This window comes from Nuphar pumila, chromosome 3, assembly GCF_984573655.1.
Source record: "Nuphar pumila chromosome 3, dmNupPumi1.hap1.1, whole genome shotgun sequence".
In the NCBI taxonomy this organism is placed as follows: Eukaryota; Viridiplantae; Streptophyta; class Magnoliopsida; order Nymphaeales; family Nymphaeaceae; genus Nuphar; species Nuphar pumila.
The window spans coordinates 1,216,053-1,360,231 of NC_143251.1; the positions used below are offsets into that span (position 1 = coordinate 1,216,053).

General features: G+C 37.4%; 4 protein-coding genes across 6 annotated transcripts; 2 read left to right on the forward strand and 2 right to left on the reverse strand.

Moving 5' to 3' along the window:
- Positions 1-9,541: 9,541 nt before the first annotated feature.
- On the reverse strand, positions 9,542-45,885 carry LOC149841580 (splicing factor U2af large subunit B-like). Of its 2 annotated transcripts, none has more exons than XM_089998561.1 (13): positions 45,685-45,885; positions 41,075-41,274; positions 40,564-40,677; positions 38,248-38,315; positions 37,573-37,643; positions 37,436-37,480; positions 37,290-37,349; positions 33,358-33,418; positions 33,126-33,238; positions 27,518-27,964; positions 10,220-10,355; positions 10,000-10,067; positions 9,542-9,823 (listed from the first exon to the last, which is right to left on the reverse strand). In XM_089998561.1, exons 1-13 carry the CDS (start codon positions 45,775-45,777, stop codon positions 9,686-9,688), a joined length of 1,614 nt encoding a protein of 537 aa, XP_089854687.1. In that variant the 5' UTR covers positions 45,778-45,885; the 3' UTR covers positions 9,542-9,685. The 2 variants fall into 2 exon arrangements, with proteins under 2 accessions (XP_089854687.1, XP_089854686.1); XM_089998560.1 differs by lacking the exon at positions 45,685-45,885 and adding an exon at positions 42,229-42,452.
- A 316-nt stretch (positions 45,886-46,201) lies between these two features.
- On the forward strand, positions 46,202-65,723 carry LOC149841581 (uncharacterized). 2 transcript variants are annotated; one of them, XM_089998562.1, is made up of 4 exons: positions 46,202-46,447; positions 46,939-47,011; positions 48,120-48,182; positions 65,411-65,723. In XM_089998562.1, the coding sequence occupies exons 1-3, from the start codon at positions 46,348-46,350 to the stop codon at positions 48,136-48,138; spliced, it is 192 nt and encodes a 63-aa protein (XP_089854688.1). In that variant the 5' UTR covers positions 46,202-46,347; the 3' UTR covers positions 48,139-48,182; positions 65,411-65,723. The 2 variants fall into 2 exon arrangements, with proteins under 2 accessions (XP_089854688.1, XP_089854689.1); XM_089998563.1 differs by having other exon boundaries at positions 46,327-46,447; positions 65,367-65,723.
- Positions 65,724-78,288: 12,565 nt separating this feature from the next.
- On the reverse strand, positions 78,289-78,699 carry LOC149841582 (uncharacterized). The gene has a single exon (XM_090002168.1). It carries the CDS (start codon positions 78,697-78,699, stop codon positions 78,289-78,291), a length of 411 nt encoding a protein of 136 aa, XP_089858294.1.
- Positions 78,700-140,684: 61,985 nt separating this feature from the next.
- Positions 140,685-143,732, forward strand: LOC149841583 (zinc finger protein GAI-ASSOCIATED FACTOR 1-like). Its single transcript, XM_090001082.1, has 4 exons — positions 140,685-141,187; positions 141,297-141,693; positions 141,787-142,031; positions 142,591-143,732. Exons 1-4 carry the CDS (start codon positions 140,998-141,000, stop codon positions 143,400-143,402), a joined length of 1,644 nt encoding a protein of 547 aa, XP_089857208.1. The 5' UTR covers positions 140,685-140,997; the 3' UTR covers positions 143,403-143,732.
- Positions 143,733-144,179: the final 447 nt, after the last annotated feature.

Consider the following 144,179-nt stretch of genomic DNA (forward strand, 5'->3'; position numbering starts at 1 on the left):
AGCACATATTGCATCTAGAAGCCAGATGAAAGCTAATGGTTTGTAGTCTGTCCATTGTATTGGTCTTGCCGGCTAACAGCGTCCAAGCGAAAAAAATTGCTCTTGGTGATGTTCCCCAGAACCAGAGGGCATTCTAAGGCAGCCAGTCGGCCATAAGCTCGTCCATATATAGCTGCATATAAAGAGGAAGGAGAAAAGACACCATCCTTCGTGAGCAGCCATCTTATAGAGTGTGGGGGTTCCGTGTGAGTGATGAACTATAGAAACAGATCAAGGCCTTTGGTAATACCTTTCCAAACTGCAGATCCTTGCTTCCAAGAGGCATTCCTTACCCAGTTTGCAGGAGGTCCATGAAGCTTATATATATTTTTAAGGATAGAGGTCCATGCAGTTTGTTTATCCATATGCATGCATGGAAGGGATTTGTTGAGATGGGCAAGATTCTTGATTCCCAACCCTCCTCAGTAAGACAGAGGTGACGTTGGTGCCAAGCAACTAATGTCATGGAGTGACCACCACCATCCCAAAGAAAGTTCGGGAGACATTTGCATATCTTGTTAACCGACTTAGGGAGCGGAATGAGTGCCAGTTGGTGGGGAAACGGATCCCCTCATACGACATATGAGGGCTACCATCATAACAAGCTTACAACCGTTGGATGCAACAAATCGTCAGCGTCTGGGAGACCACTCAGACACGCAAGGCACTGCCAAACAACTCTGAAAATGCATTTTTGTGATCCAAGCACACCATTCACTATGAGCGGAGTAGCTTGGTGTAGCACCTGCAAAGGAGAAGTTTCAAGAGCTACAAACCTCATTGAGCCTGCCCGTGGATTGTGCCACCATGAGCACTACTTGGCCAAATCCCGTTGTTCGGAAGAATCTGCCACCACTGCTGAAGGGTTGTGCTCTTTGGGTGGAAGGGACAGATGTTAAATGGTCAGGAGAGAGGATGAAATGAGGAAGGAAAGTCATGAGAGGGGAGTAAAGAATGCAAGTCAAGAGAGAGGAGAAGATAAAGTAGCGGAGGGAGGAAGGGTGAAATGGACGTGCTTGTAGATTATTTTTTGTTTTGAACATCAGAATTGTGTCAACCATTATCAGAAGTCTGCCTTGCATGTGTGAGTGGGTGACATCCCACCGACGGTCACGATTCGTTGCATCCAACGGTTGTAAGCTTCATATTATTGTAACCCTGGTATGTCGGATGAGGGAATTCGTTTCTGGTTGAGGGGGAGGCTGGTGAGGAAATTTTACAATTGAAAAATCATTCTTTTACTTTGCTCGCTCGGTTAAAGTGTGATTCTAATGGAAAGAACCATGTTTTTTATTACATGCTGGGGTTGGGCAAACCCCGACCAAGGGAGTACAAGAAACCAAAACCATTGCAAGCTATTGGGATCTACGGCACACTCAGGTCGCTTATCTTTCCAGATGCATTTCTCCCTCAATATAACCATCTTATCGACAACCATAATTACTGGAAGTGCCTCCCTACGGGGGAAGTGTCCAAAGAGAGAAGCACCACGCTTTCCCAAAAAGTATGGGAGAAACTCACTTCCTATTTTGTCGTTTGCTTTTCAATCACTTAGCTCTTACATCCTTTTCGTTTCCCACACATTTCTCTTTGGCTTTCCCTTTGTTTTCCAGAGCTTCCCTCTTGTTTTTTGTTTTTTTATGTTACTATTTTTTTTTGTTTCTCACTCTTTCCCCTCGTTTTCTTTCATGTTTCCTTTACGCTTCCACAATCACTTTCAAAATGAATCCCGCTTCAGGCTTCATACTACTTTTTAACACTCGCTTCCCCGTTTCCGCTCGTGCACCTGTGACAGTTTTGCGTACTGCATATTGTCCCTGGTGTATATTACAACTCAAGGCTTCATGTCGGCAACATGCAAGGAGTTATTTCTCAGACACTGATTCAATGTCTGAAATTGGTGAAAATGGCATCATTCGGCGAGGCCAGTCCATCCGAAAAGGGCAAACGGGTAACTGAATGCGAGTTAAGGGAGCCATATCTAAATGTAGTCTGGCTACAACTCTAAAAGTAGGATATGGTAGTGTCCGCATGCAACCGAAATCTGGGTTAGATGCCCATCGCCCAGAAGCAGGTTTGATGTTTGAATGCATTTTTACAACTCTATTATAACATTATTGTGTCTCGGAGGGATTCGAACTCTTGGTTAGTAGTCGGCTTACGACACCTGGGGTGTGTGCTGAAGCTAGGGGACTGTTTCCTGAAGACCCGTTTGATTGCACGGACAGGGCTGTGTAAAACAGTCCTGTCTGGACACTACTGGCCGGCTTTTTTTCTTTTTCTTTTTCTTTAGTGTCATTTGTTGCTAGTTCGTGAGGTTTTTGGGAGGAGAGTAATATTGTTTCAATTGTGTTTAAAAATTATATAAATGTGTGGATCTTCTTTGGCTGGAGAGTATTATCTCTCAATTTGGATCATCATTCTCTATGCCTTGTGCATATTTGCAAGTTTTTTTTTTTCTTTTTCGATAAGGCATTGCAAGTGGCTTTGTTGATGGGAGTGCTAAGAAAGTATCTTGTATATTGTTGTCACTGGCTTCTTATAATTGTTAGCTTCTGCAAGCATTTCTTGTTGGAAGCTATTAGCTGATTCCCTTTACTGAGTCATTTAGGTGGTTTTCTTTATACATTACAGACATGGTTTTATGTGAGGCATATAAAGCTGAATTCCATTTAGCCGAGGGATTTAGGTGGTTTTTTTTATACATTATCCACGCAGTTTTACATGAGGCAACATTCTAGTACAAGTTTTTTTTAAGCACTGATGACCAATTCAAGGCTAAATGTGCTACTTCCAAACAACAATTATGTTAGGCAAGCCACTAAACCACTTCAAGGCTCCCAAATAGTGCCTTCATGGGCCAAAAGGTGGGCTACTATTTTCCATTTTTAAGTTTGCTTGCATGAGAAAACAGTGCAAAAGCCGACCCATTTTCAATATAATTAGCTTAATATCATTTTTGACTTTGGTACTATTATTCTAGATAGTTGTGTTCATTTTTCTGCAAATTTTGTATTTTTCTTTAATTGCACCTTGCATATGGTTTTTGTGATTGAGCTCAAACTGATTTGTGTTGTTTTGTCTGTGGTGAATGACAGTGGACTATCCAAGTGGTTAGGAATCACACTGTTGTATAGAATGGGTGAACCTTAGTGATGGGATCTTATGCAAGCCTGCCTAAATGTGCAATACCGAAAAGGATTTAACTAGTTCTTTTTTAAGGGAAAAGAACACTTGTTGTTCAGAGGCCCTACTGGTATGATGCTAAATATAGTCATCATGGTTGGGTTCAATGAGCAAGTTGCTCAAAACGATTTGATGTTAGAAGCATGCAAACAAGTTTGTGCGCATGAGAATATTGATTTGAATCCAGAGATTGTGATGAATATAGTCCAGAAGGGAAGAAGTTTATGGTAGAGCACACATTAATTAATAATGTATAGACTCTCTGATAGCTCAGAATCAATTAATAAAGTGCATTTCCTTTTGTTATTAATTTTTGAAAGGAAATGTTTTGTCCCTCATCTCTTACTTTCATTGAAAAAGAAAGGAAAATATTAATGTAAAAACCAAACCACCTAATAACTTATCATAGTGTTTTTAATTCAACAAATTAATTCTTTGTCATCGTGAGCTACCAATTGGTCCAATCTATGTTCTATCCAATCAGGCTCAATCGGAATTCTATTGGTAGTCATAAAAATGATGTCCAGAATTTTGGTTGAAGTGCAGTGCACCCAACGAGTATAGTATGCAGGTTAGGACATCCGGGACTAAGAATCGAGAAGTGCTGCCCTTGTGAAATAGGCTTGACAAGTCAAACACAAACAATGAGTATTTGGCTTGGCTCAACTCGCTAATTAGTAATAAATGTATTGTATATCATAGATCATAGATGGCTGAAATGTTTGGCTTGCTAGCAATAAGTTTAGGGTTCAAATAAGGTAAAAATGTATTTATTTTGTAAATGACCCAGTTTAAGATTGGCTTAATAGATTTAGAGGCCAAATTTTGTTATTTCTAATTTTGAAAAGAATATTTTTTTGTAAACAAGCAAGCTCGAACTCGAATTGTTTAACTCTAGCTTGCCATGAACTCGAGCTCAGCTAGGCCCGTCCCAAAAGTGATCCAAACTTGAATGCCCTCTGTACGGTTAGTTCAGCTTGTTTACCCATATCTTTAGTATGATAACAAACTAATATATAACACAAATATTATCATCAATAGCCACAAGCTAAAAAAAATTCCACCGATTATCCACTGGTCTAAAGGGTTTCTGCTAAGTTTTTTTTTTGAGTCTCATCTAAGTTATTAAAGAGAAACCAAAACAAATAGATTAAAGCACCCAACCAAACAATATGGGAAAGCAAATTAAGATATTTGCGATCAATTCAAAGAAGAAAACACATATAACAAGAGGAAGAACAGTTGCCAAACATACCTTAACACTCCATGCAATTTCACATAAAAACTTCATATTTTGACATAGTTCGGTTATTTAATCAAGTGAAGTTCTAAGTTTTTTTTTTTGTAATTTCCCAGATGAGGCTGCAAAAACTAAAATTGCACAGAAAGGAAAACTAAAAAACACAAGAAACCAGAAGAAACTAAAAGGAAAATCAAACCCACGCCATAGTCCAAGGAAATCACGCAGTTTAGATCAACATAAAATTGTTGGTGCAATAATTTATGGACTGGAACATGTTTCTTGTCATTGTTATCTTTCCACTAAATTTTCCATCGGTGTGGTGGCTGGTGGACTATCGACAACTTAGTCATGGTTGTGCACAACGCCTAGAGGAGTAGATCGCCCAGGCAATGGGCAGCGATGCTCAGGTGGTGGGGCTTTTGCACAGGAAGTTTGTGGTGGTGGTGGTGGCGGTTGCCTACAACAGAGACCAGAGGAGTACGAGCACTGATGGTGGGGATTGCATATAGGGAGGGGTCCCACGGTGTCGATCAGCTAGTGGTTTGGCAAGGGGGATCACCCGATGAAAAGGAGGGAGGTAGAAATGTATTTGAAAGTAGATGATGGAACAATAATCAGGCCGGAGCAACTGGCGAAGTAGCAGGTATCTGGTGGTGGTGTTGCAGGGCCCCAAAATAAACAGGCGATTAACAGCAGAGGGTAGAGTGGGGTTCATCCAGGAAGAGTAGCAACAAGCTTAAGGGGGTGAGAGGGACCCGCTGTGGTGATTGTGGTAGACCTGGGGGTCACAGGGCGGTGCTCAATATTCTATAATCATACTTGTAATAATAATATACAAAGTCCATGTACTAATTGGTATTAACATGTACAAAGTAATTATGAGTTTATTTCATTAGAAATATCTTGCACAGTCAATGTAAACTTTCTCGCCTAACCCCCCGGTAAAAAAATAAACCTGCAATACAACATTTAACCTAAAGAATACTTGAGAAAAATAAACACATTATTGAATAAGTAATGTTATCATACCATATCTTCAAAGTTTTGATCAACAAGATATGTAGACCCCATGAAATTGTACAACCTAAACTCATTTGCATTCATATTCATTTTTTAAAGAACCCAATGATAATTGTCCTAGTTAACACGAATCAAGATTTGAAACATAAATTGAGTCTAAGGTCATTGTGCAGTTGAAAATTTATGTTATGTAAACTCAAACGTTAAACATACCTTATCACATTTATAGAATTGATACGACAATTGGTAGGTCTCTAAGCAATTAGGAGCCCCTTCTCAGTATTTTGGCATTTTGAGTATTTGATACAAATTTCAATGTTTACTGATTAGTTTTTATTAGACGGTAAACAAAGAACAAAAACATCGATTTCAAGACTAACAAAGAAATATGGGGCACAATAAATGGTCTTTGGAGGTCTACATCCTGCTTGTATTTGCTCCAAGTGGTACTTTAAAATCTTTCTAAGTATTGCATCATCAAAATAAGTGATAAATTCATGTTAGATTTCAATGAGTCCATATACAAACATAACAAACAAACAACTAATGCGCTCACTTCACTGACCAACAAAGTTTCTTCTCTAAACTGACACATTTCACTATATTTTGGTTGTTGTATACATTCTTTATTCTCATCACTAAGTTTTAATCACCAATTGAAATTGAATATCAACATATACATATAAGTACCATTGCTTGCATACACACATAACTTGAGACATTAATAATTATACCTCAACTACCACAATTGTGTCCTTTCTTAAGGGTTGGGATGAAGGTGATGTTGAGGCCGGTGACATGAGATTGCAGGCCTTTTTTGCGCCACATTTATACATAATACCTTTTGTGAGATATCTAAGATAAATACAACAAACATAAGACATTGAACAAGTTAATTAAAAAAATTTATATAAATTACAAAGAAACAATTAATTAAAAATTACTAACTAAATACTTTTTCAAAGTATGTTGACCTTCTAATTTTGGAGAACACTTATATCGAAAGATCATTGACTCTTTCGCATATCTGATTTTATGAGACATCAATGTTACAAATTCCTTATACCTGCTATTTTTAGAGACCAATATAGATCTTTAAATAGGTTGATCGGTGCTACAGTAAAATACCCTTACCATTTCAAAAGCCATCATAACTTACTACACCAACTATACAACAGATCATTTAGTTAACAACAACCACTTAGAAAACCAACAACCCATAATAACATTTGTATTCCCTATTCAATACTTGTGCATAGTCAACCACAACCGCATCTAACTAATTGAATACTTGTGCGCAGTCAATCCCAACCCCAATACAGCCAAACAAAACCACCAGATATTAAGTACATAACAAGCAAACAAACATAGACAATTTTTGAAGGGGTTGCCAAGACCTTGCAATAGGTAACGAAAGATGTGATTCAACAAGTGATAGAGCAGGTGACACACACTGTTAGGCACTTCGAACACCCGATGGTATCTATATGGAGGCACATGTGACACTAAGACCCATCTCTAAGGGGGTGAATAAAGGTTAACATCCAAAGTATCTTCAAAGACAAATGGTATATGGGGTATACGATGCAAATTCCAGAAGGTAATATAGTGGAAGCAAAGTCTTTTTTTCATGATGTAAAGTTGAAAGATAGAGAATGGTAAAAAATCCTAAAAAACGCGAAAGTAGAAGGAAAAGTCATCATATAAACAACTCGAATGTACATCTATTATCGAGTATTACAAGCCTAGGAAGGAAGGGATCCAAGAGGAGAGTTGTCTATAGACCTGTTACATACTCTGTATAGTTTTGATAAGGTTAACATTACCTATAATTACTATAAGACTCACATTTTGGTTAAAGACCTAGCATAATTAGCGAGATGAAAAATGACCAAGATTTGAAAAGATCAACCCCCAAACTGGTACCCTTAACAGAAGATGATTTTTTGTATACAAATCCCAAGTATTTGATTAATGAACATGTAAGGGTATGTGTAACCCCAATTTGACCATAAAAAACAATAACAATGTATATATATATATATATATATATATATATATATATATATATATATATATATGCAAAAAAACCTTAAATATAGTAATCTTTAAATGGTAAATACAGTGCCAAATATTAAATAAAATATATGGTTACATAAATAAAAAATGTATAATAGAAAAACATACATAATGCATTCACACAACCAAACAAAAACACTACAAGGTTATTAACTACTTATATCTATAGAAAAAGAAAAAAGTTTGAAAACATAATCGTTGAAATTGTGCAAAAAAAACTAACTGAGGAAGTCGATGAACATTGAAATGGAGCAAAAAAGGGTATATAAAAAATGGTTAGGATTATAGAGAGGAAAGGGTTATTCTTCTTTCCGCGTACAAACAAAAAAAAGAAAAATAAATAAACACAAACACCTATATATATACATGTAAATTTGCATGCTAGAACAAAATCTCACATCGCTTAAAGTCAACAACATGCAAAAGCCAGTGAATTCTGTAAACTTTTCATGAATTCCGCATCGAAAGTAGTTTTTTACAACCACCAACATGAAACTCTTGACAAAATTCGCAAGAACGAGAATTTTGCAAAAAGTGTCACGCAATTTATAATTTGCATAGGGGTTGTGAAAGAAGTGGGGAGAAATTTCGCATGAGGGTTGCGAGGTGAAGAAGATACACACGTTCATTATGTGAATCTCCTTTGTTGGATGTAAAACAACCATTTTCAAATCGTATATTATGTGAAATTCGTGATTTCTATAAAAATATTGTGTAAATTTCATTTCTAGTGAGATTTAGCGAGATCGAGAGAGCATTGCAATATAACACACAAAAATCAAGAGATCTGCTCGTGCTAAGGGTAAAAAAGTCCTAAAAAATCAAGAACCTACAAAATTGAACAGCGAATTTTAAAATTTGTGAGGCATTTGAGAAAATATGTCAAATTTGCCATATAATCATTATTAAAGCATATCAATAACCTACTATAAATAGTATCATAATTATGAGAAAAATGACAAATAACATAAACAAAATAATACAAAAACTTAATAAAAAGATGATCGAGAGTAATAATGCTTTAAATTAAGTTTTTATGATCTTTGAAAAGTTGTTGATGCATACGTGCCTTTGGATTAGGTTATGTAGCCATCAAGTGGAATATAGATTAAGTTCATGCCATGTAAGCAACATAATGTAACCAAAGAGTAGCTATGAAAATATGAGAACTAATGCGTGAACCCCAATTTTCATGGATTTTTGTTCTTTTCTCTTGAATCTAACTGTACGGACATGATCTACAGGATTAGTTTTATAAGAACCCGCTCTTGAATAATCTAATTCTGATGCATAAACAAGATCTTTTTAAAATCAATGGCTTGTAATCTTCATAAATATTCAGCATTCAAAAATCACATTTTTTTTAATCTAAAATACACTATCCAATGTTTGATTCCTAGCAAATTCACCCTGCAAAGCACATCCTCATGGTTGGATTTGCAAATAAAGTGTTGGAAATGCCTTATAGTTCTCATATTCTAGCGACTGTAACCAAATATATAATTTCTCGAACAATTTTGAAATTTCAGTCTAATGTTATCAAAATCGATGTAGATCACCCTACATCTGTAAATTCATATTGAATTGGCCCCTTAGTGAAATAAAAAAGGAGTCTAATGTAACCATTCAAGAAACCGGATCTATGACTCTGATAGCAATGGTATCCCCTCCACTGTACACCTTCCTAACACTCCCTCGCCCTATGCTTAACACAAACCCAATCCTTCATCCCGCCAGATTACACAAGAAAAGGCTACATATATCTTAACACAGAGCAGGCCGTAACCAAGGCCAACACCCATAGGGGCATGGCAAGCAAATAGAACAGGACCTTCAAAATAACGAGGCAAGTCGAACCGTTTCAGGACAGGCACTGTTCATATAACCAATAAGAAGAAGATAGTACCGCCAGCGAAGATGACGAGCCATTAGGAAAGAAAGACCCAAACAATGTTAATAGCCAAAACATCAAAATTTTGACCATGTACGAAAGGCAGCTCTTAAATTGAAATCAATAACATCAGCAGTTCATCACGTCGAGAAATCTACATTTTGATTTACACCAGTTTCCTGAATTCAATAAAAAGTTCAAAACTGCATACTTGAAAGGAAGAAAAACTACCCATCATATTCCCCATTTGAAAATTTGTTCTCTGGATAGAACACTGCAACTACTACCTTACCACCAAACTTCCTTCCATTCAAGCTTGCCCGAGCTCGAGAAGCAGCATCAGTATCCACATACTCCAAGAATACCTGAATTTTTTAATTAATAATCGAGACTATGGGTAACACCAACAGGCAAACCGAAAAATTGCACTCGCACAAAACAATTCATGTTGATAAGGAATAATTTTGAAAAAGGTGACCCAAAATGACCCCTGGGTCCCAAATCATGTCCTCGATCCAAGCCAAAGGGAAGTATAACTCACCTTTCCTACCCCCGGGGTTTGATCTCCATCTGGTCCAGGCCGTGGGATGACAACATTTACCAATGTTCCTGTCGATGCAAGCATCATTAATATTCTCAAAATTTTAAGCAAACCTCAAATTTTTTGCAATTTAGACAAGACTCTAGAAACAAAAAGGTCCATGCCCATTGCACAGTTTTTAAATGAACATATTAAACACTAAAACAAGCTGAGTGAATACCATATTTTCCGCCTTCTCCTCGCATATCCTCCACTATGTCTTCAAACTCCTCATCATCATTCAACTCATCCGCACTTACAACTTGCGTTAAGCACACAACCTTGGTAGGGAGAGCACCTCCTTGAAATACAAGCCTCTGCATGGTAACATATAAATCTTGCAGTACAACCAAACCAATATTAAAAGTGAAAGACAGAAGCCTGTTAATTTGTACATATATATATATATATTGTATATAATATTTTTTTTATTTTTTGAACCAAGTCAACCTTAGTTGACTTGACTTGACCCAACGGCTAGAATTCTAGTCGTTGGGAGGGTCCAATCTTTTAGCTCCTTTTCTCTCCCTGGCGTGTATATAAATAGGGGTTCTCCCCTTTGTAAAAGTATCCTTCTTGCACAATTGAAACATTTAATTAAATATTATTTCTTATATTGTGCCTTCTTGAGTGTATTCCTTTTGTTGGATGTGTGAGTGTGTTCTTTAGAGAAGAGTGTACTTATCCACTTTTTTGGTGGACATGGTGTTCATGATTGAAGGTGCTTCTTGACTCTTTTGTGATTCTCATCAAAGTGCTCGTGTGAGTCATTAGTGGAGTATTCGTGAGATCGTGATTGTACAAGCGTTTGTGGATTGTGACCTTGAATCTTTGAAGTTTTCAAGTGTGTAACACATTGGAGGAGTGCTAGCAGTCTCCTTTTTTGCTAAATCATTTATCTTCTCTCTTCTTCTCTCTATCTCACTCTCTACCTCTATTTTTTTGTAAAATAGATAACAATGAAAATGTCACCATTAAGCTCGTGAAATTCAATGATTTCAACTATGTAACATGAGCCTATATTATGAAGCACTTTATTTGGGGAAAAGGGTTGTGAAGACTAATAGATGAATTTGATCTAGAACCTAAGCTAGTTCTCACCAAGGTATAAGGTGAAAAAGAGGTACCACTAACGAAAAATGAGAAGAATAAAGTTGTAACCACTTATGAAAAGAAGTTGAAGGAATAGAGGATGGGACATGTCTTGGCTTATTAGCAGTATGGATGTTTAAAAATATTCTAACTTTGCCAAATTTGAATATACTAACAAGGTTTGAGATTATATGAAGAAAATGTATTCTCTTAAGTATGTTGCACATGTGTGCAATGTGCAAGATAGAGTTTGAACCATGACCCAAGGAGATGGAGAACACTATAACGATTTATCTAAACTTTGAGAAAAAATGGCTCTTCTAGAGCAAAAATGACATTGCTCCGAAGTTATAGAACTCCACCAAAAACAAATAGATACGAAGCATTTTTTATCAATTTGCCAACGGCTTAAGACCGAAATTTGAATCTACAAAATAAATTCTTCTCCACATAGGAAAAGTTCATTCTATTAAAGACACTATAGAAGAGTTGAGTATGGAAGAAAATACATTGAAAAAGCGTGCGACAAAAAGTGAGGATGACTCGGTCTTGGTTGTCTCTAGACCGAAAAATTACATAGGTGCCTACAAACCACCTCATTATAGAAGAGAAGACAATGACTATGATAAAAGAAAAACTATTTGTCATTATTGCCATAAATCGGGACACATCAAGCCCTAATGCCCTAAACTAAGAGGGACATATGAGAAGAAGGTTGCTTATGTCGGCTCTCCGCAATAGTCAAATGATATCTCCGCATCTCAAGATTTAACCAATGAAAGCATGTCAATGACTCAACTGAGAAAGTATCTTTAACAAGATACTATGATCAAGACTTCAATATTTTTGATAAAGAATGGCACACATGCACAATAAGAACACTTACAACACTTGTGCATAAAAGCACAAAATCACAATCTCTTACAAATGCACCAAAAGCATAAAAATAAATATTCAAACTTTATTAGGAGCTTGGGCTTTGACTCAAAGCCATAAAGAAATACAAAGGGGAGAGCCCCGATTTATAACAACCAAAAGGAGCCTTGGAGGGGCTCCACTCTCAGTGTGCCCCCCAAGGTACCTTTTGGTACTTAAAAGAAAAAAAAAATAAATAAATAAAAAAAAGTTACAATCACATTCATAAAAGTGAATGTGCATAAAATAATGGAAATGACTAGACTACTCCTAAATAGAATAAGAAAATATATATATATATATATATATATATATATATATATATATATATATATATATATATATATATATAAGATTACAAGGTTTCTTAACATAATTTAACATCCGCCCTCAAACTTAGGGTAGGATGACCGAAAGTTTGTTGAGGAGGAAATTGAACCGTGGAGCACACAAAGCTTTGGTGAAAAAATCTGCTTCTGAAGTTACATAAGAAAAATTTATAACTCCTTTAAGATACGCTTGTCGAACATAGTGATAGTTCATCTCAATGTGTTTAGTTCGCTCATGAAAAGTATGATTTTTGGAAATGTATATTGCACTCTTGTTATCACAACATAGCTTGGTGGGCCCTTTTATTGTGATTCCCATGTCTTCTAATAGCTGATGAATTCATACAATTTACATGGTGGTAGTTGCCATATCACGATATTCAACTTCTGTTGAATATAAAGATACTTTTTGTTGCTTCTTACTCCATGAGATCAGCGAGTCTCCTAAAAACACACAAAAACCAATAGTGGAGTGACGGTTATTTGGGTCACCTCCCCAATTAGAGTCAGTATAAGCAATTAATTTTAAATCAGAAGAGGACAGAAAAACTCCCTTATTTAGAGTACCCTTTATGTATCTTAAGACTCGCAAGATGACACTCATGTGGACGAAAGTTGGTGCATGCTGAAACTGGCTTGCAGTATGGACTGCATGAGAGATATCTGATCTGGTGATACTCAAATACATCAATGATCCAACAAACTGTATGTAGGGAGTAGGGTCCGGAAGGGGAACACCATCATCAATCTTTAATTTAGCTTCTACTATAGCAGGAGTTTCACAAACATTTTCATCTGTAATACCTGATCTGTCAATGATCTCAGAAGCAAACATAGTTTGAGATAAGAAATACCTTCTATGAGAGTATGCTACTTCAATACCCAAAAAATAAGTTAGAAAACCCAGATCAGACATTTCAAACTTATCTTTCAAATTTGATTTTATGCTCTTAACTCCTTTAGAATCACTACCAGTTATGAACATGTCATCCACATACAACAGTAATATGACAATTCCTGCATTTAATTTTCTAACAAACAAAGTAGTATCAGTAAAACAGGATGAAAAACCATTTTCTATCATTACGAAATTAAACCTATCATATCAAGCCTTGGGAGCTTGTTTCAAACCATAAAGTACTTTTCGAAAGCGAAGCACCTTTCCTTTAGGAGTCTCCATTCCAAGAGGAGCATCTATATACACTTCTTCAATTAGATCTCTGTTTAGAAAGGCATTCTTAACATCCATTTGATAGATGTTACACTTGTTGATTGAGGCAACAGTTATAAGACATCGAACAATGACCATTCAAGCCACCGGGGCAAAGGTCTCCTCGTAATCAATCCCATATTCTTGACTATACCCCTTTGCAACCAGTCACGCCTTATATCTCTTGAGGGATCCATCACTCTTAGTCTTAACCTTAAATACCCATCTACTCCCTATTGTTTTCTTACCTTTAGGAAGCTCTTGAAATTCCCATGTCTTGGCTCTTCTCAGAGCTCTGAGTTCATTATCCACGACGGCTATCCATTCAGGACATTTTCGTGCTTCTTCGAAATTTCTAGGTTTTATGTAAGAATGAATGACGCTTAGACATGCTCTATGTTTAGGTGAAAAAGATTCATATGAGATGAACCTAGAAGGAGTTTTTCTAAGTCTTTCGGGCCAAAGAAGGTTCTCCTCACTTTGAGGAGCAAACCCACTAGTATCATCATATCTTTCAAGGGCACTTCTGGAGGTGTTTCTTGTTAGGAAAGTTTTAAAATATTAATGTTTACTACCAAAAGAGTTTTGAAAAAGTTTAGTCCCATATCTAAGAGAGAAAAGTTTTTCAAGAGGTTTAAATAGAGAGTTTGTAATCTATTCTTTACTTTGGTAAGCCTTGATTCTTTAGGTGGATTGCGGACGTTGCTGCGCATCGTGCAGCAACGGACGCACCGTTCGCGCACACGCGCGAGCGTGCGCAAGGGCGCTTGAGGCGCAATGTGGCGTTTTGATGGCGCACTTTGCACTTCGCACGCTCGCAGCGGTGCGAGGTGCTTATGAGGTGAAAATATCCGTTTTGCTTTTCGGTTTGAGTTATATGGCCGTTTGAAAAGCTTTAAGTTGCATGCATATCGAGTTAATGTTGCATTGTGACTGTTGGGCGGTTTTGGAGGCCTTTGATTGACAGTCAAAGGTGGGTGACCGTTCAGGTACTTTTTCGCCCTATTTTCAAACCATCAGATTTATGGCCATTAATCTTATTTATCGCAAAACGTTTTAGCCTCTCTAAAAGTCTATAAATATCTTCTATTTTCGTCTTTTGAAGTCACAAGAATTTTCCGACTCTCCAAAATCTTCTTCTTCCTTCTTCTCGATTTGGCTTGCAGAGTACAAGTGTGATAGAGATCATCTGTCCTTGCGAAGCAGTGACTCTCTAGAGGTTCAAGCCTAGTTGTATCCTGAAACTCAGTCGCATCAAACCCTTTTTCGCATCTTCGGACTTCCCGGAGTGGGGCGATTGAAGTTCTAAAGATAGCGATCTTAAGAACGTGCCTCTAGGCTTGACATCTCTTTTCTGAAATACATTTTCACAAGGTTAGAATAACAATTTTAGAACTTCAATATGGCCTCTGGTTCGACATCCAACTCCATCAATCTGCTTAGCCGTGACCTTGAAAAACTCGATTGATTTGATGGGTCAAACTTCAAGCGGTGGCAATCAAAGGTCTCTTTCTTGCTATCTGAGCTGCATATTGACTATGTTCTCAAAAAGCCCTGTCCCACTGTCGCTGCTGGAGAAGTTGAGACAGAAGAACAGAAGAAAGAGCGAAAGAAGTGGTTTACTGATAACTACCGATGCAAAGGGCATATCCTGAACACTTTAGCCGATTCTCTCTTTGACTTGTATTCACCATTGGAGTCGACTGGAGAGTTGTGGAATGCTCTCGAGATCAAGTACAATGCAGAAGATGCTGGTAACAAAAGGTTTATCGTAGATCAATATGTTAATTTTTCTATTGTTGATGATAAGCATATACTTGCTCAAATTCATGAGATGCAAATACTGGCCTATAAGATCAAAGGAGAAGGTATGTATCTTGATGATGACTTCCAAGTTGTTGTCATCATTGGGAAGCTGCCGGATTCTTCGAAAGAATATAGGAATCACCTAAAACATAAAAATGAGAAAATCACTTTAGATGACCTTCTTAAGGACATCCGAATTGAGGAAGAGACTCGTCTTCGTGACAAAAAGAATTCGAGTCCTAAAGAAGGTTATCCTAAAGTGAATTTTGTTAGTAACAAGGGTGGCAAAATCATAAAAACCCAGAAAATCAAAAAGAATTTTGTGAAAGGGAAAAAACCAACTGATAAAAAGAAAATTAGTTGCTATGTTTGTGGCAAGTTTGGCCATTTTGCTAGAGAATGCAGAGAACGGAAGAGGACTGGTCCTAAGCCAAATGAGTCAGAGGAGAGGCTTGTTGTTGTAATCTCTGAAACCTTTATGGTGGCTGCAAATAAGGACTGGTACCTGGATACTGGAAGCACTGTTCATGTGGCAAACGACAGGAACTTGTTCAAGTCGTATGAAGTAGTAGGGGAGGGATGCAATCTCTTTATGGGAAACTCTTCCTCAACTAAAGTGCTGGGAAAACGGAGTGTGAAAATTAAGTTCACCTCTGGGAAAGTCCTAACACTTGAGAATGTCCACTATGCTCCAGAAGTTCGAAAAAATCTAATCTCTACAAATCTTCTGTCACGAAATGGTTTTAAGATTGTTATTGAGTCTGAGATTGTAACTGTGACCAAAGAAAAAATCTTTGTAGGAAAAGGGTTTGCCACTGGTGGTATGTTCAAGATGAGCATAAATGAAGCTACTACTTCTGTTTATATGGTTGACTCCTATTTTCTTTGGCATTCACGATTAGGACATATAAATTCTCGTTGCATTCATAATATGAATAACTTTGATCTTCTTCCGTGTCATGTGAGAATAAAACATAAACATAAGTGTGAGACATGCATTCAAACTAAGCTAACTAGACTCCTGTTTCCTAGTGTAGAAAAGAATTATAAATTGCTTGAATTAGTGTATTCTGATGTGTGTACGATGGATAATGTTTTGAGTCGTGGTGGCAATAGGTACTTTATTACCTTTATAGATGATTACTCAAAATTTTGTTATGTTTATTTGTTGAAACATAAATCTGAAGCATTTTCCAAATTTCTTCTTTATCTAGCTGAAGTACAAAATAGGTTTAAAACAAAGATTGTACATTTAATAACAGATAGAGGAGGTGAATACTTAGGTGGAGAATTTGATAAATTCTGTGAAGATAATTGTATTATCCATCAAACGTCAGCTCCTAGAACTCCTGAACAGAATGGAGTAGCAGAAAGGAAAAACAGAACACTTGTAGAAATGATGAATGCTATGCTGCTTAATACGGGTTTGCATTCCAACTTATGGGGAGAGGCTATACTTTCTACTTGTTATATTCTTAATCGAGTTCCTTATTCCAAATCTGATAAATCACCTTATGAATTGTGTTTTGGTAAGAAACCTAATCTTAGTTATTTTCGTGTTTGGGGTTGTTTAGCATATGTTAAAATTCCAGAAAATAAAAGGAAGAAGGTTGGACCTAAAGCATTTAAATGTGCATTTGTTGGGTATGCTGAACATAGTAAAGCATATAGATTTTTGGACATTGTTAATGATGTTATTGTAGAATCTAGAGATGCATCTTTCATAGAACATAAAAATGCATTTGATTCTCTTCTTGATGGCAACCGGATTATAGTAGATGAACTTCATGCAAATGACATGATTGAATATTCTAATGATTGTGTTGATGAACCAGAAACTGAAGTTAGACTCAGTAAACGCATTAGAAAACCAACTAATTTTGGTTCTGACTTTTATACATTTCTAATTGAGAATGATCCTGTGTCTTTTCAAGAGGCTATGTCTTCTCAAGATGCTGCATTTTGGAGAGAAGCTATTAATGATGAAATAGAATCAATTATGTCTAATAATGTTTGGAAATTAGTGGATTTATATGTTAGTTGCAAAACTATTGGCTGCAAATGGATTTTCAAAAAGAAATTAAAAGTTAAAAAGAAATTATAAGCTTCAAATCCATCAAATGGACGTGAAAACGGCCTTTTTGAATGGAGAATTAGATGAAGAGATATATATGGAGCAACCTGAAGGTTTTGTAGTGCTAGGGCAAGAGCGCAAAGTTTGCAAACTTGAGAAATCCTTATATGGATTAAAGCAAGCCCCTAAGCAATGGCATGAAAAATTTGATAGTTCTCTGGTGCATAATGGTTTTAAAATTCATGATGCGGACAAATGTGTCTACAGTAAAGTAGATAGTAGCTCAATTATTATTATTTGTTTATATGTTGATGATATATTTATTTTGGGTAACAATAGTGAATGCATAAATCAAACACAGATTTTTATCTTCCTTGTTTTGTATGAAAGACTTGAGTGTTGCAGATGTTATTTTAGGAATCAAAATTATAAGAAATAAAAATGACATTATATTATGTCAATCACATTATATTGAGAAAATTCTTACAAAGTATGAATATCTTAATAGTTCACCAGCATGCACCCCATATGATCCAAATATGAAATTGACTCCTAATGATGGTGCTAGTGTTCAACAATTAAAATATGACAGTGTTGTAGGTAGCCTTATGTATGCAATGAACTGCACAAGGCCTGACATTGCCTATGCAATGAGTAAAGTGTGTAAATACACTAATAATCTTAGTCATCAACACTGGAATGCAGTGAACAGGATTCTTAGATATCTAAAGCATACTTTATACTATGAAATTCACTATACCGAGTTTCTTGCTGTTATTGAAGGGTATAGTGATGCAAGTTGGAATACTGACTTTGAAGATTCCAAGTCTACGAGTGGTTGGGTTTTTACCCTTGGAGGAGGAGCAATTGCATGGGGGTCTAAGAAACAGACCTGTATAACTCATTCTACAATGGAATATGAGTTTATTGCTTTGGCATCTGCTTGTAGAGAAGCTGAATGGCTTAAGAATATGCTAGTAGATATTCCACTAGGTGAGAAGCCTATACCTGCTATTTCAATGTTTTGTGATAGCCAATCAGCTATATGTAAAGCAGGTAATATGAAATACAATGGGAAGTCTAGACATATTAGTCTAAGACACAGTTTTATAAGACAAATGATTGATGACTATTATTTCATTGAAATATGTGAAGTCATGTCAAAATTTGGCAGACCCATTTACGAAAGGCCTTTCGAGAGATGTCATCAATAAAACATCGAGGGGAATGAAAATTAAGCCAATTAAGTCATCACCTAAGGATACCCAACCTAGAGCGCTGAAGATCCCACATGCATAGGTTCAATGGGAAACGAATTGGTGAATGATAGATATTGAGCATATTTATGTAAGCCCATTACTGATGTGTGCTCATGAGCTGTAACTAATATGAGGGTTGAGCTAATAACTCTTAATGAGTTTGTAGGCCTTAAGGCTAAGCTGTGTGTTACAGTACACCTAGACAGTCAAAGGTGGGTGACCGTTCAGGTACTTTTTCGTCCTATTTTCAAACCGTCAGATTTATAGCCATTAATCTTATTTATCGCAAAACGTTTTGGCCTCTCTAAAAGTCTATAAATATCTTCTATTTTCGTCTTTTGAAGTCACAAGAATTTTCCGACTCTCCAAAATCTTCTTCTTCCTTCTTCTCGATTTGGCTTGCAGAGTACAAGTGTGGTAGAGATCATCTGTCCTTACGAAGCAGTGACTCTCTGGAGATTCAAGCCTAGTTGTATCCTGAAACTCAGTCGCATCAAACCCTTTTTCGCATCTTCGGACTTCCCGGAGTGGGGCGATTGAAGTTCTAAAGATAGCGATCTTAAGAACGTGCCTCTAGGCTTGACATCTCTTTTCTGAAATACATTTTCACAAGGTTAGAATAACAATTCTATCTCTATGAGTATAGGTGATGGAATCTCTAGGAGGTTCCTCATCGACATGATGAAATGGAGAGGACACAGGACTGGTTTTCCTGGTTTCATTATCACTCGAGTCATTCTGATTTGACTGGTTTCATTATCAGTTGAGTCATTCTGATTTGACTCATCATCACTAATATCATCACTTTTAGTTAATAGATCAAATAAAAAAGAATAATCTACGTTCTCGTCATTAGATTCAAGGTTTTCGAAACCACTAAGATTTTCCAAAAAACTTACATTTCTGGAAACATACAATTTGTTATTTTTAACATCATAACATCGAAAACCCTTTTGTGTTTCAGAGTAACCAAGAAAGGCGCAAGGAATGGCCTTTGGGGAAAGTTTGTCGTTTTTATCAGTAAGAACAAAACATTTACATCCAAAAACCCTTAACATGCTATAATCAGGTTCTTTCTCATACAATTTTTCAAATAGGGAAATCTTGTTCAATTTTTTTTATGAGAGTATTTATGAGATAGACTGATGTAAGAGCAGCCTCAGCCCAAAGTTTCTTTGGAATATTTTGCGAAATGAGCAAGATTCTAGTTGTTTCAATGATATGCCTATGCTTTTGTTCAGCTAACCCATTTTGTTGTGGGTTTTTTGGACATGATTTTTGATGAAGAATACCATAACTTTCAAGATAACTCTTGAATTCGTTTGAAAGGTATTCGCCACCAGAGTCGGATCTAAGAATTTTTAAACTTCCATTGAATTGATTTAAAACCATCATATGAAAAGTTTTAAATGTTGAAAACACTTCATGTTTATGTTTAAGAAAATATATCCAACAAAATCTAGTGTAATCGTCCAAAAAAAATTACATAGTACGAGAATCCTCCTTTAGATATCACAGGAGCCTGACTCCATACACCGGAATGAACAATTTCAAAGGATTTTGTCGTAAACATGGATCTTTGGGTAAAACGTAGACTTTCCATCTTCCCAAAAATACATTCATTACATAAAAAAATCCTCTTTATAAAGATGTTTAATAAAAGGTAAATAAGACATTTTAACAATGTTGGGATGTCTGAGTCTCTTATGCCATACATGAATATCTTTGTTTTGAGCAACATTACAAAATTGATTTTAGAGAACTTGAAAAAAATCTACATAGTAGAGGTCTCCTTTCCTAGAGCCTTCCCCAATCAACCTCCCGGACCGACGATCCTGTATCCAACATTTGTTAGAAGAGAATTTTATATCGCAACCATGGTCCAAGAGTTGAGAGACCGAAAGTAAATTTAAATTTAGTTTAGGTATAAGACAAATTTTTGGAACAAAGAAATCTTGTTTTTCAAAATTGCCTATTCCTTTAATTTCAAGAGGTGTTTCATCCACCATTTAGACAAAAGATGGAAAAGAATTTTTAGAAAACTCGGAAATAGAACAAGCACTTGGAGTCATGTGAAAAGATGCACCAGAATCTAGAAGCCAAAATGTCACACCGGGAGGTGAAGATGTAGACATAGCGGCTCCGAAAATGCCTCCCTTGAGAAGAGGTTGTAAAGCTTCTACGATTTGTTGAAGAGAAAGAGACCCATCTAACAATGATGGCCGTTCCTTCAGTTGAGATGTCATAGCCATTGCAAGTAATTTCTTCTATTTTGGGCAAATAGGTTTAATGTGCCCCGACTCTTTACAAGAGTGGCATGTGAGCTTGCTATAGTCCCTCTTTGCTCCTTGACCACTTGAGTTTTGATTCTTGAAGTGAGGGAGCTTGTAGGTCCTTAAATTGCTCCCCGGTCTTGAGACGACATTAACACCTTCATTTTCTTTATTGTTGGAAGGTGTAGCTAGAACACTTGGATTGTTCTTGTTTATACCTATCAGTGTCTCTTCTCCACTAAGTTTAATAATTACATCTTCAAGAGAGGGGGAAGTGACGGCGGATAAAAAGGAAGACCAGATTTGTTCAAATTTGGGCCTAAGCCCATCCAAAAAGTTAAAAAATTTATCTTCTTCCAATTGTTTATGGCGAAACTCTATGGCTTCTCCACTCCATTTAGGTTCGAGAATAGCAAGCTCGTCCCAAATAGAAGAGAGCTCGGCAAAGTACTCTCTTATAGTCATCTCCTCTTGTTGAAGCGTTAACACCTTTTTTTGGAGATAGTACTTATGAAACAAGTCCCTAGAGGTGTACATCTTCTCAAGATATTCCCATGCTTGAGAAGCCTTCTTGAACTTGATGATATTTACATTAATTCTCATTTCTACGGATAAAAAAATCCAAGAGAGGATTTTAAAATTCCTCATTTTCCATTCTTCATGCTTTTTCGTATATTCTTAAAGAGCCTTGGTTCTTTCATCACCTTCAAGAATTTTTATTTCTCCTTTCTCTAGCAAGGTTATCTTGGGTTCTGGTTCGGGAATCGACCCCAAAGCCCTTTTTCTTTGACGTGAGCTTTCATGTTTCCGGCCCAAACATGATAGTTGAACCCATTGAGTTTGAACCCAAGAGAAAAATGAGTTTTTTTTCACCCATTAGAGAGGAGAAATGATGAAAAACAATACGTACCTCAAGGGTTTTTCAAGTCTTTCTTGATAAAGGAGGCTTCTAAAATATTGCCCGAAGAAGATGATCCACTCCAAAATTCAATAGCTTGAAGGCACGTTTTTTGAGGCACTCAAAAATGAAGAAACGCATGATCCTCCTTCAAACGAGGCTTTGATACCATGTGAAAGTATCTTCAACAAGATACTATGATCAAGACTTCAATATTCTTGATAAAGAATGGCACACATGCACAATAAAAACACTTACAACACTTGTGCATAAAAGCACAAAATCACAAACTCTCACAAATGCACCAAAAGCATAAAAATAAATATTCAAACTTTATTAGGAGCTTGGGCTTTGACTCAAAGCCATAAAGAAATACAAAGGGGAGAGCCCCTATTTATAACAACCAAAAGGAGCCTTGGAGGGGCTCCACTCATAGACGTTGGAGCCCCTCCAACGGTCACAAATGTGACCGTTGGAGGGGCCCAACGTCTATTTGAGTGGGCCCCCCAAGGTACCTTTTGGTACTTAAAAGAAAAGAAATAAAAAATAAAAATAAAAAATAAAAATAAGTTACAATCACATTCATAAAAGTGAATGTGCGTAAAACAATGGAAATGACTAGACTACCCCTATGACTAGAATAAGAAAATATTATATATATATATATCATCCTTTATATATATATATATAATATATAAGATTACAAGGTTTCGTAACATAATTTAACATCAACAAGTAGAAGCTCTTCAACCTCTTCTCAAGGGAGCGTCTTCTGCAACTGGAGTCATTTTTTCATCTTATTCCAACCCCGGATAAATTTTCTAGGCTTCTTGATTCCGGCACATCTTTTCACATGACCCAAAACAATGATATTTCATCTGAATATCATAACTCAAGTGTGTCAAATGTTTTTATGACCGATGGTATATCTCTTCAAATTGAAGGAATAGAAAATTTTAAAAAGGATATTTCAAACTTAAAAGTTTTTTTATTCCAAAGGTCCGTCACATCCCTAAATTAAACTTAAATCTTTTATTCGTCCTTCAAATATCCGATTATGGTTGTAACATTTCATTCTCTTCAAATGAATGTTGGGTATAGGATCGTTAGTTAGGGAAGCCAATTGGGTAAGGCCATAGAGAATGAGGTCTCAACTATATAGATTTTTTGGAGATACCCAAAGATGTTTTTTGTTGTAATGTCCAAAAATTAGATTTAAATATATGACATAGAAGACTAGGACATCCAAACGTATCTAAAATTTAATATTTTTCAAATTTGATTTTTTTTTATAATCTTAATGATTTCTCTTGTGAAGATTGTGCTATTGGAAAAATGAAGAGATTAATATTTAATGATAGAACTTTTGTTTCGTATAGACCACTCTTATAGTTCATTCGGATGTTTGGAGGCCGACACTTGTTTTATCTAAAGGTGGATATGCATATTATGCCATATTTGGGGATGATTTTACTATACATACTTGGATATACTTAAGCATAAATCTGAAGTTTTTTTTCATTTTCAAAACTTCCATAAGTTTGTTAAAAATATGTTTGAAAATTAAATCTCTATAATTTAGATTGATTCAAGGGGAGAATTTCATGGGATTGTTAAAATGTAACATGTAAATATATATATATATATAATATTATATATTTATATTTTTTATATCTTTTTTTATTTTCTTTTTATTTTTTTCTAGTTCACTTTGAACTAGATGGTCAAGATCTCGTTAGATCTTGACCACATTTATAGTCGTTGGACCTCGTCCAACGAACCTCGTCCAACGATTATAAATAGAGTTGTTGGACTAGGTCTAATGATTCTTAGGAAGACCTTAAGAGCTCCTCACTCTACTTTTTTTATATATAGGGGTGAACCCATCCTTTGTAAAGTAATGCTTCTTAAGCATTTTGTGAATGAATATAGTGGAGAAGAGGAACTTGAAGGACGATGAGAGACCAACTCCTCATATTCTGCACGACTAAGAGTAATAGATTCACTAGGAGAATTGGTTTCATGCTCCACCTCTAGTTTTGTAGCATTAGCTTTTGGAACATTTGGCTTCAATGGAGAAAATGCAGGCCATCCATGTTTATCCCAGCAACGATCTTCTAAATGTCCTGATTTTCCACAATAAGCACAGGCACATTGGAGTTTACCTCTACCTCTCGTACCTCTTCCACGACCTCTGCCTCTAACATTCATAGTATTTCCTCGTCCGTAACTAAATGGTACAGCTAAAGCAGATGACTGAGATGCAGATTGAGATTGTGGAAGACAGATGGCAAGTTTACTTAATCGATTGTATGCATCAGCAAGAGTAGGAACATCAGACCCGATCAACATTTGGACTTTTGCAACTGAGAACTCTGACGATAGGCCTGTGAGGAACCAAGCAACCATAGTTTGTTCTTGATGATCCTTTTGTTTTGAGCAACACAGAGGAGCATTCAGTCTTTCAAAGGCAGCCTTAACAGAGGCATAGTATTAGGCAAAGGATTGATTACCTTGCTGCAAATTATATATTTCCTGTTTAACTTGAAGAATACGACTCACATTGGTCTCTTGAGAGTACGTATCTCGAAGAGTGACCCACATTTGTTTAGCCGTATTGTAATAAATTAAGCCATCTGCAATATGAGATTCAATGCTATTCATGATCCATGACATAACAATGTCATTATCTTCTTCCCAAGTATTATATCTTCCTGTTTTATCATTTGGTTCAGATTCCAACAGAATATGTTTTCTACGATGTCTTGACACGAACATCATAAAAGTTCTGCACCACCTTGCATAGTTTGTTTCATTTAATTTCACGAAAGAACCATACGTGAAAGGATTGGCGAAGGCTTTATATTCCCCAATAACCTCATTCTTATAATCAGATTTTTAAACTTCACCCCTCATGAATAACATAAACTAAGGAGCCACAACCAATATTGTTGCTGCAATAGATGTCCACGTGCACAAAAAAAAATTGTCACAGTTCGTAAATGATCTGCTCCACAATATTCAGATCCACTATGGTGATTTGCCTTCACCACGACACCCAGATCTGTGATCAGATCTGAACCAACCATGACATAAGATAAAAACCATATGCAAATGCACGGTACATATGATAAAAAAAAGACAATATAAACTTTTTGATCTTCACAACAACCTGAGATCCAAAAGAATATGCATATCCATGACTATATAAGAATCTCTTTTTTTTCGACAACCAGAACATACAGAAAAAAAATGACGATATAAGATGTTTAATCTTCACAGCAACCTGAACATATGATCAGATCCAAAAGAATATGCAGATCCACAACGATATAAGAATCCCTTTTTTTTCGGACAACCAGAACATAAAAAAAAAATTGACCCACGACAAATCTGGTCGTCACCCACTTCACGACGTCATTACTGCACCCGTACCTGTATCCACCAGATTTGGTCAACCGAAACCCATATTTCCACCACGACTTTTAGATCTGATTACATATCTGAGTCAGGACTTTTGTCAGACTACAAATCCGTTATCAGATTTGTACCACTCGGTTCCAAAAAAAAAATATTGACCAGACACACCTTAGATCTGATCCCCTTCATGCTATCTGGTACCCTTCACGCAAGCTTTGGCGCAGACCCCGAAATCATGCTCCCAAGGCTGATGGCTCTGATACCATATATATATATATATATATATATATATAGAGAGAGAGAGAGAGAGAGGGAGGGAAAGACGTCTTAATCATTTTTAGGTCTAATCTACTCTAGTTTAAATAGAGATATGGATAAATTTACATATGGGTCCCTCATTATTTAGAAAATACCAAAACAACCTTAAGTATAAATAAAACTTTAGGTCAACTTATCTTAACAAAGATAAACAAGGAGTTAAAAATATTCTTAAAACTAAATTTGAAATGACTGATTTAGGTTTTTTAAGATAGTTTCTAGGAAAAGAGGTTGTTTATTATCCTAGAGGATATTTATTATCTCAGTCTAAGTTTGCTTATGATATTGTTCTCATGTCTAGTATATCAGATGACAAAAATGTTGACACTCTTGAAGTAACAAATGTCAAAATAAAAATTGATGATTGGAAGCCTCTGGATGATCCAACTCCTTATTGATAGTTTATCAAAGTTCTTTCTTAACAATTACTAGACCTGATAGCACACGCTATATACACTAGTCAATTTTAGCATGCTCCCACCTCTGTTCACATGAGACCTGTTTTGCGTATTATTAGATATCTAAAAAAAATCGATTTCTAGAAGCATTTTTATGTCTTCCTCATCTGCACTAGATTTACTTGGATATACTGATGCAGATTGGGGAGGTGATCCTAATAATAGGGTACCCAACTATGGTTTTTTGTGTTTTCTTAGGTGAATAGTTAATCTCGTAGAGATGCAAAAAGCAACATGTTTCCCTCTCTTCAACTTAAGTCGAGTACCGAGCCATGGCTACAACCACAATAGAGGTGGTGTGGCTAAGAAGATTGTCGGTTGATATAGGAATCAAGATTCTAGAAGTTTCAAATCTACATTGCCAGCAATAACACTTTTCACGAAAAAACAAAGCACATCGAAATGGACTGTTACTATGTTCGAGAGGAATATCTTCAAGGAATCATTGATCTGCCCTATGTCACATCTGAGTACCAGTTGTCAGACTTTTTTATCAAACCACTCGTTGCTCCTAGGTTTCACTTCCTCTTAGGCAAACTTTCGGACATCATACCGTAAGTTTGAAGGAAAGTGTTAAATTGTATATAATATCTTTTTTATTTTTTCATTTTTTGGACCAAGTTCAGCTTAGTTGACTTGACCCAACGACTAGAATTCTAGCCGTTGGGAGGGACCTCTCTCTTTCTTTTAGCTCATTTTCTCTCTCTCTCTCTCTCTTGTGTATATGAATAGGGGTTCTCCCCTTTGTAAAAATATGCTTCTTGCACGCTTGTAATATTGAGTGAAATATTATTTTTTATATTATGACTTCTTGTGTGTATTCCCTTTGTGGGATTTGTGAATGTGTTCCTTAGAGAACACTTGTGTATTTATCCACATTATTGGTGGACTTGCTGTTAGCGATTGAAGGTGCTTAGATTGTTTACAAAGCTCACTATAGTCTATAGACTCTATACATAGTTTACTAATGATTTCAAATTTCCCATGTAAGAACTAATCAAATAGGGAGAAAAGAAAAACTGTAAAAACTAAAGCAACTTCCTCCCATAATGAAAACAAACTTCAATAATTGCTGGAGACCACCTAAATTTCCTCTGAAAAAATAAAGAAAAAGAAAATCAAGGCATCAGAGCCAAAATGTCATCTTACAACAGGCACCAAATGGCACCTTCCAGTGCTGGGGCAGCCAAAGACATGTGGTCTCCGCTGGACAGCAATACACTCCTGCTTCAAGGCAAAATGGTGTAGGAGTGGCAACAGAAGCGCTCAAGCATATGATAGGGTCATGTACTTGAGAAAGAGAAGACACACATTCAGACATAGAAGGGAGCATGTATATGTCTGTAGGCATGCATGTGCACATTTCTGCCGGTGCATACGCATGGGTGCATGTTCGTTTGTGTGTGTACACACCACATGTTCCTTACCTGCAAAGCCACTTGCTGTTGTGCCTGCAACAACACACTCTCCTGCTCAGGCCGAGGCTGAGTGGTTCCTTGATTTGCACGCCGAACTGTGAGAGTTTTATCACCCATCTTAATGCCATTAAGAGCAGCACAAGCAATGTCTGTAACACTAAGGTCCTGATATATACAGAATGCATAGCCTTTTGAATTCCCCGTTTCCCTGTCCTTGACAAGGTCAAACCCTTGAAGAGTTCCAAAAGACTCTAGCAGCTCCCTTATTTGTGCTTCTGTGAAGTAATAAGGAAGCCCACCCACAAAGATTCGATCAGGCCCCTCTAGACCACCAGCAGAACCAGGTGATAACCCAACAGCGGCCAGGTTTAGATTAGCATTAGGCTGGCTCGGACCCAGAGCTGCAGCCAAAGAAGGATTATAATCACTAGGCCTCCTCACTTTGACAGGTGCTCCCTATGCAATCGAAACACAAAATCAGTAAAACAAACCAAACAAGCACCCTATACTGATTTGATTATTTTTGTAATAATGATTAAATGTCGAATTGATTCACTCAGTCATGAAATAAAGTATTAGAGAAAAAAAAGAAAAAAAAAGAGACATGAAATCTATTCATAGAAATGATGTAAACAAGAAGCATAAGCAACATGTTGGAATTGATCTAGAAAAGAACACACATGCACAAACGATTAGCATTATTATCCTTTTCATCAACCAGCAGCTGATCTTCAGAAGACTTCTAATAATAGTTGGACCAAAAATCAGCTAATTTATTGCATGGATGACAAATGAACATTTCATTTTCAATCAAAACACAAGAAATGCCCTGCCAATAAAATGTGAAATTAGCCAATAATAAAAGCTTTACTAGGAACAGTATTAAAAGCTTTACTAGGAACGGTATCGTCACCAAAAATATTGGCATGATATAGTGCAGTTGTTACATTTTTTAAATAAATTAATTCTTAATAAAGATTTAAATGCCATAAATTCTACATTAATAATAATTAGTCGGTTTGTGATCTTATCACATTTTTGTTAGAAGTAAAATAAATAAATAAACTAAATCTGGAAGTTTATAGGGCAACTATGTTACACATTGTGGTGAACAACAAGCCGAGCTAACAAAGGAGCCGAGTCTGATCAGCACCCTTGAGTTCAATTAGGCTTAAGTCGGCATGACAGGCTCGTGAAACGTGGTCATATAGCATTTTGTGTTTGATAATGAACAAAGAAGCCCCAGTCCAACAGGTATGGCCTTTGGCTGTATTGCAGGAGGTGGCGGGTTCGAGTTTCGCCCATCATAACATTCCTTTCCTTTTTATTTTGTGATCGCAATCTGCTCTCTCGAGCCCAGCCGAGCTTGAACCTCAAGTTTTTTAAATGAACCGAGCTCAACCAGTCAAGACTCGGGTCATGTGCAGCCCTGGTTAAATACCATTGATAACTTTAAAATAAATTGAAAAGGATTTTAAATTAAGAAGAAACCTCCAAAAGTTCAAACTCAAAAGATAGATTTGGGGTCCTTCTACAGCCTAGGGAAAGGCCACTCATCCTTCCTACATCGATATGGCACCAGTATAACATTAAAGAACCAAGATCTAGGTCTTAGAGGAATACCTCTCTTACCCACATATCGGAAGAAAGAGGGATGTCTAGTTCGGTTTTTACTTCCCTCTTGTTTCAAGAATTGGGGAAGGTGCAAGAGAGAGATGGCTTCTTCAAGCCAAAAATACAGAAATGGTTGAGCCCAAGAAATGCTCGAGTCATCAAGGCCTCCGGAGGCCAACAACCCAGCCCCTATCTCCCCTTGTTTTTCTTGAAAAACAAGGGTTTTATGCACCACCTTTTTCTCATGGCAGCCCATAGGAGTGAATCCCCTCCATGAAGAACGTATCTTCCAACAACCGCCGAATCCAAACAATTTTCATAGTAGTAGTTGGCATGACTCAATATTCAGCTTCAGTAGATGATAATGACACCTTTTGTTGCTTTTTTATCTCCAAGAGATTAATGAGTCTCCTAAAAATACACAAAAGCCAGTGGTGGAGTAACAGTTATTTGGGTCACCCCCCCAATCAGAGTCAGTATAAGCTATTAAATTTAATTAAGAAGAACATAGAAATACTCCCTTATTTAATGATCCCTTTATATATCTGATGATCCGGAGAACTGCACTCATATATACTGATGTAGGTGCATGTTGGAATTGGCTGTAAATATGAACAACATGTGAAATATCAGGTCTAGTGATACTAAGATACATTAGAGATCCAACAAGTTGCCTATAAGGGGTGGGATCTTTTAGAAGAATCTCATCATTGATTTTCATTTTTTTTCCTACTATCTCAGGAGTTTCGCAAATCTTATCATCTGTGATTCCTGACCTGTCAATGATCTCAAATGCAAGTTTAGTTTGAGATAAAAAATAACCTCTATAAAAATAAACAACTTCAATTCCTAAGAAATACGTTAAGAATCCTAAGTCAGACATTTCAAATCTACCTTTTAAAATGACTTTTATGCGTTTAATTCCTTTAGTATCATCCCCTGTTATTAGAACATCATCAACATATAATAATAGAATCATTATTCCTGCATTGGATTTTTGGACAAACAAAGTTGTGTCGGTAAAACATGAGGAAAATTCATTTTCCAACATTACATTATTAAATCTATCGTACCAAGCTTTGGGAGCTTGTTTTAAAGCAAAAAGCGTTTTTCGTAGGCGCGAAATACTTTATCTTTAGGAATCCCCATACCTGGAGGAACATCCATGTAGACTTCTTTGTTAAAATCACCATTCAAAAAGGCATTTTTAACATCCATTTGATAAATGTTCCATTTCTTAATTGAGGCAACGATAATGAGACATCTAATAGTAACCATACGTGCAACATGGGTAAATGTCACTTCATAGTCTATTTCTTATTACTGACTATATCCTTTGGCAACTAGACGAGCCTTATACCTTTCAAGAGATCCATTACTCTTGGTCTTGACCTTGAAAACCCATCTATATCCTATAGTTTTTTTACCACTAGAAAGATTTTAAAGTTTCCATGTTTTAGCTTTCCTAAAAGCTCTAAGTTCATTATCCATAGCTTCTTTACATTAGAGACTCTTCTTCGCTTCTTCAAAGTTTTTAGGTTTCACATATGAGTGAATGGCACTAAGGCATGCTTTATATTTAGGGAAAAAAGAATCATAAGATATAAACCTAGAAGGAACTCTTCTAGTTCTTTCGGTTCTTCGAGGATTTTCATCATGTGAAAAGGTAGATTCACTAGGTTCATTATATTTCTCAATTGCACTTCTAAAAATGCTTTTATCTCTACGAGTATAGGTGATAGGATCACTAGATGTCCTTTCTTCCATATGATGATTGGTAGATGGATAAGATGACTTGTCATTTTCTTCTACTTCATTATCACTAAGATCATTATATGCAAATTCATCATTACTAGAAATATCATCATTACTAGATAATAAATCAAACAAGAAAGAGTAGTCCACATTTTCTTCGTAAGATTCACATTTTTCAAAACCACTAACGTTTTCTAAAAAGTCACGTTCTTAGAAACATATAATTTGTCAATTTTAATATCATAACATTGAAATCCTTTTTGGGTTTCAGAATATCCAAGAAATGCACAAGGAACGACCTTTAGTGAGAGTTTGTCATTTTTATCCGTTAGAACAAAACATTTGCAACAAAAAATTCTCAACCTATTGTAGTCGGGTTCTTTTTTATATAACATTTCAAAAGGTGAAATTTTATTTAAATTTTTGGATGAAAGACAATTTATGAGATAAACGAATGCAAGGGTCGCCTCGGCTCAAAATCTTTATGGAATATTTTGAGAAATAAGTAATGTTCTAGTGGTTTCAATAATGTGCCTATGTTTTCTTTCGGCTAAGTCATTTTGTTGAGGTGTTTTAGGACAAACCTTTTGATGAACAATTTCATAATTTTTCAAGATAACTTTTGAATTTATTTGAAAGATGTTCACCTCCAGAATTGGTCCTAAGAATCTTTAGGTTTTCATTAAATTAATTTTTAATCATCATGTGATATGCTTTAAATGATGCAAAAACCTCATATTTGTGTTTAAGAAAGTATATCCAACAATATATAGAGCAATCATCAACGAAAATAACATAATATGCAAACCCTCCTTTTGATATAACAGGTGTCGGTCCCAATACGTCTGAATGAACAAGTTCAAAAGATTTGGTTGTAAACATAAATCTTTGTTCAAAAAACAAACTTCTCATTTTTCCAAGAATACAATCATTACAAGTGAGATTGCTTTTATAAAGATTTTTGACAAAATATAAATAAGAAAGTTTGGTGACATTGGGGTGCCCAAGTCTTTTGTGCCAAACATTTGTATCTTTATATTGGGCAACATAATAAAAAGAGTTCTTTGGTATTTGAAGAGAGTCCACGTAGTATAGATCTCCCTTCCTAGAGCCTTCTCCAATCAACTTTCTGGACTGGCGATCCTGTATCCAATATTTATTAGATGAGAATTTTATGTCACATCCATGGTCCAAGAGTTGAGAGACAGAAAGCAAATTTAAATTTAATTTTGGTATAAATCTAATTTTGAAAATAAAAAAACCTTGTTATTCAAAGTTTCTAATTCCTTTAATTTCAAGAAAAGTGCCATCCGCGATTGAAACAAAAGACGAAGATATATTTTTTGAATATTCAGAAAGAGAAAAAATATTTGAAAACATATGAAATGAGGCACCCTAATCTAAAAGCCAAGAAGTCTTATCGAGAGGAGAGAATGTTGACATGGTGGCCCCAGAGATAAATCCCTTGAGAAAAGGTTGTAAAGCTTCCACGATTTGACTTAGAGAAAAAACTCCATTGCCAGAGGTGGATGGACCATCTTTCTTATGCGGTTGAAATGTGGTGGACATAGCCACCATCTTCTTCCATTTTGGACACACCGGTTTGATATGTCTAGGCTCTTTACAAAAATGCCATATAATTTTGCTATAGTCTCTTCCTTGATATCTTCCGTTTTGACCACCATTTTCTCTTGCTCCTAGATTTTGATTTTTAAAATGAAGAGGTTTGTATGCTTTCAAGTTGTTCGTCGATCTAGAAACAGCATAAGCTCCTTCATTTCTTCTTGGTTTGAAGAAGTTGCAAGAACACTCGGATTGGTCTTGCTCATACTCATACGAGTTTCTTCTCCACTTAATTTAGTAAGAACATCTTCAAGTGGTGAAGTGAAGGAGTCGGGTACATATAAGTAGATAGATACATATACATACATATATGAAATATATATGTACATGTAAGTAGATAGATACATAAACATATATACATGAAATATATATGTATATGTATCTCTCTCTCTCTCTATATATATATATAGACGATACAGTTTAACATAGGATTCTTCCGAAAATTATATGAAACATTAGGATAAAATAGGAGAATAAGCTCTAATTTACCCTTGCTTTGGAAGGCAATCACAAGCTTGAAATATTAATTCAAAGGCTTCAAGATTAAAGTAAACAATACACACTCTGTGCATGTGTTTTTGCGTGTACCTCCCAATGTACCAACAAAAAACAAAGCCAGTTATACCTCAAAAATAACGCCATCTAAAGACATTGCATTACTGGCTTCCTCAACAGATCTCATCTCCACAAAGGCAAATTTCTTTTCATGGTTTATGTAAACATTGACAACTGCATCACCTGAAAGAAACAAACTCACAGTAAGTCATCACAACCTTTTTCCCACCACCCTACCCCATCCCACCCTACCCCACTATGGTGAATGATAATAGAAGTGTCATGGATGCTGTCAAACAAACCTGGACCAGCAGTATTTCCTCCGATTGCAGCCATAACCTGGCTAAAGAAGGTTGCTACGGTCTGCAAACAATAGCAAAAAATGGAGGAGATGCATCAGCCATTCGCCATCCAAACAATTGAAGAATAGAATCAACAAGAATAAAGTTACAGGATATGTCCAGAGTTTCACTCTTTCAACTAAAAAGGCTTTGTGCAATCCAATGCCTTCAATCTCTGAACCAAAGCAGAGGGGCAAAGAGAAAAAAGATACAAGGGAATTACATCAGAGATTATCCAGTTTGACAAATTTTTCTTTCTTCGTCTACCAGCAGCTCATGATTGTCAAGGAATGTTTGGGATGTGGTAGTCAGAATTCTCATCTACGAGAATTTTATAGCATAAATTACTGCACCCTTACATACCAATGTTTGCAACTCAGGCCCCGTGGAAATCCAGCACAATTCCTATCCTACTGTTTGATTAAAGACAAGGACAAAAAAGGGGTGGTGACAGGCATTTCCATTGTTTGCATCTTGGGTCCAGGCAGAAGAACCGCTGTTTCACCTAAAGACAAGGATAAATAAGAGGTGGTAACACCAACTCCCATGACCAAAGGGGAAAGCACACCCATATTTTCCACTTTATTCACATCGAACAATTACCACCACATGGAACTCCATATACCCCTTGATTAAGCAACATGCAGATCTTTCCCATTCTACCCATCAACCATTATAAAATCCTTGCTTTGAACATGAAACAAAGGATGACTAATCCTAAAGTGTAATAACCAAAAACACATCCAGAACCGCTACATTTAGATTCTACAGAAACTCCAGTTACTAATCATGAAACCAAACACCTCAAATGGCAAAGTCACACAGGAACATAATAATAGCCACACACTAAATAAATGTGAAAATAAAATAATGTCAGCAACAAGGCTAGCAAGCAAATGAAATTACAAAGAAAAAAAAAGATTTGGAACATGCAAGTTGGTCATTTAACTTATTACGCAATGCACATATCATCAATAAGTCACTGGTTTTTAATCTATACAAGAAATAGAGAGTAAACTCCAAATAGGGACCCACTTTTTACCTGAAAGTCCAAATCAGGTACCATGCCTTTCAGTATCCCCAAAACAGGCCTAACATTTCACATAAAACTGCCAGAAAAAAAACCACATTACCTCCATCCATTTATCTTTAGTTAAGCCGACTTACATGTACGAGACAACCAAACTACCCTCGAGTAAATTACCCTAAAAACTGTTTTCATGTTGAAACCCTCCATATCATCATTAGTACTCCCCACCTTCTCTTCCCTCATTCCACGTTCTTCATCTTCATTTCCTTCCATATCATACAATCTTGACAGAAGCAAATTGAGACATCCGTCTTCCCCTTCACTCCTTGGTCCACATAAAACCCGCTAAAAGAATTATATTTTGTTTTGAGCTTTGTTGAAGTAGAAAGAGCAACTGTGGCACCACAACTACTTCCCAATACAACAACTACCTAACATAAAGTGTCACTGAGTTAGAGCAACTTTTAATAACGAACTATAATTGTGAAAGTAAAGTCAGGTAGGCTGGGTGATGCCCATTGGTCCCAGCCTGAGTTCGAACGTGGATGCTGTGTTACAAGAGGGAGGAGGGAAATGAAAAAAATGCCAGAACTTGCGGATCTTTGTGGTTATGCACCTAGTGTTCTGCTTCCTAGCAAAGGTTTTGAGAATAAAAATTAACCGAGGATCCAGTATGGGATCAATGCCAGATCTGATCTCGAATGGTGAATGCTCTGATCTCTGGGCCATTCAGATGCACCCTTATGGTTGCAATATGAAAATCGAAAGTCCACATGTTTGATATTACATATAACCTCAGCTGTAATAGTTGGTGAAATTTGTCACAACATTTCGCATTAACAATTTTCTACCTTTCTCTTCTGTAACATTATGCTACTCACACCAATCTGTGAAGTCAAATATACTGTCTACAAGAACACTTGACCAATTTGATGTGTTGATGCTTGGTAATGTAATGATGATCCTAGGGTGAATTAAAAGAGGGTTCATGAATGGCCTACCGGGGCAAATTGTTTTAGTGTGCTTGAAATTGGGGTCATCAACAAAACAGGCTACTTTCTGCAAGGAGAGCAGCCCCCATATTTAAGCTGTTTAGCATAGTCACTCAATCCTACATTCTGATGCAAACACCACCTTTCTCAAGTACCAACTGCAGGTGAAATGGAATCATTTACTCTGTTAGCAAACTCAGTCAGTTACAGACCAAATGATCCTCATAGATCACAGAGATGTATGAACTAGTTGTAAAGCTCAGCATAAATCCAATGGAATTCAACAACCTCAAGAGACCAAAAAAAGATCTTAATAGTCTTCCATGGAATTCACCAATCCAAGAGACCAAATGTCCATCCTGGTAGGTAGGTCTGTTAATGGATCAGGTTTGACCAGCCACCGACCCAGATCTGGCCCTATAGGGCCCCCGTGTGATACACTGAAGTTAGTTGGGTCGGACCCATAGAGTCTGAGTAGTATGTGAATATGGGTTTGGTTGTGAAATTTTAAACTAGACTCAGTACTGACATGAGTACCAATTAAAATCCACAAATTTTCAATATAAAAACACAAAATTTTATCTGTACCAGGTTACATATGTCATCTATATCCAGACCAAGCCAAGTTTTGCTTATGTTATGTCCAGTTGGATCTGAGTCCATTCTTGGTATTGTACCTCATAGTCAGAGACGGGGTCAGGAACCACCAAGGACCGGTGCAGGTCTGACCCGTTGACAGGCCTACCGGGAGGTTTTCAGGCTTAAGCCTCAATACTAGGGGCTTAATTAGGTGTACGATTCAGGTTGGTTTAGGTTTGGATCAGGGTTCATTAGACTCGATTTCAAACCTGTTCCAGTAAATTGGATATGAATCATGTGACTATCAGGATTGGGTTGTGCATGTTCAGGCTTTCATCTACTTGGATATGAATCAATTTACGTTCTTATTGGTTCAAGTGGTTTTAGGTATCAGCTCAGGTACAAGCGAGCTTAGACATGTGCTGGGTTCAACTATGTTTGTGTTTGGGTGAACACTGTTAAAGAACCCATTAAGTTGGGTGTAAAAGCCAGTCCAGCACAATTCACTTCAGGTCCTAAAATTGCAGACACAACAATCAGCAAATTTTGGATTTTGAACCAGCTGGCTGAATCAATGGACTACGAAAGGTTTCAGATTTTTGAAAACATAATCAAAGGGTTGATCCCTACTAAATCGAGAATGTTGAACGCATCTATGAGGTTAGATTGTGTCAAAACAACTTGCATCATGAGATTCCAACTTAATAGTATATAACAAAAGAAACCACCTCGGCAGGACGGTTTGGGATAGATTAATGGGCATGCCCTCAGACTCAGTCATCCCTTCACCAACCACCATTGATAGATGTAAACCTTTGAGTACTCCGCCCCTGCCCATTGGAAATGTTTTTGTCGTATATTTCAGTCTTGCAGCGAGGGATGCACATCTTTGGTATCAAACCCATGACGTCCTTCAACTTAGAGAGCCTGAAGCCAACCCATCTAACCAAGTGTGCAGAGCACTCATGGGCTAAGGACAAGGAAATGATTCGAAACCAAATGACAAGTAATGACTGGCAAGTAATTTTGCTTAGAGGGTTTTTTTTATGCAGCGCCGCTGACAGCCACCCAATCTCAACATTTTTCAAGATGGAGTCCACACCCATATTGAGAAATGCCAAGATTGTGGCTGTTAGTGGTGCAGCATCATGAAATGTCGCTGCATTTAATGCAATGAATCATCTGATTAATGACACAAAATACCAAGGAACAGCTTAAAAAAGAGAACCCCACCCCCAACAAGAAAAGGAATAATAAACGAAGAAAATAGACACTATAGTACTATACATAACCTGTTCATTGGCAGTAGGTGGGAGTCCTCCAACATACACACGCCGAGCATGACGAGTAGCCTGTCAGAATCAAGTGTGTAGCATGTCATTGAAAATTTATGAGATCAATCATTAAAATAATAGAAAATTAGAGGAGCCCATCATACCTGCTGTGTCATCGCTTGGACTGGCACAAGCGGAATGGCTCCAAACTGAAGAGAAGACAACAACAAAAATATATATTATAAAATAAAGCCGACAGAATATCATGATGGACTTTTACAAGAGGAGGATACAAGGGTACCTGTCCAGTTCCCATTGGGAACATGTTCGGAAACATTCCAGGGATGGGTTGAGGAGCCCCAACCACGTGTCCTGCAGGATGACCAGAAATAACAGTTTACAGACAAAAGCTCATACTACTGAATCTCATCATGAAATGCAGTCAAGAAATTGCACAGTGCATCATCTTCATATCTGCTCAAATGAGATATGCCCTAGCTGAATGTATCCAAAACAAAAGTAGTACATAACTCCCAAGTACTGGAGAAAATATTTGTAAGACTACCAAAAAGGCAATAGTCGCCGGTTGAAGACGAACAAGATCCATCAAACCAGTGCACTGAATCCTCCTTGAACATAAAAGCTACAGTAATCGGCTCACGCCCATTGGCAGCACAGTTGGACAAGTAGCCCAACATTGTCTTCTTACAACAACATACAGACACAAAACAAACAAGCCACCACCAAAAACAAGCAAACAACCAAAAGAGCTCTCAGTTTCAGAATCAATGCACCAAATAAACAACATAAGAAAAACAATGCACCAATCTAGAAATATTTTATTTTTCTTTGTAAACATGTAATAAAACAAAGTTAAGCACATGGCAAGTTGCAAATTTGCCATGTAGTGCCTAGCAAAATGAAAAGTAATATAACAATCTATACAGCTAAATGGAAAACAAGCAAGAATACGGACCTGGCACAGCAGCACCAGGAATTAATGCAGCAGTGGGAGGACCCATATCAAAACCACTTATCCGTTTGCTGCAGGCACAAATGTACACATAAATAAAAAATATTAATATATAATGAGAATTGTAATCAGCAAAGGCAAAGCAAAAGCATGAAACTGCCTGTTAGACAAACATAAGCAAAATGCACAACTGCTTCAGCAAAAAAGCAACATGACATTTACATGGAGATTCATAGGTAAGGAAGACATCATCTACACAAATTTTAGGACAAGGAAACTCTGCCTTCTTTCAGCATTTGAAATACCAAAACTTGTCCTGTTTTGGGTATCAGTTAGGTAAAAAAATGAAGCAGGATTGGACAGGTTACCTCCTAACCAAATTCCAGCCTTGCTTGCAGCAAAAACCACTGATAATGTGATTGGTTTCAGAAGCCCAAGAAACCCTTTAAGGTAACAATATCTCGTCCATGTTTTCGAGCATGTCATACATACAAGCTACACAGCCCTTTTTGTGAGGGTATTCTGCAAAGAGTAACCAGGGGAAGAACAGCAGTAGAAGTTGAACATCCACGCAACATAATTTGGATTATAAAGTCCCTCCCTCTCTCCTTCCTTCCCTTACTATATATGTGCATGCACAGCACATATTAGCGTGTGTACCAGAAGCAAAAGGTAAACACCCATGCTGCAATTAAATAAATCTATATTTATTCTTGATTCTGCCCAGAATCACCAATACAGCACTACTGGTCTCGGCAATATCCTGACAAATATTCAGGAAAATTTTGGAAAATCACTGGTACTTTTAAAAGTAAATAATAAGGAAAAACAAAATTTTAAACCAAAAACTGGTTTTATACAAATTAAAACACTAATATCAAAATATTATCTGAATCCCTTTCCATTACCCTTTTCTAGATATCATGCACTTCCCCTTTCCCAGAAAATCTTCAAAATATCAGGAGATTTAGTGACTATGATTCCACTCAAGCAGGCCACACTAGGGCCTGAACATCAAGGAGAATGAGACATGCTTCGATAACAAGAGGAAATGCACATGCAAAAGGTACAAATAGATATAAAAAAAAAGACACCCAATGCATCTTCATCTACATGCTTCTAAAACGAATTCAGAGTGTTGAAACAATGTGCAAATGCCCAAAATATTTATCAGTGCGAAGTAAATGCAATGAAAAAAGTAAATAATTGTATCATCATGTTTACTAGCAGGAACTTGAAAAAATAAAAAAATGGCAATGTTAGCATTAGCTCTAAATCTATCAAAAAACATTTAAATCCTGCAGGATAACATGCATACTACCATACACAAAATTTCATGCAAATAAACTGGAAGCACCTCATCCCTCATAGTAAGAGCAGGAAGTTGGGTATCCCACAGAAAATTGGACTTATACTGAAAATGTTATTGACAGATTTTTTGCAAAATGTTTCACCTGGAGAGAGTATACAAAGCACAAAATAAACAGAAAATGCATAAGGATACTGGGTAACAGAATGTCTTGTATTGTGCACTTGCAAATAAAACTAATGCAGGCAAATTATTTTTCTCATGTTTCCAATTATATGGTTCCAACATCTACGGTGTTTCCCTGCCATGGAAACCTGAGGGTTTCCGCAGAAATGCACAAAAATCATTGTGTTTCCGCAAAACCCACTGCAACAACACAAACACTGCCCTCTCTTTCCCCACGGAAAGCAAGGACCGTTTTCAACATAATGCCCCCTTCTCTTTCCAGGGAAAACTTTCCCATTGAAGGAGGGGGTCCGACACTGTTTCAGCAGAAGACTCCGTAGAAACCCTTGAATGGATGGAGTCTTCACCCTTATGGGAATAAAATTGATAATTTACAAAGGCTCGTTGACTGCAGAATTATGTGAATATCCATAACATGATAGAAAACAGCAATTCTGCATGTTACTTCACCAACATAGGCCACATAAATTCTTAATGTTACTGCACAGTTAGAGATAATTCTTATAGAGATTCTTAAAAATATAGATGTCATTATGACAGATATCACCAAAAATGTGTATTGTCTATCGTGTGCCTGCCATTTACGTGCTTAGAGGAACATGTATACAACTTTCAACTTAATTGAACCAAACCATTTACACCAAATTGAGATAAAAAACTAGAGAAACCATTCTAATTCTAAATCTTGCTTATTCAGCACTATTGCATGTAAAATGTGCATGGCTGGCTATGTCCAATTGTCAATTAATCTCAAAACCCATGCATGAAGAATCAACAAGCAGCAACTCCTATATAAAGTCAAGCAGATTAGCAGAAGCAATTACCTCTTTGAACGTGAGCGAGAACGGGACCTCGATCTATGCTCTGATTTACTTTTAGAAGGAGATCTAGAGCAGTGCCTATGTCGCCCTTCTTTGCGACGGTCATAATCTCTGTTCCTGAAACAACACTCGTGAGTAGCAAATCAGTAAAAAGGGTAGGTAGGAGTGGTAGGAGGTGAAATGGAAGATATATATATATATATATAGGGTCCATTAAACTGTTACGAAGGTTCAAAGTGGCAGACAAAATTTTTCTCAACAAGTTGTCATTAAGGTTCTCACTTCCCAGCAATTACATCAGCGCAACAATAACATAGAGGAGTCTCATTTGGTTAAGGAATAATGCAAATGGACAGCAAGTAAAATAAACAAGTTATTACTATTAAATGACAAGCATGGATGTCCTAGTCCAGGGTAACGATTCAAATGATTAATGCGATGGAGCCCTTACATGCAAGAAAGACAAAAATGTGAATAAGTTTAAACCACAAAGCCGTAATCCCAATCTCATCACCTGTCATAGTCACGGCTTCTATGATAATCATAAGCATCGCCTCTACCACGGCCTCTTTCCCTCCTCTCACTGCGATCATTATGGTGATCCCTAGGGTGTCTGTCACGATCCCTGTCTCTATCCTTGTCCCTGTCCTTCTCTCTCTCCCGCTCTCTATCTCTGTTCTTGGCAGAAACTCTGTCATAGTCACGAGAAGCAGACTGCAATTGAAGGAGTCATATTATTTACAAAGACTTTAGCCAATAACAAGCCTGTGCAGTAAGGGGGGCAAAAAACACCCATGAAACGAAAATGGGGCGTCTGGACAAAAAATGGTCGTCAACAGAAAAGAATGACATCTGCCTCAAAATAAGTGTAGCAATCTGAAGTGAAGGTGTAAACCAGCATCTCAAGGACTTGGCTAGACACTTAAAAGCCGACTAATGGCGAAGATTTCCATATCCAACCGGGACTGATAAGAATTAGCTAAAGCAAATATAATAAAAGGCATCAATTAACATGTGAAACATTCGCACAAGATCATACAAGGATTAAGGAAAAGACAACATTATGTGGTAATCAAGGTTAACAAGGGGACGTAATGGAATACCCAAACTCGAAGCGTTTTACCAGTAATTCTTGCTAAGTTTAATACCAAACCCTAATAACTAACCATTCATAGCCCATCAAAAATAGGGAAAAAATAAACGAAAATTTGATCTTTTCTCGAATCAACACGACACAAAATACATACTGAAATAATAAAGACAAAAAGTAGACACGCCTCTAACCGCTAGGCATATAAAAAAGCAAAGAATAAAGAGTTTATCGATTGTTACATCGCTCTGAATAAAAACTTCGCATCTTGCAACACGACGAAGGGAGGATAACGGAGGACACCAGACGAACTGGACACTTTCCTTGAAACATCATAAAATTTTAACTAAAAAGCGTGTGCATTCGCAAACCAGGAGAAGAAAAAGATATTTATATATATACATAACACGAAATCGGAACATTCGACGTACTTTCTTTGTAAACCAAAATTCGAAAATTCCGATAAACGCCCCAATGGAACGACTCAGCGCGCGCTCCAGAAGGAGTGGGTAAGATTAACGATCGAAAACACAAAGAGGGAGAGGGAGAGGGAGAGGGAGAGGGAGAGAGAGAGAGACCTGGTGCTTAGAATCGGCGTAATCTCCGTAGCCTCCTCCTCGTCCTCCTCCACCGCCGCCACCTCTGTGCGGGTGCGGGGAGGATGAGTAGTCGTTGTACCCATCGCCGTTGCCCTCGTATCTCCGATCGTGATCCGGCATATCGATTCGCCTCCTCTGCTCGGGGTTAGGGTTCCACTCGTGGACGAAGAACGTAAGTGGAAAACGGACGATCGACGGGTAGGCTGACTTGAGCAACGAAGCGCGGTAGAATTTTATAGGTGGTGGAGACCGCGCTCTCCACCCAGGGTGTGTGACTTGCGCCCCCAGTTAGGCTCGGTCGACCGAGCCGGGTTCAAACTCAGATTGAGATAGTTTGACATATGGACCAGGACCGGGCAGAGTGTGATGGATCCGTGCTTGGTTTAGATCTGGGTTTCCGTTGTCTCTTCTTTTTCTTTGCTAGAGTGCAGTAGGGGCCGGGTTTAAAGCCACGCTGATTAGTGGGGTCATCTCCGGGCCAGCTCATCAGGATATTGGACCTAACTAGAAAATCTAAAAAGAACAAAACAGGACATGCTTTGTGGATTAAGTTGGGTTTGCTTTGGTTTGGTTGGGTTGGATTATCTGTCCTAACGAGTAAAAGAAAGTGAGCTATGAACCTAGCTTTACGTGGGGAGAACCAAATAGAGCTATACTTGTGCATTGACCTCATTTGGATGACGTTGTCAAAACCAAAATTGGTTTTGCATTGAAATTTGGTTATTGGCAAACTTGGTTTGCCCAAAAATTTGGATAGAAATTAGGTTATGAGTTTTCAAAACTCAAAAGAAAAAAAACTAGTCACTTTTGGCCAACCACCTGCTGACAGAATAGCTGGCTGGTACCGCATATGTCAGTTGGTAAACGCCCAGCCATTTTCCAGCCGATGGCTGGCAAGAAAATGACAACAATGCTTAAAAAAACCAAAAAAAAAGAAAACAAAACTTCGATCATCTTTCGGCCAGCCACCAACCGATAAATAGCCAGGCTGGTACCACAAAGGAGACATAGGTCTGGCCATTTCATGGTTGGTGGTTGGCCGAAAAGCCCAACAATAAAAAAGAAAAAGAAAAATAGTCTGGTTAGCCATCGGCCGATAAATGGCTAGGTTGGTGTTACTCAATGATGGGGCACTATCTCGGCTATTTTTTTTTTACCAGTGATTAGCCGAAAAAGGACCATAAAGCTTAAAAAGAAAAAGAAAAAAGGTCTGAACATGGCTGGGCTGGTGCTGCCCGGTAATGGGAGGAACTAGGCTAGCCCTTTTTAGAATGTTGATTGGCCAAAATGCCCCCAAAAAATAATAATAAAGGAAGAATGGTCGGTTATTTCCTGATCGATGGCTGGCCAAAAATTGAATAGCTAACTATTAAAAAAGGAAAAAAAAGGAAAATTTTCCATCATTTTTTGACAGGTGGCGATACCAGGCAGGCCATTTTTCAATCGACCACCAGTCGAAAATGGCCGGTCTAGGTGGGTTTGAAAAAGGAGGAAGCAGACTCAAAGTGGATGGGAGGGAATGAGGGTAGCGTGGACCGTGTCATGTGGGGGTGGTTGGTGGAGAGGTTAACTCGACAAACCGGGTTACCCACATAACATAAAATATGAGGTGACTCAGTTTTTTTCAAAACCAAGTTTAAACTAGGTTTTGCCAAACTTTGGTTTTCATGAAAACAAGGTTTAGTGCCATCCAAACAAACATGAATCTTGGTTTTCATGTAAAAACCAAAATGATCAAAGTGTCAATTTCCACTAAATCGACCATGATAAATGCATGTGTGTGGTTAAAGTGAGTAAAAAACAACTTACATCATGAGATCCCACGTAGATTATAGTTACAATAGATTGTACGAGAGGCCAAAAATACGATGAAACCTGTTAAGCTAACAAAAAACTTGATAGAATTTTATAAATGATGCCTTGACATTTGCACAACGAGGTCTTGTGTCAAGCGGATAGAATCTCGCTGGTGCATGGGGGCTGCCGTTGCTTTACCATGATGGAGAACGTAAAGCTGGGTGGTTATGTTTGATGGTTTGACTAGGATTGAATGAAATAAACAAAAAAAAGAGACAGAAGATAACATTGGTTCTGCCTTATGACTAAAGTTTGTTTGGATCGTATATGAATGTTGTGTTTCATTTTGGATTGTATGACAGGATCCGCCCAAACTATAAAATGTTTAAAATTTGAGTAATTTGAAAAAAATAAGAATTCATATTTTTTTATATATAAATGCTTTAATCGGTGCCTTATTAGATTTAATTATGAAAGTTTATCAAAAATTTATGGATTTTAGCTCCAAATCTAGATCTAAATATGAATCCAAGTATAAAAAAACTATTCAAATTTTGGGTAATATTTATAAAATATGTGGTGCAGATTATGACTTCATTATATGCAAGTTGTGCCTGAAAAGCTTATGGAAGAACATAAAAATATATTTTGAACTCATTGTGCAGTTTATTGTATAGATCTCATGGTGGGGGTGATTGGGATCGTATTTGATGCAAAGGCGTAATGACAAACTCATAACAAAATTCATTTACAGCAATGCACACATCTTGACATTAATGAAAAAACATACTTGTGAAAGAGAGCTGGTCAATCCACTTAAGACACGATCTACAACTGATGTTCTTACGTTACAGAAACATCATATCAGAGAAGGACAACTGATGTTCTTACGTTAAGTATACAGCCTGCAATGTCTAATGTTGTTCCATCTAAATCATTTTATAATGAGTTGTTATTTTGTAAGTGCAGTTTGAATGCACCATTGAAAAATAAACAACTTTTCCATCACCGAGTTCGTGACATCTAGCTCGTACTTATCTTCCAATGATGGACAATGTTGCTCACAATCACATAAATGGATAGGCAGAGAAGGAGGGTCAATATGTTGAAAGTTGTACTTGTGTTTGTCACAGCATATGGCAACGAAATCACCTATATAGCAGGTATTAGTAGCTTCCTCACTATAATGCTTTATAGTGATGCCATCTCTAAACAAAAATTTAGGATAAAACAGATGAAATTCCTCACAGAAGCATTTGATCAAACAAATGGCGTGCATAGGTAGGTGACAAAGGTGAAAAGAATTGAAGCAGTGAAAAACAAAAACCAAGATATCATATACAAATTTCACAATTAGAAAAACCAAGCCCCAACACACCAAATAGCTCAGATTTTTACAATTAACAACAAAAAATGAAAGATGGAGACAAGAAGAAAAAGTATAAAATCACACTAATAACATGAGTTTATGAAAGAATTCAACCGCCATACACAAATCCTTTATGCCGAAGCCGAAACGCATTGAAATTGAGAGTCCAAACCCAAAGAGATGTAAACAAAACGATCGAAGGTGGAGTATGAAAACCAGCAAAAGACGATAAAAGGAGAATCGAAGAAGAGCACGTTAGGAGTGTATACCCAGATTGTAGTGGGCGGGGTTGAGCTGATGCATTGGCCCATGGCGGCCTCGCCCTCTTCAGGAGGAGGGTGAGTGGTTTTCACTGAAGGCATGAGGGATTTTCATGACTTTGACGAAAGGGTTGAGATGAGAGCAGAGGTCTTTTGACATAAAGAGTGTGTTGGGCGAGAGAGGGGTTACGCTCATCGAGACAACTTCGTTTTTCTCGTCATGTTATTTTTGTAAAAGAGGGAAGGTGAAATGTAAATAACGTATATATATATATATATATATATATATATATATATATATATATATATATATATATATATGGAATCGGCGGACGGCATTCCGTGCATCCGTTGCGTCCAATTCTTGTTAAAAAATGCGTTATCGATGTCTATTTGCGCGGGAGGAGCCATCAAACGTCAAACGTGAGGTGACCTGGTTACGAGTGAGGGTTGTCCTTCGCCTTCAAAATGAAAATGAATTGTAAAACACCAGCTTTTGTAATTTTCGCAATTTTCATTAGTGCAGGTGAGTATTGACAACAACATAAGGAGTCCAAACGAAAATTCTCCCAAATAAACACCCCAAGAATTTGAATCCCCGACTTCACAAAAACTTTCACGATCTCTCTCTCTCTCTCTCTCTCTCCTTAACGACAACAAAGAGGCAGAAGGATGGTTTGCGGGATCGTCACGTACGTCCAGAGGAAGATCTACTTGTACAATGTCACTTTCGGCCTCTACATGCTCGATTGGTGGGAGCGCTACTTGTTCAGTATCCTTTCTTCCCTCTGCTTCACCCTCAGGGGTCTCAAAAATTAATTCATTAAATTGCTAGGGTTGATTAAACTTCACCCGATCGACGATTTCTGTTTTTTTTTTTCGCAATTGTTTTCTTCTCTTTGGTGTTGGTCATGCTTTGATATGTGGTAGAGAACTCTGTGGTCATATGTATTTTGAATTTTCGTCCTTTTTTTGGTCATTGGATCTGAGAAATTGCGTTTCAAATTTGGAAAATAGTAGGGATCTGGAAGGAGTGCATTAGGATTATGGCTGATCTTTACAAGATCGTCTCGATGGATCTGGGGCATCCGTTTCGTAATTGCTTATTTACTAGTTATTGCGTTTGAGTGGATTTGATCTGTATTTATTCTTAGGCTTTTTTCATTTCTTTAGTTCTAATTCTGCAAGAGTTATATAGATTGTGATTTCGATACTGTGCTTCTTCGCTTCTTTTATATTATGAGTTTATCTTAACATTGGTAGACACATTGGTGGTGGTATTGATATGGTTCATCTGTTACAATGGATCGTGCTCCGCTGCTAAGTTTTACAAGAGGTAATTTACCTGATAAAAAAACCCATCAGATTGTTTATATATTCGGTGATTCATTTTGGTCTTTCAGGTCATTTTGTTAGGTTGCCATAAAAGCCTGATGAATACAAGTGTCTGTTGTCGAATATAACTAATGTGGTTTTCTCCGCATGTTGCTTTTGCCTGATAGAAAACTTGATATTGAACTCAAATTTTACAATTCTGGCATCACATGGATGACCGGGGATTATGTGCTTGACACTTCGTTTGAAAGCTTTGGAATTGGTTTTTACTGGTGAAAATAGGTTGTGATCTTGAGTACATTTTTGGTTGTTACAGTGATGATACCTTCATTCGTTAATCAACGAGTAGTGTTTCATCCCTTTCTAATTCTTGCATTTACCCCATATCTTTGTGTTAGGAAACGCTCAAGCAAGAAAACGAAAAAACAAGAACAATCAAAACACAAAGAAGAGAGACACAACGATTTACGTGGAAAAACCTCCCCTCAAATCCGAGAGAGAGTAAAAAACTACGGTCCGCCCATAGAAAAACCTTTATTGCTCTTTTCCGACTGTTACAAGAGAGAAAGAAAAGAAAGAATTTATAAGTCAATGGCGACAACCCTAAACCTAAACAAGTCGGGTCTGATCCATAAGAAACCAGGTCCCAAACATAAGCCCCCCCCCTCAAAAAAAAAAACAAATTCTTTCGGGGGGCGCTGCCCCCCCTACGGTCCCCCGCCAGGGGCAGCCCCCCTGACCCTGCCCACTGACCACGCTGTGGAGAGCCCCCGGACCCCCCTACTGCAAGGGCAAAAACTCTGAATCAGGCTCCAGAACTCATCACTTTGAATTGTAAAGAAGCTCCTGTAGCCTTTGTTTGTGATTATCATCTAATCTTTGTCTATGTTGTTCTTCGGCAGTGATGTGATGCAGAATTGTTATCAAGGACCAGTTAATTAAAATGTTTGTTTGTACTCTGTAACTCAAGCTAACATAATCACCTATTCTCGAGCATTATAATTTCCAACACTTTACCTGTTCTTACAGTTGTAGCTTATCTTTACATGTAGATGTTCTAAAGTTACCTGTAGTATGGTAGCATGGTTTTTGAATCTTTTCTATTGCAGCTTTCTTGGCAGGCCTTAGGAGCACCAGAATTATTGAGGATTATATGTGCAAGCCACTATCAGGTTCTGATCGATTCTTCAAGCTGTTTTGATCTCCTGTTGTGGAGAATACTATGAAATTTGTTAGAAGCAATTGACAACGTATATCTATCTTGAATTTCTGCTTTTAAATTTATTTTTCAACCTTGTAAAAAATTAGACATAGGACATGTAAGTTTTACTGTGAAGCATCTGCACACCGATCAGTGTGCTAGTTTGAAAAATTACCGTTATCTTTGTTCCAAATAATTTGGTAGTGCCACTGTCAACTCCAGCAGTTGGAGCTACCATTTTCGCCTTGTGCAAACAGTGGTGACAATGGTTCAGGTGGACTGGACTTAAAAATTGGCCCATGAAGGTCAGCTTGATTAGGTCTGGCTTGGACAGTAATGATTCAGATCTCAATCACAGTCCAACATGTTTCCAAATTGCCGGCATCAAAGTCACACATGCACACACGCATGCACAGGCTCATACATGGATACCCCAATGCCTGAGATCTATGATTACATTAGGGCAAGACTTAAGGCCAACTCAATCAGGCTTATCACCAAATTTTAGGGTCATACATAATGTCTCCATCTACTCATTAGGCCTTCAATGGGTGCCCGTCCCACCTATTCAATCCATATCTATTTCAAAAGTTGGGAAGTCAAGTAAAAACATGTTAGATAGAGATCTGGACTAGATAGGTCAGATCAGACGCAGGTAGACAAAGTAGCAACAAAGAATAGAGAAATTTCAGTAATCTGGACGTTTTAAAAATGCCCAATTGTTTTGGGATGAAGGCGTAGTTGTTGTTGTTGTTGTTGTTGGACGTTGATTTCAGATCTGGCGCATAGAGTCTCAGATCAGAACATTTTTAGAATCAACGTTAACAGGAATCAACTTCTTCAGATCTGACGCAGAGTTTAGAAAAATTACAAAGACATTTTAAAAATCTCATATATCATAATGAATGAATTTTGCAAATTAAAACACTAGTTTGACCGCTACAAGCAAATCACCTCACCAGACCTCCAAACCTCAAAATTTAAGTATCAGCTACAAGAACAATAGCACAATTATAGATGTCAGTAATAATCATCTTTGTGACCATGCACAAGCAATACAGGGCTCCTTGACAATACAAATTAAGCGATCAATCATAAATGTCAACAGTCATCTCTGTAACCATGCATATGCATTATAGGGCTCCCTAACAATACAAAATGGTTACAATACATAAGAGGTGCACATAACTCACCTTACAAATGATTGTAAAACTGTTAACAACAGTTTCAACGGGTGGACATAACTCATCAGATTGATAATCCAAAATCTCTTATAAACAACATCAGTTTCAACGAGTGCACATACCTCACCACACTGATAAATGTCTTTTGTCTACATAAAATAACACTTAAATAAAAGGCACAGTAGGATGAAACACAAAAGGTAAGAGGGTTTGTAATGAAAACACACTAATATTATCAATAAAATTATCAATTTTAACCATCTTTCGAAATGCCATGGTTTTAAAAATAGATAGCCATCACAGATAAACATAATTACAACCATCCATAATAACAATGGTTATACAACAAATGAGTAATACAACACACTTGGATCCATTGATCAAACAACTGTTAGTTAGAGCCAAACCATAAGTTGGCAATCTAAATTGACATAAAACAAGGTGCATGCAACTCACCCCAACATCTTTAAATAAAAAATAACAAGGCCAAGAGAAATGTTTCTGTAATGAAATAAGCGGAAGAAACCAAGAATGCTAAAGCATTCACTATGTCCCACACGGACAAATGCAACAAGCACAAGAGAGAAAATCCACTAAGGGATATACAAAGGGCCTTATAAAAAGGCTACACACATGAAAAATAATATCACTATTATTGAAGAGGAGCTCTCAAGAGCAATGCAACATACATGGGGGGTTCCCCCTATTTATAAGAAGAGGAGACCAAAGGGGCTCCCAATAGAGTCGTTGGGAGCCCCCAACGGTCACATATGTGACCGTTGGGGGCCCCAACGACTCCATTGTGGGGCCCCTTTTCGGTATCCAAAAAATACAAAAATAAAAATAAAAAGAAAAATAAAAAATAGTGAAATACGAGAAACAAAATAAGTACCCCTATGGGGTACTTTGTGAAATGACCATAATACCCCTATCGGGTATTATGGTATTATTACATATGTTTTAACACCCCCCCTCAAACTTTACGGGGGAATGACCGAAAGTTTGCCAAGGAGGAACAAGAAGCGAGGAGCAGGCAGGGCTTTGGTGAAGAAATCAGCAAGTTGATATTCTGAAGTGACATATGGCAGTGTTACTGTCCCACGAAGATATTCATCACGTACATAATGACAATCCATTTCAATATGTTTCGTCCTCTCATGGAAAGTGTGGTTGCTGGCAATGTAGATAGCACTTTTGTTGTCGCAACAAAGCTTCGAAGCCCCGGTAATTTCGACTCCCATATCTTGAAGAAGACTTCGAAGCCACACCAGCTCCATTGTAGTGGTTGCCATAGCCCTGTATTCTGCTTCAGTAGAAGACAATGAGACTTTCTGCTGTTTCTTGCACCTCCAAGCAATTAGCGAATCTCCTAGGAATACACAAAAGCCAGTAGTTGAGATTCGATCATTTGGGTTTCCTCCCCAGTCAGCATCAGTATAAGCTAGTAAATCTAAGGAAGAGATTGAGGATAGGAATAGCCCTTTAGTCAAAGTATTTTTAATATATCGAATGATCCGGAGCACAGCACTCATATGCACAGATGTAGGAGCATGCTGAAATTGGCTTGCAGAGTGCACAGCATGAGCAATATCGGGCCTGGTGATAGTCAGATAGGTGAGGGAGCCTATGAGTTGCCTGTAGGGCGTAGGATCGTCCAGCAGAACTCCATCCTCCAGTCGTAGTTTAGCATTGATAACCTCGGGAGTCTCCACCTTTTTATCATCTGAAATCCCAGATTTGGAGCATATGTCTGCAGCAAGCTTCATCTGTGACAGTATATACTCTCGAGGAGAGTATGCAACTTCTATGCCAAGAAAGTACCTGAGAAAACCCAGATCAGACATATCAAAATTATGTTTTAACATATTTTTAACTTTAAGAATACCGCTTTCATCATTGCCAATGATGATCATATCATCAACATAAAGCAGAAGGATGATGATACTATTACCTGCATTTTTAACAAAAAGAGCAGTGTCAGTATAACATGAGCGAAATCCCAATTGTAACATGATAGCACTAAATCTATCATACCAAGCCTTAGGGGCTTGGTTAAGACCATATAAGGCTTTTAATAACCGAAGGGTTTGACCTTGGTTAACACTGATTCCCGGCGGAGGATCCATATATACTTCTTCATTCAACTGACCATTAAGAAAGGCATTTTTAACATCTAATTGGAATATAGGCCATTTCTTAGATGATGCTACCGCAATTAAAGTTCTAACGCTTGTCATGCGAGCCACGGGAGCAAAAGTCTTCTCATAATCGATGCCATATTCTTGTGAGTATCCCTTAGCAACTAATCTAGCTTTATAGCGCTCTAGGGAACCATCACTTTTTGTTTTGACTTTGTAGACCCATCGACATCCTATAGCTTTCTTATTTGGAGGAAGGTGAACTATTTCCCAAGTTTTAGCTTTATTTAAAGCATCTAGTTCAACTTTTATTGCTTCAACCCAATGAGGTATACTTTTTGCTTGATTATAATGGGAGGGTTCATAGTAAGAATGCAAGGCTATTAGACAAGCTCTATATTTAGGTGAAAGAGTTTCATATGAGACAAACCTATTAGGTGTAATTGATTCTCTAGAAGAACGCCTAAGGGAGGTTTCTTCTAGGGGTTCATTAAGCCGCAAGAATTTTTCTAAAGCACTAATAGGTTGGGCTTCCTCACGCCGAGTGTATACTTGGAGATTGTCACCATTAGTTGGTGATACATCATCATCATGAGAATCATGAGTATTTTCTAAAATTTTCGGATGACTCAAAGAGTCATCATTTGAATCTTCTAAAAGATCATTGATAAACATATAATCAATTTCATTTGATTTTTCCAATATGTCAAATCCATTTTCATCTTCTAAAAAGGTTACATCTTTGGAGACAAATAACTTATTGTTTTTATGATCAAAGCATCTATAGCCTTTTTGATTTTCACCATATCCTAAAAATACACATTCTATTGCTTTAGGTGACAATTTATCTCTTTTATGTAAAAGAACAAAGCATTTACACCCAAAAATCCGAAGACGATTGTAGTCGGGTGTCATATTAAAAAGTTTTTCATAAGGAGAGATATTATTCAATTTTGAAGATGGCATCCTATTGATTAAATAGGTGGAGGTTAACACGGCTTCGGCCCAAAAATTTTTAGGAATATTTTTAGAAATGAGTAAGGATCTAGTGGTTTCCAAAATATGCCTATGTTTTCTTTCCGCTAGACCGTTTTGTTGAGGAGTTCTTGGGCAAGATTTTTGATGACAAATGCCATGTTGTTTTAGATATGCTTGAAAATCATTTGATAAGTATTCTCCACCCGAATCGGATCTAAGAATGGATATTTGACTTTGAAATTGATTTTGAATTTTTGCATGGAATTCTTTAAAGAAGTTAAAAACTTCCGATTTAAAGTTAAGAAAATAAATCCATACATATCTAGTATAATCATCAATAAAAGTAACATAATATGAATAACCACCTTTAGATAGAACCGGAGATGGCCCCCAAACATCGGAATGCACCAATTCAAAAGGTCTTGTTGTCACAAAGGATCTAATAGGAAAAGGAGTAGACTTCATTTTGCCAAAAATGCAATCTTTGCAATTGATATCTTTTTCTTTACAAAACTTGTGTCCAAAAGGAAAAAGATACATTTTAGAGTAACTTGGATGTCCAAGCCTTTTATGCCAAGTTTCAATATTTTTGTCTTGGACATAAGTACAAAATGAGGTATTTGGAAGCATTAAATTATCCATAAAATAAAGGTCTCCCTTCCTATGGCCTTGCCCAATCCGCTTCCCGGACCGGAGATCCTGCACAAAGCACCCTTGGGATGAGAAAGATATTTCACATCCATGGTCGGCTATTTGAGAAACGGAAAAGAGGTTAAGATTTAATTTTGGAACTATTCTAACTTTTGGAACAAGGAAATTTTGAACATTTTTAGAATCAAGAGTTCCAACACCATTTATTTTGAGAAAAGTTCCATCGGCCGTAGAGACACAAGACATTTTTGAATTGGTGTGCACATTGGTTAATACATTTTCATGAGGGGTCATGTGAAAAGAAGCTCCGGAATCTAAAATCCAAGAGTACGTACCGGGAGGTGATGATGAGGCAATGGCGGCACCGGAGGTGGAAGAAGTGACCTTTAAGATTTGTTGAAGAGCCAAGGAGATTTGTCCAAGAGTGTCTTTGAGATCCCCGTTCTTGCCGTCATCTTCTTTGGTGGTGGATTCTTCAACGGAAGCCACCTTTGGCTTGAATGCCCCATTTAGCTTTGGGCAAACGGGTTTAATATGTCCCGGCTCATAACAATGGTGACATATAATCATTTTTCTTCCACCACTCCCTTGCTTACCAAAATGAGGTGGTTTGTATGTTTTAACATGATTGCCGGGTTTAGATACGGCAAGAACTTCCTCTATGCTTTTACCCATGCTATGCCTAGTCTCTTCTTGAGTAATCTCGGCAATAGCTTCTTCTAAGGGAGGAAACGTGGATCTATGGAGAAGTGAGGATCTCACTTGTTCAAATTCGGGACGAAGCCCAAATAAAAATTGAAACAATCTATCTTGTTCCATTTGTTTTTGTCTTAGAACCACATCCTCCATAGATACCCATTTAGGCTCTAAAAGAGCCAATTCATCCCACAAAGGATTTAGAGCACTATAGTAATCTTGTATGCTCATGTCGCCTTGTTTTGTGGTTCTTACTTTTTCTTGCAAGAAATAAGCTCTTGCAAGATCCTTTTGGGTAAACATACCCTTCATAAAAAACCAAGCTTCATTTGCCCGGCGGAATTTTGCAATATTTGCACATACCTTAAGTTCGACATTATTCATAAACCATGCAAGGATTTTTGCATGGTTGCTCTCCCAATCTTCCATTTGATGATTATAATCTTCAATGGCCTTGAGACGAGCATCGCCTTCAAGTGCTTTCTCTTGATCTCCTTCCATCTTTGTGAGCTTAAGTTGGGGTTCCGGAACGGTTCCCATTACATAACCCCAAAGCTTCTTGCCTTTGAGATTATTCTCCATTGCGGATGCCCACATCATGTAATTTTTTCCATTGAGTTTGAATGATAGATCGATCTTGACTTCCATTGCTACACAAGGAAGATGTGAGAAAGAAAGGAAGTAGAGAGAGACAAGATTTTACCTTTAGAAGATCTTATGGCTCTGATACCATGTAATGAAATAAGCGGAAGAAACCAAGAATGCTAAAGCATTCACTATGTCCCACACGGACAAATGCAACAAGCACAAGAGAGAAAATCCACTAAGGGATATACAAAGGGCCTTATAAAAAGGCTACACACATGAAAAATAATATCACTATTATTGAAGAGGAGCTCTCAAGAGCAATGCAACATACATGGGGGGTTCCCCCTATTTATAAGAAGAGGAGACCAAAGGGGCTCCCAATAGAGTCGTTGGGAGCCCCCAACGGTCACATATGTGACCGTTTGGGGCCCCAACGACTCCATTGTGGGGCCCCTTTTCGGTATCCAAAAAATACAAAAATAAAAATAAAAAGAAAAAGAAAAAATAGTGAAATACGAGAAACAAAATAAGTACCCCTATGGGGTACTTTGTGAAATGACCATAATACCCCTATCGGGTATTATGGTATTATTACATATGTTTTAACAGTTTCATCATATAAAATTCTATGATGGATACAAGAAATGCCATAAGAAGCAATAAATACTCACGAAAATCATTTTTCAAATAGGTGAGTTCATAAAAGGAACCGATTTGAAAAGACAAAGTTTCAAATAAAAAATCCAATAAAGAAGATGAAATCTTAGAATAAATGTAGTGCAATCATATGCTCAACAATATATCCCATAACAATTTTTACAATCTTTAATAAGCAAACAAGAATCATGCTTAATATAAGCAGTTCTTTAAAAAAGCCGGGTAGACCTTCTGTGAATAGGTGATTGAATGAAAACAGAAGGAGAATTCAGCTCCTGATTAGAGCTGGAGAAGATCTCCTTCTCACGTCGAGAGTAAACAATGCCTTTATACCTTTTGGGGGCCAATGATGGTTCAGAGATCACACTTTCCTGAGTTCTTTGCGCAACCGTAGACACGTTTCCCTCATCTCTTTGATTACAGTCTGAAGAGCAAACACCGTCAATACTAGAAAAGCGATATGAGTTCAACCAAGGGTGATAACTTTCAATTTCAGGAGTGTCAACATTATGACCCAAATTTGATTCATCAAACGCAACAATTCTGGATATCTTGATGCGTTTGCTCATAGGATCATAGCATCTATATCCTTTGTAATCATCAGCAGATCCTACAAATCTACACTGTAAGGCTTTATCTTGAAACTTGTATTGCATTTAACTGTCAACATGAACATAACATATACACCCAAATACACGCAAATCATGATAATTTGGATGCACACCATGCAAAGAGAAATAGGGTGATTTGTTTTTCAAGATATTCATGGGCAATCGATTTATGACATAGACTGCGGTATGAAAGGCCTCTGCCTAGAAGGTAACTGAAAGATTACTATCATGCATGATGCTCATTGCACTTTCGACAATATGGCGATGCTTCCGTTCAGCAATCCCATTATGTTGAGGTGTATGAGGGCAAGACACCAGCCTACTTATTCCATTTGTCTAGAGGAAATTAATAAAGTCATTTGAAGAGAACTCACCCCCTCCATCACATTGGAAACAAGTAATATTCTTAGAGAATTTATTTTGAACAAAGGAATGAAAATTCTGAAACAATTTGAAGGTTTTAGATTTACTTTTCATAAAGAAGATCCATGTATATTGAGAATAGCTATCAACAAAAATGAGATAATATCTAGTGCCAGACATGGAAGGAACTCGAGCCGGACCCCAAGCATCAGAACATATAATTTTAAATGGTCTTGAAGCTCTTTTATTAATGGAATGAAATGGAAGAACATGACTCTTACACTGAAGACAACTAGAACATTTTTTATTATCGACACTTAAATTCAGACTTGCCTTGGGAATAAGACTGCTTAAAACAAACTTATCAATAAAACGACTACTACAATGACCTAGACGACCATGCCAAAGATTCAGCTCAATACATTCAGAAATATTAAGGACACTCTCAGGAGGAGCTGAAGATGATGATATGAGCTTCAAGATGGAATCAACAGGTTGAACACAAGAGGAATGCTTATCTTGGAACACGTACATATTCCCTTGTCGTTTTCCTTCAACGAACGTTTTCCTCGTGTGAAGGTCCTTAATATGAACAAAAAAATGAGTAAACTCAACTGAAGCATTACTGTCATCGACAAGTTTAGACTGAAACAATATTTTTCTTGATATTAGGAGCATGAATGACATTTGAAAGGGCAAGGGAAGAGTTGAACATAGGAATTATAGAATTTCCAATATGCGAAATATGATGATGAGACCCATCTCCAGTGACAATACTATTTCTACCAACATAAGGAGCAAGATTTAGGAGCTTACTAACATCACCAGTAACATGAGTGGCTGCATCAGAATCAACATACCAAGTACCTTGATCATTCTGTTTGATGTTCAATTCAGCCAAGACAAATAACAACTCCTTGACTTCCCCAGTATTCTTCAATGTATCTGTTCCCTTTCTTGTCTCCAATTGTTTTCCTTGATTTTGCGGGTTATACCAGCAATTTGCTTTGATGTGCCCTCTTTTGTTGCAGAGAAAGAAGGTAGGTATTGTCTTTTGCCTTTGCAGATTAGAAGGCATACTGGGACTTGGTAAAATTCCACGGGCTCCTTGTCCATTCTTCTCTTGACCTCCCCTTTCTCGAGATTCATATCTGCCACTTCCTTGACCATAAGTAACACCTGTGGCAAGGACCTCATGTGATCCAATGGGGTTGTGAGTACCTTCGGAGAATCCCTTTAAGGTCATTTCATACTGTAAGAGCTTAGCACGAAGGTCTTCAAATGTAGGTAAGTCTCACAAACACAACAAAGAAGTAACCATCATGTGATAATCGGATCCCAGCCTGCTCAAAGTTTGTTGCACCATATCTTTGTCACTGACCGCACAACCCACGATGGCCAACTGATCCGTGATAGTCTTCATTTTGTTTAAGTACTCCATGACCGTCATGGAGTCCTTCCTCAACATTTGAAATTCTTTCTTTAAAAATAAAAATCTAGCCTGAGAAACTTGAGAATATGTCTGAACAAGACGATGCCATAACTGCATAGCTGAGCAGTCATCTGGGATTGCTACAAGCACCTCCTGTGACAGAGTGAAAGTGATGTAGGCAACCAAAGCCTGATCTCGCTTTATCTAGGATACATACTCTGGATTTCTAACAAAAGTAATTGAAGTTTCACCCTTCTCATTCTTGCCTTCTTGTGATACGAACTCTGGAGGGACAAAAACAGAGCCATCCAGATGTCTAGAAAGATCCTGACTCCTTATGAATGAGATGATTTGTCTCTTCCAAGTTAAAAAGTTGAAATTGTTCAGTTTCTCAGACACAAGCTGACTGAGAAAGTTGGAAGAAAAGCCAGATTGCGAAGAAGAAAATGAATCCATAGTCAATGAGTGAAAAACGAGAAGGATTAAGAGACCGGAAAGAGAAATCACTTTAGAGCAAACAAAATAAAAACTTTGAACAGAACTTGGAAAAAATGATGGAATTTTAGAGAACTCGGTTGTCTGCCTTTTTTTTTAATAATAACCTGCAGACCCGAGGCAGAAAACAGAATATGCTAGTAAGAAAGAAAAAGAAACTGCTCTAAAAGAAATAAGGATCAATCAGTAAGAAAGCACGTTAATATGAAAATAACATGTTTTCTTTAACGTATTTTCTTTCTAAAAGGAAAAATTCCAAAGTTGAGAGGTAGATAGAGTAATATTAATCAATCAAGGAAGTACAGTGAACGTGTTCAGGTCAGATTCAGTTCTAACGTCAATATGAAAAAAGATAAGGAACGGGTTTGACGTGATTTCAATCTTTGAAATCATGCAAACATGAATTCTGATTTGTGGGGTTAGAAAAGATTATTGTATGGGTGAAATCAGAAAAGAATATGTAGTATGAAGGAAAGAATAGGGAGAGAATTCCTGTTTTCTCCTGATTATCAAGCCTATATCTTGCTTTGAGTATCTGTTGGTTCCACTCGTGAGTTGTATCCCGATTCCTTGGACCCACTCTGATTTATAACCTACATTTATCCTATTCATAATCATTAATATAGGTTATGACCCATGTAGCATTACCAGTTAATTGGCATTAGCATCCACATATCTCTGCTTGATATGATGTGCCGTGAAGCATTTCTTATGAAACCCAGCAGGAAAATGAGAGACAATCTGAGCAAGCCATTGAAGGAAACTTGTTATACTGTGTATTCATATCCTTTGATTTCTCGTTATAGCACAGGGATTTTATGGGCTTTCTGCAGGCTGTCTAATTCACTTGATCTGTAACTAGATTATAAATTCATATCTTTTGCAATTTTGATCTTGTCATATGCACTGTCTGATTTCCAATAAGTCAAATTTCTTGCAGGATGTCACACGGCAGAATTGCTTTGTAGCAGTATGAATTCACTACAGCGTGTCTTCACTTGGCTTTTGTGCTTTGGACTCGTATTACTTTCTTTTTTTTGTATATATATCTCTTTTCTCTTCCAGCTACTTCATCCTTAAGCAGTGAAGGATGTATTATATTGAATTCCCTTCAACAGTTCTCTTTTTGTTACAGTTATCTAGAATTAAAAGTGCATCTCCTGTTGCTCAGCAGCAGAAGACTTCAAATCTCATGCTGTCAAACAGATCTATTTATATCACCTGCATTAGTTGTAATCTTGCATGTTCACATCATGCCCATCATGGACTATACTTTGATCTGTTGCACTCACATTTTTTTTCTTCACACAGTACCTACAATACCCTTTTACACCTCACAAAGCCTACACTTATCGCTACATTTTCATAGCTTTGCCACCATCCATACACACTAACATCTGCATATCTCCCGTGTTGGTCATCTTCAGACTCCCATTCACTTCAGCATATTACAAACATATCCAGCACCCCCCATCTGGCCATCTTTATGTTTCCCCCAGGCACAACATCTGTTCCATCTCTTCACAGCAACTCAAGGAGTTGTTGTGATCATTTTGGTTGTACAACAGTTCACAAAATCGCTGCAACCTCCATCTTTCCACAGCAACTCGAGGAGTTGCTGTAATCATTTCAGTTGCCCCGCAGTTCAAAGAACTACTGCAACTCATATATATATTTTTTTTCTTTTCTCACAGCAACTCTGTGAGTTGCTGTGATCTCTTAACAATCCTTGCATCATTAGGCATAGCAGCCTCCCCTACTTCTTCACCTTATATTCACTTTCCAGCACATCATCACTTCCATGTGTGCACATACACTGTGTGTACACTCCATCCCTGGCTCAAGCCCCATCTACTTTTAGCATATTTTATTATTTTTAGCTGTGTATCTGCCATCACTTCTAGTTCTAGTACTCATACCTGTGGTGTCCTAGTTACCCTGTGTGAACACCCCAAAATTTTCAAAGTTTTATAAAAATGTCCTTTTTGCCCTTGGCCCCATTTTCTGAGAAAATCAAAATAATTTCAAAGCCAAATTTCAGTTAGTCTTCAGATTTTTTGAATTAACTTCCATATGGATATATCCGATTCGATTTTGGATTCGAATCCAGTGTTTTAAACCCAAATCTGAGCCTCGTTGTCCAAAGTTTCAAATTAAAATTTCAAAATACCAAAAATAATTTTTGAAAAGCTCAGACAATCCATCAGGTATCCTGTTGGATCCATAACCCCGTATTTCTCAATTCGAGGTTTTAAACCTCGAATATTTCCTAAAAATCCAGATATAAACTCATTTTCTGAAGAAATTTCCCCAAAATAGCCTTGAAATCTCAGAAAAACTCTCTTTTGTAAATATTTTGCAAAAAAAAAAAGTCTTAAAACTTTATTTCCTCGTAAATTTTAGGGTTTTGTTTCAAAATATAAAAAAATATGGAAAAGCAACACAAAAACAAAAAAAAACAGAAAAATTATGCGAAAAACAAATAGGTTTCAAGCTTTTTAAAGTTGTTTTTGCTAAAAACCTCATTTGAAAAACCATTTTATAAAAAGTTTCTTTAAAAGAATCCTCTTTTTGGAAAAAAGGAAAAAATGCAAACGGCCCCCTCCCGCGCATTTCCTCCTCTGGAAGCTTCGTTCGCAGGATGGCTCTCCACCTTCGATCTTCAACAAACCCTTCTCCTCCCCACCTTCCATCTTCAACCACTTTCCCTTCTCGAGGATTCCAGCTCCCCTCTAAAAGGAAGCCTCCAAGCCCCTTCGAAAGGGGGGATGATCTGTAAGCAATATCCACTCTCTACCTCTCGCATCTATCCGTCTTCAACCGATCGCTTCTTCACCTCTGCATTACCCGTCTTCTCTTTACACGACCCATTCTATTCCATCCCACTCGATCGATTCCACCCCTCTCGATCCATTTTTCATCCATCATCCGCCGCTTCATCCATTGCAATCAAGCATTTAGCCATCCTCTGCAAGTGGCCGCCAACAATCCCTCTTCACGGAACCTCCTCTACAGGTAAGTGACAACCTTCCGCTATTTTCTTTTTTTTTGCCTTTTCTTTTCTTTTTCTTTCCTGTACACATTCCTTTCCCTTCGCCTTCAGCATCTCCCTATTCTGATTTTCGTTCCTCTTCATTCCCCTTTTTTTTTTTTTTTAAAGCAAGCTAGTGGAATCGTCCTGTAATATACGCAAGATCGATCCACCCAATTGCGACATCAATGGAATCCACTGATTTCAACATTTTTTTTTCCTCTCTTCTGTTACGCATCCACCGTTATATGGCATCACCTTCTGCTCCAGTTTTAGAATGAATGTTTTCAACTTAGTAGTGTCGTTCATCTACTTTCATTATTAACTATATTCTTGCCTTTGGTATTTACTTATTTTTTTTTTCTTCACAGACCTTTAATCATCTCAAACACCTCTTACATTTCAGTTTCTCATTTAACTTTAATTTCTGGTTTTAGATGACATTTGATTTATTCATCGCATCATTTTATATATGTTACATGCAATTGTTCAATACATTTGAGGCTGTCTTAGTCCAACTTCTCACTTGTTTTCATCCCTCCTGTTCCATGAATTTTATATTTATAATGCATACTCTATTTTGCCATTACGTTGTTTATTTCCTCACGGGTTTTCTGTTTTGAATTAATCGTATCTTCCCTCTCATTTTGTCAGCATTGGGTCAGCATCATTTCATTTTTTGGATATCTTCAGTTATAATCGTGCATCCCTATGATTTGGTTTTTTGTTGTATCATAGCTATGTGATCGTTCATATTTATGGTCTGTTTGTACTGACCCTGCATTGTATGAGCTGTTTTACCTCTCGTTAGTCATGCTCCCATTCCTGGGTATATAGTGTTTACAGTTTGCACATTTTTTTTTCTTTTTCTTTTTCCCATCTACGAAGAAAACAATGCAGAGCCCGATCTCTGTGGTATGTCTTGCTACTGCCATGATCCTATCCTATTTAACATTTCACAACAGTACCAGAAGCAAGAAGCACCAATATGATTCCCAGGTATCTCCTGTAAAAGGCCCTCAAATACCCGTGAGTGAGAATTGGAGAAGTTTTCATGTTTTGAGTGATGTTTTCCTTTTTCTATGTCGTCATTTTATTTTTACCAGGAGTCTTGAATGGTGAAACGCTGTAGGTAAAAGCATTAAGCTATAGGATTTTGTGAATGGAATTCAGGAAGGGTAGATCGCAAGGATATTCAACAATTACAACTATTTTTTTTTTTTTTGGAACTTCATGATGATGGGTTTGTGGCCATTTTTTTTTAAGCCTATAGTCTTCCTGTACCTGATTATTCATCTTTTGGGTGTTTTGCAGGGAAATACGGCTAAAAGAGTTTCCCCCTTTAATATGATTGCCTAATTTGAGGTCAAGTGAGATGAGTTATTTTCTTAAATATTTTCAAAATTAAGGTCAAGTGAGACCTCGCAAAAGAGTTCCTCTCTCTCTTCTTTCTTTTCTTTTCTCTTCTCTTTTTCTTTGTCTTTTATTTTCTCCCTTAAAAAAAAAGGAAATATAGGTTGGAAAGGAAAAGAGAAGGAAGAGAGAGAAATACCAAGAGAGGAAAAATTTTGCGATGATCACAGGTTTGGCGACCGTGATGGGACTCATCTCCGTCTGGTTGAATCTATGCTTTTGCTTTGCTTTGATATTATCTAAGTCTTTATTCTACAAATGTCAGCTTCATTTCCATGCAAACCTTAGGAGCCTAGACTTTGTCCTAAGCTGACATAATGCATATAGGATCTAAGTATGGTTTGGTAAGACCATATTGAGGAGATTATTCCATGTTCACATTAGATTTAGGTCTGAAATACAAATATTTTGGATTGTGAAGAAAGGAAGAATAGATGGGAACCGAGAGAAAAATACCTTAGAGGATGGCAAGGAGGCTAAACACGATCTTCAAGGGATCTGATGCTCTGATACCATGTTAGGAAATGGTATCCCACCTTCAATCACAAGAGGAAGAGAAGTAGAGAGGGAGAGAGGTGTCAGTGGCTGAAGAAAACCCAAATTAGGGTTTGCGGTTTTTTTCATTAGCTATATACACTTACAGTTGAATTAGGGTACGTAAACACCCTTTACACAAAGTGTGTAAATTACAACATGCCATTAATGAGCATGTGTTTAAATAAAACGAAAACATATTGGGTCTGGATCCTGAGATCCAGGCCCAGTCGTGACATCTTTTCACTATGTTCATAAATAATACCTTAAGAACACTATCATCCTGCCATATATAGCATTAAAATTTCAGTTAGTTGACTTCTTCACAAAGACACTTTTTTCTCTCCGATTTCACTTCTTGCTTGACAAACTTTCAGTGAATACACTGTAAGTTTGAGGGAGAGTGTTAAAGTATATATATATATATATATATATATATATATAAAATAATGTAATAAGTAAATACTCATTAGGGATATTTTGGTCTTTTTACCTTTTGTAAATATTTGTGTTCATTAGGGATACTAGGTATTTTTTTTACCTTTTCTTTTCTTCTTTTTGTCAAGGGCATTTCTATCTTTATAATGCCCTTGATAAAAGAGTCATTGGGAACACTCCCAATGACTCTTTTTGGTCCCTTTTTGTGTATAAATAGGGGATGTATCCTCTTTTATTCATGCTTGTCTCAAGACAAGCACTTAGTGAAATAAAATCTTATATTTTTTATGTTCTCTCTTGCCCACTAGTGGATCTTGTGTTTGTGTTAGTATCTTGACCCATAAGTGGTCTTTGGTTGTTTATACTTTGTGTATTTGTAAAGCCCATAAGTGGCATCCTGTAATTATTTCTTGTATTTCATGACACGAAACAACACCGTCTTGGTCATCTGCCATTGTGATCATCGTCTATCATTATTACCTTGATACCCTCATTAATCATCATGACACAAAACAACACCATCTTGGTTATCTGCCTTTGTGATCATTGTCTATCATTATTACCTCCATACCCTCATTAATCATTGTCACAATCACCTTCCACTTTTCTTTTATTCATCACCACTACCACCACGATCATGATGATCTACACTGTCATCATGATCATAGTCATCACCATTGTTGTTATTCATCACTACTACATACCAATACCAACCGACAAAATTGTTATTACCAAGTTGCCAACCATCATGATTGACGTAGCCTTGCTACTAGATTCCCACCACCACCACCATTATCATCATGACTCACCCTTACTGGAGTTATCATCATCATCATCATTTGGCATTTACAAATACCAGTATCCCATCATCATCGTCATCTTGTTCTTTGCATCACAGCTGCTCCCACTGCCTTCAGTACCACGTTATCAACACCATCACCTTTATCACTGCAATACCACTTTTCTTGTTCATTCATAGGTGGGTCAAAAAATGGCATAAGATGTGTCATCTGAGTCAGGTAACACCAACCATACTATTTGCAAGCCATCTCATGGCCAGAAAATGTTAGAAAAGAGAGAAAAAACCTTTTGGTCATTTTATATTTTCCAGGCTACTTTTTTGTCACAGGATTACTGGGAAACAAAAGAGAGAACACATATACTTCACCATTTCCCTGTCAATCCGTAGTCACATGGACATAAAAAATGAAAGCAAAAACATGTGAAGGAGTTGGAATGGAGAAAAGAGGGGAATGAGTGGAAGGTGGCCGCTGTCCCGATTTCTCCATTTGTCAACTGATAAGGTTCACAAGAATGCATATTTTTTTGAGAGTAGACAAGAATGCATATGAAAATTATCTTTTCTGAAAAAATGTATATCCTGCTTTTTGAAACAAATCTTTTTGACTACAAACAAATTTCCAAAGCAAGTTTGTTTTCTTTCTTTTTTCTTTTTCCCTTTAGGGTGAATGAATGGCATCTAAACACTTTTGATTAATGTGTTCTCAAAGAGTTGATAGCTACTGTTTTTTGACCCAGATGCCCCCTTGGCATTAATCCTTTGCTAATGTGCCTTTACTAGACCTAGCTTTTGCAAATAAGGGAATAATGAAAATGCATTCTCTTGCCAGTGAGAAGGTATACTAACCATCTTTTATCCAATATTTCAAGTTACGGTTTTATTATGTCTCAATGAATAATCAAGCTTTTGTCAACAATTCATTAACTATGGTAGACTGTCTTTATATGTTATGCAATTTACATATGCTGTTAAATAATGTCCACATTCACTGTGTAATTTAATGTTCTGCACAATCTCTTTCTGCTGCAAAAATCATGTGTTTTCATCTTTCAAATATTTCTTGAATGCATTAGATTTATATGTTTATGGTGCAGTCATGGCAATTTCCTTTTTTCTTAATGATTTGAGTTTATTGTTTACTCAGTCTGTCAGGAGCATATTACCATCTGATAATTGTTGCCCTGCCAGGTGCACTTCATTCATGTAAGCCACTTATCAACTCTGTGGTTTATCTTGCTATGGCTGTAGGGAGTGCTTTTACTGGCAGAGTTGAAATTGTTCGGCCATACCTTACTATGGATGTCTTGAGCCCATATATTGTTTAGAGCATGTTCCCTTAATTAAAACTTGAAAAGCTTTTAACAAAACTTTTGGAACTTTTCTTTGATCCATAAAATGCCCGATCAATCTGCACAAAGGCCAATAGTTGGTTTTATGTGTACCGAACCACTTAACATCTTTGCAGCTTTTATTATTGGAACATGTGATCTGTGGTGGTTTTTACCGGGTGTTGCTTACTATTAATATTTGGAGTTAGATTAAAGATTCCGTAAACTTGTGTTTGGACAGGGTATTCTGAAGATTCTACTAAGTTTAATACATAAAGAATTGGGAAGAACCAGTGATCATGGCACCCCCACAATCCCAAGGTCTTCCTTTTGGGCACTTTTAGAAGCGAGAAAAATGTAGTAAAAGTGATGCAAAATGAAAAATCTGTACAGATTTTCTGATTGTTCCAATCGAGAGAGACTTTTTTACTGAGAGTTTTTTTTTTCTAAAAAGTACACTTTTTGATAGAAAACATTCTTCTATTCTAAGAGGGGTTGTGGAATGTTTCCTACCAAGAGAAAATGGTGATTTACACTCCCCACCACCACCACTACCCATTGACAATCCATTTTTTTTTTCTCATGCTACACAAACAAGCGAAAACTTTTCACTTAAAAAAGTTATCATTTAAAAAGTTATCATATCAAAACTTTTTTTTCCTATCAAAGTTTTTCTCGCTTCCAAACATGCCTTTGTGCCATGTTGAGGAAAAAAAAGGGCTTCCTTTTGACAACACGGCTTAAGCGGATACTGACAGGCAGATGCCCTTAAAAGTTCATGGGTTTAGTACATGACCAACGACTACTAAATAGGTGTCTTTTCTGATAGCATGTGTACCTAGATCCCGCATGACGTTCCTCGATCAACTTTCTTGTATCACTGCCCCTTTGCTCTGTTCTAGGCATTTTAGCTTCTAATGATTTGAACAAGTTTTTCCTTTTCGGGCAAGATGGAATGATGCCCTTGTGCGGTCTGCGCCCAAAACACTGGACTGGTATCAGCTATTTTTCTAATCCAGCTGTCCGTTTGAAACGGGATTGGAGATAGTTTTACACTTTTTACTAGAAAAATAGGAAAGTGGTCATTTTTATGCAGTTGCAGCTCTGCTGCCGATGACCACCCATCTCAACATTCCTGGAGAAGACACCACACTCATCTGGAGAAATGCCAATATGGGTGGCTGTCAATCCTGTCACTGCATGCCTACCATTCAGCGTTACGTCATATAGTTCTTGGCTGTAATCATATCATGTCTAATTCTTGGGAATTGTTATGATATGGCAGATTTGTTTTAAACTTTTTCCATGTGAGCCTTGGGAAACCATCCTTGGTGGTCAGGGGAAGTACTCTTGGAGTTTTACACTATGGTTACTGACCAGGTCTACTGTCAACTTGACACTGCTTGGTCAGTAACGAGATGTCCAAACGGAGCAGTGGTTTCTCCATGCTAAAACCGAAAAAACCAAAGTCCAAGCAAGTAGTATCAACCAAACCTGGGGTCTATTTTACCCATATTTCAAGTGTTAATTCCAGACACGTCATCAACTGCCAATGTGGGCTTTGTCAATCCTTGAGACATTTAATCTTAAGTGACACATGATGTGGGCCTCAACCAAGCAGCCCGAACTTTCGGTCCCCTCGTGGTGCCGAGCAAATCATATCTAGTTGATACATATGAATGAACCTAGGCAGCACTTTCGTGTACGCTTCTCCTATGACAACCTGTCTTTGCGGTGGTGATTGCTTGGCTTTCATGATCTGGGTCGGTTTGATTATGAAAGGTTCCCAACTTTCTCTCTTCTCTTGGGGATGGCTCAATGAATACGATCAGACGGTATTGCCCCATATTCGGTGCATTAATTAACTTTAATGAAGACCAGATCAGACCCTTCAACCAAATCCATGTACACATTCCTTGATCAAAATCGTGCTGTTTTGGATCATTGTGGAAGGCAGAAAAGTTCTTTTACGTGTCATTGTTTTCCATTAGCAGACCTCTTGACAAAAAGGGAAGCCAAAGTACTTATTTGGATGCATCTTTTTGTTTATGATCGACAAAATATCGTGGTGCTAAGCAGGCCTGGAACAACCATCCCCAAGTAGAGGATTAAATGAGGTTATAGAACTGAAGGCACCAACGTGGTAACTTCTGTCTCCTTCCCAAATGGAGGGCGCTCATTATGATGCAACCATGTTAGCCTATTGAGTTCTATCCGTATTTGACAATGAAGGCTTTGCTGGTTTTACGCGTCACATAATCGTTTCCTCATCCTAACGAATATAAAGAATATAATCGAACTGGAAGTGGCAAAATAAACATGCTAGGGTAGGGTAAATTTGCCAAGTAGGTACTATAATCTGAAGCTATGACAGTATGCTGTTTTTTATCATTAAGGTTCGAGGCTGATGAACCCAGGCTGCGAGTGGGGGGTTTTCCTGAATTATCCAACAAAAGATAACCTAATAGAAAAAACATTTCATAAAATAGCCTTTTGTAGTTTCCTAAGGGCACGTTTGGAAGGGAGAAAAACTCTCATAGGAAAAAAAAGTTTTGCCTATAAGAGTTTTTGATATGAAAGTTTTTCAAAAGAAAGTTTTTTCGCTTGTTTTTGTAGCATGAGAAAAAATGAGAGAGGATGGTGATGGTGGTGGTGGTGATGGTGAGTGTACAAATAAATTCTCTTGATAGGAAACATTCCTCCACTCCTCCTATGATGAAATGTCTTCTATCAAAAAGTGTACTGTTTAGAAATTTTCTCAGTGAAAAAGTTTCTCTAGTTCGAACGGGTTGGCCCACGGATTCTTCAATTTTGCATCACTTTTCCTACATCTTTCTAGCTTCCAAAAATACCCTAAAAGAAAAGGGAAGAAATGTGACTCAAGGGAGCACCCACATAAATGAAGGGAGAACAATAATAATTTATGCTTCGTCCTTCCCAATGCAATCCAATATTAATTGCTACTTTATTGCTTCCCCCTCTTTGTTGAGTGTTTACAAGTGATCTAAGCATCTCAGACTCAGTATAATGTTGAGCACAAGGGTGAACAGTAATTTCACTATAACGAAGGCTTTAAAATTCACTCTAAGATGAAGATTACAATACAAATTGCAAATTGCAAAGAACTTTCAAACAAAATTTTGATAATGCTACTCTCAAACAACTCATACGGCTCTCAAAAACACTCAAGAAACTTAACTCACGTCTAGCTCTGACTTAGTGCATTTGGTGGTCCATTTGCTCTCTATTTATAGATAGATTCCCCACCAATCATAACTTTGTAGCTACCCATATGATAAATGCTTCAACTCCACCAACTATATGAGTTAAAGAATGTGACTAGATTCACACTTCCCTCTTTCACACAAACTCAACATATGTAACCCAACTATTTCATATTAAAGCCTAACTGTTTTGGTAAAATATTCACATTAAAGGTAACAGCCATATCAACATATAATCTCTCTCACACAAATATTTTCATTGAATGGAATCCCTATGATTTACCCACGTGCTTTGTCGGGTTTGGCTAACTCACTTTTGAAGTTTCGTAGACAAATCTAACTATATAGGAAAACTTGTAGGTGCTTGTACATTAGGTAGGTACTTTAACATGATGGCCGTTCATCGCACATGATAGTCTACCATCGTAAAAAATAAAATTTAACTTTAAAAATGAGTTTTTTTGCCAAACGAGCAATAACGGCAACAAAAGTTACAACTATTAACCTTTAGTGGCGATTTTTGTTGCCACTATTGACCTTCTCGTTTGTTGGAAAAACTAGTTAACCCTGGCCATCCATCAAGTGCGCTATGGACGGCAAGCATGTTCAATTACCTGTCAAGTACCTAATATTCAAGTACATACGCACTACTCTATCTATGTATATCTCTTATGAGTTGGGTTGAAGATGAAAACCACGGCAATGAATGAAATAGTAATTGACCCAAAACTACGTAAGCATTGAGGTGGACCCGCAATGCCGACCATAATAATAGCTGTGGAACGAAGGGCGGTAAGTACATGATAATAAGAAAGTTTGTTGGACTTCATGAATTCCAATTTGAACAAAAAGGACTTGGATTGCAGGTGAGGATCAGGATGTTTAAAAAGCAAAACTTCATGTGAAAGAAAAAGAATAATCATGTAAGACTTACCACCATCCTCACTTCTTTAGGATGTCCATAATTTCTTTCCAGTTCAAGAAGGTAAAAGAAGTATTCTAACACCACTTTATTATGTAAATTCTCACCTCCACATCTCCTCTCCTCTTCCCCCTTGAAATCTTTATGTGAATCAAAGTTTTTTTTTCCCTTTCAGCTCATTAAAATAACTATTCGACGCAGAGAAGCTGGATCACTGATTCGGATAGAGATTAGGACGATTCTTTCCCATTCAAATTGAAGAATAGGGAAGAAATTGTGAACAGTGTTTTTAAAGGCGTTTTAAAGGGCTTTAATCCTCGAGGCTTAAGCCTTCCATTTCACATGCGTGGGCTTCTCGTAGAGGCCCACGCCTCTTTTACCTTTTAAAAGGGGTCCTTGTCTTGTCCTTTTGTCTCTTTTACCTTTTTATGGTGGGGTACTTAAGGCTCATAGGTACCCTATGCATTTTAGGGTGATAAATGTAATAAAAGAAATATCTCTCATAGCCATCTGCCTATTTAAGCTGTACTTGTTATTTTTTTTCCAATAAGTATATTTAACAATATTTTTTGCTATTATTGAGTCAAGACTAAATCGTTGTTAGATATTTGTCTGTTGCCTAGAAGAAGACTTTCAAGTTTCTTAAGGGTGTTTTGATTGATTTTTCAAGATTGAACGAAACAACATATAACATAATTGACATAACACATGTTATGTTTGTCGTTCAAAGTTTGTTTCCTTGTGTCTAGTGTTTGATCTTTACCATGTGTAACTTGGATACATATGGGTAATGGTGTTGGATAACTTCATTTTAGTTTGTATGATCTGTCATGCCCCAGCATATGAGTGTTTTAACATGTTTATTATGAAATTTAGCTTTGGATATGGATTTAAAAACAAAAAAATATTTAAAATTTGAGCAATTTGAGAAAATATTTTATACATGTAAATGTTTTAATTAGTATCATATTGGATTTAGTTATGAAAGTTTATCAAAAAATTATGGATTTTAGCCCTAAATATGGATCTCAAACTAGAAGTACAAAAAATGTTTGAATTTTGGATAATTTTAAAAAAAAAAGAATTAATATTTTTATATACAAATGCAAGAAAATAAATCATAAAACCCTAAATGCAAGAAAATAAATCATAAATAAACCAAAAAACCATAAACTATAAGAAAAAGTTAGCCTCAATTCAAACCCCAGTAAAAGAAAATAAAAACAACCCTAATCAAATTAACTATAAAAAGTCCTAATTAAAAAAAATTGATTCAAAGCCTGAATAAAAGAAAATCAAAGAAAATAAAAAAAATCAAAGAAAAAAAGCCCTAATCAAATAAAAAAAATCTCTAATCAAATTAAATATCAAAATCTTTAACTAAAGATATTTGATTCAAAGCTCTGATAAAAGAAAATCAAAGAAAAAAAAGCCCTAATCAAATAAAAAAAATCTATAATCAAATTAAATATCAAAAGCTCTAATTAAAGATATTTGAATAAAATCTCTAATAAAAGAAATTCAAAGGAAAAAATGTTAATCAAATCAAAGGAAAGCCTTATTTGATCCAATACCTTAATCAATGAAAATCTAAGAAAAAAAACCTTGATAAAATAAAAAAACTTTAGTCAAACTAAATGTAAAAATCCTAATTTCAGAAATTTGATTCAAAGCCCTAATCAAAGATGTTTTTCATTCAGAGCCCTCATTAAAGCCCTACTAAGAGAAGAAGAACAAGAACTAGAAAAAGAGAAAAAGAAGAGTGAGAGAGGAACAAAGAAGGAGAGAGAGAGAAACAAAGAAGAAGGGGAAGAAAAAAGAAAAGGGAGAAGGGGGTGGGAGAATAAGAGAGGGTCTAGTTAGACACCTTTCCTGACTGATATTTGTTTGAGTACATCCAACGTTTGATCGCCGTGGCGTTCACGATCAAATATCCCTTAAGGGTATGTTTGATGGCTTGTCCAGGGTTGGACGAAATGAACAAAAAGAACATAACAAAACATTGGTTCTGTTCGTTCCGTAACAACTGTTACAAGTCCAACGTTTGTTTGGACCATAATAAAATGCTATGTTCCAAATGTTCGTTGTTTGATGATGATGTGCGGACAACTTGGACAGTCAAGGATAATGGGTCAAATTACTTCATTTTGGATCGTATGACCCTGTCCGTCCACCATTTTATATGTTTTAACAATTTTGTTATGGTTTTTTGCCTGAATATAGATTCAATTATGAAATCATATCTAAAATCATGATTTTTCGCCCAGAATATGGATTTAGAATTAGATTTTTGTCCTGAATATGGATCTCAAATTGGATTTTTGCCCTGAATATGGATCTCGAATGGTATTTTTGCCTCGAATATGAATTTTTGCCCCTGAATATGGATCTTGAATTGGATATTTGCCTTGAATATGAATTTTTCCCTCAAATATGAATCTCAAATTGAATTTTGGCCCTGAATTTAATCGGCAACTTGAAGATCCAACAAATTTCAATGAAAATTATGGTCCCAAATTGTTTTGAATGAGAGTCGTGATTCATCGACGATGATTTAGTCAATGAATCACCAAGGACAGCTACACTGGATGTGATTGCATCTGATATGTGCACCCTCTATGAAATGTTGAGGTTCATGGGAATGGTAATTACTAAACATGGCATATGCCCATAATGAGAGATCCAACGAAAGGCCAAATGGTAAAGTTGCGCACATCAGAGAGGTCATAGGTTCGAATCCCATGAGGGTCATCCCCAATTTGCTTATCAAATAACAAAAAAAAAAGAAAAATAAAAGGAATAAAGAATTTCACATGCATAATGTCCAAGTGGCACCCAAAATGCTCCTGCAACAATGCTAATATTGGTTTCGGGGTTCCCAATCACTAAACTTGGAGCCTCAAAGCATATCCTTTATACAATGAGAGTCGAATATGACTTTTTTGTTGTTATAACAAGATTCTGCAAGCCGTTTTCTTTGTTCTTATTCTTTCATTCCCTAAAATATTCTAATTTTATGTACTGTAGTTGCACTATTATAACTAAGGCTTCTCAGGTTTGAACACGCATAGAGCCATCTCCCTACCCACTTGTCAGGAAAATTCTAAAACACATGGTAGTTGTTGCCATTTACACTAAATTTGTTTATGTAGTTGACTTTTTGAATCCCTTTAGTATGGCACCTTTATCAAACATGGATCAATTGCATTTTCTGTAAGGGTCACCAATGACACTTGTAGTCCTTATACCAAAACCTCATTCAATAATATGTGGTAAAAAATGTTGCATACTACCCTTCAGAAACCAATCAAGCAGGTAATCCATTTAAGGGAGGCCCATGTTAAGTAGGTAAACCAATCAATCAAGCAAGTAATCTTGTGCATAGTATACCAATCTCAACAACTTCTAGCTGACAACTTTGGGCACGTTAGCTAAAAGAACCAAAACTCACAATCCATATTATTTGCAAAACACTTGAAAAAACCATTTTTATTAAAAGAGGTTCTCAAATAGTACAAAATTCGGATATCCCAAGAAAAATCCGTTACAAAACCCAAAAACATCTAGAACGTGAGCTAAGAGCAGGAAAAAGGAATCTTGAAGCCATCTTGCAATCACCTGTGGTGTACCTAATCATCACTTGTACCCATAGAATGAGTTAATTTTGTGAAAAACTAGTAGGTGCACAAGAGAGACTACATGAAACTGAATTAAGTGTATTTAATTTAGCATGCTAAGTAGTTTAAAGTAGATCAACAGTTAAACAGATATGCAGTACAAGCAGGTAAGTAGTGCAACTGTCAAAACACAACATGATGATCCATTTGATCGTAAACTATGAACTACCACGCGACTAGCAAGTCTCTATGACCCATCAACCAATGTGAACAAACTTTATGTTTCGATATTACTGGCCTGCGGGTACGCACAGCCAAAATATAAAAACAACTGAGACTAATTCGGACGTCTGTTATTGTATGTATTTTCAATAACCCGAATAGCTAGTTGAATCCACTCCTAAGGGGGACGACTTTCAACCGAGAGAGAATTCCCCAAAGGCAGGTAAGCAGTGTCACGGTTACATCCAATTTTTGCAGAAGTCAATGAGATCTACCACCTAGGATAATGTCTGGTAGTCCCTTCCCTTAACGCCAATGACTGGGGAGGTCGGATCTTTGCCCGTGGGGTGGTTGTTAACAACCTGTCCATTAGAGTTTTTATACTGCTCGGTCCTCTCCCTTGATAGACAACAAGAAGCGAATGGGTGCATTAAGGGTTGCTTAACTAACGACCCATTCTAATGCTGTGGTCTTTGAACCACTCGAGCATCTTGCCTGTGAAGGCGAATCATTCACCATTTGATGTGATTACAACATTGTGCATTTAGCACTATTCGAGGTCGCACAACCATCTCATCCGATCATCCCAGTACTAGCGTGTAGTGCATGACTACAAGTACTCTAGGATGAAAGGGGTGTAGTTCCTCAATAGGAACCTCAACAACAGTGTTTCAAAAATATGTAATGTTTCTCAAACACTGCTTTGCAGGACTGCCCACTCAAAAAGCTAGGATCCTTTCTAGGGATCCCTCTTCTGAGACGAAGATGTATCGTTAAGCCCCGACTCAACTCTTATCACAAGAGAGAGAACGGTAAATGCCCCTTGCATCCTCCACGAGGATGCCTTTAGAACCTGCAATGAGTAAAAACTTGAGCGACATCTGCAATGGCAAGGCATTAACGAAACATTTGCAAAAATAGGAGCCTGGGCACAAAGCGCGATGGCAAGGTAAAGACTGTAAGCAGTAGTGCAAACGCAAAGCCTAGGCGCAAAGCGCGGCGACAAAGAAAAGACCGAAAGCATGAGTGCGTAAGCGAATCCTAGGCGCAAAGTGCGGCGGCAAAGGAAAGACATGACAGAAAGTAGAAGACAAGGATCGCGAAATAGCATCCTTGAGTTAAATGCGTACTCGTATAAACATATATATATATATATATATATATATATATATATATATATATGTATATTTGTTTAATTGTCCTTTTTAGTTAATTAAACTCAATTCAATTATCCAATTTCTCTGTGCAATCTTCCTCTACCTTGGGGAGTTACGAGATTGCTGGCGTCTGCGGGTGTAAGCGATGGACGACTCAGGTCGTGGTGCACGAGCAGGATTCGTTGTATGAGCTGCAAAAGCGACATCCTTAGCAAGCAAATACCAAAAATAGAAGGGCAGAGGCACTGTCGTTGACCTGACATGAAGGAAGCAGAGGCAGGGGCATCGTGCCCTTATGCACTTGCTATCATCGCAAGAAGCAGGGGCATGGACTGCAAGCCCCTGTTGACCTGCTGTTAGCAAATACGAGGAGGCAAGAGCTGCAAGCCCCTGCTGTCAGCTACTAACGGAGAGGCAGGGGGTTGCACCCCTGCCTTTAGAGAGCGAGGGCAGGCAGGACCACACCCCCGCCTAACAAAGTAGAAGAGAGGCAGGGGGCTTCGCCCCTACCTGATGCCAAGAAAGAGCGAGGCGAGGGGGCTTGCCCCTGCCTACCAAAAAACAGTGGAGGCAGGGGTGATGCTTCTGCCTAAAGAGAGAAGAGGCACAGGGAGGGGGGCTCGACCCCTCCCCTGACCAATACAGGAAGCAGGGAGTCAGTCGGGAGAGAGTGAGAGAAACGAGAGAGCACTGAGGGGAAGGGGTTTTGTAACCCTTCTTTTGCCTCGCTGTCTCTTAAAGATAGCGAAAGGCGGTGGCTTGAGGTCGGGTCCGGATCAGGTCTGAATCTGGCCCGAAACATTTTTTTTGGGTTTTTACATCCTACCATCCTTAAAAATAATTTCGTCTGTAAAATTTCTATTATATTCATTAGTCAAAGTACAAGTTAGGGTATTTTTCCCTGATATCAGTCTCAGGCTCCCATGTACATTCATTTATCCCATGGTGTTGCCAACACACTTTTACAAGAGAAATCATTTTTTATCTGAGCACTTGGTCTCTATGATCAACGATTGCCATAGGTCTTTCCTCGAACGTTAAGTCTTTTTGGATATCCACATCATCGTAATGAATGATGTGAGACAGGTCATGAACGTATCTTTTTAGTATAGATACGTGAAAGAATACGTGAAGATGTTGTGGATCTGAGCGTACTAAGAAGGTAGCACAACACGATAAGCTGCCTCATCGATCTGATCCAGGATCTCGAATGGTTTGACGAATCGGGGACTCAACTTTCCCTTCTTCCCAAACCGAAAAATGCTCTTTGTAGGAGATACCTTAATGAAAACCATATCTCTCATTGAGAAAATAAGCTCTCGACGCCGACGATCAGCGTAACATTTCTGTCAACTTTGCGCGGTACGAAGATGTTCCCTGATCATCTGCACTTGTTGAGTATAGTGTTGTAGCAATATTGGTGAATCCTGCATCCGTTCACCAACCTCGCCCTAGTAAACAGGTGATCGACAAGGCTTCTCGTACAAGGCCTCGTACGGGGTCATACCGATGCTAGCATGATAACTGTTATTATACGCAAATTCTGCCAATCCGGTATGAGAGTCCCATTCTCCCTTTCAGTCGATCATGCAAGCTCGCAGCATGTCCTCCAAAGACTGAATCATACATTCAGACTGTCCATCGGTCTGAGGGTGAAAGGCAGTGTTGAATTTCAGTTTCGTGCCCAAGGCCAACTACAACTGCTCCCAAAACCTGGAGGTGAACCTCGGGTCACGATCAGAGATGATTGACACAGGAACATCGTGCAATCTCACAATCTCCCAGACATAGAGGTCCGCCAAGGTGTCCAGTGACTGACTGAGGTAGACAAGGAGGAAATGCGCCGATTTAGTAAGTCGATCCACGATCATTCAAATCGCATCGTATTTCCTCCGCATCCTCAGCAAACCGATGATGAAGTCCATTGTGATGTCCTCCCACTTCCATTGTGGAATCTCCATCTGTTGCATCACTCTGCCTGGTCGTTGGTGCTCGATCTTAACCTGTTGGCAAGTTAAGCACTTTGAAACATATTTGGCTATGTCTCGCTTTATTTCACTCCACCAATATCTGCGCTGCAAATCTTTGAACATCTTCGTGCCACCAGAGTGAATCGTATACTTGGACTTGTGGGCTTCTGCGAGGATCTCATCTCTCAAAATAGGATCTTCTGGCACCCAGAGACGATCCTTATGCCATACACTTCCTTCCTCACTCAGATGGAAGGGGGTATCGGACGCTGCGCTAGAGCCTTCAGCTTTCGTACTACGCATCGATCTTCTGGCTAACAAAGATCTTAGCTAATAGCTCAGGTTGAGCTACCATACTGAAAAGATTGATCGAATTTTGAGTGACGCAAATGGTTCCCACGATACCAGATCATCAATCAGCTTCCGCACAGCAAATAACAAGTTAATGGAAATGATGGGAGACTTGCAGCTCAGAGTGTCGACCACGACGTTCGCCTTTCTTAGGTGGTAGGACAGGGTGAAGTCATAATCTTTGAGAAATTCAAGCCAACGACTCTATCTCATAAGCTCCTTCTACTTGAATAAGTATTTTAGGCTTTTATGATCTGTAAAAGCTTCGAACCGCTCCCCGTACAAATAATGCCACCATATCTTCAATGCAAAGACCAATGCTGCTAACTCTAAATCACGAGTCAGATAATTCTTCTCAAGAATTTGAAGTTGGCGTGATGTATAGGCGACCACTCTATCATTCTGCATTAGGATACAACCCAAGCTTGTCCCAGAAGCATCAGTGTAAATCACGAAACTGGCTTTACTAGAAGGTAAGGCCAGAATAGGAGCAGTCGTAAGACGTTCCTTCAACATTTGAAAACTGCTTTCGCACTTGTTATCCCACATGAACTTAGCTTCTTTCTTTAGGAGCTTCGTCATGGGTAGAGAGATCTTAGAAAAGCCCTCGATAAATCTTCGGTAATACCCAGCTAATCCAAGAAAACTCCTGATGTCATGCACATTCGTCGGCTGCTGCCAACCCAGCACAACCTCCACCTTCGCTGGATCCACTGAGACACCTACTTTAGAGATGACATGCCTAAAAAACATGATCTCCTCGAGCCAAAACTCGCACTTGGAGTACTTAGCAAATAAACGATCTTTTCACAATGTTTCAAAAATAACTCTCAAGTGCTCACGATGTTGCTCCCAGTTGTCTGAATACATTAGGATGTCGTCGATGAACATGATCATGAAGGTGTCCAAGAAGGGTTTGAACACCCTGTTAATGAGGTCCATGAAGGCTGCAGAAGTGTTAGTGAGTCCAAAGGGCATGATCGTAAATTTATAATGCTCGTACCTGGTTCGAAAGACCATCTTAGAGATATCATCTCCCATAATTTTGAGCTGATGGTACCCAGATTTAAGGTCGATCTTTGAAAAGATCTTGACCCTTTGCAACTGGTCGAATAGATCATCGATGCGTGGCAACATGTACTTATTCTTTATTATTGCATGGTTGAGCATACGATAATCAATGCACAACCACAATGATCTGTCCTTTTTCACAAACAAAATAGGAGCTCCCCAGGGCGAGATACTGGGGTGAATGAATCCCTAATCCATCAACTCTTATAACTGCTTCTTGAGCTCTGCTGGCGCCATCTGATATGAAGCCTTTGAAATTGATGCAGTACCCGACATCAACTCGATGCTGAACTGCACCTCATGCGGTGGAGGAAGTCCTGACAGCTTCTTTGGAAAGACGTCTGGAAAATTTTGAACCACCTCCAAGTCTCCGATCGGGACTCGCATTGGCTCAGACTGGATGACACTAACCAAGAAGGCAGTGCATCCCTTCCTCAGGTAGTTCTGCGCTTTTAGCGACAAAATCAACTTGCTTGCCCAAACAGGTTTCATGATCTTGAATTCCACCTTGGGCATTCCTAGTGGAGACAAGACAATCCTGCTATCTTGGCAGAAGATCTTGGCATAATACTTATGCAGCCAATTCATACCTAGAATGACGTCAAATTCTGTCATATCTAGCAGGATAACACAAGCAGGTAAATGTCGATCTGCCAAGACTACGTCCAACTCTGGCACGTAGACCACACAAATTGTGTTCTTCCTAATAGGGTTATACACGTCAAGGGCATTATGTAAAGGTTTTACATGTATGTGCAATAACTCAACAAAATTTACCGAAATAAAAGAGTGTGTGGCACCACAATAAAAAAGCACAAAGGTTGCTTGGTTAGAAACCAAATGGGTACCTTGCACTAGGTTGCCTTTGGTCAACTGCTCGACCATGGCGGTGTAGACGCGTTCTGATGCCTTCCTCTAACCACTCGATTGCGGTTGCGGTGACTGATGTTGTTGTTGCTGCTGCTATGGCCGAGGGAGCAAAGGTGCTCCATTCTAACAAAAATTTTATAAACATTTCAAAAATTTTGAATTATTTTAACAGTAGTTATATAAAAAAATTTATAAATATTTCATAAAATTTGAACTTGTATAAAGGGAATTTTGTTAAAAAAATTCAAAACCCTTTTTAGACATTCAAATTATTTTTTTGAAATTTTTTTATTAAATTTTTTATGATAAAAAGTCATGTCAGAATTTTTACAACTCAAAATTGAGTTCAAGACCTTTTTTGAATATTTGAGTTATTATAAAGAAAGCTCTATAAAAAATGTTATAAAAAAATTAAAGATTATTTTAAAATAACTTTTAGATTTTTGTATAAATATCATAAAGATTTTAAAAGGGTTTTTCTTTAGTTTTTATAGGACAAGTACTGCTCAAAATTTAATAGAAAAACATAATATAATATAATAAAAATTTTACCAGAATAAATTGATGAACTACCAACAATGGCTGTTTTGTCCTACCTCAATATACTGGTTACTATGTAAAAATCAAAATAAGTTATTATACCAAAAACTTGTAATTTAAAATGTTGAATATATTATGGATACTTGCATCAAAATTGTAGATGTGGATTATGTTAGCATGAATAGTTGTATATCTTGATCCATGTTCACATGCTTTGAACCATGTTTATATACATAAATTCATGTTTGCATGCATCAATTCAGGTTAGTATGCCTTGAATGCTTGTTATAAAGATTGTTGTTCAATAATGAGATTAGGGTTTAATGAAACTTGTAGGTTTTGAATTAAAATGCCTGAAATTATTGTTTATAAAATGAATTATTTTAGTTAGGTTATGGCCAAGGTTCATGCAACATTTGTTGTCATGGAGCATATTGATGAATGTGTAACATGTGATTATTGTTGAAAAGTATCATTGTACTGAAGTTTTTTTATGTACGAGTTGTTAAATGAATCATGCTTATACATAAATTTAAAGTGTTTTTTTTCCTTCATAGACGAACAACTTGTATATACAGAGCAATATTGAATGGGTTGAAAACCTAATGAAAATACATGGCATAATACAATTTTGACTTACCTTATTGTGTGTAGGTGGTACAAGCGTCGAGTGACATGTGAAAATATTTTTGGGAGCAAAAGATTCTCATAGGTCTTCAGTCACTCGCAAGTTTTGGATACTGAGGTAAGTGACCGCTTCAACTTTTGCAGAAGTTCATGATGCATCTAAATCAACATTTTAGTGACCCTTGAGAGATTTCTCCCGGCTGCAAACCGTTCTACTTGGAATCCATATACTAGTCATTTGGGGTAATTAAAATACACATGGCATAATAAACCCCAAGATGGTCTCAGTTGTACGACGACTAGTGGTCTGCGAGTCCCCGCAGGGTTAATAAATATTGAAACAACTCTAATACTTGAATAACTACTTGCAAAAAGATGAACAATGTCATTGTTATTAAATGCATGAATTTTATTTGTATTAAAGGTATGAGTGATTATTTGCATCATACTGAATACATGAGTTGTCATTTGCTGAAATTATGTATTTCATATAGTCTGAATCTGAATTGCATAAGTAGAGTTAAATCATGATTCTTGAATATGTTTTGATATTTTAAGTTATTGAGAATTGATATTTACTTACTAGGCAATTACAAGTCTGACTTCATGTTATGAAAAAATACAGGTTCAGGTATAGGAGACCTTGCATGACAGTGGATACTGGATGAGAGTGAAATCGAAAAATCAATATTTCCAAGATCCTGAGAAAACTTTAGGATTTTTATTTTTCAATCATAAATGTTTAATTGTCCAAAATTTTGTAAAAGACTTTGTATATAATGCATGTTTGAATTAAATTATGTCTTGATTTATATTGTGATTCCTAGAATGTAACCTACCCGAGGTTTTAAACCGAAGTTTGAAATCATTTCCGCTGTTTATTTCAAAAGAAAAGAATTTTTAATTTTTACGTATTTTTCAAAGGTTAAAAATCTCAGGGTGTTACATAAAAATCTCAAACAAATAGTACAATGATATAACTTATTTAATATATTTTTTATGTATGTTTGTTATCTCCTTTTTTGGGTACGTTATCTCTTTTTCATGTATATGTATTGTGTGTTCATTTTTTAGTGCAATTTGGGTTCAACTGTTACAAAAATTGTACGATGCGGAGGATGAAGGGTGTTCCTCAACAAGAGAACAAGTAATTACTTTACATTTATTTGTTAACTCATTTCGTACATGTACATGTTTTTTACTTTATATTTTCTCGTTTTACAAGTATGACAGTGGTATATTTGTCATACAATATGTGCAATACTTAGGCAGAAACAGAAGTTTGAACTTCACATAGGTATGTATTTATATGTTAGTTGTTCATTAGTTTGAGATGTTTGTTATAGTTAGTTGTTTGTCAATAAAGGGTTACTTTCAGCAAGATGTTACAAATATAATGAATCGCATGATCAAGTTCTACAAGCACATGAAGGAAAGGGCTTCTAAGGGTGTGAAAAATAATGAAAAGGAGAAGACAACTGTTACAGAGGTACTGAAAGAGTTTGTCCAACTATCTGAGCAGTGGACAATTATGCACCTTTGAAATAGATCAAGTTAAACTTACATTTAATTGATTATCAAGTTAAACTTTGTAATTGAATGGATCAAGTTAAACTTTAAATATAACTTTGTAATAAAGCTCGTAAATTGAATGTAACTTTGTAATTGTTAAACTTTAAGTTATATGATTTCGTTCAAACCAACCGTATTTAGTTCTATGTTAATTATATTGATTTGTCTATACAAGGAAAAACAAATTTGTAAAACTGTATGATTTTCATCGATCAGTAAGATTTTTGCAAATATACTTCATGAGATTTCAGAACATATATGTGAACAATTATGATATACGCAAATGAGTTGAAAATAGTTGCCAGAATTAGTAGCCAGAAGGGAAGCAGGTTGGGAAGAAAAGACAAAAAAAAATATAGATTATACAAAAATAAGCAGGTTGGGGACCACAATAGGTTTATATATGATTCAAAAAAAATTATAAAAAATAAGAGATATTGAATATTTGTCATAGTTTCATAAATATTTAAGTAAGATATTCGCAATATCTAGAGATTCACAAATAACTTCATGTGAGAGCGTGCAATATAGCTATTTGCGAAATTAGTGGTAAGTGTTTCATACATAAATTTATGCAATTTTTGTGATATATAAATATGTTATTTGTGAAAACCTCATGAAAATAACTTCATGTGAGAGGTGTTTCACAAGTATTTTTATGCAAAATTTTGTATTATATGCGAAAGAGTATGATATTTATGATTTTGGTGGTTTCAGTTTTACCGAGAATTCACAAATAAATTTATGCAAGTTTGTGAGGTTTAAATTTGCATAAAAAACCTGCGATTTTGGATTTGAGTGAGTGTTGGACATAGCCGACAGACAATACCATCTTATCGCAAAAATGCCTAAATTTGCACTTGCAAAAGGTAAAAGTGTCTTAACGATGTTGAATATTTGCCATTTTTGACATCGAAAGAATATCTAAAATTGTAGGGTTTTTAAGGAATCACATCAAATTAGCCTTTTTCAGTACGGTCATTTTCCGATTAACCTAGGTCATTACTTCTTAGACAAATTAGCCTTTAGCGGCTTGATGTTGTCATCGACAAGTCATTTCATAGTCTGAAAAAGTGTGCAATATCGTTTTTTTGAGAGCAGAATATTCAAACTAATACGGAAGAGAGAAAATTTTGGTTTGGTAGATCTCTTCAAAGGCATAAAAAAAGTAAAAAAGAATGTTTGCGAAAACATCACATGATTATATCACGTTATTCTACTTTGTGAGCTTGCTTGGCCATTCATCCCCATTTATTACATTCACATAAGTAGTGGATTTTGACTGGATGAGGGATTCTTTCAGTTATCTAGTTGATGGTTTTAACATGCTGCATTATGCCGAATAATTTCAGCTCAGGTACAAAATTGTGATGAACAAGCCAAAATATATGTTGTTTTAACGAAAGCAAGGTTCCAAATATGATTCAAGTTCAAACACTAATCCCGCTAAGGTCAACCAGTGTTGAGAGCAGCACGATGAAAACATTCACTGTCGCTTCGTTCTGTGATGTTTATTCATCTTGGAATGATGCAAGGGTCCAATAAAAATGAAGCCTTTAATAATTTCAAGAATCAATGTACCAAATGTTAAAAAATATCCAAGTATTGCTTGAATTTGTCCACATATTTATTAACTAGTTGCCTGTTTACTTTTGTTAGCGAAGAAGCATTCACGTTCAGAGTTGTCAATTCTAATCTATAACTTTGTGAAACTGTAGTTCTTCCAGATTCCTCCCTCACGCAGCTTATCAGTGGGATATGTACTTGCTTTTTCACCTAAAGAGGTGGAGGAAATGTTGGTGAAAGGTTTCTCACACTTGATTTTCATATGAAGGTTCAACTTTTCCATGAAGATATTTTCCACTTCCAAAATGACGAGGGAGAATCATGTGCAGTATAATTGCACACTTTTGTGCTGCTGCACCTGATCACCCTCCATCATTTCTTGGGCCCCACATCTGACAGGCTGTATCGCAGAGATGGAGGGTGATCAGGTGCAGCAGCACACTAAATCTGTGCAATGACATTGCACCTGATCTGATGCCTTATAAGTGTGTCTCTCCCTTTCCATTCTCCTCAATTGATTCTTTGGGCAGTTCATGATAACAAACTTGGTGCCATCAGCAAGCACTTGGAAGCGTCAATCAAAGGCTGTCTGCAAGATTCTTGGTTAGTTTCCATTGTTGATCAGTCATAATCTTATATTATCTGTTTTGGCAACCTTCACTCGTGGGGCCGGCCAACCAGAAAACTTGAAGGGGCCAATTTTGATAGTGTCATCGAGTTAAGGTTCGTGTCTTTGTGGGATCACAAAATTTTCTACTACTGGGGTGCTATTTCCCAGTTATAGAATCGATATTCCTTTCCTCGAGTTTAGAAGCTGAATTTGGATCAGAAACCCCACTCCTCATATGCTAGACTGATGAACAAGCTAACACAACACTCTCCTGAGGGCAAAATATGGTTCACTACTCAAAACCAACTAACAAGTCAACTTAGAGCCAATTGGCCTAAGTGGCTTCCTTTTCCCTTAATTCATTGGAGCAAGTGCGATTTTCTTAGCCCCAAGGGGTTTGGTGCAGTGGAGGAGGTCTTGGACACTAGATAGGTGGTCAGGGTTCCATTCACATGAGTGTCAAACCCATTGCCATAATGAGGGAAAATGCTAAGCCCTTGCTTAGCCGAAGCTGGGCAACTCCCTGGAAGCAAGGGGTAAGCCACGGGTTTACACCGCAGGGAAGGAGACCGTATGTACGACAGTATGAGCCAACACGATCCTGAGGGTGGTTTCCCATCCTTCATGAAAAAGTGCTATTTTCTTTTGTTCTTTTTCCTTGCACCAAGGAGGTTTGCATGGGAAACCTAGTTCATGTTTGATTATTTTGTGCATTTTTCTTGAATGGTTTTCTCCAATGAACCAGACCAAGCATGAGTCATTTAGTGATAGGGAATGACTTTTTGAGCTACCGATGGATCAAAGAAACAAACATGAGAAAAAGCAAAAAGAAAAAAGCAACACAAGAAGAACAAAGATTTTACGTGGTTCCACAAAAATTATTTACATCCACGACCACACTAAGTCTTCTTTTTTGTTGATTGAGATACAATACAAGAGCCATATTGCCTACGAGAAGGGAAGCGAGACCCACTGAAACCCCACCAACTTACCATAAAGTTGGATATGAAAATTAGGAATTTATATAAGGCTCCACAATTCTCCAACAATTTTCCACTTGGAGACTGATTATCCTTTTAGTAACCTCATCTTGTAACTTTCCTCGTGCAATCCAGAATCTTAGTACGACACCTCCAACTACTATCTATGAAGGCCAACCGAGGTTGTGAACAACATTAGCTTCTTTGCAATAACTGTCTTAGTCAACATATCTGTCAGTTTTTCTGATCCACGAGTCTTTTCAAGTGACAATAACCCATCAGGCAACAAATCACGAATAAAGTGATACCACTACAAGGAAAATGCGTATTGGTGACAGATTCTATACGTCGCTAGTCCGTCATTGTACATCTTTGCGATAGACTAGCGACGTATATCACCCGTCGCATAACCCTAGTCGCTAAATTGTGACATAATTTATCTGTCGCCAATCTGTCACTATGTTGTGACTGCTTAGCGACGAATGATGTACATCATGAATTTATCGATCAATGGAGATCGATTTGGTTATGCAACAGAATTTAATCTGTCGCTATTTTTGTCGCTACTATTTATCGAGGGATAAGTATCCGTGGCTAATTTCCATCGAAATATGGCAGCAGACATTAGCGACGGTTCACATTTTGTCGCAAACCGACGCCTGCTTCAAATTGGCGACAGAGTAGCGACAAATAATATCCGTCGCTACTCCGTTCCTAATTTGTAATAAAAATTTCAACTTTTTTTTTGAAATATTTTGACACTCGAGAAAATTTTTTTGTATAATTCATATATCCTGCTTATAAAAAAATAGTACACATAAAAATACATATAAATTAAACATAAATGCTAAGTTAAGCAAACTTTAACAACCAAATGCAGTCATTGCGAAGTTATAATTAGTTATAAGTTTGTCAAACAAATTAAACAAAAAAATCTAATCATCGTCAAGATTTTGGGCATCATCCTCTTCATTTTCTCGATCTGCCCCTCCCTCCATGCCTCAATCAGCTCCTCTACGTTGATCATCTCCAGCATCCTACAAAAGAGAATCAAAATGTTAGTATTTATAAAAAAACATAATGAAATAAATTATATGCAATCCACCTAATCTAATGCAACAAAGTAAATGGTTGAATGAATGCCACATAGACTAGTAATAAACTGAAGGACATTAACAAAATTATAAGGAAAAAATTATAGTAATTCAATCATACATACCTGACGGGCACCTGAGCTCATATTGAATGCAAATGAAGTTCCCCTATCCTAAAAAAAGTTGCACAACTCATTACGGACCATGTTGGGAATGACTTCATTTAAAAAGTGTTGCATTTTGTCCTTAGGACACTGACAGACACCATCCCAAGACATAACAGGGTCAATAGAACGTTGAGAGTTGATGCTGGATGGAGAATTCTGTGAGTCCGGGCTGCAAGAGGCAACGACTGGTATGGTGTTCATGTTACTCCCAAACTCGAACACACGACCCTTTTTGGGTTCACCTATAGCAGTCACCCATGCTACATGATCAAAAGTCGGATGTTGAGTGGAGTCATCGCCATATTGATGTATCATTTACTGCTCGTATGACTCCTACAAAGTAATAATTAGAATATGAATTAATAATTAAGAATTACAATATTTATGATAACATAATTCAAAGTAACTTGTATATTATAATATTTATTAATACAATAAATACATACCATTGTCACTCTCGCCTTCTCTGATACAAAATCTCCCGTGCTCTTACGTTTATGTGTTTCAACAAACACATCCTTATAAGGCACAATGCCTCCTTTTTTTGCTTCATGCAATGTTACATGATAAAAAAAATTGATTAATAAGTATGTAGAAATACTTACAAATTTGATAATATATATATATATATATATATATATATATATATATATATATATATATATATATATATATTGATGAGTTACCATTTTCTTTTGGTGGCTCCCAAAAGTCCTAGATCCACCTGTGTGTAGTTGTGCATCGGGTATCGCTACTCGATTTTGTGCAGCCTTTGCTGAGTGGTTTCAAAATTTATTGCTTGCCCACTTGTCGCACATGCCTTTCCAATAATCTCTCATGACAATAGGAGGCCCATGGCCCTTCCACTGCAGTGGATCATCTATCCCACCAACTGTTTTTTTTGTTGCTGTCTTCATATTGTGCAGCATGTCGACAAAATGATTGGCAACCACCTTCTGCCACACTACCCTTGTATCTTTCTTCGCGTTTGCAGTCGCGAAGCGATGAGAAACCTACAAATATATTCAGAAAGTTAGCACACATAAATATAAAAGACTTCTTGTTATGATAAATGATTGCATACCATCTTCTTCTTCCTCCTCCTTCTCCTCTTCGTCATCATCTTCTTCTTCTTCATTTAGCGTCCATCCACTTCGTATATCATTTGGATCACATTCTTTCATGCATGTGCCATCAGATAATGAAGATATGACATTCATACCATGTGCGACATCGTGACCATAAGAGAAGTCATACATATCATCTGATTGATAGTAATCACCCTCTTCAGCAATCTTGTCTTCCTTAAACTGATCATACTCGAAGTATAGTTTAGACTTCACCTTACAAACTGCCCACCATTTATTTCTATCTGACTTCCTTGTACTCGGATATGAAGTATAGTAAACTTGTTGAGCTTGCGAGGCTAATATGAATGGTTCATATGTTCCAAACCTTGATTTATGATTCACTTCCATAATGCCTGAGACTTTGTCGAATCTTGTTGTTGTGCGTTCAAACCATTGACACTTGAATAAAGTTAAGCTATTATTTGTGCCTAAGTAAGTCAACTCCATTATTTCTTCTATAACCAACTCCATTATTTCTTCTATAACACCATAGTAGTTATATAAATTTTCACCGTAGCTGCTACCCTTGATGTGCACGCCACTATTTATCGTTGACTTGTTGACATCGTAGTCTTTTGTATGGAATCGATAACCATTTATGATATACCCATTGTAACATTGCACAATTTTAGATAGACCATTTTGTAAATCACATATTCCTTGATCTTTAACATTACCATGGCGGACCTACAAGCGCAAACAATGACTATGATCGCGACAAATTAAGTATCTTATTGTTGTATAAAGAGAAAGAATGTATACAATCGTCCTTACCAACTCTTTCAACCATGCCATAAATTTATTTTTACGTTCTTTCTGTATATGAGTCAATCTAAATGATTTTGTATCCTCCATGCAGTACGAACATGCTAACCTCCCATGTGTGCTCAAACCAGATAACATACCATATGCAGGGAAGTCACTGATTGTCCATAGAATAGCAGCCTTCATATTGAAGTTTTATTTTTTGTGGGCATCGTACGTGAGAACACCGTCATCCCACAGTATTTTCAGTTCATCAATCAATGGCCTCAAATATACATCGAGATTTTGGCCCGAAGACGTCAGACCAAGGATCAATAGAGACAAGAAAAGTTTTTGACGCTTCATACACAAACTTGAAGGTAGGTTGTATGGGGTGACAAATACCGGCCAACACGAGTATGGGGTTGATCTACCCCCAAATAGATTAAATCCATCAGTACATAAACCTAGCCTAACATTTCTCACTTCCAAAGCGAAGTTCTGATAAGTACGATCAAAATGCCTCCAAGCTTCTGTGTCAACAAGATGTGTGATCGTGTCTTCATCATGTCGAACTTTATTTGCATGTCATATCATTTGTTTAGCTGTCCTCGAAGACATATAAAGACGTTGCAATCTAAGGGTGAGAGAAAAGTAGCAAAGTGACTTATATGACACTTCTTTTGACCTTGTGCTACCATTTCCCTTTGTCTTTGGCTTGAATCGAGGATGTCCACATGATGGACATGATCTGCTATTTTCTTGATCTTTGAAATACAACATGCAGTGATTGGGACAAACATTTATCTTTTGATACCCCATACCTAGAGCATTGACTATAACCTTCACACAATAGAGATTTTGTGGCAATTTCTCATCTTTGGGCAACATACTCTTTACAATAGAGCACTGACGGTCAAAACATGATTGACTCAAATTAAACTCGGACTTTAAATTCAGTAGTTGAAGAACTACAGACAAGATAGTGTAACTCTTACAACCATTCAACAGTGGTTCATCAACATCTCTAAGTAAGTCATAAAATGTACTAGCTATATCGTTTGTTGCTTCTTCCTCTACCCCAGTTGGTGCATCACTATGTCTCACAGCAGAACCCATTTTCAGTCCTGCAACATCAAATATCAAATCCACTGTACTGACACTTGCCATTTCAAATTTAATAAAATTGTCAACACCATCCATATATTCATGCGACACCTCATTATCAACTATCCTACGATACATCCATTCACGGTTTGCAGTCATTTTGTCCTATAATATTACAGATATTATCATCATCAGTTAAAAGAAAAACTTAATAATACGTAGATTTTTGTGTGCAATACACCAACACATCATATTTATACACATCAAGAGGATATTTAGAAATTTGAAATCACATTACATATACGGATACATTAATTTGAATAAAAAATTCATTATACAATTTCACATGGAAGGTATAATCAAATAAAAAATAATTTCATGCAAGCATGAATACAGAAACATCAAACATTGCAATACATTCAAATCATTCATATCAAAACATATATCAAACATGTACCTGCAGCAAATACACTCCAATATCCCACTAACTACTATCATGCTGAGTATGGAATCTGTACTCCAAAAATAAGAACACTTCTACTCATATATTAAAATCATGCTCAGCATGATCTCCAAACTCCATCAAAACAGTCCTAGATATCCACAACTATGTGAGTGTGTGAACAGAAAAGTGTTGCATCTAATAAATTAAATAACATGTGATGTGCTTGCATCACTTACTCGCCATGGTTATTTACCCGATTTTGCATTGCATTTTTAGCCACATGCGATGCTTAGCACTAAGCATCGAGTGTCTTTGGCTCAGCAATGTACATGCGAAGCACAAATATATAGTACAATACAGGGAGACGGGCTGGGGGGTTACCTGTGAGGTCGCCAGAGATGGGATAAAAGCATCAGGGAATGTCTAGAACATGAGTAAAAAAGAGGGGGAAAGGAAATGTCCAGAAGGGGGTGTCGGCCTAGGTCAGGTGCACGACGAAAGGGGCTCGACAAGGCTGTCAGAGAGGGGGGGAGAGAAGAGGAAGCAGGAAGGGGGGCGGCGGAACGGGGGTCGATAGGCGGCATGAAGGGGGGCCAAGGGAAGGCGGGCTGGGGGGGCAAGAGGAGGCATGAAGGGGGGCGATGGGTCGGGGGTCGACAGACGGCGGGAAGGGGGGCGACGGGCTGGAAGGGCAAGAGGAGGTGTGAATGGGGGGCGACGGGAAGGGGGGCCAAGGGAAGGCGGGAAGGGGGATGATGGGTCCGGGGTCGACAGGCGGCGGAAAGGGGGGAGACGGCAGGCCGTGGGCAATAGGGGGCCGACGAGAGGCGGGATAGGGGTGGGGGGATGGGGGGGCGGGGGTCGATAACAGTGGGTAGGGGGGCGACGGTCGGTGGGCTATGGGGCAACAGGAGGCTGACGGGAGGAGGGCAAGAGGCGATTGGAGGTAGGGGGGGGGGGACAGGAAGCGGGCTCGGGAGACGCAACAAAGAGAAAACAAAAAAGAAAGGGGAAATTTAGGGATTTACGGGAAAATTTACGATGGATTTGTGATGGCCAAATTCCATCGCTAAGTCGTCGCTATGTGGAAACGACTCAGCAATGAAATAGGTTTGTTGTTGATCCACCGCTAAGCTGTAATAGATATGGCGATGGAATAAAACCCATCGCTAATCCGTCACAACGTTGCGACGGATTAGCGACAAACTATTTTCCATCGCTAAAATCAGAAATAATCAATATTTTAGCGACGAATATCATTCTCTCGCTAATCCGGTGACACTTTGCGATGATTTTGTTCCATCGCAAATGTCTGTTGCTAAATAGGGTTTTTCTTGTAGTGTACTTAATCAAATTATGATTCATTTTGGCATAAAATATTGAATTCTTTGCCAAATGAATCATACGTTGACTATCACAGAAAATGATGTTACTGCTATGCTTTCTACCAAAGTCTTCCAGAAAGTTCTTCAATTAGATCAACTCCTTGCTTACTTCAATAATAACATATTCAACCTAAGTGGTGGAGAGAGTCACAGTCTTCTGCAACCAAGAGATCGAGCTTATAGCAGTGCCAATTCAAAGTGTAAACATAACTTGTAGTGCTTTTACGATTGTCAACATCACCACCTAAATTCACATCAATAAAACCTTGCAAAATCATCATATCCTTGTCAAAACAAAGTGCCATGTCTATAGTACCTCTCAAGTAATGAATGATCAATTTCATAACTTCCCAATGTTGTTAACATGGATATGAAATGTACTTGCTCACAACTCCCACTACTTGAGCTATGTCCGGTCTGGCACAAACCATAACAAACATCAAGCTAACAATTGTTGAAATATATAGAACTTTGAACATATATTCATAGTCCTCATCTGACTTGGAGACTGCCCTTTTCATAATTTGAAATGACTTGCCAAAGGAGTATTTATGAGTTTTGCATCCTACACATGAAACCTACTTAATACATTTTCAATATAATTTGCTCAAAAAATTCTCATCCCAAGTATTTTCTTTGCAACTCCTAGATCCTTCATTGCAAACTCTTTTAATAATTGTTGCTTAACTTATTGATCTCTTGAATGTTGGATTCTACAATGAGCATATCATCTATATACAAGAGCAAAATAATATAGCAATCATCAAACCTCTTAAGGTAACAACAATAGTCCATCTAACATCTCATGAATCTGTAGTTACATATGAATCCACCAAACTTCTTATACCACAGTTTAAAGGCTTGCTTTAAACCATACAAGTTTTTATTTAGTTTGCATACAAGTTCTTCCTTACCCAGCATGGTAAAACCTTCTGGTTGAATCATGTAAATGTCTTCTTCCAGATCACCATAAAGAAAAAAAGTTTTCATATCTAACTGTTCTAAATGTAGATTTTCAACTGCTACAATACTTAATGCAAGCCTGATTGTAGTCAATTTAATGACATGAGAAAAAATCTCAGTGTAGTCAATAGCTTCTTTCTGTTTGAATCCTTTTACAACTTATCTCTCTTTGTATCTCTTGTTGCCATCAAGTTTTTCCTAGATTTGATGGACCCATTTGTTATGAAGTGCCTTTTTCTTCTTGATAATTGAGTTAACACCCATGTTTGATTTGCTTGCAATGAGTCTATCTCTTCTTCTATGGATGACTTCCATGAGAGATGATTATTGACTTGCATTGATTCACTAAAACATTCTGGCTCACCACTATTAATCAACAATATGTAATGCAAAGAATGCTTTAGACGATCTTCTCAGTTGAATCTTAGGTGTGCTAGGTTTTGGTTGTGATACAATATTTTCAAGATTCTCACAAACTCTCCTTGCTACATTATGTTTAAAGATCTCCAATTCAACCTATTTACACTTGATTGCATTGTAAGATTCTATAACAAATTTGTCTTTATATAAGATGTTTTTATTAAATATAACATCTCTCTTTCTTATGACTTTTTTGTTCTTATTGATAATACATGAAATGTATATCATGTTATCATAAAATCATGTATTTATATAAAAATTTATAGCTTAAACACCCTTGTTTATGTTGTTTTAGGTGTGAAGGAGTTATGATTTGAAATTCATTAGTATCAAAGTTAAAATAAAAAAGTTAGAGCATTTTTTGAGAAATCGAATTTGTGCCGATGTGAACTAGATCCCGATCTGATCCAAATCATATCAAATGTGTATCAAATCTGGTCCACACATCCTTTAGGCCCAAAGTTCAAGATTCACACGTGAATAATTTCATAAAAACCCTCTTTAAAAATGACATAGGTGGTTTTAGCAAATTTTAAAAGTTTTGGGTACTATTTTATAAATAGCTAAAATAGGGATCTATTTTGTAATTTTCATAAAAAATTATTATAGAACGGGGGCATCTAACCATTGTTCATTGTCTTTCCCTAGGGTTTCACGCCACCATCTCTCCAAATCCTTTCTTTTCATTTTGCTTTCTGATTTCTTCTTCTTCTCCCTTGTTCTTCCTCAGCTGCGATTTTCGATCTTCTTCTCCTCTATTGTTTTGTGTGTTTTTTTCTTGTTTGAATTCATTTTTGCTGCAGATACCCACAACTGGAGGCTTCCAAATCGAATTTGGTGTGAACCACCATCTACCTTCATGATCAGTCGACCGAGAACCCTCCCTTTGCAACCGACCGATCTCTTTTCTTCCTCCATCGATCTCCCTCTTCGTTAACTCGGTCTCCAACATGCTGCAGCCAAAAATAAATTTCAGCAACAAAAAAGTTGTTTGTGGTGTGATATTCAAGGTGTAAGTCTGCTCCTTTCTACCCCACATCCATCAGGTAACACTTTAGGTGCACCTTCCTCCCCCTCTCTACTTTTCAATCTTTAAACCCTTATTTTTTTTAAAAAAACCCAAATCTTGGCCCCTTTTCTTTTTCGTTTTATCTTGGGTTTCAAATATTTTATAGCATTTTGTGTTTAAGATTAGGTTCTAGGGTCTGATCATTTTTTTATGGTGTTTTTGTTGAGTCTTGAGTCATTTTTGGTCAAAACCCTAGCCGAAAAGGCTAGCCGCCTAGAGGTCTTTTGCAAAAATCATGTCTGTCAATCTTTATTTTTATTTTTTATTGGTTAGTTTAGGTCATTGTGTCTTAGATATGATTAGTTTTATATTTTAGTGTTCATAGATTTATGTTTTTTTTTTGTTTTTAGAAAATAAAATAGATTAATTTAGTTTTACCTAATTTTTTTGATTTTTGTGCATAGTAGTATGGTTTTAGATAAATTGTTGCATCTAGAATAGATTAAATTCTTGAATCACATTAATTTCAATTGAGTTCATGTTAGATTTAGATTAATTTAATTCAGATTATATTCTTTTGGTATTCGATAGTCTTTTAATTAATTAATTACGGTCTTTTCAATTAGCCGGCTAGATTTCTTTGTAATTTTTTAATCTTTTTTAATCTTTTTTAATCTTTTTGAATTTTAGTAGATAGTTCTTGTAATTTTTTTGTTATTTTCTGTTTTAAGTTAGTTTAGGCTTAATTAAATCATGTTCTTGTTGCTATTTAATCTGATTAGTTAACATTTTAATTCATTTTTTGTTAATTAATTAGTTTTCTTGCAATCGATAGAATAAGATAGTTTGATTAATTAGATTTTTTTAATTAACCAAATAGAGTAGAATTAATTTCTTGTTATTTATTAGCTAAATCTTAGTTAGTTCCAATTCTATAATTTGCTTTCATTAATTAGATTAGAATTAGTGTGTTATTTTGTGATTATCGTTTTAATTAGAACTTTCACATTAGCCAAATTAAATTATTGTTAATTATGATTCCTGTTTTTAATTATCTGTCTTAATTCAAGTTTTTTTTCTGTTTTTACAGTAGTTAGACCAGTATTAGTTAGAGTAATCTCATTAGATTAATTAGATTAGTGATTCAAAATAATTTGATTGAATTAGATTTACCGAGTTCCCTTTCTTTGCAATTATCATTTTTTTGAATAGTTAGTATTTTTCATCAAGTGTGACTACCTATAGTTTAGTTTCATTTATTTCATTAGAAGTGTTGATTAATTAATTCACATCAACTCTAGTTAGTTGATAATTTAATTGTTCAATTCAAAATTGTTTAGTTAGTTTAAAATAGAATAGTTGATTCATGTTCTTAGCTTTAATTTGATTAATTCATTAGATTATATAGTTGTAGGTTAGTTTTCGTTTTATTCCGGACTTGATAGATCTAATGTCCGTACAAAATAGTTAATTAGTTTGTTAGTAAGTAGTTATTCAATTTGTTAGCATATTGGTTTTACTTGTTGACTTTTTCAATTCTTGAATTTGGTTGGTTGTGATTTCTTGATATTCTAGCTAATTAGTTAGTAGTTGTTCCTTGTTTCTTAATTGTTAGATTCTTGATTAGTTAGGTTAGGTAATTAATTTAGTTAGTTTCTTGATTCTTGTTAGTTATCATAAATCATGAATTGCAATTAGTTCTTTATAGTCCATTTTTAATTAATTACCCTCTTTATTTGTAATTTAGTTTAATTAGTTAATCTTGATAGTTTCCTAAATTTTGTCCCTTTAGTTTAAGTCCCTTTTAATTTAGTTCTCTTAAGTGTTCTATCATCCTTTATTTAGTTAGAATATTTTTTTAGAATAGGATAGGTCCATTTTTTTATTACAGGTCCCTATACTATGCCAACATAAGGAGGAGGGTGGGCTGAGGTGGATACAAAAGAAGAAGAGGATTAAATAGCTCTGTCTGGAATTCATTTGAGGGCCCGAGCATAGTTAGAATTTTTATTGTTTCTATCCCTTTTTTTTTTCAATTAGCTTGTAACTAAGACTATTATTCTTTTCTTTTCCAGTTATTAATAAAGTATAGTTCAGTAAATTATTTTGCCTAAGTTTCGTTTCTTGTAGAGACGATCCGACTTGCTACTCTGCAATGCGTGCAAGAACTGGATTTTAAATTATTATTTGGTGCACAGTTTTTAGTTTAAAAATATTGTTTTCAAAATCGTCACCATTTATCATCTTAGAACCAATATCCAAAGTCACTACAACAAAGTAGTAGATTAGCGACGACCACATTCCGTCGCGAATCCGTCGCTAATCCGTCGCTAACCATGTTAGCGACGGATTAGCGACAACGAGGCGACAGTATGCTTACGTCGCGAATATTTCGACGCTAACTGGCGACGGAATTATTCCGTCGCCAGGTTCGTCGCTAATTGCGACGGAATAACGAGCGCTATATTCCGTCGCCAATCCGCCGGTACTAAACGGCGACCACGGCTTGGCGACGGATTTAATTCCGTCGCTATGCCGTCGCTAGATTAATATGAATAGCGACGGATGGTTCCGTCGCTAATCCATCGCAAACACGAAAAAAAATTAAAAAAAAATTATTTGAAAATTAATTACCGAGAACTGTACAATTTCTATTTCCTGTACAATTTATATTTCCTGTAAATAAAAAACAAACCACACAAAAAAATTCATATAACAAGTATCTACAACAATTAATCGTTCCACCTTAAAATTAAGAAGTTTAATTATTTATAATTCAACAATTACAATTAGGAAAAATAAAAAAAATAGAACTTCTTCAACACAGTCCTCTAATCATCGCCAAGATTTTGTGCGTCTTCTTGTTCATTGTCTTTATCTGTCCCTTCAGCTCCACTACCCTGATTATCGCTAGCAGCCTACACAAGAAAAGAACAGTCAGTATTGATAAACAAAATATAATGAAATAAATTACACACTATATGTGATTATATCATGTGCTCATGTGTGATTTAAGGCAATAAAAAAACTCTATATGTGATTCTATCATGCTCATATGTGTGCTAAGGCAGTCAAAAAATTGAATATGTGATTATAGCATGTTCATATGTGTTCTAAGGCATCTAAAAAAACTCTATATGTGATTCTACCATGCTCAGATGTGCTTTAAGGCAGGCAAAAAACTATATATGTGATTCGATCATGCTCGTATATGTGCTAAGGCAGTAAAAAAATTGAATATGTGAATATAGCATGCTCATATGTGCTCTAAGGCAGGCAAAGCCAAAAATTTTATATGTGATTCTATGATAAATGATATATAACATGTTTATATGTGTTCTAAGGCAGTTAAAAAACTCTATATGTTATTATAGCATGCTCATATGTGTGCTAAGGCAGTCAAAAAACTGAATATGTGATTATAATATGCTCATATGTGTTCTTAGGCAGTCAAAAAACTGAATATGTGATTATAGCCTGCTCATATGTGTTCTAATGCAGTCAAAAAAACTTTATATGTGATTCTATCATGCTCATATGTGCTCTAAGGCAGACAAAAAGTTATATATATGTATATATATATATATATATATATATATATGTGATTCTATCATGCTCATATGTGTGCTAAGGCAGTCAAAAAATTGAATATGTGATTATAGCATGTTCATATGTGTTCTAAGGCATCTAAAAAAACTCTATATGTGATTCTACCATGCTCAGATGTGCTTTAAGGCAGGCAAAAAACTATATATGTGATTCGATCATGCTCGTATGTGTGCTAAGGCAGTAAAAAAATTGAATATGTGAATATAGCATGCTCATATGTGCTCTAAGGCAGGCAAAGCAACTTTATATGTGATTCTATCATGCTCATATGTGTGCTAAGGCAGTAAAAAAATTAAATATGTGATTATAGCATATTCATATGTGTTCTAAGGCATCTAGAAAAACTCTATATGTGATTCTACCATGCTCAGATGTGCTTTAAGACAGTCAAAAAAACTATATATGTGATTATACCTGAGAGGGACCTGGAATCGAAGATCCCCTATCCTGAACAACGGCCTTGATCTCATTTCGGAGAAAGGGGGCGACGGTGTATTGGAAGTAGTTATTCAGTGATTCATTAATGATCTCGCGTACATCATCACCAGAAAGAATAGTCGGCTGCTTGGAGCTTATGTCGGCGCAAGAAGTCGGTGAGCCGTAACTGGAAGAACCAATAACTGGTGAAGTGTTCATATTACTCCCAAACCCGAACACGCGACCTTTTTTGGGTTCACCTGCTGCAGTCACCCATGTTGTAGGATCAAATGATGGATGTTGAGTAGCGTCTTCGCCATATCGCTCTACCATCTATTGCTCATATGCCTCCTATAAAATAATGTTTAAAGTATTCATTAATAATTAATGATAACATTATGATAACTTGCATATATATTGCAATGATTATTAATAGAATTAATACATACCGTTGTCGTTCTCGCCTTCTCTGATACGATGACTCCCGTGGTCTTCCGTTTATGTGTTTCTACAAACATATCCTTATATGGTACACTGCCTCCTGCGAAGTTAAATGACAAGATTTAGTACACAAGTTTGCAACAATACTTATAAAATTAATATTATATATTGATGAGTTACCATTTTCTTTAGGTGGCTCCCAAATGTCTTAGATCCACCTGTGTGTAGATGGGCTTCGGGCATCTTCGATCGATTTTGTGAAGCCTTCGCAGAGCGATTTTTAAATGCATCTCCCGCCCACTTATCGCACATTTCATCCCAGTAATCTCTCCTGATAGTAATAGGACCATGGACCTTCCACAGTAATGGATCATCTACTACGTCAGATGTTTGTTTTGCTGCAGTCTTCATAGTGTGCAGCATGTCTGCAAATCGATTGGCAGCCACCTTCTGCCACACCTTCCTTGCATCATTTTCTTCCACCGTAGTTGCGAAGCGATTCGAAGCCTACAAATATTTTCAGAAAGTTAGTAGACATTGCTTAAATAAATTAAATATGAAACACATTAACTATGAGGAACAACTGTATACCATGAATGAGGACCACAATCTGTCTAACACCTCCTTTGGGTACTCTTTCCATTGAGCAACTGGTCCTGGTAGATGTTGAAGAAGTGAATTCCTAATCTCCCGTACTACTTCTTGTGGCTCAAACCTCGTGTTGCACATGAATTGTTACACAGTAAATATCAATATAAAATATTTAAAAGATATGCAATAATTGAAAACAAAATACTTACGGTCGATTATCGATATATACTATTCGAATGAGTCTTCTTGTGCCAGCCTGAGAAGACCTTGTTTCCTGTGTTGGCTGTTGACTTGTGTGATAAATTGGTGTAGGTGGGTCGTGTACAGGCGCAACATCATCTGTAAAAAAATACATTAGAAATTCTCAGAATGTGCATTTGAACTAATCAAGCATCTAATTAGTTATATGATATACCTATCACAGGAGCCCGTGAAGATGAAGGTTGAGCCTGGCTACTACTGGATGAGCGACCACTATAACCTCCACGAACCATATTCTAACAAATAACATATGTCATACAATACATTCAAATAATTCACATCAAGTATTACAATGCATTCAAGTCATTCACATCAAGCATTGCAATGCATTCAAATAATTCAAATCATTGACATCAAGTATTGCACTAATTCAAATCATTCGTTAATTGCATAAATTATAATACATTCAGATAATTGAAATCATTCACATCAAGTATTACAATGCATTCAAGTCATTCACATCAAGCATTGCAATGCATTCAAATAATTCAAATCATTGACATCAAGTATTGCACTAATTCAAATCATTCGTTAATTGCATAAATTATAATACATTCAGATAATTGAAATCATTCACATCAAGTATTACAATGCATTCGAATCATTCGTATCAAGTATTACAATACATTCAAATAAAATTTTTAATCATTCACACCAAGTATTGCAATACAACTCACATCAAGTATTACAATGCATTTAAATAGAGGTTTGTAGTATAAGATTTTGCTCACTAGCTTGAGAATTCTTCCTCGTCACTAGTTTGACTTTCTTCTTCTTCTTCTTCTTCTTCTTCTTCTTCTTCTTCTTCTTCATTGTTTGCCCATCCACTTGGTACATCATTTGGATCACATTCCTCTATGAATGTTTCATCAGCCAATGGAGATATGACATGCATATCATGCGCAACATCGTGACCATAAGCGAAGTCACAGACATCATCTGATTGATAGTAATCACTGTCTTCAGCTAACTCATCTTCCTGTAACTGATCATACTCGGGGTATAGTTTGGATTTCACCTTGCAAACTGCCCACCATTCATTTCTATCTGACTTTTTTATACTCGGATATAAAGTATAATAAACTTGTTGAGCTTGCGAGGCTAATATGAATGGTTCATATGTTCCAAACCTGGATTTATGATTCACCTCCACAATGCCTGAAGCTTTGTCGAGTCTTGTTGCAGTTGGATCAAACCAATGACACTTGAATATCGTAACCCTGTTATTCATGCCTAAGTAAGTCAACTTCATTATTTCCTCTATAACACCGTAGTAATCATGTTCATTTTCACCGTAGCTGCTACCCTTGACACACACGCCACTATTTATCGTTGATTTGTTTATACCGTAGCCTTTTGTATGGAATCGATAACCATTTACGATATACCCGTTGTAGCATTGCACAACTTTGGTCGGACCATTTTCTAAATCACATATTCTTTGATCTTTAACATCACCATTGCGAACCTACGCACAAACATAAACAATGATTGTGATCACGATCAATTAAGTAACTTAGTGTTGTTTATAAGTACAAAATTTATGTTAGCTTCTTTACCAACTGTTTCAACCACTCCACAAACTTAGTTTCACGTTCTTTTTGTACTTCTGCATCAGTGAGATGTGAAACTTCGTTTCGCAACTCCAGATCAAATCGTCTGCAAACCACAAATACTTATATTACTGAGTCATGTATCCACATATAGAACATAAAAGGATTTATAATTGAGTTGCATATATATATACTTACTCGATGTATGGGTCGATCGCTGAGCAATTAAAAAGAATATAGATGTGTGTTGCATCTTGCTCTCGATCTGTCAATAGCCTTGATCGACAACTACTAAATGCATGCCCAAGTGGTTGAAATATCGACAGCTTGTCAGCTACACTTACTTGTTCTCCATCATCGTTACGGGGCAGGCAAGTGTAACGTGTTGGAATATGAGGTTCGAAGTACATAGATGAGAAATTTGAAATCTCTTCTAAAGTGTACGCCTCACAAATAGAGCCTTCTACTCTTGCTTTATTACGAACCTTTTTTTTTAGGTCGAACATGCATCTGACAAGAATATACATTTCAAATTTTAAATATCTGTCATTAAAGAGACAAATATAAAAAAACATATACCTTTCAAATGGGTACATCCATCGATATTGCACAGGGCCACCAACCCTTAGTTCATATGGCAGATGTATGATCAAATGTTCCATAACATCAAAAAATGCTGGCGAAAATATCTTTTCTAACAGACAAACAGTGGTGATGACAGAGTCCTCGAGATTCTTTACATTTGATACAACGACCTCCGATGCGCACAATGTTCTGAAAAATCCGCTCAACTCAGACAATACCCCCCATATAGGTTTGTCTAACATATCATGGAATGCTAGGGGTATCAATCGTTGCATAAAGATATGACAATCATGGCTCTTCAACTCATATAACTGTCCATCATCAATCTTCACAGCCCGAGCAATGTTAGAGACATATCCATCTGGAAATCTCAGTTGTCTCAACCATTGACATACATGTTTTATTTGATCAGGTCCGAGCACGTACTTCGCCTTTGGTTTCAGTACTTTGCCATTATACTCTTTGAGTTCCAATTCTGGTCTTTTACATATTAATTTTAAATCCATACGGGCCTTCGGATTATCCTTCGTTTTTCCTTTAATATTCATTACTGTATTGAACACATTATCAAACACATTTTTCTCTACATGCATCACATCCAAATTATGTCGTATCAATAGGGTCGGCCAATACGGTAGTTCCCAAAAAATAGATTTTTTCGTCCAATTGTGATCCTTCCCAAATCCACGGAAGGGTGTAGGACTGCGGGCATCTGTTAATACATCTGGAAAGTATCGCAATCTTCTTAGAATCTCTATGCCAGACAATCTTGAGGATGGAACTTTCGTTTCAGTTGTGCCTGCTGTAAATGCATTCTTTTGACGTCGGAACAGATGATCGCTGGGTAGAAATTGACGATGGCAATCAAACCAGCAAGGCTTCCTTCCATGCCTCAATCTAAAAGCTTTGGAATCCTCCATGCAGTACGGACAAGCCAACCTCCCATGTGTGCTCCAACCAGATAACATACCATATGCAGAGAAGTCACTGATTGTCCATAGAACAATGACCTTCATGTTGAAATTTTGTTTTTTGTGTGCATCATACGTGGTAACACCGTCATCCCACAGTACTTTTAATTCATCAATCAATGGCCTTAGATACACATCAAGATTTTGGCCAGGTGAGGTCGGACCAGGGATCAACAGAGACAAGAAAAGATTTGGACGTTTCATACACAAGCTTGGTGGAAGGTTGTATGGAGTTACAAATACTGGCCAGCATGAGTATGGAGTTGATCTACCCCCAAATGGATTAAATCCATCTGTACATAGACCGAGTCTAACATTTTGCACTTCCATTGCGAAGTTCTGATGAGTACGATCAAAGTGCTTCCAAGCTTCAGCGTCAACAGGATGCGTGATCTTGTTTTCATCGTGTCGAACTTTATTTGCATGCCATCTCATGTGTTTAGCTGTCCTTGAAGACATATACAATCGCTGCAATCTAGGAGTGATAGGAAAGTAGCGGAGCGACTTGTATGAAACTTCCTTTGATCTTGTGCTACCATTGCCTCTTGTCTTTGGCTTGAACCGAGGATGCCCACATGACGGGCATGATATGTCATTTTCCTGCTCCTTGAAATACAACATGCAGTGATTTGGACAAGCATCAATCTTTTTGTAACCCATACCTAGAGCGCTGACCATAACTTTCGCACGATAGAAATTTTGTGGCAATTTCTCATCTTTAGGCAACATACTCTTCACAATTATGCACAAACGGTCAAAACATGATTGACTCAAATTATACTCGGACTTCAAATTCATTAGTTGAAGAACTGCAGACAAGATAGTGTGACTCTCACAACCGTTCCAAAGTGGCTCATCAGCATCTCTAAGTAAATCATAAAATCTACTAGCTGCATCGTTTGGTGATTCTTCATCTACGACAGTTCTTACATCACTAGAACTCATAGCAGAACCCAGTTCTGTTCCTGCAGCATCAAATATCAAATTCGTATATGGATTATCGTGCACCACATTCACCCGTGCATCAAAATCGTTTCTAAATTCTTCTCCATGAAACGTCCAGTTCTGATAATCACTCACAAAACCCTTCCTGTATAGGTGATGTCTAACGCCATGAGGTTCTACAAATCGATTATTCTTACAAATCTTGCAGGGACACCTAATCTGACCTGTGGGATCTACCGTACTGACACTTGCCGTTGCAAATTCAATAAAACTATCGACACCATCCATATATTCATGCGATAACTCATTGTCCACTAACCTACGGTACATCCATTCACGGTTTGCAATCATTCTGTCGTATGATGTTACGAATAGTATCCTAACCAGTTAAAAGAGAACCATCAGAATGCTATGATGAACAAAATATCAAATTTATCATGCAATATATGATGTCATACAATCACAAGAATTATGATGCATGCATTGATAACTTAATATTTTCATATGCCAACTATTCATGACACGATACATTCATTTGAAGCATGCTTTCAGTATACAATTTCACATGGAAGACATAATCAAATTGAAAGTAACTACATGTAAGCATGAATACAATCACATCAAACATTGCAATACATCGAAATAATTCATATCAAACAAATGTCAAATATGTACCTGCAGCAAACACACTTCAATATCCCACTAACTACTACCATGCATAGCATGGACTCCGTACTCCAAAAATAAGAACACTTCTATTCTCATACATTAAAATCATGTTCAGCATGATCTCCGAACTCCAACAAAGCAGTCCTAGATATCAACAACTAAGTGAGTGTGTGAACAATAAAGTGTTACATTCAATAAATTAAATAACATGTGATGCGCTTGCATCACTTACTCACCACGGGTATTTACCCGATTTGCATTGTTTTTGTCACTTACTTACCACGGGTGGCGGGGCACAAGCGAGTTCCGTTGAGAAATCTGCAAAAAACACTGTGTTAAAATGAATATTGAAGCTAATTAGGGAAACACAAACACTTATGCAATGCAAAAAATAACTAAACTGTTGATGATATATCTAATGATGAAATGCGATGAAATAAAGTGAAACAGAAGCATTGAACATCATGAAAAAAATGAATTAAGAAGAAGCAATTCACATGTGGAGGGATTGTGATTTCTACCCTGACATAGCAATTGATACCTTATCGCATAGGATTGGTTAATTACATAAATAAACCCAAATATGATCAGATCCAAACCCACAATCAATTATATCTCATTTCGATATTGATGGCTTTACTAAAACCATGATTATTCTATTTGTCATTTGCCTAAACATAGATAAATACTAGGATTAAAAGATTCTTTATAAACTAGTAATTCTAAAAAATATTCACAAAATATTCACAAAATAATCAAACAAATGTTTTGTTTTTCTAATCTAGTTTACGCATGCAACAAGAGTTTCTAAACTTGCTATTATTTTTGAAAAATAAAACTCATGCAATTCATAGCAAAATGGCACTCCAGGGGGTAATAGGCAAATCAGAGACCCTTCTGCAATTTCTAGAAAGCAAAAAATGATTCTATGAAATAAATATCAAAATAGAAGTTAGGAACTCTGTTTATACAATTTTGCCCAAATCAGAACCAAAATCTGAATAAATACGTGGATTCAGTTGTATCCCAATCCAACCATGGAAAACCGTTATCTAAATTTCAATCTGATGATACAATCATCATCGGAAATTCGAAGCGGACACCTGCTTATATGCTACAGGCGGGTCATAACTTATAACAGAACATTTAAAACAAAAAAAACAGCCTAGTCAACCAACCACAGACATCACACATCTTCACATTCACATGCTCAAATCAAACAAAAAAAAAACTCCAACTGAAGTAACTGAACCAAAAGAATCTGTTGCAATGAGATGCATAAAAATCCCAAACATATTCTTTTAGCAACACTATTTCAAGAAATCAGAAAAAAAAAAACATATATAGCCATCTACATGACATTGAGATCCCATCTAGCAACTGAAAATGTGATGGACAAACTGTGCAAAAAATTCTAAACTCTAACTTTATCATTCATGAATCATTAACAAGCAGCAAGTAACAACAAATTAATCAAATTAGTTTAGAAACAAAATTCCTATATATTTGGAAAGCCCCATCAAGCCATCACCGATTCACCATTCACCCATGTCCAAAATTGAAACACTAAAAATCAAAACCCCAAACAAAAGTATGTATTTAAAAATCATTCGAAACCTACATCAACCAAACCCCGAATTTCTCCCAATTTTCGTAATCATATGAACTTCAAAAATAATGACCTGGAGGCTGCAGATGAGGAATCGGAGGAGGAAGAAGAAGAAGAAGAAGAAGATGCAAGTGATTACCTGCTCGTCGCCGGGCGGTGGCGGGAGGCTGACGGGGAGCGGCAACTGGCGAGCGGTGGACGGCTGGCGAGCGGCGGCTGGCGAGCGGTGGACGGGGAGCGGCGGCTGGCGAGCGGCGGCGGCCGGGCGGTGGCGAGAGCCGACGGGCGGCGGGAGGGAGAGGGCGGCAGGCGGGAGCAAGACAGCGAAACAGGAAAAAGAGAAAGAGGGATGGGATTAGGGATTTACGCGACATTTAGCGACGGCTTAGCGACGGAAAAATTCCGTCGCTAAATCAAAATACCAAAATACCAAAAAAGCGACGGAATATATTCTGTCGCTACGCCGTCGCTAATTAGCGACGACAGAGTTCCCTCTCTAAATCCATCGCTAAAATGGTGTTCTTGTAATAAAAATCAGCGACAAAAAATTGCAGTCGCTAATCCGTCGCTAAGTAGCGACAGATTAGCCATAAAAGTTGTTTCCTCGCTAATCCGTCGTGAATTAGCGACAGATTCTATCTCTAGCTAATTTGTCGCTAATTAGCGACGGAAAAAATCTGTCGCAAATTTCCGTCGCTAATTAACAATTTTCTTGTAGTGAGTTATCATTACCATATCTAATGAAAAAATACTTTATAGACTTTGGATCAAGTTTATTCATGTCATCAAAATTTACATGCACATATAAAAGACAAACGAAAACTTTCAAGTGTGCTAAATTTACTTCTTTACCTGTCCAAGCCTCCTCTAGTAGTTCACAATCCAAAAGAATAGAAGGCCCTTGGTTGATTAAGATGTTGTGCTCACTATTTTAGCTCAAAACATTTTGGGTAATCCAGTATGTATCATCATGCTTTAGGCTCTTTCGTTTAAGGTTCTATTCATGCATTCAACAACTCCATTATGTTGTAGGGTTCTTGAAACTGTATTTTCCATTTGGAATTCTACTTACTGCATAAAACTCTTCGAATTCTTTGTTATTGTACTCATCCTCATTATCAAACCTTAAATACTTTATTTTTACCCTTGACTCATTTTCTACTTGACTTTTCTACTTTTAAAAAGTAGAGAATACATTAAATTTATTTTTGAGAAAATAAATTCATATCTTTTGAGTAGAGTCATCAATGGAGATAACACAATAGCGTGGGCCTCCAATGGACAATACAGGAGCATGATCCTGTAGGTCTGTATGCACAAGCTATAATTTTCCTGTCTTTAGTGTCCTGGTCTTCGAGAAACTAACCATTTTTTGCTTTTTGAAAATACAATCCTTACAAAGACCAACATCCACGGACTTCAAGCCAGATAACTTCTCCTATGATGAAGGAATTTTCATACATTTCTCACTCATATGCAAAAAAAAAAGGGTCAAATTTTAGAAATAAGGGTTGAATCCATTTTTGCCACAATATTTCTCATATATGTGGTTGTATAAAGTGTACCCATCTTGTTGCCTCTTAGCACAATCATAACACCTTTGATAATTTTTCAAGATCCAACTACAAAGGTTGTAACATACCCTTTATCATCAAGTTGTCCCACAGAGATTAGATTTCTCTTTAAGCTTAGAACATGCCTGATATTATGCAATTTTCATAGGGTGTGATTAGCAGTCTTAATTCATATATCATCATTTTTCATAATATCTAAAGGATCATCATTAGCTAGATAAACGTTTACAAAATTTTCAAAAACATAATTATCCATACCTTCTTTGCATGGGGTGGAATGAAAGGATGCTTCAGAATCCAAGATCTAAGATTCAATGAGGTTGTCAATGCTCAGGATTAGGGTATTGAGAACTTTCTCTGTTGTTGCTGCATTGATAGATTCTGCATTTTACTTTTGATTTTGTTTCTTAGGCACCCTATAATCTCTCTTTAAGAGTTATTTCTTTCCGTAGTTTCTGACCTTGCTGATTTGTTCTTTCTCTGCCTTCAGTGTTCAAGGCAGAACTCAAGGATTCACCTGATTTTCTTCTGCGAATATGTTCACTTAAAATAAGGTTTCAAACTTCATTTAACTTTAATTAACTTGTTTGAATAAGAAGAATTGTTCATAACAGTCACACCCCAGCTATTCGGTAGAGAAGACAACATAATCAATGCCTGAACCATATTTTTAAAGTTAATATTGACCAAAATCGATTGGCTCGTAATGACGTTGAATTCGTTAATATGGTCTGCAACAGAGACACATTCGGCCATCTTAAAATTAAATAGATGACACATTAGAAAACCTTATTTGATGCTGATGATTTCTTATACAGGTTTGAGTGCGTTTTCATGAGACCAACCATGGTCTTCTCATTCTTGATGTTGTAAGTGTCTGTCTGTCTAATAGATCTTAATATTCCTGACTCATCTTTTTTTGCTTTCTCCCAGCAAGAGACCGATGCATCTTCTTCTGATACAGATAGTCTTCGATATGCATCTTTTAGAAGCCAAAATCCTTGCCGACAAACTTGTCAATCTTTACATTTCATTCTTTTGCCGCTATCACTCGCACTCTTTCCTCCGAATCTAAGCTCTAATACTAGTTAGTGAACGACTCTTCGAGCTACCGATCGATCAAAGTAACAAATACTAGAAAAAACAAATATGAGAAAACTACACATGAAGAACATAAATTTTACGTGGTTTGACATGAATTGCTTAGTCCTCTATCGCAAAAAGCCTTTTTCTTTATTAATTAAGATACAATATAAGAGTTGAATTGTCGCTTTTAAATAGAATAAGTCTACCAGTTTTACAAAATATCTACCACTGTTGTTGAATATAATAATGAGGTTAGAGTAAAAGTCCAGAACTACCCTATAAAAAATAGACTCCACACTCCAACATTTAGTTCATGTTGACTAAAGCTAGCGGCTCTACCTTAACAAAAGGGATCAAGGGACATTATTCCTTTGGAGCTAATCCTCCGGCTTCACACAGCGACAATAGGGGAAAAAAGAAAAGAAACTCTTGGTTTCCTTCTCCCCACAAAGGTTGAGCAGAGACTAAAAAAAGTTTGAAAATATTACCAAAAGGTTTGGGTCAAATAATGTCATGATAACAAGTGACAAAAAAAGTTTGAAAATATTACCAAAAGGGTTGGGTCAAATAATGTCATGATAACAATTAACAAGTGACGAAAGACATGTCGACATCTCCATCAAATTCAGATTGCCACCATCACCAAAGCCGAGCAATGGCAGGCGCGCTAATATTCTCCAATTATTTGTCAATTATGGAAATAAAATTCCGTTTCCCTGAAGAAATATAGAAAACTTGGGTGCATTTGGATACGCAGGAAAGCAGTGGACTGACATGCCAACGCCATATCAGCATGTTTGGGTTTCCAGTGGCAAATGGATTGAGATTTCTCAATGTCTTTTAAGGATATGTTTGATGGTTTGTTCAAGTTTAGACAAAAATAAACAAAAAAGATGGAACAGAACATTGGTTCTGTTCATTCTTTAACCACTATTTCAAGTCCAACGTTAGTTTGGACCATACTCAGATACAATCTTTTAAATGTCGGTTGTTTGATGACGATGTGCGAATAACTTGGACAGTTATGGATAATGGGTCGAATTACTTCATTTTGGATTGTATTATGACCCAATTGGTTCGGTATTTTACATGTTTTAACAATGTTATTATGGTTTTTTGTTTGGATATGAATCCAATTATTAAATTATATTTAAAAATCATGAATTTTTGCCCTGATATGGATTTATAATTGGATTTTTGCCCCAAATATGAATTTTTGCCTCGAATATGGATCTCGATTTGGATTTTGCTCTGAATTTGAATTTTTGCTTTGAACATGGATCTCAAACTGGATTTTTGCCCCGAATATGAATTTGTCTTTTTTGTCTCAATCATACCATGAAACATACCGAATATGGATTTTGAATTGAGTTTTTGCCCCAAATATGTTTTTTTTCTCCGAATATGGATCTCAAATTGGATTTTTGCCTCAAATATGGATCTCAAATTAGATATTTGTTCCAAATATGAACTTTTGCAGCGAATATGGATCTCAAATTAGATTTGTGCCAAGAATATGAATCTCGATTTGGATTTTTACCCCAAATATGGATCTCTAATTAGATTTTGCCCTGAATATGAACTTTTGACCAGAATATGGATATAAAATTGGTTTTTTGCCCTTAAATATGACTCAAAACATGAATCTCAAATTGTAATTTTGACCAATAAAATTTCCACTTACACCATTCATTATCAACATCTCTCTCAGCCCATTCAAATGACACTTTTGTCCTTTTTCAAGCCTTTGCGTGTCAATTTATTTTCCCAGGGTCAAGAACCCACTTTGCTGATTGCGTCAATTAAGGGATAACCTGTAATCCAGTTGCCAAAATCTAGAAACACAAAGAAAATCTCAATAGATACCACAGAGTGGAAACTGAAATTGTATAGTTCTATTAAAGTCTAAGTGATTCTGTATCTAACACAGTAAAAGTCTCCATACCTTCAATCCCTAGGAAAAGTACATAATTTACATCATTGTGGATGGGATGACAACACCTGTGAATGATTTGGTGATTCTGCCTAGAACAAGTAAATGTGGACACCAAGAAGACTTTCAATGTATAACTTCATCACAGGCTCTGTAATTTGTTTTCCAATGTTGCAATCATTAGCTCCAATATTTTGAAGGCATGTCACTTGTACAAGCCCAAAAAGTGCAAATACATATCTAAAAAGAACCTCCTGCTTGCTTTATGCTTTATTCACCTGGTAATAAAACATCATATATTTCAAGTCTGATTTTTCAAACAAGGTTGTGCTTTGATACAGATGAGTAGGTAATTAATACAACTCACCGATGGAGCACAATCTCCATTAATATATAATAAAGAGAAGAACTTAAGCCTCAAGGTCATTACTTATCATGGTTTTTATAGCAAATCAGAGGACACAAATATGAAAGGCTAATCACCACAGAGCCAAAATTAATTTTGGGCTAAACAGGATCCATTTAAAACCTTAACATGATGCATCATTTCAAAAGTCCTAAACTTACCTCTATAGTTAGTATTCACGCAAGAATCCAAGGAGAATATTGTGTTATTAATCCAAAATAGAAGCATAAACCTAAAAAACATGATTTGATTATGGTAATGCATTTCAGTGCAGAAAAAAAACCAAAAACCAAAAATAAAGGAGGGTTTAAGAGATGGGTTTGATTTAAAGGTGACCAGGGGGCTGATGGTTTGAGAAGCATGTAGGGTTTATGTGAGGGAAGGAGAACGATGAAGGTATAGCATGTGGGGTTTGAGAGGAAGGGGAACAATGTAAGGGTTTCTCTGTTGGTGTTGCAGGTGTATAGGTAGAGAGCGAGAGATCATCGAAGATAGATTATTGTGACCTTCTGGAGAGGAACCGATCATTGTACACCAGTGTTGCTGGCATCAGACGGTCGATCATCACCGATCAGTTGTGCCTCCAGTGTGAGGTCGCATCACAGGGAGCAGGAAGGCCCTGCTGCCAACATCAGGTAGTGAAGGGAACAACTCTATCAATGGTAGATGGAATCCGTCTCCCTGACAGTCGACGGATATGGCTCCCTTGCTGCTGGTGTTACGAGTTGTAGAGGAGGCGAAGCCAGCCCTCCGTTGGTCGACCCACTGGAGTGACCAAAATGAATGCTGGAAGAGAGGCAGCAGTGGTGAAAGTTGAAAAAAAATTGAAACATAAAACATTGGTGAAGAGAGGTTCACCGGACGTTTCGAGGATGGATCGCCAGAGTCGAGGGTGAGAGAGGTCTGAAGTCGAGGCGAGATGGGAGTTGAGGTCGGGGGTGAGAGAGGGAGCGAAGGTCGAGGTGAGAGAGGAGAGAGTCGAGGGAAGAGAGAGACTGAGGATGGGAGAGCGCCCCCCGTCGATTTAGTTCCTCTAGTTCCTGTTACAAGTAACAGGGGGGAGGGTGGAACAAAAATAACATATGTATAAGGATGCGGCGGACGCGTGAAACGTCCTCCGCCGCGTCCCAAAGTTTGTTGAAAATCGTCGTTCTCAGCATGATTTTTGTCCGAATCACGCTGGGAACGACGCATCAAACATACCCTAAATTTCCACCTATCCTAAGGGGAAATCGAATTCCAAAATTTTGAGAGGAAATCTCTCTCTCTCTCTCTCTCTCTCTCTCTCTCTCTCTCTCGTGATGATGATGATGATCGCAATTCATCACCCCTCAAATCGTTCTCTTACAATTGCCAATTCCGATAGAGCAGGATCTAGCCTTAGAATGATAATAAATAGCTACCGTTCAGATTTTCCCAATCTCCACCCGTTCATATCAGATCCATCTCTCTCTCTTCACAGAATTCTCAGGAGACTAAAAAAAAAACTCAAAACAAAAGAAAGGGGATTCATTTATTTAGAATTCTTTGAATTAAGAATTCTCAATTTCATGACAATCTTCGAGAATGTATCCAAACGCACCCAGAAATTAGGAATTCCCACCCTTTCTCTCTTGGCAATATATGATAAGCAAGTTCATCAACCTTGCTGGTTGCATTCCGGAATTTCCCCTTATTGAACCCAAGAACTTTCCAACTCTTTCACAACCCATAATTAATATATAAGATTGTCACATTTTTTCATTTGGACAGGTTGACCCAGATATAACTGAAAATTCAAGTTTCATCATCTGATGCTGCCACCTTATAGAACCAAGGGCTACTTTGAGTTACGTATTACGTAAAAGAGCACTATGGGGAGAGAAGGGAGAAGTCCTAATGAATTTACAAGTTGCAGCTGATCAAGACATTTAATTTTGAAACTCACCGCTGGTTCATAGAATCAGGATGTCATTTTCCTTGGCTACACTGGTCAATGTGGTGACCCATGCCTTCTTCTCAAAACCAAGGCAGCGGAAGTATGCACAGGTCGTGTTTAGGTAAAATTTTCTTAGCAATTTGGGGTATTCATATCATATATGGTTAATGAAATTGCACAATCTTTTGTTTGGAATAACATGGGAGGATTCTATTTTTCACATACTATAGAAACTTTTTACTTTCCGCTCAATTCTCACTCATCAACGCTTTCGTAATTTTTTTTCTTCTTTTCTTTCAATTCCCACAAACAAAAGGTGCCTTGGGATTAATTTACCTTCTTATAAGGCCTTAGAAAGGTTTACTTTTTTGCGGGCTAAGAATTCGAACATGAGACCCTTTGTCAACGTATCTCCACCGACCCACTATCAAGATCGAAGTTCGAACCGTGGGTTCTTCAAATTTGCACGTCAGAACCTACAAGGACTAGCCCCCTTGAAAGTGGGAAAACAAATCCTAAAGGAAAAGAAGAAATCTCCTATGAACCTGAGGTGGAGAAAACTTGCATAGGTACTGATAGAAACGATGTGGCTTTTGAGAAATATTTTATGTCAAAAAATTTCCTACTTTTGGGTAGGGCTGGTAAACAAGCCTAACGAACCAAACAGAGCCTGTTCGGGCTGGACTCGTTTACCAGCGGATTGAGCTCATGACTCGGCTCATGTTTGTGTTTAGCCGAGCCGAGCTTGACCTCGGCTCATCCTTGAATGGACGAGCAGAACACGAGCCCGCTCATGTAAAATTATTCTATGTTATTTATATATAGGATGTATATATTTTTATGTATTACACTTCAAATATATAATTTTTTACATATGGGTAATACAATTATTTTTTGTATAATTTACCTGCACGAGCTTTTTTGAGCCGAGACGAACACCTTGTGTTCGGGCTGAACTCGTTTAAGCTAAACAAGCTGCTTGTGGCTCGATTCACCAACTACGTGAACCGATCACGAATGAGTTCATGACGAGCCGAGTAAAGATCTTTTTGTTTCGTTTACCAGCCCTACTTCTGGGTTGGTATAGGAGTTAGCGGTGTCAACTGGTCTGGTTTACCCAAACCAAATCCTATAGCATCCAGGTCTGTTGACAAATAAGAAAACCGGATTAATCGGACCCGAAGGTTTGATTAATACATGGACCTGAGTATAGTTTGTGAAATTTTATACCAGACCTGGGCCCGACCCGAGTTCCAATTAAGACCTGCAATTTTTCAATGTAAAAATAATAAAAAATATTATTTTATGGGGGATGGTTCATGCAGTTTTTATAAGGTTTGGGTATGTTTTTTTTTATAGTAGACCCGATTAAACTCAGTTCTGAACCCGATACCATACCCAAAAATCTGGTCTACGTCTGGTTACACCTGGGTCCAACCAAACCGTACCCGTTGACACCCGTAATAGGAGTATACAAATTTATTATCCAAGACGAGAAATTTTCATCAGCTTCACGTCCAAACGTGGCCTGAAAGATGTTGGTCAAAACAGGAGGCCCATTGTTTGCAAGTCCTTTGAGGACTGACTGGCATTTAAAACCCTCTGAAAACAATCTTAACCATAATAAAACGTTGACAAATTTACAAAAATACGCTTAGCTTTTGGACTATTTATAAAACACGCGACTAACTTTAGAAATACTACAAATACACGTTGCAATTGCCAAAAAAGTTAGACGTGTATTTCTAATATTTTAAAAGTTAGTCGGTGTTTATTAATAGGTCAAAAGTAAGGGTGTTTTGTAAATTTTTCCCGAACGAGGGGACAACTAGTTTTCACAATCACTGCTTAATATCGGCTTGGTCCCCAATGCAAAAGAAAATGACTAGATCGTGCCTCATTTTGTTGGTGTGCATATTTATCACGAGCCCTCTTTTCTTTTCTAATAATTGGAGGGAAATCACCGCATTGCTCTAGACATACCACTACAGGCCGACGGGTTGGGATCAAGTGATTTTCAATATCCACCACACAACCCTTTACTAGGCATGTCCGTACCACCAATGTGATGAAAATGACCTTTAAGGATCCAAAAATACCCTTCAGAAGAGCCTCGAATGTGCTCAGCAGCACCGCAATGAAGGTGGATATTAAAAGAATCATTATTGATGGTGTTAGATGAGCTAAAGAGGGTGAACACCAATCAAAGGCCATATGATGCAGTAGTTACACAATAAATGGTCAATGACACAAACTTTGAATCACAACCTCTAGCCTTTCATTATAAGATTTTATGTTTTCATAAATTTATAATTATATGTATTTTCATCATCCATAAAACCGACCCTTAGAGCCCTTCTTATAATCTTGAAATGGGGTTGGATTGAGGTGTGCCCAAAGGAAACATGTCTCTTTGACTCAGGGTTGCATCCCTTGGATTCATAGTTATTTCTTGGGAAGAATGTAACCATTGGAAGTGTCTCTTCCCAACGGTTACCTTATGATCATATATTCTCAACATCTCCCACTTGTAAGGGTGTCAACGAGTCTAGTTTAGTTTAGATATCAGTGAAAATAGACTTGGACTAGATTTTTGGGTATTATAGAAACCATACCCGAACCTGATAAGAACTACATGAACCATACCCAGTAAAATAATAATATTATTATTTATATATTGAAATATTGCAGGTCTTAATCAGAACATAGGTCAAACCCGAGTCTGGTATAAAATTTCACAAACTATAACGAGTCTATGTATTAATTGGACCTTCGGGTCTGGACCTGGGACTTCTTATTTGTCACCATACTGGGACCCTATAGGGTTTGGTACGAATAAATCTGCCCCATTGACACCCCTACCCACTTGGCCATAAGGGGCAATTATACCACCAAGCTTACTTTCATTTTTGAGTTTTACTTTGGTAGACTTTGTATGTTAGTCACACATTCTATTAATTTTTTATACATACCTCATAAGGCTTTTATTACTCATATTTTAGTCATGCATTCTGCGAATTTTTCATATGTTCCTCGTCAGATTTTTATTCATAAATATTTGAGTCTTCTTCAACTATAATACCTTAAAGGCCATTTGCATTCAGTTTTATTTAATTAACTTTCATATCTCATGGAGGTAAACAGTCTACTTGCTATCTGTTTTGCATTTTCATATCATGCACCAAAAAATAGTTAATTATTTATTTATGGAATATAATTCCCATGTCATGAAATTATCTATGATATTAATTGTTACACTAATCATCATTAATGTACATCTCATGAACATATAAAATTTTATACTCATCCAAAACTTGTCATTTCATGTATAAAATAAAATTTTTATAATATCTTGAAAATAAATATCTTCAAGATATATGAGTTTTTATGTTAACATGTATATTAAGGATTTAGACTTCTTCACATACACTATGAATTTTTCATGGCATCTTTTTGCTAGCACTTCACCATCATGATCTAAGTCATGTCTATCTCAGATAAATATATAAAAAATTTAATCATCATTTTATCATAACCATTAATGAAAATAATGCATGTCTTAATAAAACAAACAAGTATATACTCTTGTCTAGAGTATCACCACGGTGAATTTCGTCATGCTTTTGCTCATACATCATATATTGACAATGTTGTCTTATCTCATATAAGCTTATATGTATGAATTGGTCAACTAGGTCTCTTATGACTCTTTCATAACTTTAAGATATCTTATGCAAAATTTGTACTTAATCTATACCAAGTCATATCCTGACTTACAGATAACAATTACATGCATATTGGTGGAAAACATTCATCACTTGAATGGATTCATGATAGATACATATACCTTTTTTACTGGTAAACCAAACTCCCACTATCCATGTGCACCATTCAAAATACCAAACAAAATCAACATTATGTGCATTTTCAAACATGTACTTTTGTTTATCATATATTTGCAAAATATGTTCTAATAAGGCCTATCACTTCTTGATTACTTTAGAACGATAAATATTTAGATCGAAATCATCATGAATTAGAGTATCTAATCCATGTTGCCACAATGCATTAGCTTTATGATATTTAATTAACTTTTCATAAACCATTTAAGAAGCTTAATTTATGATGATTATTTATCATAATTATTCACATAAAAAACAAAACTAAATTGTGCTCTCACCTTTTCCATGCATATGAATTTATCAATAAAAGACATCTCATGTCAAACATATGCATTATTTCATACGACAAAATATAAGTCCTCTAATTAAAGCCAATTTGATATAAATTAGATTCAAACTCAATGAAAAATTCTTTTTTATCTAATCACAATGATTATGTCAAAGACTATAAACCCATTTTGGCATATCAAATGAATACATGAACCTTTATATCCATATATAGATCTAAGCGCAAGTTCATTGGATCTATCTTGCCTATCAAGCTAAGCAAGATAGGCATAAAGTTTATTTAAGAAACAACTATATATTATACAAAATTTGACTATTGTCTAAATTCATATGATTTTCATCCAAGTGAAATCAATATAATACCATATTCAGACATAGAACATATCCACTTGGTTATGCATTCAATGAGTCATGCGGAATTTGACTATAGTCCAAATCCATGTTATTAGCATACTCATTTTAATAAATTCATATGGGTTATAAAATTTACTTAAAGATGTTATGATCAAGTTAAAATTTGATCCTCATGCAAGACTAGAAAGCTCAAGCAAAATCATGGGTTATATAGGACTTGACTATAGTCCAAATTCATTATATACATGGATCTAAAACTATCCAACACCCAACTATTCAGACCCATCACATAATTTTATAAAAAAATCATGAACCATTCATAAATTATAACCCTCAAGATATATTCTTTTGAATCTCATTATGTTATTATGAATTTTACATGTCCACTTCAACTTGAGATATTATCATCAAGACATTTTAAATATGTTTGATACACGCATAAAGTTAATCAATTATATAGATCTAAACTGATTATATATCAAGTTCATTCATATGCTTAATTATGAGTCACTATGATTTTGAGTATAGTCCAAATCATAATTTACGCATACTTAGACTCAAAACTTACAAGTTTTACCTTATTCTGATCCACCATAAAATTTTGGACTAAACAAAATTCATGTATCAATAAGATCTAAGCATGACATACCAATAAAGCATATTCAATAAAATATGTAGTGTCAATAAAACATAACGCAATCTTAGATCTTATACTGTTATTATGGATTCATATTCAACATGAAACTCTTTTGATCTAACATAAAATTTTAACCAAGACTATACAAAGCACATAGAAAAGTAAAATATTTCATAGTTTCATTATGCTTTTACGGATCCATCTTTAACCTAGATCCTAAAATATATTGCATGAGTTTGAGCCAAATTTTCAGTTTTTAATTCACATGGACAAACATACGAGATTCAACCCATTCAATCAAGATTAATTATCATTGATTTAAGCCAACCAATATAATCAAGATTAATTATTATTGATTTGAACCAACTAATATATACTATTAAGAGGGATTAACCTTTATTTTGGTTCATCAAGTTTAAGCCAAGAAGATCTAATTTTTAAATACTGAATTCTATTTGGTCCAACCTGATCAAATTGGTTCAGCTAGATCAAACGGTCTCAACTGAGTCTATTCAAATGCAATCTAATTTGATTGTATTTGACTCAATTCATACAATATCGAACAATCCATTAAGGCCCATCCGGATTGAATCAACAAAACAGATCTAAGTAAACTTGTCATGATTCTGTTCCAATCACAATAAACATGATTAAGTCTCATTAAAACCAATTTTATATACAATCTATCAAATTTGAACAAAAATGCTGAATCAAACCCGATTCAATATGAGTTGCATGACTCGAATAAGTTCGATCATATCTTCTAAGTCCAAACATATCCTATAGATCCAACTTGGTGTAAATACATCTAGACAAGGTTTAAATGATAAAAAAATCAATTAAAAAGTAAGCAGAAATACTTATAAATTTTCTAATATATATTGATGAGTTACCATTTTCTTTTGGTGGCTCCCAAAAGTCCTAGATCTACCTGTGTGTAGATGGACATCAGGCATCTTCGCTCAGTTTTGTGGAGCCTTTGTTGAGCGGTTTCCAAATTCATGGCTCACCCACTTATCGCACATTGCATACGAATAATCTATCCTGATAGTAGAAGGACCATGACCCTTCCACTGCAGTGGATCATCTATCACACCAGATGCTTTTATTGTTGCAGTCTTCATATTGTGCAACATGTCGGCAAATCGACTGGCAGCCAACTTCTGCCACATCTGCCTCGCATCCTGCTCCTCCTTTGTAGTCGCAAAGCAATTCAAACCCTATAAACAATTTCAGAAAGTTAGTACACATGACTATAACAAAAAATTAAATATGAAACACATTAGCTATGATAAACGATTATATACTATGAATGAGGACCATAATCTTTGCAACATCTCCTTCGGGTACTCTTTTCATTGAGCGATCGGTCTTGGTAGATGCTGAAGTAGTGACCTCCTAATTTCTCGTATTACTTCTTATGGCTTGAACCTTGCATTGCACATGAATTGGTACACATTAACAATCCATTATCGATATATATTATTTATAAGATAAGTATTGGACAAGTGACAATTAAATACTTACAGGCGACTATCGATATATATTATTTGAATGAGTCATCGTGTGTCAGACTGAGAAGACCATGCATCCGGCGTTGTCTCGTGATGTATATGAGTAGCTGGTGTAGGTGGGTCATGCGTAGCCGAAACATCATCTACAGAACAATGAGTTAGAAATTCACACAATGCACATTTAAACTAATCAAGTATACAATTAGTTAAATGATATACCTATCGAAGCAGCTCGTGAAGACGAAGGCTGAGACTGGCTACCACTAGGTGCTCGACCACTGTGACCTCCATGAACCATATTCTAACAAATAAAAATATTATTTGGATCAATTACATAACTCTTGATCTTATCATGGACATGACATATGCATGAAATATAAAGATTTAAAGGTCCTACATAAATCAGTTTTATAACTATGCATGAACTGTGCATGTACATGCTAAGTATGCATGCAATGTAACATGATATGCAATTCTATAAACATGGATACATAATCAAATAGAAAATAACTTCATGCAAGCATGCATACAGTCACATCAAATATTATAATATATTCAAATCATTATATCACAACACTGTCAAACATGTACTTGCAACAAACACACTCTAATATCTTGCTAACTACAACCATGACTAGCATGGTCTCAGGAATACAAACATAAGAACATATGAGAAAGTGATGTGGTATGTATTACATGATGTATTTTACTAGCTCAAGTATGCTTCCTCATCACTTATTTGACTTTCATATTCTTCTTCTTCCTCCTCCTCCTTTTTTGTCATCTTCGTTTTCTTCTTCATTGGGCGCCGATCTACTTGGTATATCATTTGGATCATATTCTTCCATATGTGTACCATTGGACAATGGAGATGTGACATGCAGACCATGTGTGACATCATGATCATAAGAGAAGTCATACATATCATCTGATTGATAGTAATCACCTTCTTCAGTAATCTTGTCTTCATGTAACTGATCATACTTGGAGTATAGTTTAGACTTCACCTTGCAAACCACCCACCATTCATTTCTATCTGACTTTCTTATATTCAGATATGAAGTATAGTAAACTTGTTGAGCTTATAAGGCTAATATGAATGGTTCATATATTTCAAACATTGATTTATGATTCACCTCCACAATGCCTGAGGCTTTGTCAACTCTTATTATTGTGGGATCAAACCAATGACACTTGAATAAAGTTATTGTGTTATTTATGCCTAAGTAAGTCAACTCCATTATTTCTTCAATAACACCGTAATAGTCAAGTTCATTTTCATCGTAACTGTTACTCTTGACACACACGCCACTATTCATCGTTGACTTGTTTATACCGTAGTCTTTTGTATGAAATCGATAACCCTTTACGATGTACATATTGTAACATTGCACAACTTTGGTTAGACCATTTTTTAAATCACCATGGCAGACCTACAAGCATAAACAATGACTGTAATCACGACCAATTAAGTAACATATTGTTGCTTACATGGAAAGAATCTATGTCATTGTCCTTACCAACCCTTTGAACCATGCTGCAAACTTATTTTCACGTTCTTTCTGTACTTCTAAATCAGTGAGATGTGAAAGTTCTATTCGCAACTCTAGATCAAATCGTCTGCACTTAACAAATATTTATATTACCGAACTATGTATGCACGTAGAGAACTTAGTGTTACATATTAAGTATACTTACTTGATGTAGGGGTCAATCGCTGATCAATTAAAAAGGATATAGATTTGTGTTGCGTCTTGCCCTTAATCTTCCAAGAGTCTTGACCGGCAACTTCCATAGGCATGCCCAAGTGGTTTAAATATCGATAGTTTGTCAGCTACAATAACTTATTCTTCATTATCATTACGAGGTGGACAAGTATAACATATTGGAATATGAGGTTCAAAGTATATAAAAGAGAAATTTGAAATCTCTTCTAAAGTGTCCACCTCACAAATTGAACCCTCCACTCTTGCTTTCTTTCAAACCTTTTTTTTGAGGTCAAATATGCATCTTTCAACAATATATGTCTCGTAATACAATAAATTTCTAATAGCATTAGAGAGAAAAATATAAATAAAAATATATCGTTCAAATGAGTACATCCACCGATATTGCACAGGACCACTAACCCTAAGTTCGTATGGCAAGTGAATCATCGCATGTTCGATAACGTTGAAAAATACTGTCAGAAATATTTTCTCTAGCTGATAAATAATAATGATGACAAAATCCTCAAAATTCTTTACCTCAGTTACTATAACTTTCGATGCACACAAAGTTTTAAAAAAATGACTCAACTCGGATAATACCACCTATATAAGTTTGTCTAATATATCATGGAATGCTAGGAGAATCAATTGTTGCATGATGACATGACAATCATGACTCTTCAACCTATATAATTATCCTTCATCTATCTTCACAGCCCGAGCAATGTTAGAGACGTATCCATCTGGAAATCTCAATTGTCTCAACCACTGATATACCTGTTTTACTTGATCTGGTCCGATCATGTACCTTGCCTTTGGTTTCAGTACTTTGCCATTGTACTCTTAGAGTTTCAATTCTGGTCATTTACATATTGCTTTTAAATCTACAAGGACCTTTAGATTATCTTTCATTTTCTCTTTGACATTCATTACCGTATTGAATACATTATCGAACACATTTTTCTCCACATGCATCATATTCAAATTATGTCGTATCAATAAGGTCGACCAATATGGTAGTTCTCAAAATATAGATTTCTTTGTCCAATTGTGATCCTTCTCAAATCCAAGGAAGAGTGTCGCACTACGGGCATCTGTCAGTCCATTTGGAAAGTATCACAATCGTCTTAAGATCTCTGAGCCAGACAACTGTATAGGTGAACCTTCTATCTCAGTTGTGCATGCTCGAAACACATTCCTTTATCATTAGAAGGGATGGTTGCTGGGTAGAAATCGATGGTGACAATTAAACCACCACGGCTTCCTTCCAAGCATCAATCTAAAAGATTTTGTATCCTTCATGCAGTACGAACATGCCAACCTTCCATGTGTGCTCCAACCAAATAACATATCATACGTAGGGAAGTCACTAATTATCCATAGAACAACAACCTTCATAATGAAGTTTTATTTTTTATGGGCATCGTACGTGAGAACACCGTCATCCCACAATAGTTTCAGTTCATCAATTAATGACCTTAAATATACATTAAGATTGTGGCCCGGAGATGTCAGACCAGGGATCAATAGAGACAAAAAAAGATTTTGATGCTTCATATACAAGCTTGAAGGAAGGTTGTATGGGGTGACAAATACCAACCAACACGAGTATGGAGTTGATCTACCCCCAAATGGATTAAATTCATCTCTACATAAACCAAGCCTAACATTTCTCAATTACATTGCGAAGGTCTGGTGAGTACGATCAAAGTGCTTCTAAGCTTTCACGTTAACAGGATGCATGATCTTGTCTTCATCATGTTGAACTTTATTTGCATGTCATCTCATGTGTTTAGCTGTCCTTGAAGACATACAATCGTTGCAATCTAGGGGTGAGAGGAAAGTAGCAGAGTGACTTGTGTGACACTTCTTTTGACTTCGTGCTAGCATTGCCTCTTGTCTTTGGCTTGAACCGATGATGCTCACATGACAGACATGATCTGTTATTTTCTTGATCTTTGAAATACAACATGTAGTGATTTGGACAAGCATTTATCTTTTGATATCCCATACCTAGAGCGTTGACCATAACCTTCGCACGATAAAAATTTTGTGATAATTTCTCATCTTTGGGCAATATACTCTTCACAATAGAGCATAGACGATCAAAACATGATTGACTCAAATTATACTCTGACTTCAAATTTAGTAGTTTAAGAACTACATACAAGATAGTGTGACTCTCGCAACCATTCCAAAGTGGCTCATCAGCATCTCTAAGTAAGTCATTAAATCTAGTAGCTGCATCATTTGCTTCTTCTTCCTCTACCCCAGTTAGTACATCATTAGGACCCATAGCAAAACTCAGTTCCGGTCCTACGACATCAAATATCAAATCCACATATGGATTATTGTGCACCACATCCACCCGTGCATCAAAATTATTCCAAAATTCTTCACCATGATGTATCCAATTCTAATAATCACTCACAAAACCCTTCTTGTATAGGTGATGTCTGACGCCATGAGGTTCTACAAATCAATTGTTCTTACACATCACGCAGGAAAACCTGATTTGACATATGAGATCCACTGTACTGACACTTACCATTGCAAATTCAATAAAACTGTCAACACCATCCATATATTCAAGTGATACCTTATTATCAACTATCTTACGGTACATCCATTCACGGTTTGCAGCCATTTTATCCTATGATGTTACAAATATTATCCTAACCAGTTAAAAGAGGATCATAAGAATGCTATGTGGTTTACAAATCTATTAGAAATTCTTGTTTGGTGATTGTTGGTGAGCAATTTTTTTGTTTCAGTTAATGCGCAAATTTTCTTCCCCTCTCTACCACAAACATGTTTAACATAAAATGCAATTCCATGAACTATTATGCAAACATTAATAATTCAATATTTTTGTGTATAACACCATCACATCATATGTATACAAATCACAAGGATATTTAGAAAGATGAAATCATATTCACAAACGCGATATGTTTAATTTAAGCATATTTTTATGATACAATTTCACATGGAATGCATAATCAAATCCAAAATAACTTTATACAAGCATGTATACAGTCACATCAAACATTGCAATATATTCAATCATTCATATCACAGCAATGTCAAACATGTACCTGCAACAAACACACTCCAATATCCTGTTAACTACTATCATGCCTAACATGAAATCCGAACTCTAGTAAAACAATCCTAGATATCCACAACAAAGTGAGTGTGTGAGCAGGAAAGTGTTGCATTCAATAAAGTGAATAACATGTGATGTACTTGCATCACTTACTCACCACAAGTATTTACCCGATTTGCATGCTTTGTATTTACATTTGCATTTTTTTTCTTTCTTTTTGCATGGCATTTTAAGTCGCGTGCGATGCTTAGCATTAAGCATCACATATTTTTCTCTGCTATGCACCTGCAATGACAAAGTCTGCTAGCCAAAGACAAAGACACAAGCAGTGAGCTTCGCCACGCCCTGCCTGATGAAAGGGAAACACGACAGGGGGTAGAGCTCCCTCCCCCTATCGATAGAAGAACCACTCAGGTAGGGGCTTTGCCCTCCCTGCCCGACAAAAAAAGACAACAGTCGATCGAAGAAACAAAATGGACAAGGGGTGGAGGGGCTCCGCACCCTGCCGACTGAAAGAACCAAGGACAGGGGGCTCCACCCCCTGTCGAATGAATGGAAACAAAGATAGTATGGGGGAGGGGCCGAACCCCACCCTCGTAACTCAAGCAACAGGGAGGGGGTCTCGGCCCCTCCCTTACGAAGAAGTAGAAACGGGAAGGGGCTAACCCCCTCCCTCAAAACCAAGAAAAATGAGGCAGGGGTTCAAAGCCATTGCTGAAATTTTTTTTCATAGGTTGCAGGGGGTGTCTATTCTGTCGACCTATCGAGAAAACTGGCAGAGGCTTTAGCCCCTGCGGGCTGGACATTGTTTACCGACAAGGAAGAACAATATACCCCTACCGGTTGACAGAAAAGAAACATAAGGAGAAGAAGTAGAAGAAGACACATGAGAAAGAGAGAGGGGGTGAGAGGTTACCTAGAGCGGTGAATCGACAGTAGCACACGGTGATCGGCGGAAGGAGAGAGGGTTCGGGGAAGGTGAGTGAGGGTTTAGGGTCGGTGGTCGGCAGTGAGAGAAATGGAGTGAGGGAAGAAGTAACACGATGGTCAATGGTCGGTGGCGGCACACGATAGTCAGTGGTTGGTGGTGGGACACGATGATCGACGGAAGGAGAGAGGCTTCTGAGAAGGTGAGTGACAATTCGGGGTTGGTGGTCGGCGACCGCACACGACGGTGAGAGAGACAGAGTGAGAGAAGAAGTTACTCGGGCGGCGGGTGGTGGAAGGAAAGAACTCGATCGGCGGGTGGCGGGTGGTGAGAGGCGACTACATGCGAGGAATGAAAAAGAAAAGGAAAAGAAAGGGGCTCACATTAGGGTTTTACGGGAGAAATTAGCGATGGATTAGCGACAAAAAAAATTGTCTCATAATCTATCGCCAATTAGCGACGGAAAAATTTTGTCGCTTATCCATCACGAAGTTGCAATGGAGTTTGAGACAAAATTTTTTCATCGCTAATTAGCGACAGATTTGGAGACAGATTTTTTCTGTCTCTAATTCTGCAACTAATTCTAATTTTAGGGACGACTAGTTTTCTCTAGCTAATTCGTCACAAACTTGAGATGAATTATTTCCGTCACAAGTTTTTGTCGCTAATTAACACTTTTCTTGTAGTGTTTGTTCATTTTTAATGGATGCATGCATGCCTCTTTAGATAATTATATAATATATAATTATATTCAATTTCTATATATATATATATATTTATATTATGCAGAAAATGTAAGGGGTAAACATTTATGAGCTTTTTCGCATATTCATGAGCTTTGAAATAATTACAAACCTTTGAAATATTAACGGGTTTTTGAAATATTTATCAGCTTTTGAAATATTCATGAGCTTTTGAAATATTTACGAGCATTTAAAATACTTACAAGTTCTTGCATAATTATGAGTTTTTGAATGAATTGTCATATGCTTTTGAGCTTTTGTAGGTTTTACGAACTTTAATGATGCATGTATAAATTTTTGTATGATTGAAATTGCATATGTCATATCATATAGTTCACATATAATTACGTTAATGCATGTGATAATTTATTTTTTGAAATGTCATGTGATGATATATGCATGCAATGAATGTTCAAACCCAAATATTGGAGCTATGGGTCACATATCCTTGTTAGCTATGCTCGCATGTTGAAATGTTAAATAACTATATTACAATGATGCACTTTTTAAATGCCACATGATGATGCATGTATACAATAAATGTTTAAACTCAATTATTAAAGCTATGGTCACATAGCCTTGCTAGCTATGCTCGCATGTTGAAATATTAAACAATTATGGTACATAATTTATACATAGCTCCTGATGGATCTCGGGGTTCATGAAACCCGTCAGGATAAGTGAAACATAATTTTATGTCTTTTCTTTTTGACACATGAAATAATGCCAATTTTTTTACGAAATGTCGCAACTGTTTAAGGTGATCGTTCCCTTGTGTACACATGGGAACTATAATCAAGAGAAAGAAAGACCTTATTAACACAATTTTGAAATGAAAATATATCATGATAATATACACTTGTATTCTGAATAAAGTTGCATGTTCCTTCTCAATTGCTAACTTTAAAACCTGTACTATTTTCGGTTAGCCATTAAATGCCTTGATAAACTATGTTATAATTGTATCATGCCTTGATGAACCATGACATCTTATATCGAAATATACCATATCTTGATGAACTGTGATATTTTATATTAAATTGTACGCATGCATAGGAGTTCATGTGTTATATATGTATGTTCTAAACTATAAAATAGAATTAATTCAACATATCAAATGTGCAGGCTTGGATTTTTTATTCACGTATGCATGCTTCAAAGTTTAATTTATGAACATGTAAATAATATGAAATACACTATTATGATGTGATGCAATATTTGATGTTATGCATGTATGAATTGATTGAATGCATTAAAGTGTACATCATGAATATTTGATTTGATGAATTATGTTATAATTAAATGTGTCATTGGGGTTTCATGTCCTTATCAACTATGGACCCCTGATAGAAGATCATGATCGAACATGTTGTACATGCTATTAAATGGCGCATCATACCCATTTAGTTACTTTGCAAATGAATGCATTATGTTCTCTTGATTGATATATATATCATATATGTGTACTATGATTGAAGTATATCGTGAATATCTGATTGAATGAGTTATGTTATCATTAATGTGCTACCTATATTAGCTTTGTATACTCACTATGTATTCTGTTGTAGACCTACCATGCTTTCACGAGTCTCGCCCATTTTATGAGCATACTGGTGATTACAGGTTTAGATGCATATGCAGGATGCTGCGATGACGTCGATGAGCCAATAGAGTTATGGATTATATATCTTGTTTTTGAGAGTCAACTTATGGGAATGCAGAGTCGATTCTTCTTGAGTCTCTTTCATAGAGTGAGTTCCCCTAGAGGTCGATGCCTAATAAGTTTAGGATCGACTCTTCCTGTTTGAAAAATAAATGTTTGGCTAACTAAATTTCCAAACTGACTTGATCTCTTGCTACTACCTCATGACACTCATGTTGAGTAGTTGGATCACTATGAGACTGTGGTTTGTCTCACCCAACTGCTTGAATTGTTTTTCAGATGATGACTTGGTAGAACGGATCAATGAGGAGCACTGAGCTCGACAGACTTTGCACGACAAACCTGAGACTACTTCTGGGTGTTTGAATTTTTGAACTCTGTCGTGTACAAATAAGATTAATTTTGTAAACTCATACTTTGTGAAATGAATGACTCTTATGTTTTGTATAAGTATGCAATTTATCTTTCGATATTTTGGATCCTGGTTTGGAAACCATGTTTTAAAAGGAAAATGGGTTTTAAAGGTCAAGTCTTCCATTATGTTTGCTTTCAAAAGAGAAAATTTTAAAATAGTGTTTACTGAAAGAAAAATATTTTTCTGGGGTTTACAGTCATGTTCAAAAATGAGTCATCAATTCTCTAGTTTCACATGACCTAATCTAAATGGATCTAATACAAATCATCATGATTAGTTAAATTCAGTTACTAATACCATCCAATGGATCTTATTATGTCCAATTTTGTATCAATATATATACAAACCAATCCATAATGTACGATTTGATCTAAAATGACTGAATCAATCAAATCCTAATAATGTGATATTATTTTAATAGATGATTACTAAAGTTGTTCATTAGTATCAACTCAATCACACATATGTTATATCCACAATACATCAAAATAACTTTATAGAAATCATGTCAAACCAAAATCACTATCATAATATAATATAAAGAAAAACTTTCAACATATAATCATGTATAAGCAACCATCATCATATACAATATAATATGAATTTCATTACTGTTTCGGGTTTGATTAATCACATATATGAACCTAAATTTGACCAGATTCATACTCATAACTAATTATATCTTAGTACAATATTGAATGACTTATTAAAACCATGATCATTCTATTTGCCGTTTGCCTAAATATTAAGAAATACTAGGATTAAAACATTTGTCAACTAGTAATTCTCAATAATATTTTCACAAAAATAAATAATTTAATGATTTATGTCTCTATTCTAGTTTAGGTATAAACCAACAATCTCTAAATATATCAAAGTACAATGAAATATCAAGTTTCATGCAATTTCGACAAAATTAATGCTCTATGAGGTTTTCAGTAAAATAAAACCTTTTTTTTTAATTTTAGAAAGTCAGAGATCCTGTTATGTAATAAACGACAAACCAGAACCCTATCTTGTGAGACCTTTTAAGTTTATAAAAAAAGAATAACTACCTTTCTATAATATAAAAAAAGTTAGAAGCTTGTCTGAGCAAAATACCACAACAAAAACCTCGAAATTGCATGTCTAAAGTTTTCGAATTACAGAAAACAAAAACCTCTTTAAGCAAACAAACAAAACATTAACCACTAAAAATATAATATAAAAAAATCCTGAGTTAAACAGAAACTTGCAGACTCTTTTTTTGCAATTTCTCGAAAAATAAAAACATTATTTCTGAAATTTTCCAGCCAACAGTTCTGAGACAAGATTTTCCAGAAAATATAGCCACTAAACAGGAATTTCAGAGGACTAAACCGAAAATATAAGCAATTAATATACCGATGTTGTATAATATCTAATAAAACATTAAGGCATTAAATAAACTCTCAAAAGACCTTTCTTTCCAAGGAAAATCCAAAGAGGAAGATGAAGGGTTGCGAGAACCCTAACTCGCACCCTCATATTCCAGCAAAAAACGATGAATTTTTGGTAGGAAACTGGCTATCTCAGAGGGCTTCCGAAAACACCTACTGCAACCATCAGTCTTTCTGAACACAATCATTTTTTTTTTTTTTACGGGAAGGGCCTTATACAGCTGCAAGATCGACCCAAGACAATCGAGGCTTTCAGTGCCGGACACTGACAGATTCCGGCGTCAAAAAAACCTGGGTGCGTTCTTTACTCAAAAGGATTTTGATTTCCACACACAAACAGTATTTTCAGAAAATTACTAAGCTTATTGACTGTAGCCCTGTTTTGGTGAGGCGCGGTCCAGTATTCAGAGCCAACACTTATAAAGTGTTTGTCCTTTTTAACGAGGGAAGATTAGGTGCAATGTGATTGCACACTTTCTATGTGCTGCTACCCCTGATCACCCACCATCTTTAGAATACGGCCTGTCAGCTGTGGGCCCAATAGGTGCAGCAACACTGTGCAATCACATTGCATTGCATCTGATCTGCCCTTCCTTTTAACAGGGGGCAGGCGTGGTGGCCCCCCTCTTTAATAGGAGAGCCAGCCACTTCATGGCATCTTTGTATTGGGAATGTTTGGACCCGAAGACTTGATCCGTTTCGTGTTTTGGTGTCTACAATTTAAAAATCTGCAACTACTCGTCCTACCCATCAGGGATAGTTTTTAGTTGGCCTCAGTCTTGAGGCAAGGGATAATGTATCAAACTCTCAACGTCCTTTTGAGTTGAACTCCTTCACCGAATTCACCTAGCAAGGTATACAGAGGCCTTGTGGTCTCTCAAATAGACGGATTGGAGATGTGAACGACTGAGTATGGTCCCACTAAGGGGTGGTAGTTACAAGTTTTAAGTAGGATGGACATTGGAATCTTTTGGAACTGACATCCACTCAGTAAAAGTTACATGGTGAAGGTCTAAGGCCTAGTAGTTGGCTGGGATTTGGGAAGAATTACAACAATAAATAAATAAATGTATATATAAGATAATGAATCCTCAAAAGATTATATATGCCAGGAAAAAGTGGTCGACTCATACTCTCCGAGAGGCCAGTGTCATCGAAGATAAATACGTGTTTGTGCCTAAGATATTTTTCTTCTAATACTTTTGTTATAATACATCAAAACAGTCTTAATACATAACGAGCTAGCTTTTCTTTCTCATCGTTTCTTTGTTATTGTCTGATTTTTTGTTGTCTACTTTTTTTTCTTCGATTTATAACCCCAAAAAACCTCTCCCGATACAAAGACCTGTCATACCTATGATCATTGTAGAGACAACTTAAAATTCTAAGGTCAGGACCCTTGCCCCCGGGGTTTTGGTTGTTTACTTAGTTAGAGTGTTGATACTGTTCCCTGCGACCTACTTTGTATAGTTGCGTCTAGAGTCTGTTTTGCTTTAGTTGAGTTTTGATGAAAAGTGTCGAGTCACTTGTAACTTTCTTCGGGCCACCCATGTACTTTGGTTCAGGTTGAAAAATACCCTGAAGGGTCAACGTGTAGATCTGAACTGTAACAAGCCTTCGACAAAAAATGTGAATGAATGTAAATGCGAAGAGCGTTCTTTTGTTCGCCCTTGTTGTGATTGCTTCCAAGTGATTGTGATTTCTCTCTCTCTCTCTCTCTCTCTCTCTCTCTCTCTCTCTCTCACTTTCTTACACTTTCAGTTATCAAAGCTTCCGCAGTTGGAAGCGAGTGACCAGAAGGCTTGCAACGGTAAGGAAGGACTATTGTGTCGCGTTGGCCTATTAAAGAATTAGGTCTGTCATAAGTGATACCAGAGCTCATTCTCAAGCTGAAAAAGAGACTCAGGAGTCGGTGTCAAGAGACACACCGACAAACCACGATTTGTGATCAAGACATCGTGGCACACCATTACAACTTGCGGAACACCAAACGAAAGGCAGTTGCCGAGGCTGAGGAGATGGGTTCACCTCAGAGCCACGAGCAAATGACTGTGACCATTAACAGACTGGTGGATGATGTGACTTCGCACAAAGAAGTGATTTCACGAGCAGTTGATCGGAGGACTGGACGACAATGTGATGAGATTGTGAGAGTAGATAAACATACTGATGGGACATATTACTTTGCTGACTACGACAATGACTACTCTGTAGACTGGAGCTGAGGGGCTTCAGTTGAAGAACCATTTTGCAGTGGACAGTTACTCTCAATGGTAGAAATGGCGATAGGCCATCAAAGATAGATGTGTTGAGGCCAGCTAAATTCAATGGTTCTAGGGATAGCAAAGCCATAGAAAACTTTCTGTTCCAGGTGGAAGACTACTTGGACATTCAAAATGTATTCGTCGACGACTTCAGGGTGAAGGCGTCAGTCGGTCTACTCGACAGAGATGCTATATCCCAGTAGAGATGAAAGCGTACTGACATGAAAATGGGTCATTGTGTGATTGATACCTTTGAAACCTTCAAAAGTGAGTTATAAAACTACTTTATGCCAAGGAATGCACAATGCCAAGCTTATCGGATGGTGGCAGAATTCAAGCACACTGGAGCCTTGCAAGACTACATCAGGACATTTCAGAAGCTCATGCTAGACATACCTAATATGTTGGATGAAGACAAACTCAACTGGTTTATTGTAGGACTACAACTTTGGGCACAATTCAAAGTAGAAAAGAGCAATCTTCAGACTTTGAAAGATGCGCATGTAACGACCGAACGACTAGTGAATACACAACGTAAGTCCTTCACTCTATCGACTAAGGCCGGGAAGAAGTTGGACCACGAAGGCAAAGAGGATCGGCATGACAATAAAGTTGAGTCTTCAACCCAACACCATTCTAACAAGAAGTAGAATTATAGAAAGCACAACAATAACGACAACAAAGATCCGATTGTAATTTGTTGATTTTATGGTGAGAGACGTAGTGTCAGACAATGTCCAAAGCGCCCTGTGAAGGATGATAGGTAGGAAAATGCAGTGCAAGCGAAGAGTAGTAATGCTGAGGTCGTGCAACAAAGGATGAGAGCCATGCAGATGATCAACACAATTAAAAGTTGCGCAACTGAGAGCATGTTGATTAGCAAAGAACTCATGTATATGGAACTCATTGCGAATGAGAAGTCTACTACGACAATGGTGCACATAATTTCGTCTCGCGGAAAGAGATAGAACAGTTTGGCTTGAAGCCTAGGCCAAAGCCAAGGACCATCAAGACAGTGAAATCTGAGGACAAGCCAATCCTTTGTGAAGCAAGGGATATGGCTATCCAAATTGAGGGTTGGGCCAACAAAGCCAACTTTTCAGTGGTGTCTCTAGACAACTTCATAATGATTTTGGGCATGGAGTGTCTTTGCAGCTAGAATATAATGATGTTGTCGAAGTTCAATTCGTTAACAATCATGGGGCCAAACTTTTCACACACGGTGCAATGCCTTACTCTTGGAGGTAAGTCTTCAATGCTATCTGTTATGCAATTGATGAAGGGTGTCAAGCATGAAGATCAAGCATTCTTAGTTATCGTGTGCACCAAAGAAGGGAATGTAAAAAAAGTAGTGTTGCCGACCCTTGCCCCACTATTGGCTGAGTTTCGGGGAGTGATGCCTTCGAAACTGTTGAAGTGTCTACCGCCGAGATGCAAGGTCAACCATAAGTTAGAATTGACCCCTGGAGCAAAACTCCCTGCCATGGTCCCTTATCACATGGGGCCGGTTAAACTAAAGGAGATACGCAAGCAACTTGATGAGATGTTGGAGGTAGACATTATTCGTCTTTCTAAAGCACCATTTAGTGCTCCAGTACTCTTTTAGGAGGGTGCATTGCTGGACTGCATCAGCGAAGGAATGTAAAAGGATACAACAACACAACACCTTGTCTCTCTGGTACAAGCGGGAAAGACTCGACGATTCTGGCTATGGGATGACCTCTTCATGATTAAAGGGGGACGCGTCTTTGTGTCGTGATGGGGAAGCCTTTGCCACAAATTACTTAAGGAGTGTCATGATACTTTATGAGCAGATCATCCAGGTTAGTAGCAGACCTTAACACTCCTTGAGTGTGGTTACTATTGACTATAAATGAGAGACGATGTGGAGAGATGTGTGCGAACGTGCTTCATCTGCCAGCAAGACAATGGGACCAACCAGAAGATTGTTGGCCTCCCTGTGCCTTTACCTATCCTATAACGTCTTTGGAAAAGCATTTTCATGGACTTCATTATTAGCTTGCCAAAGGTAGATGGCTTCAACTCCATCCTGGTTATGGTGGACCGTTTCTCTAAATACACTACCTTTATCTTAGCTTTCAAAGAGTGACCTGTAGAGAAGACGACAGAGTTATTCATCAAGCATGTGGTAAAGCATTGGGGTGTATGAAGAAGCATTGTGAGCGATCGTGATGCTCGCTTCACGGGCAAATTCTGGCATGAAGTTTTTCAACTACTTGACTTTGATCTGTTATTTTTAAAAAGTTTTCACCTATAGACCAATAGGTAGACAGATCACATCAATGAACTATTAGAGCAATACCTTAGGCATTTTGTTAGCGTTAATCAAAATGACTTGGTAAAGCTCTTGAATATGGACCAGTTCTATTACAATATTCAGAAGAGTGAGTCTTTAGGCCATAGTCTGTTCGAGATAGCCATAAGACAACAGCTGCTGACATCGCACACTCTAGCTGCGTAGGAGAAGGGAAGGTGATCCTTTGCCTAACAGTTTGTTTGAGATTGGCACGAGCATATCGAGCTGGCAAAGACGTTTCTGCACAAAGTACCCAAGAGGATGAAGAAGTGGTCAGACAAGCACCATCGTCCTATTGGGTTCCGTGTTGGGGACCAAGTATTGGTGAAACTCTACTCGGATCACACATGCATCTTCTGTGAATGACACTACAAACTGATAAGGAAGTACAAGAGACTATTCAGCATCACCAAGAAAGTAGGCAACCTAGCATACAAACTGGATCTACCCTCAAACTTCAAGGTGCACCCAGTGTTCCATATGTGCAATCTGAAACCTTTCCATGCGGACGAAAAGGATCCGGAATGTAGCATGCTACAACACGCTCCTATCCTTCAGAGGGGCCTAGCAGCACAACGGGCTGAAAAGTGTCTCAACAATATCCTTTGCCATAAGGTCAATTACTTGGGTAAAACAAAAAAGTATCTTGTGCAGTGGGAGGAGACAACAAAGCCGCAATGGGAGATGACAACAAAGTCAACGTGGGAGCCAACATTTCGGATGAAGAGCCACTATCCAACCGAAGTAAGGGCCTACCACGAAGCAGATGGTGCCAAGGGCGGCACATGACTTGAAGGGGGGAGCATGTTCCCCTATGACCTACTTTGTATAATGTGTCTAGAGTCTGCTTTGCTTTGGTTGATTCTTGATGAAAAGTGTCAAGTCACTTATAACTTTCTTCAGGCCACCCATGTACTTTGGTTCAGGTTGAAAAATACCCTGAAGGGTCAGCCCATAGATTTGAACTATAACGAGCCTTCAGGCAAAAATGTGAATGAATATAAATGCGAAGAACTTTCTTTTATTCACCCTCATTGTGATTGCTTCTGAGTGATTGCAATTTTTCTCCCTCTCTATTCCCTTGTTTTCTTTTACTTTCAGTTATCAAAGCTTCCGCAGCTGCAAGCGAGCAACCAGAAGGCCCGTGGTGGTAAGGAAAGACCATCGTGCCACATTGACCTATTGAAGAATTAGGCCTGTGAGAAATATTGTTCTGAACCGAGCCTTCAAAATTGGGCTTATGCAGTGTAGAGTTCTACTAAGTGAAAAATGCATCGAGTATAGGAACACACAGTGTGTGTTGGCTTGATGAGTGACATGCGGTGGTAGCATGGCACGCGATAGGCAACAATATCATCAGTAGTGCATTGTTGTATGACGACACTGACGTGGAGCATTGTTTGGTTAAGCAGTGCCAACGGATTATAGGATGTTGCCTTTGGAAATTTGGTTAAGGACCTTTAGACTTGCAAGAGTTCCCATGCGTAACGGTTGGATGCACGAGGGTGCATGTGGGTTAGGGCTAATTTTTCTAAGAATCACCTTAGGTGATTCCAATCGAGTATGGTGACTCGAGGCTAGGCAATTGAATGCCTAGGCGCCAACAAATGAGTCTGGGTGATGCTCTTCGCTATGGTGTTCAATCATCAACTGGTCTTCGGACAGAAGGCCATAAAGTCATGTTTCTTCAATGATGCGGTTTTGTTGTAGCGTGCACATGGAGTCTTAATATGCTCCATGGCACATAAGGCTAAGGCAAAGTTTGTGCCAATTTCAGAAATGATAGCTGGCATGAGACAACTATGCATTAAGTAGCATGGACTGGATGAAATTCACATTTGAAGATGTTCTTGATTAGCTTTCGCTAGGCAGCTGTGCATAAGGTGGTGTGCAGAGCCAATGAAAATGATTCAACACATGAAAAAGTGTTGGTATGCGGCCTTTGGTCATTAGCCTGGCTAGATTAGGTAGTTTGGTGCATCACGGGTTTGCAAAGCATTCTATGCCCACAACAAATTAGTTGCAAGTGTGCGGCAGTAAGAAAGAACTGTTGCGCCACACTAGCTTATTGGAGAAATAAGCCCATGACAAATTAGCATCAGAACAAAAAGATTCACGGAGACCTTGTTGTTCATTGTGTGCGATACTGAAGAATACATAGATGGTTTATTTTGGTTACACAAATTTGCGCAATTGAATTATTGTTGACCCAGTACAGAAGCAAGATATTGGCAGGATGGTATGGGACATCTTGACCATGATAAGAAGAAGTGCAAGGTTGTTGTTCAGTTAGTTAAGAGAACGTAGATAAGCTAAAGATTCCTATGAGTTGTGTGTTAGGCTCGCAGGTGGAGTGTGGTGTTTGCCTTGTGCATGCAGAGAATACACGTTGGATTCGACTTATTGGATTTGCACCTTTAGGTATGGGAGACTAAACTAAACTTTTATATTCTCTCTCAAGATTGTGGGTTAGAGGAATGCCCATGTTGAGCAGAATGCTCATTATTTTAGTCCCTTGAGTTGGCAGTTCCTCTGTGGATTGTGTGTGCAGAAAAAGTTGTTATTCGTGGCTCGTTGGTTTAGTTTCTGCGAGAATATTTTGTTGATTCCAGGAGAGAGTTACAACGTGCTGATTCTGGATGAGAGTTGTAGCGTTGGGCCAATGTGCCCTTGTGAGGACGAGTGCCTAGGAAGACACTTTGAAATATCACTTTGAGGTGATACGTAAGAAGGCGTCCCTCCACTTGAGGACTAGTTTGGACCGTTGGAAAATTGCAAGTTGGTACCTTAAAGGAGTTGATATCCCGGTGACACGCGTTGGTGGTCGTCTTTCTCTGTGAAGACCACCAAAAGCTTGAAATTGTCCTTATTGGGGTCGAAAGGCACCCCAACCATGAGCATAAAGATAACAAGTGTGTTGTGCAAGCAAGGATGATCCGCTTGTGTATGGGACTGCATTGGAGTCCTATGAGCAAAGAATGTCCGATGTTGATTGAGAGAAAGATATTGTCTAAGTAATCGAAGGTGCATTTAGGAATGAGACTTGGCGTGTTAAAGGTTGTAGCGATGGTGGATGAAAATGAGAACAAGTTAAGTAGGATAAAGAAAAAAAGTAGACAAAAAATAAGCACAAAGGAAAACTGACATATCAGTTGAGATTGTGTTCTTACCTGTACCGGCATTGTCGATGACGACAATGGTTTGGGTGAGAAAGAATGTCCTGGACTGAGCCTTCAGAATAGGGCATGTGCAGTGCAAAGCTTTACTGAGTGAAAAATACATCTAGTATAAGAACGCGTGGTGTGCGTTTACTTGATCGGTGACGTGCGGTAGTAGAATGACATGTGATAGGTAACAATATTGTCGTTAGTGCATCGTTGTATGGCAGCACAAACGTGCAACATTGTTTGGTTAAGTAGTGCCAGCGGATCAGTGGATGTTGTCTTTGGAGATTTGGTTAAGGACCTTTGGGCTTGCAGGAGTTTTCATGCGTAGCGGTTGTATGCATGGGGGTGCATGGGGGTTAGGGATAATTCTTCTAAGAATCACCTTAGATGATTCTAACAGAGTATGGTGACTCGAGGTTAGGCGAATGAATGCTTATGCGCCGACGAATGAGTCTGGGTGATGCTCTTCGTTATGGTGTTCAATTATCAACTGGTCTTTGGACTGGAGGTCACAAGGTCTTGTTCCTTCAGTGGCGAGGTTTTGCTATAGCGTGTGCATGGAGTCGCAATACATTCTATGGCACGCAAGGCTAAGGTAAAATTTGTGTCATTTTTGGAAGTGATAGCGGTATGAGATGGCTATGCACTAAGTGGCATTGACTAGATGAAATTCTCATTTGAAGATGCGCTTGATTAACTTTTGCTAGGCAGTTGTGCATGAGGTGGTGTGTAGGGACAATGAAAATGATTCAGCATATGAAAAAACATTGGTATGAGACTTTTGGCAGTTAGGCTGGCTAGATTGAGCAGTTTAGTATGTCGCGGGTTTGCGAAGCATTCTATGCCCAGGACAAATTAATTGCAAGTGAGCTACTAAAATACTTGCGGCGGTAAGAAAGGACCATCACACCGCACTGACTTATTGAAAAAATAGGCCTGTGACATAAACAATAAAATGTTTATACTTGCTAGTAAGAGTTGGTCTGAGTAAGGCATTCAAGCCTCTAGTGGATTGGATGCCTGTCGAAGCATGCAACATCATATTTGATTTTGCCTATCATTTCATGCAGGGCCTAGAAACAAGTGGATCAACTAAAAGTGCTTTGTTTTGTCATCAAGTAAACTTAACACAACCAAGGAAATTAGGTGACATTTTCATCACATTTAAGAGTAGGGCAGTCGTAAATGCAGACTCAGAAATCTAGAACTGTTATCACTGCTTTTTTGGGCATCTACAAAGAAAAGAAAATGAGGATAATTTAGTCTAGAATACAATATCCCAAGTTATCCCAGACCTATGGATGAGTGCTAGCTTCTAGGTGCACTCAAACACTCCTGAAATTCTCAAAATCTTGGATCATAAATATACCATTCATAACCAAATTAACACATAAACCTTACATTCATGGCAAGATCATAGCATGCCACATTTCTAGGATAAATGCTTGATCTGCAGCTTCCAGCCTAAACATATATTTTTTTCTATCGCCAGTCACGAGTAGGGGTGCATTTGATTACCTCAGATCTGATAAAACCTTGAACCTAAACTCTGGAGGAACTTGTATTCTATGATTTTTTCTTTTGGATAATCAATCTGGGGTTAGGCAAGAGTCTCAAGACTCCTATATCAGTCCATTAAAGACTTAATATAAGTGTTTGCAAATATTCATGAATATTAGTCAAATGGCTTTTCCTTTTACAACCGGCTAGATCGACCTACTTAGTGCCTACAACCTAGCTAACTGATGAGCAATAGCAATGTTACGCACACACAAACAAGATAACATCTAGCAAACTCGTGTAATCTAGACTGGACAGGATGTATTCTCTCTCTTTCTTCCAACTGACTGTTAATAACATGCACCACCACTTATTAAATATCAAACCCAATTTTTTTAAATGTTTCATGAGAGAGAGAAGAGAGAGAACAACAACAACAACTATGCCTTCATCCCAAAACAATTGGGGTCGGCGATATGAACCAACAAAGAAAATCATTATGTGTCTTCCACATGAATCCTTCTCCTCCAATCATTTCTATCCAATGCCATGTCCTCGGTGAGGTTCAAAGCATTCATATCCTTTCCTATCATCTCCATCCAAGTCTTCCTAGGCCTACCCCGACCTCTTTTAACTAATATATTTTCTCATTTCTCCATCCTTCTAACTGGAGCATCATTAGGCCTTCGCCTAATATGTCCAAACCATCGTAAACGATTCTCTCTCATCTTATTTTCAATGAGTGCAACGCCTACCTTTTTATGTATCTTCTCGTTCTGAATCTTATCTTTTATTGTATTTTCACACATCCATCTAAGCATACGCATCTCAGCTACACTCATTTTTTGAATATGATGTCTCTTGGCAGCCCAACATTCCATACCATATAGTAAAGCGGGCCTAATAGTCGTTCTATAAAACTTTTCCTTCAATCGCAATGGCATTCTACGATCGTACAACACTCCAGTTGCACTTTTCCATTTCATCCACCCAACCTTTATCCTATGATTTTCATCTCCATCAATTTCTCCATACTTTTGAATGATAGATCCCAAATATTTGAAACAGTCATCCACCAGTATTTCTTGTTCACCAAGCTTCACTACACTCCCATCACTACTTCGTTGCGTACTAAACCAACATTTCATATATTTTGTCTTACTCTTACTCAACTTAAAACCTCTTGCTTCCAATGTCTGTCTCCATAATTCTAACTTAGCATTAACCCCAACTCTAGACTCATCAATCAAAACAATATCATCAGCAAACAACATACACCATGGCACATTTTCTTGAATTGATCTCGTAAGCTCATCCATCACTATAGCAAATAGGAAAGGGCTTAAAGCAGATCCTTGATGTAACCCAACCGTTATAGGAAAATTGGTTGTCACCCCTCCACAAGTGCAGACATTGGTTATTACTCCTTCATACATATCTTTAATTATACTAATGTACTTGAGAGAAACACCTTTCTTCATCATTGTCCACCAGAGAACGTCCCTAGGTACTCTATCGTATGCCTTCTCCAAATCAATAAAAACCATATGCAAATCTTTGTTCCTCTCTCTATTTCTCTCAATAAGTTGTCTAAGAAGATGTATAGCTTCCATAGTTGATCTTCCAGGCATAAAACCAAATTGATTCTCCAATATCATGACAACCTCCCTCAACCTAGACTTAATCACCCTCTCCCAAAGTTTCATAGTATGACTCATGAGTTTTATACCACGATAGTTTGTGCAATCTTGTATATCACCCTTATTCATAAAATTCTTTTTTGCTCCACTCTTCTCCTTTTAGTTTGAAGGTTCATGTATTTAGGAGGTCTTTGAAAGCTTGAAATTCGAGGGTTTGAGGTGCCATGAGACGTGTTAATTATAATATGACCTGCATCCAACGTCAAGATCTAAGTATATTCAAACAAAGGATCTGAGATCTCTGGTATAAAAAAGATAGTGGGCAGATACACGGATTTTAGAACAAAGAGGGGAGGTCTGTTCTCAAATCCTCGGATCTCCCTTTGATTTGAGATTCGAGGCTTTCAAACACAGCTTTAGGATTATCTTTTGAATCGAGGGTTTCAGAATCCATGTTTGCAGAAAAGCATGAATGTTTTTTGTTTTGAGGGAGAAATGAAGGAAAAACATGAATATATGTAATACAAATTCAAATACACAAATTAGAGATCTGTGGCATTCAAACACGCCCTGAACAACACCAAATGTCATGTGTCACCGCCATAAGGGATTTTACTGTTCAACCTGGCAAAGTGCATGAACAATGGCACACAATCAGAGGTCTCCACGTTGAACCTCATCTTGGGTTAGACTGAACTTAGTCTAGTGTTGTTAGCTGCCGGAGCTGATCCAGTGAATCGAGATCATCATGCAAACGAGGACAGCAATTCCTCCCATTTTATTCTTACATTTTCGCTAGTTCAAATTTTAAGCATCAGAAATATCTCTCTCTTTCTCTCTTCAATCTATAAAAATATGATAACTCCACTACACGACAGATGACGCAAGTGGCGAGCGGCCTCAGTCGATTTCCACGTGGACGGTGATGATCAGTCTCTACCTGAGTAAAGGCGGTTTAATTAATAAATATCATTTAAAATTTGTCTCTCGGTATCCCTAGAGTCAAGAGGGTGGGTCGGGTGATGATGAGTTAAGACCTGACCATGGTTACCAGCTGTGGTCAGTCAGTGGTGAGGTGACTCATCTTGCCTTTTAAATTTTTTGAGTGAATTATTTTCGTGTTTATTTATTTCAAGAGGAAAAGGAGGGGCCCTTTCCAAGCCCTCCCTTTCTCTATCAGCCGAGAGACGGGAAGCGTAGCGAGCAAAGCCGCCTCGGACGACACGCCCCGAGTCCATTGTCTCAACGTCGGAATCCCTCGTCGGAATTATTTTCCGGCGAAAGTTTCGCTCCTGAGCTTCAATTCTAGATCCTCAAATGCTTAGAAGAAGTTGGTTCCTTGGTCTTCGGCTACCGGAAATGGTGAGATGGGTAGGTTGAGCTTTGACTCCCGGGCTCGAACTGGTAGGTGGGGTTTGCGTTTTAGGCCGAGCGCGTCGGAAAGGAAGCGAAACACTTCTCCGGTGACGGTGGTGGTGAGTTGGTTATCTAGCAGCTGAGGTGAGAAGAGTGACGTTTGGTTAGCACTTCTCCGGCAGGAGAATACTGATGCTGGTGGAGGCCGCGGAGGAATTAGAGACTTCTTCGGCCATGACAGTGTCCAACGTGACGTCGGCGTCAGGCGAGGCGAGCGTCTTGTCAAGCGGCAACCACAACCAGAACCAGGAGGCGCCCGTCGTGGCTGCTGCTGCTGCTGCTCCGGCGCCGAAACGGAAGAGAAATATGCCCGGAATGCCAGGTAGGGAGGCATAGAGAAGGAGGAGAAATCGAATCCACGAACACCCTTTTCCCTTCCCTTTCATTTTCCCCACCGATTTTGGAGTGCTTCGTCATCCTTTTTTTTTCAGATCCGGATGCAGAGGTGATCGCTCTGTCGCCGAAGACTCTGATGGCGACGAACCGATTCGTGTGCGAGATCTGCAACAAGGGGTTCCAGAGAGACCAGAACCTTCAGCTACACCGGAGAGGGCACAATTTGCCGTGGAAGCTGCGGCAAAGGACGAGCAAAGAGGTGAAGAAGCGCGTTTACGTGTGCCCGGAGGCGACGTGCGTCCACCACGATCCGGCGAGGGCGTTGGGGGATCTTACGGGGATTAAGAAGCATTTCTGCCGGAAACACGGGGAGAAGAAGTGGAAGTGCGACAAGTGCTCCAAGAAATACGCCGTCCAATCCGATTGGAAGGCTCATTCCAAGACGTGCGGCACTCGCGAGTACCGCTGCGACTGCGGCACCTTGTTCTCGAGGTCCAAGGGTTTCTTCTTGCGAGAGGGTGCTTCTTCCATTTTTTTGGGAAAGGATTCTGATGGCGGGTTTCTTTATTTCTGTATTTTGTATAGGAGGGATAGCTTCATCACCCACCGAGCGTTCTGCGACGCGTTGGCAGAGGAGAGCGTCAAGGGACACGCTGTGGTGGAGAAGGGCGCGGCCGCTCACGCCGGCCCAGCGAACTCATCGTCGGAGGATACATACATTCCCAATTCGAAGACGGGGGATTCTGCTCAACCTGTTGATTCTAGCAATCCGCCCCTCCCCGCAGCACCTCCCACTCATCCGGGGGTTCCCCCTCTCGCTACACAACAAGGTGAGAATGAGGATAAAAGCATATACACAGATAATCCAAAATCACCACCCAAACCCTTTAGTTGAATTGCTGTTGTTCGTTGATGTTGCCAATAAATTGGAGTTTGTCTGATATATTTGTTAACTATCGAAGATGATTGTTGGTATATTGGGGGAATTCATCACTCAAGTTAGGCATCGCCCCCCGCGTCTCCCTCTCTCTCTCACAGTGTTTTATGGATCTATTTTATTAAACAAATTTTTTTATTAATCTCTGTACCCAGCAATGATAAGGAAAAAAGATTAAAAATATTCTTTCGGGAGGATGGGCCTAAAGTCTAAACTCTAAAAGCATCACATGAAAAACTTGAAAACTTTCTAGAGTCTTTCTTCTTAGCCTGTTGCTCTCTGGTTTCTAACTATATCCTTTTCAACTGGACTTTTCGTTTGCCTTTTAAATTCTCTTTTATTTGTTGTTGTTCTTGGAGAAAGCCGCTTTTATTTGTTTACTTATTAGTTGAAAGCATACACAATATGAATCTCGAGCATGAATTCCTCCATTTTCTTTTGTTATTTTCTAGAAACTGGAGATTCAGGTGGGTTCATACAGCCTGTTGTGAACAACAATGGCGGGGGCAGCACCAGCATCTTCGCTACACTCATGGGCTCGGGCAGTGTACAGATGCAGACCCCGAGTTTCACAGACCTAATTGGCGCCATGACGGGCGGCGATCGTGCCGCATCTGGGTTCTCGACCTCGACCTCATCGTCTTCTTCCCTTGCTCCGCAGGTCGCTCTCTGCCTCTCGTCCGCCACCTCGCCAGTGGGGCCGTCGACACCTGCCGGGATGGCAGCATTGTTCCCGCCTCTGGCTCAATCTCAGAATCATCACCATTTCACCCCTCGACCACCTCATATGTCCGCTACGGAATTGTTACAGAAAGCAGCTCAGATGGGTTCAACCTCAAGCAGTGGTTCTCTGTTCCGGGGATTCGGTCTGTCATCACCGTCTTCTTCGTCTTCGTCTGCGCTGCAACAGGATCAGTGGGTCGGTGGTTTGCATCAGCCGCGTCCGGCAGCGGGTTTGGGACTGGGCTTGATGCCAATTCCCTCATTGAGCTATACCAGCCACAATGAGGATGTGGGTATGCCGGAATGGATAGGTAGCTCCATTTTTGGATCGCCATCCACAATTCCGAAGCCGACGACTCTTGATTTCCTTGGACTCGGAATGGGTGGTGCCTCTCCGGGTGGTCTATCCGCACTCATTACTTCGGTCAGTGGTGGCGGTGGTGGTATGGATATGGCAGCAGCTACCTCCTTTGGTGGTGGTGGTGGCGGGACTCACGGCGGTGCGGGAAATTCTTCGGGGAAGTCTTGGGATGGCAGCTGAGTGTTTGTTTTCTGGATGGCAAATAATTTCTTGTGTGGAAGGAGAATGTATAATTGAGAATTGGCCTTGCAGCTTTGGAGATACATTGACGTCGCCTATGGATGAAAAGGCAGAAGGGGAAAATAATCATCTCTCATCTTGATCTGGAACAAAAAGTTTCTATCTGATCTGCATCTCAATCATCGGGAGAGTGGATGGGGGTAAACCTCTCCCTTTCTCTCTCTTTCTATAGCACTAGAGTAGGGCATTTTTTGTTTTCTTCTTTCCCTTTTCGTATAGAGCGGGGATCCTGTAAATCTGTTATTTAAGGACGATGCACCTCTCTCTCTCTCTCGGTGGGTTATTATTGTTATTCAGCGTAAGAAAAGGGTGGGTGAGAACTGAGAAGAATTGTGGCAGAGAAATGAAATCCTGAAGATCTCCTTTCTCCGGATTTACTCTGCAAATAATGATGTGAGCACGTCTTTCTTCCTTTCATCTCCATCTTTCCCTTCCTACCTTTCACTGTACGCTCTGCTTTCGGAGCTTTAGTCACTCGTTTAACGTTGACAAATGGTTCACTTTTTATATTTCTAGGTTCGCCTATTTTTCTTCGTGGGCAATCTGAAAGGAAGTGGTTTAGAGAAAAGGACGGGCGATGTTTTTTTATTTTTTGGTTTGTTCCCCATACTAGTTTACATAGTTGTTATTTGAGATTTGTAGCGCCCCCCCTGAATACCGATAATAAAAATCATGATAGGCAGCACAGCAGTGTTGGTTTGTGGGAGGGGGCCTTGT

Bases quoted from the DNA above. Each gene is read 5' to 3' on its own strand.
- LOC149841580 (XM_089998560.1), bottom strand. From the start codon at position 42,369: ATGCCGGATCACGATCGGAGATACGAGGGCAACGGCGATGGGTACAAC. The intron at 38,316-40,563 runs GTAATTGCTTCT...TTGTGCCTGCAG, and splicing joins TCTCGCTCACGTTCAAAGAG to CAAACGGATAAGTGGTTTTG. The intron at 37,644-38,247 runs GTCCGTATTCTT...GTCATCCTGCAG, and splicing joins TCCTGGTGCTGCTGTGCCAG to GACACGTGGTTGGGGCTCCT.
- LOC149841581 (XM_089998562.1), top strand. From the start codon at position 46,348: ATGGTTTGCGGGATCGTCACGTACGTCCAGAGGAAGATCTACTTGTAC. The intron at 46,448-46,938 runs GTATCCTTTCTT...TAACATTGGTAG, and splicing joins GTGGGAGCGCTACTTGTTCA to ACACATTGGTGGTGGTATTG.
- LOC149841582 (XM_090002168.1), bottom strand. From the start codon at position 78,699: ATGACAGAATTTGACGTCATTCTAGGTATGAATTGGCTGCATAAGTAT.
- LOC149841583 (XM_090001082.1), top strand. From the start codon at position 140,998: ATGCTGGTGGAGGCCGCGGAGGAATTAGAGACTTCTTCGGCCATGACA. The intron at 141,694-141,786 runs GTCCAAGGGTTT...TATTTTGTATAG, and splicing joins TGCGGCACCTTGTTCTCGAG to GAGGGATAGCTTCATCACCC. The intron at 142,032-142,590 runs GTGAGAATGAGG...GTTATTTTCTAG, and splicing joins CCCTCTCGCTACACAACAAG to AAACTGGAGATTCAGGTGGG.